This window comes from Botryllus schlosseri, chromosome 14, assembly GCF_051294905.1.
Source record: "Botryllus schlosseri isolate E-star chromosome 14, Bs_hap1, whole genome shotgun sequence".
NCBI lineage: Eukaryota > Metazoa > Chordata > Ascidiacea > Stolidobranchia > Styelidae > Botryllus > Botryllus schlosseri.
This window is the reverse complement of record NC_137249.1, coordinates 4,327,122-4,437,336: the sequence shown is the minus strand read 5'-3', so window position 1 is coordinate 4,437,336 and position 110,215 is coordinate 4,327,122. Positions and strand designations below refer to the sequence as shown.

The 110,215-nt window shown below is 40.0% G+C and overlaps 10 protein-coding genes across 20 annotated transcripts; 5 read left to right on the top strand and 5 right to left on the bottom strand.

Moving 5' to 3' along the window:
• Positions 1-4,436: 4,436 nt before the first annotated feature.
• Positions 4,437-7,800, bottom strand: LOC145456409 (transcription factor HES-1-B-like). Its single transcript, XM_080334524.1, has 3 exons — positions 7,418-7,800; positions 5,524-5,716; positions 4,437-5,203 (listed from the first exon to the last, which is right to left on the bottom strand). The coding sequence occupies exons 1-3, from the start codon at positions 7,526-7,528 to the stop codon at positions 4,650-4,652; spliced, it is 858 nt and encodes a 285-aa protein (XP_080190650.1). The 5' UTR covers positions 7,529-7,800; the 3' UTR covers positions 4,437-4,649.
• A 15,866-nt stretch (positions 7,801-23,666) lies between these two features.
• On the top strand, positions 23,667-25,582 carry LOC145455691 (translocon-associated protein subunit alpha-like). Its single transcript, XM_080333672.1, has one exon. It carries the CDS (start codon positions 23,782-23,784, stop codon positions 24,679-24,681), a length of 900 nt encoding a protein of 299 aa, XP_080189798.1. The 5' UTR covers positions 23,667-23,781; the 3' UTR covers positions 24,682-25,582.
• Positions 25,583-25,607: 25 nt separating this feature from the next.
• On the top strand, positions 25,608-26,591 carry LOC145455692 (mitochondrial import inner membrane translocase subunit Tim16-like). Its single transcript, XM_080333673.1, has one exon. The coding sequence runs from the start codon at positions 25,608-25,610 to the stop codon at positions 25,992-25,994; it is 387 nt and encodes a 128-aa protein (XP_080189799.1). The 3' UTR covers positions 25,995-26,591.
• On the top strand, positions 26,561-33,345 carry LOC145455683 (uncharacterized). 4 transcript variants are annotated; one of them, XM_080333663.1, is made up of 13 exons: positions 26,561-26,737; positions 27,226-27,361; positions 27,426-27,486; positions 28,659-28,810; positions 28,876-29,002; positions 29,071-29,192; positions 29,586-29,786; positions 29,849-29,943; positions 30,488-30,749; positions 30,810-30,935; positions 31,338-31,503; positions 32,062-32,233; positions 32,442-33,109. In XM_080333663.1, exons 1-12 carry the CDS (start codon positions 26,561-26,563, stop codon positions 32,201-32,203), a joined length of 1,767 nt encoding a protein of 588 aa, XP_080189789.1. In that variant the 3' UTR covers positions 32,204-32,233; positions 32,442-33,109. The 4 variants fall into 4 exon arrangements, with proteins under 4 accessions (XP_080189789.1, XP_080189788.1, XP_080189787.1 ...); XM_080333662.1 differs by lacking the exon at positions 32,062-32,233 and having other exon boundaries at positions 28,891-29,002; positions 32,970-33,345; XM_080333661.1 differs by lacking the exon at positions 32,062-32,233 and having other exon boundaries at positions 32,973-33,345.
• On the bottom strand, positions 33,286-34,992 carry LOC145455689 (DNA excision repair protein ERCC-1-like). Its single transcript, XM_080333671.1, has one exon. The coding sequence runs from the start codon at positions 34,931-34,933 to the stop codon at positions 34,028-34,030; it is 906 nt and encodes a 301-aa protein (XP_080189797.1). The 5' UTR covers positions 34,934-34,992; the 3' UTR covers positions 33,286-34,027.
• Positions 34,993-40,444: 5,452 nt separating this feature from the next.
• LOC145455682 (segment polarity protein dishevelled homolog DVL-3-like) lies at positions 40,445-67,960 on the top strand. 5 transcript variants are annotated; one of them, XM_080333658.1, is made up of 17 exons: positions 40,445-40,722; positions 44,130-44,199; positions 49,160-49,263; positions 50,105-50,163; positions 50,840-50,954; positions 51,696-51,795; positions 53,987-54,059; positions 54,269-54,356; positions 54,747-54,875; positions 56,184-56,308; positions 56,755-56,847; positions 57,411-57,542; positions 58,417-58,599; positions 59,387-59,605; positions 60,355-60,578; positions 65,328-65,358; positions 66,504-66,643. In XM_080333658.1, the coding sequence occupies exons 1-16, from the start codon at positions 40,559-40,561 to the stop codon at positions 65,340-65,342; spliced, it is 1,893 nt and encodes a 630-aa protein (XP_080189784.1). In that variant the 5' UTR covers positions 40,445-40,558; the 3' UTR covers positions 65,343-65,358; positions 66,504-66,643. The 5 variants fall into 5 exon arrangements, with proteins under 5 accessions (XP_080189784.1, XP_080189781.1, XP_080189785.1 ...); XM_080333655.1 differs by lacking the exon at positions 65,328-65,358 and having other exon boundaries at positions 66,504-67,960; XM_080333659.1 differs by lacking the exon at positions 66,504-66,643 and having other exon boundaries at positions 65,328-65,592.
• Positions 67,961-69,109: 1,149 nt separating this feature from the next.
• LOC145455685 (tRNA (carboxymethyluridine(34)-5-O)-methyltransferase alkbh8-like) lies at positions 69,110-73,187 on the bottom strand. Its single transcript, XM_080333664.1, has 5 exons — positions 72,113-73,187; positions 71,672-71,837; positions 70,960-71,088; positions 70,226-70,416; positions 69,110-69,496 (listed from the first exon to the last, which is right to left on the bottom strand). Exons 1-5 carry the CDS (start codon positions 73,126-73,128, stop codon positions 69,142-69,144), a joined length of 1,857 nt encoding a protein of 618 aa, XP_080189790.1. The 5' UTR covers positions 73,129-73,187; the 3' UTR covers positions 69,110-69,141.
• On the bottom strand, positions 73,101-74,197 carry LOC145455694 (tubulin-specific chaperone A-like). Its single transcript, XM_080333675.1, has one exon. The coding sequence runs from the start codon at positions 74,089-74,091 to the stop codon at positions 73,768-73,770; it is 324 nt and encodes a 107-aa protein (XP_080189801.1). The 5' UTR covers positions 74,092-74,197; the 3' UTR covers positions 73,101-73,767.
• Positions 74,198-81,499: 7,302 nt separating this feature from the next.
• LOC145455686 (uncharacterized) lies at positions 81,500-92,652 on the top strand. Of its 2 annotated transcripts, none has more exons than XM_080333665.1 (11): positions 81,500-81,689; positions 83,161-83,324; positions 86,195-86,234; positions 86,930-86,980; positions 88,195-88,275; positions 88,380-88,466; positions 88,533-88,616; positions 90,139-90,228; positions 90,286-90,375; positions 91,019-91,230; positions 91,843-92,652. In XM_080333665.1, exons 1-11 carry the CDS (start codon positions 81,578-81,580, stop codon positions 92,032-92,034), a joined length of 1,203 nt encoding a protein of 400 aa, XP_080189791.1. In that variant the 5' UTR covers positions 81,500-81,577; the 3' UTR covers positions 92,035-92,652. The 2 variants fall into 2 exon arrangements, with proteins under 2 accessions (XP_080189791.1, XP_080189792.1); XM_080333666.1 differs by lacking the exon at positions 81,500-81,689 and adding an exon at positions 82,814-82,955.
• A 5,964-nt stretch (positions 92,653-98,616) lies between these two features.
• LOC145455687 (uncharacterized) lies at positions 98,617-105,061 on the bottom strand. 3 transcript variants are annotated; one of them, XM_080333668.1, is made up of 10 exons: positions 104,886-105,061; positions 104,668-104,825; positions 102,786-102,828; positions 102,600-102,650; positions 102,382-102,462; positions 102,122-102,214; positions 101,967-102,059; positions 101,802-101,891; positions 100,425-100,636; positions 98,617-100,327 (listed from the first exon to the last, which is right to left on the bottom strand). In XM_080333668.1, the coding sequence occupies exons 1-10, from the start codon at positions 104,896-104,898 to the stop codon at positions 100,136-100,138; spliced, it is 1,026 nt and encodes a 341-aa protein (XP_080189794.1). In that variant the 5' UTR covers positions 104,899-105,061; the 3' UTR covers positions 98,617-100,135. The 3 variants fall into 3 exon arrangements, with proteins under 3 accessions (XP_080189794.1, XP_080189793.1, XP_080189795.1); XM_080333667.1 differs by having other exon boundaries at positions 102,786-102,831; positions 104,886-105,060; XM_080333669.1 differs by lacking the exon at positions 102,122-102,214 and having other exon boundaries at positions 102,786-102,831.
• Positions 105,062-110,215: the final 5,154 nt, after the last annotated feature.

The window sequence follows — 110,215 nt, the reverse complement described above, 5'->3', positions numbered from 1 at the left end:
TTTGCAAGGCCGCAACAAATTATCTCAGGTGGGATGTGACTTTACGACCGAGACCCGTGTATGGAGATGGCGATTCGTGTCGACAAATTAACACAATGAATTATAGCCCGATGGCTCCAATGATTTGTACAATTACCGGCTCATGATCGGTCTTTAATTTGACCGGTAACTTCACAAGCTGAGACTTTCCTCACAAGAGTTAAACTTTGCACCAAGTAACAATGCAAACGACGGTTATCGTATTAGGCTTTAGGGAAGGGATGCAGACGATGTAATTGGCTCACGTGTCTAGTGGTAAGTCCATCGAGAAAGACTGAATTAGGTTATCGGAATTCCCGAGGGTGATTTAAAAATTTAAATTTATGAAGAAGATACGACGCGAATCAACGATCCTCAGTTTTATTGGTGCAATAATGTATTGTCAATTATCAATTGCAACCAACATCCTGGCTCAATGATGGACATTTGTCGCATCAGTAATTGATACACATAGAGGCCACTACCATGCATATGAATTGCGTAACAATAGATTTACCATATTTTAGAAATCTGAAGACAGGACACTTTCAAAATTTTAAGACTTGCAATATCGGAGGAAAATCCAGAAAATATGGTATCTTTTTCCCACTTCGTGGTCGGTTGACTAAAAAAAGTCAGCTTTTCGGCTCAACTCCCGAAATAGCCGGCAGAGCGTTACTTCAGTGCTGATTTACTGCATCTCAGTCGAATTTTGCCCTATATTTAACCAACATTAAAAAAAAGAGGACAAAATCTCAAAAAGAGGACATTTGGGCGTCCTCCGAGGACACTTTCAAAAAAGTCAAAAAAGAGGACACATCCTCTTAAAAGAGGGCGTATGGTAAATCTACGTAACAACGACGCTTATAAGCAGACTTGGTCAGCTACATAATTTCAGTTGTCTAATGAAACTAATTAGACCGAAATACATGTACTCTAATTCTAATCTAATTTGTTAAATGTTTCTTTGCTCTAATTCTAATTATAATCTAACTTCTGATTTTCCTGAAAAAGCTCCAGGTGAATTGTATGGTGCGAAACGAGTCAATCTTGATGTAAAGACATTCGCCACTCTCGTGCTTATGAGAATAAGGAAAGGAAATGAGGAAGGATTCAATTTCCAAGTTTTCGCAAATTCAGTAATTCTAATCTAATTTGGAAATCCTGTGTATCTATAATTCTAATTCTAGTCTAATTTGAAAATAAACTTAATAACTGTAATTCTAATCTCATATAGAAATGCTGAAAATTTCCTACTTGTCTGTCTATAAGATCATGCATTCTCCGATCCAGCAGTGACACGTATCATATGGACTATGGGAAATAGACTACGTGAATAGTTGAATATCTCCTTGCGGCATTGCGAAATTTCGGCAGAATGGGCGATGATAGAGGAATCTGTCATTAGTGCATGTGTGTGTCGGTTGGACATGCTATCACTAATCACTGATTAGTGATCATGCAACCAAAGATATCATCGTTCTGTTCATTCATAGCTGGAGCAATTCCCAAATTCAAAAATTTTGTTACGTGGCAAGCTATCGCTGGCGTGGGAAAATATCACAATAGCGTTATATTTAGTAAACAGATATACGTCCCAAGAACAGAATGGAGATAATAAAGAATTTATTACAAGTCAACACAGACATGTACAAATTCGAATGAAAGCAGTATGAGAAAGTCACAAATTCATCTATCACATTGCTAAGCGATATTGCATATACTATTTGACGCTTGTAGTCTCAACCGTACGGAATCATGAATTGGTAAGGTTACAATATGCGTACCTCACAGTTACGGAGAGGAATTAGTTGCGTTCTCAGGTCCTGATGTCCTGATATCCTTATGTTCGAACCGCGATACTCGATATCAATATCTAGTCGTATATACTGAAGATTCCTTTTCGATATTCGTAGCGAAGCAGGCAACCGATACTCATGAAAGGAGTGGACCGGGGTCTGGACCAAGTGGAAAGAGAGAAGGATATGGAATCCGGATCGCGTTTGGTTGATTTGAACTCGAAGTGATGGCATTGCCGGCTTTAAATCGAATAAGGGCGTATATTTAATTCGATTGAGAGTGCTATGAAAGCATTGAAACTTCTTTTTCGCGCACATATCCGTAGGGTTGCATTTAAAATAAACGGTGTTTTAAAACACTTTGTTTAAAACATGTTTTCAACAGTGTTTTAAACAAAGGCCTTTTTCAACAAATGGTGTTTTTAATGTTGTAAAATTATCCCATAATTGCGTAAATACTTTCCAAAAAACATGTTGTATGAGCCTACGGACAATTGCCACCCGATATAGCCCACATATGTCGATATGGGATGGTTGGAATCCTCAAAATATAGTCGGTTCAACAGCAATATTACAGATATTTCGTCAAAGGAGCTATATTTACCCTCTATTTTCAATTGTCAACTTTGTCGTCACAACTGAATATTCGTGAGGTCATGGCTTAAAAAAACACAAAAAACAATAAAAAAACATGTTTTAAACAAGGGTCTTGATTAAAAAATGTTTGTTTTAAATTGATTTTTGTTTTAAATGCAACCCTACATATCTGGGATGGAATTCACCTTCTTTCATCTCTACCCCCTTACATTTGTCCATTATTTCCATTAATATCATAATTTCTAAATCGCTATCAATATCAAGATAAAAGAAGTGAAATTATGTTACTTAATTTCACTTCTAAAGGTACCTATCGCTGTGTGTCGATATACTGATTCCCCTCCGACACTGATACACCTCGGGTCATCATTATACTGGATGGTGCCGACCAAAACGAGTAGATGTTAACAAACCCATTAGAATATCATTTTGTTGCTTTGAGTCACACTGCTAATAGACGGCGCGCGTTTCCACTGATAACAAAAACGCATTTAAAAAAACGTTCTGCTTGCAGAAGGAATATCACGTACGATATAACCAAAACCAATGAATATCCGACAGGTAAGTAATTGTTTGCGCGTGATATAATCCGTCACTATGCTCAGTGAACCCATGGGAACGTCATACGAAGCTTACGCAAGTGTCCGCAGATATGACAGATTTATGGCCGTCGTCAAATGATCTGCCAATTCATTACGATAAGCCACGTCGATTTTGTGGAAAAAGTATTGCAAGTGTATATCTTCACATTCGCAATCGATATGTACCTAAATCAAGGATGTATGATTCCTTTCTGTATAATATATGAGGAACTTATAACCTTGTGTAGACTTAAAATTGAGCCCCATAATGATCTCCATTACGCCGCTCGTTAATTGAAGTTTATCTGGAATAATTTATAGAGTCTGTAACTCAAACCTTCCAAGTGGGTGGCCAAGGAGACTTGTAATACTAGATAATTTTAGTTGTCTATTAGACTAATTAGAGCTAAATGCCGGTAATCAAATTCTAATCTAATTTGTGAAATGTATCTATGCTCAAATATCTGGTTTTACCGAAAAGGGTATACGGAAGAATAGTAAATAGTGCGAAACGGGCCAAGGTTGCTGTATAGACATTTGCCATCCTCGTGGTTACGAGAATTTACTCTGATTTGTATTGCATTGTATTGATAAGGTACGGCAGTGGGGCTTATAGCCTTATAAGGCTATAGGGTTTTGTAACTCTGATATGAACTGAACTTGATTCATTTTCCAAGTTTTCGCGATTTCAGTAATTCTAATCTAATTTGGAAAAACTTACCTAGCTCCCTATTTAATTCTAATCTGATTTTAAAACCGGAAAATTTTATAGTTTTCCATATGTCCAAGTGTGGGGCCAAGCTCGAAGAGGGCCCAGAAATACTTCAGTTTAATTCAGTATAAAATCGTCTTCACGATTCGTGCGATTTACACTGACGACATCTCTTCATTTCCTATGGATGCACCCGCATAATTTACAGAAATGAGTGAAACGAAGTGAGCCATTGCAAATAACAAAACAGAGGGGGTTTCTCTAATTATCCCATGTGACTATACTTTATACAATATCAAGTTTGTTGAGTGATGCTACAGGCCTACTACGGTTTCGTTACAACTAAACAGTGCAGCACTAAGGACCATAGCCATGGCACAAAGATCGCACATAATCTTATACTCTGCGAAGTTCAAACATCATTCTCGGCGCTAATGAGTGTTTCTGCGTTTACAAGTCACAAAGCAGCCACTCTAATAGATCGCGTTATCGTTTCTCGAGAGCTTGTTTGCATGACCGTGTATTTGGTAATCCGTTGTTAGTTTTTAATCAATGAATGTTAACTCGGTGCCGGGCGTAAGTCTGTGAACACACAACGTTATCTAACGCAGGTCCCAATTGTTGATACTCATTACGCAGATTCCCCCTTTCCAAATCTTCGCACGATTCACGCTCATACTGGCTCAAATATTTACACAAATTCGCAAGCAAAAGAGTACGTCCGAAACATGCATGAAGCCGGCTGCACAACCGGTCTGTTTTTATTGAAGCGTGGTCCAACGAGTAAGTCAATATCAAAGTTATTAACGCAAAGGCACAGTCTTAACACAGTATGGAGGTCGTTGAAGTTAAGGAAACATGAAAATAAATAGCTACAAGCAAACTTGAATCGTGATAGCAATGAAGGCTCCCAGAACTCCCAGAATGAAAAAAGTAGAACAGTTACGATGTTACGCCCCATGGTCGCCATATGCTTCCGTTCGTCTTTACAGATTCATTTAATGAATCAGCGGGGGAACCAACAACAAAGTCGTTCGATAAACAAGGCGACAAACAATTGTTTTTCTGATCAAGCGGATGCGCGGTTGAAGGCGAATATTCTTCCCCGTTTCTTCCTTCTATTAATGTCGGGTGCTCGTGAGACTTAGCTTCCTCTGTTGGCGACATGGGCGCTGGGGATTGGGAAGACGCGGATGAAACGGGAGACATTGAAATCGGCGGATATCTGCGCTGATGGCCGAAATAGAAACACTGTCTCTCCGCAGACAGTAAATATCCGTGGTGAAGATCGAACGATGGCGAAACATGGTGGCGTAACACTCGCTCGGACGCGGAGAAATGCGGACGTAAGTACGGCGAATACCGTAAAGTGTTTCGGTTTTCAAAATGGCGGGCGCTTCTCATTAGTTCCGCGTTCTCGTACCCAGAGGTCTTCGAATAATCATGCTTCCCCATCGGTTGGTAGTCAGATTGCGTTGTGTCACCTAGGATGTTGTCTAAAGACAGAGCATATATTTGAATTACCGAACGAGCCACTTATCGTGTGTATATGTTTGAGTTTCCCACAACGGCGAATGTGTGCCCGTCGCGCGAAGCACGCGACTGATATAAATCAACGGCGGTGATAGATAGGGGAACATCTTATCTGCTTGTGTAACGGAGCAAATATGTATCGAACAACGCCGGATTAAAGGAATAGCTCGGCACGCGGTCATAATGTAGTAGCTAATGTGTTTCGGTTATGTGAAGTTGCTTGTGAGTGACAATCTTCACGTATGAGACCGACGCGATTTTAATGCACACGTTAGCAACTTACCTTTTTCGCTTTTCAAATGAACGGGCTGGCTGATGGTTTTGAGGTATCGTACTGTCATCTCGAGAATATCCGCTTTTTCAAGTTTATTCGGCCGCGACTCTTCGTTAACTGCTCTCAAGACAATGCTTTTTAATTCTTCCAGGCATTTGTTGATTCGTTCCCGTCGCTTTTTCTCCATTATCGGCTTGTTGGTCTGGATGAAAATAACAACAGAGGTAACTCGCCACTCCATTTCGGACATCAAACGCTTCAAAACGCACGACGTGGCACGAAATGTTGGGACAAAAACATGCACGAAAACTTGATTCTGAAAAAAGCGAGTGTGCAAATGATGATCAATATGACAAAAGCTTGTCAGCTATAAGACATTTTTATCAAATATTTAATCATCAAAAATAAAACGAATTAGGAAACACGTCAAGCATTCGCATTGCTAACCGTTATCAGCAGCGTTATCATGGGGGTGGGGTCCGCAACGGGCGCGAGGCATTCTCAATATATTGCTTTTGTTTTGAATTGGTTGGCTAATCAAACTAGCTTACGTCCGTTTTTCAAATTTTGAGATCCATTTATTTCAAATTTTGAGAAAAATCAAGTTTTCAAACAATTTCCATTATTCTGCTCATCTTGGCCATGGTTATGTTTGTCTCCTTGTCACGAAGTTAACCGTGGCCAAGATATGACCGAGATAAATGAAAACTTTACACGACCTTATTCTCTCAAAATGCGTAAATTGGGCATAAGATACTATGATTCTCCAACGACGTAATCGTGTCATTTATTCCTTTGAAATTAATGTAAAATAAATCACGGTAAACCATGAAGATGATCAACTGCGCACGGAATTTCACCTGCAATGCAGATTTTGTCATCTCAATATCCTATCCCTTACTTAAATTCACAGTGACGAAATGTCTCAGCGGTCAAGTAGCTTAAATTTTAATAACTGGCGGCCAGATTACCCGATGATGTTGCGATGTTGCTATTGAGTAACACAAATATCGATTCTGCAACACTAAAGATGATACACTAACATCGTGAACGAGAAAGAATATTTTCGATTTCATCATATCTTCCAATCATGTGCCCAAAGAAGAACAAGCCTCCTTAAAATTTACCTACTATAGCGTCCAGTATAGTTATGTTGGTAATCACGCATATCATACCAATGAGATCTGCATTTGTATTCATCATTTTATCAGAACCAAAATATATATATTTTATGCCCACTAAATCTTTGATTAACATTAAACGCCTCAATGCCATGCATATAAATCGATACCACGCAATTGCGGTTTGGCGTAACGATGCAATTCCTGGGGTTTATAGTGCATGATCGCGATTGGCTATCGTAAAAATTCAGTCGGCTGAGATATTTATCAGCTTGACATCCATCGTGAGTTGCCGGGGCAAATACAAGACATCAGCTTGCCAACAAACTGCGTCCAAAATACGCCCACGCGATGACGTGAGTATTTTACGAATGCGGCATGCAATTCCTATATGTATATTGCATATACTCACGGTTTTAATCAGTAGAGACGAAATCTATACGGGCACTATAAATCCTATGCAGTCTAGCTAGTCTTTGAAAGGCCTAGAAGTAGGCCGTGCTACAAGTTACGGAATGATATTAGAACAACTGCCTGATGTAAACGATCATTGTTGTCCAAAGACACTATGAATAGCCTACCACAAACCACAACAGTCCAGCTATGGTGTATTATGGCTTGTCCGTGTGAATTCGCTGCGTTTATTATAGATTAAGTAGAGATTCACCCAAGAAATTACTAAATATTTCCACATATTCGAGTTAATAGTGATTTTCAGGATACTAATTTCTACATTTCATAGCAGATTAGGACTGCGACTGAGATTCCATACGAAAAACTACCTTCCGTCGAATTTCGGCGGTGGTGAGGCGTCTTTCGGCGGGCATTTCGTAATCCTTGCACTTCCCGTTCGCCGATGTATATCCGTTCCGTATTCCTTGTTGTAGAATCATAAATCGATATGTCGTTCCCTGTCACCCGTTCCACTGTTTATGAATGGCGAGAGAAATATGTGATTTTTTTTATCGGATCTCCTTCTTCTCTCTTTTGACCGACGCCGTGAGCGCGCGTCGCTCGGCTCACGCCATATCAGCCTAACTTGCTGTGCGTGTCGCTAATTAACGACGCCACAAGTTGATCTATCTTGATTACGTAATCGCTTAAGGGTAATTAGACTAGATACATTGTCGCTAAGCCGGTGTCAATAAATAAATTGACAACTGCAAGTAAAACATACTTGAAATGGTTATCATGAGCGCGCATCCCAATTAGGTTTATCTTACAATTCGTGTAATACATACGCATATGCAACTATTGTATACTGATGATTAACATACTTCGTACAAATTTTATTTTATAGATTCAGCCCATGAATACTTTGCGGTTCCTCGATTTACACTAGTAAAGAATGATCATTTACAACGAGGTCGTGAAACCTAAAAACCTAAAAACTAAAACTAAAAGTGTTATTGAAAATATAAGCTTCTAACGCGAAATGCGAAAAAATGACATTTGGGCGTACTCGTAGGACCATTCACTTTTCTTGATAAAAGGAGACAAATCCTCCGAAAAGAGGACATATGGTAGGCCTAATTCATATAGAATATTAGTGCAGGCAGGTAAAACATTGGGTAATGTCCTAAATGCTTTCGATGAACTTTCACAAGTGTCACGCAAAGTTATAGTTATAGTTACACCATGACCTTCTATCAATATGTGTGGTAGGTCATGAGTAGACTATAAACAGCATATACAACGTGAGCGACCTATGGTCGATTTCGATCATGCATCACACCGAAGCTAAAGTTACAACTCTGACCGTTGCTATAATGATCACGATCCGTGTTCGAGCATAAACAGTACTCCCGAAACATTACGTTTGACAGAGCATGAAGCAAGCAAGCGGTCGCTGGCGTCTGGCGGTGGCAAATATGTTATCCTTGCTTCACGCATTTCATCACAACAAAGTCTGCGATCGTTTTCAAGTATATTCATTGCAGCAGACTTATCAAAAGAATTTAATATCACGTGCTGGCATCAGACGAAGAGGTTAGCTTCAGCGCGATAATCTCTGACAGGGAGGTCGTGCAAGCTGCGCGCGACTCGAGTTCGGCACGAGTTCGTGGTTGCTGATTCGACACCGTGTGCACATTGTCTGGAACAAGGACAAGTTGGTGCCACTCCCTGTACGATTTTTACTTGAACTGACTGTCAAGTATGGCCTTATCGTATGCACTGTAGCAATTATCTGATATTGTTACGTATGACAATGAACGCGACTGCTGCAAATTACGCAGGATTACCGCCGATGGTAAACAATCAACAATTTCCTTAGCCTGTGCTGTTCGCAGTATAGTCATCAGCTGAATCGACGAAAGTGATCATGCTGTTTATGATCACTAAGTCGGTTGCCAATTTGTCCAACTGCTCCCACAATTGGCGTTGATTTCGGGTTTGCCGCATGGGAGTTCAATACCGGTAATTTCGTGGTAACATGACTCTCCAAGGGACGTGCTGAATTGTACGGTTAATTATATAAAATTTCATAGTCGATTGTTAACGCTGTTACAAATTGCACTTGGAGCACGCTTCAAGGTGAATGTAACGAAAGGTGATAGTTGAACGTTTAAGCTATATATTCAATGGAAACAATCGATTGGAATCACGCTTATTATTTCCAATAAGAATAGATTATAATACAGTAACGAAATGAAACGCACTGTGTACTGCGGATAGTAATTTCTTAAATGTATATACCAAACACTACATTTGTGGTTCGTTAAAGACCTTATTGCTTACGTTACTCACCGCTGTTACAAAATAGCAGATAAGGTGGGATCGATTTTAACCGAGGTGTTGCAATACTGGGTGAAGGTTAAATGTGTACTATTACATTATACATCGTTATCAGCGATTAGAATGAGGCATTGATGCAATCAACAAATTCCGTATAATATAACAAACTCATTAAGCGTATGCTTATGCTTATCTTCGAAGTCGTTATGTGATATCCACTAATGACATCTCTACCTTTCTTCCTATCACTAAATATCACTTCTACAGTGTTTGGCGATATTCGCACTTGCTTTTATCGAATACATTTTGAAATATACAAACATGATGATATAGGCTCGTGTTCAAGATAGCTAGTGTAGGCCAGGTAGAGCTGGATTCATTTACTACAGCAATACTTAACGTAGCAGGACCAACGAATTTTAACAAATATATTTGCAATTATAAATCTGTATAAACTAAGAGCATAGATGACTTTGCCCAATAGCCTAATTGAAGATGTTTGTTCAAGTGAATGCATGGGCGGGGTGAGCGATTAAATTTAAAGCTATCACTTTGTGCGGATGTGGATTGAAATTCATTGCGAGGAAAAGACAATTTGCGCATAATCTCTCCATTGATTAAATGCATGGGAATATTTTGATTACGTCAGGCGTATACGTCACCGTGGCGCCAACAATCGTTGGCATTATCCGAGTGTTTTCGGAAATTCTTAATACTCGAAGAACCATCTACGTTATTATTTAATCCCCAAACAACAAGAAGGGATTCAGCACTTGATTATACCGCGAGCCTGTTGATGTAATGGAATCCCCATCCCCATTAGATTTCCTCATTATATAGTTACATCATCATATTCCAATATTGTTCAATATAATATCAGAAGAGAGATACGATTATTTCGCTAAAGCAAATTCATAATCGGAATTCGGAACCACTCGCGAAAGAGTAAAAAATGATATCGAAAATTAGATAGGCCTCCAATATTAATGCATACATATTGCATAGTATTCAATGGCAATATATCCCTACGGTATTCTATGCCTCTATGGCAGGGGTTCTCAACCCGCGGCCCGCAGACGCTTATTCTGATGCGGCCCGCGAGATCTTTCAATATGATCGCAATTACTACCGGCACAGTAGTGTTACATATTAATTTAGCTACTTAAGCTCTCTTATCGCACCGTCTCTGTTTCGTTTGATTTATTCTCATTCTTCAATATGTTCTGGTTTCTTGATAAATGGTCGAGTTTAGATTCTTATTGTTTTGAACAGGTCTTCGGACAGTTCCATCTGTAGTTATACATATCACCTAATCTTAGAAAAAAGCGTTGCTAGATAGGTCTCAGGCCCAGCAATCGATATTTTGAGGCATTGTTGAGATTGCCGACGACGTTAAAGGCGCATGGTTCAAAGTTGCTTGGTATATCACTAAACCCATGAAATCTGCTAGAAAGGGTGTGTTTTCAACAAAACGTTGCTATACTGTGCGAATCTCCGCTGTTTCCAGAATTTAGCAGCAAGGACAACTTCACCTAACAAATTTCGAAGCTGCAGTTGTCTGATTCAACCGTGACTAGAAGAGTAACAGCAATGTCAGTTGATCTTTTGCCGCATGTTTTGAAACACGTTGCCGCGTAGACTACGTTAACCTAGCATTGGACAAAATCCACGGACATTGCAACGCTAATTGTATTGGAGTATTCTATCGGAGTGGATATATTTGTAGACGTAATGCTGGCCGGGCAAACGTGAGGAGAGGGCACTAGCAAACAACATCAACTTGACAGAGCTGACTTCTGTAACTATTGGTGCAGAGCATCAGCCACGGAAGGAAAGGAGAAGGATTGATTGGTTTGCTCAGAAATTACCCCGAACATGCGACTTCTTCTCATATCACTGAGAGCTCAAAGTGACAATGGCCTCTGTAACGAAAAAGTTACCGTAATTTCATACTTGCTCGCTCACACATTGAAACAGAGAGTTCAGTTCTCTGGTGCAAGGGTTTGAAGGTGCACATACCGACTTGGGAACGAATGCAATGCACGCTTCAAGAAAGGATTTACTTGTTCCGTCGGAAGATGACATAATCTCACTAGAAACAGCAACTGAAAGCTTACGAACGCTGTCCATTAATGCTGCAGAATGCATACAAATGTACTAAATGCACATATACGACTGGTAAATAGGCTATATTAGCCTAAATATAATAGTAGTCCACAAATATACGGTAATAAAGTTCTGCGGCCCGCAGCGGTTTTTGCTATTAAGATGCAGCCCGTTATGCAAGGAAAGTTGAGAACCCCTGCTCTATGGGATCTTGATATACTTCGGATATTTCCCTCATTCGTTGTATCGTAATTGTCCAGTTACGACAATACTAGTTCACAGTTTAAAATTTATAGATGCGAATGAGATCAGGCATTGGAAAATTCCTAGAATGATTTCATGAATCACGGTTTATTAAGGACATTGACACGGCGTAACTTTTATCGTTTGGAAGATTCCGTTTATTTCGTATACTGTAATAATATCTCGAAAGATAGCTATTTTAGCGTTGAAGCGGCAAACACTAGTAGCCTATGCTTGCGAGGCCAATAAACTGCATTGAATGACTACTCGATATAATATCCTGAGTAAATTACAATAATTGTATTCAACATTCATAAGGACTTGCAACCGTGTGAAGATTTAACGCTCCAAACATATAGGAACGCATGAAACACCAGAATACGTTTCCTTTTATTTCGGATTTCTGGTACTGGCATAAGCCTCTTCACTTTTGTTGCTTCGTGATTATGCTATCGGAAGAATAACACGATAACTAAACTAGGATCACTATATAAGTTTTGTCCTCTATCTTGCTGTATTAGTATTTCTCATTGGATCGGTGCGCGGTGCGTTCGCCATTTTATGGTATACATTTCATTCCTTTCTGTAGGCCTATAGGCAGGCCGTGTTATTTTTTTGCATTTTTCAGATTTTATTTTTGGCAGTTGTGGCATCACCCGAAATTCATATTTGTATACTCGAATTAACGATGTAAAACGCTGTATAGTTTAATCTTTTATATCAAACGAAAGTTAAAAAACGTGCTGTATCCACTTTGTGCCATCAAACAGCGAGAGTAAACAGTAAACACCGAATTGACAACGGTGTTGGAGAGTCAATTCACCCAATACAAAACCGACCGACTGCTTCTGCAATATCTATTACGAATAGTCGATTCGATATGCGTGCATAATTGCCTGCATTCACACAGATCACAGTACCACGTATGATAACAATTCGAAATTGTTGCTGACACGTTTGAATCACAGCCCTTCACTCGCTAACCAATGGTTAGAAATTACGAGTAGATTTAATAGTCAATATAATATGAAAAAATGTCCAACGGGTAAACAAAAATAAGCAGGAACGGACAGAATGCTGTTTACAGGCCTGTGTATGGTACGCATTGATAGGGTTACTTCTTGGCGAATGAGGCATTTTGCAGTGCAAAAGTGTGTAAATGTATGTTAAAGTGTTTATTGATGAAACTATATCTCTACTTTCCAACGGGACACAGTCTATCAGTGATTGCACCATATGCTGACATTTTCATTACCAAGTTGAAAGTAAATAGAATAATATATACACTATACACATTGACCTGCAGCATAGGGTCGCGCGCATCGGCTACATTAGGTAACAAAATGCACGAGCGGTGACAACAGGAATATGCCTATAGTCATTGAGCTAGATCCCTAATTGTTCGATATCATTAACTACCCGGGTTAATCAATGCACAGTATATCGTAAAGTAAATACAGATCTGAATCAGATCTGATCGTAAATCTGATTCTGAATTCGGGGACAACAGGTGAAACGGCTGAGGCTCATGGTTTGCGTATGTACTGTACGTGTACCTGTACGTATATATCCTGAAGAAAAAGTATAGTTAGCTTTAGAGGTAAGATAATTCTGGTCGCGTGATTACCGCTAGTCTCACATTAATATGCGGTAATGGTCGTTTCCTTTATCGATGCAACGGTCATTTCAGTAACAATAGTCAACTGAATGAAGACGCCAACCGGTCTGTGTTGACCTCTGTCACAGGTCATACATAGGGTAAACAAAACGTTGACTGCGGATCTGGGAAATGTAAACAAATTTGACATAATAACTGTATTTGTGGAGTCATTTACAATCAAAATCTTGGCTACAATGGGTAAGGCGTTTAATATAATTGATATGGCGCCAGATCACGAATTAATCCTTTCCTATCGCACAGTTGAAAACTTCTTGGGGATTGATACTGTCTCCGAAATTTTCCCACACATCTATTTGTGTGAGCGCAGTGTAAAAACATAACCAGTACGCCCGCAGCTATATGTATTTTGTGTATTTGTGAGGGTATTCAAAGCTTTGTTCGCGCTTCATAGACCGTCTGATTTTAATAATGGATATTGATACATTTCGTTGCTTTCAGCTAATTACACATTTAACTATTGCGCGCTGCATCGATGCGAACGTAATGTACTATGCAACTAATTTGTCTCTATCTCATCATTTTAAACAACAAGTTTCAACTCATAAATTTAATCCTAACTGAACGTAACAAAAGACTTCACCTCCGAGTCAAAAGCGCACAAGTACAGCACACGCGCGTCAACGAAGAACAACTACCATATGATCAGGACGGAATAAAAAAAAACGCATTGCTCTATCAAGTATGCCGGACCCCAATTGTGGAACAGCATCTCGCCGGCTATCCGACAGTCGTCGAGCATGTCCGCATTCAAGTCGAAAGACAAGCAATTTCTTCTAAATGAATAATAGCCAGCCTTCAGGATTACCGGACCACGACCTAACATCGACCTCGCCCTGCGCCACATGCCACCTCATTTTGTCGCTTGCGTCTTATATTCTCTGCATTACTTTTCATTCAGTGTGCATGGCTCTTTTTTACTTCGCCTAGGCTAAGGTGGGTGTCTGATCTTAAAGGCTACTCCAAGTTGTTTCGACACCTTCCTATCTTTTCATTGTATCGCACTCTTGTGATGTTATGAAATGATGAAAATATTAATAAACTGATTGATTAATTGATCGCTACGGTTGCTTTGATTAACTCCAAAGAAGGGGTGTGCAACCATGCGGTCGCAGAGAAAAATGTACGACCGTGAAGAAATGCCATCTTTGTATGTTGTACGTCCACATTCAAGTCGAAATACAAACAATTTCTACTGAATCAATATTATTCAGTATCAGTCCTCAAGTTTACCTGACCACGACCTGACCCACCGATCTCGCCTTCCAACACATGCTACTTCTTTTTGACGACTGTCCTTTTATTTTCTTCTTTTATTTTTCCTTCAGTGAACAATTCAATTCAAATCGAGATACATGCAATTTCTACTGAATCAATAGCCTACTGGTCAGTAGGGCTGTTCAAAAATAACTTTTTTTCCCCGGATTCCAGCCATTCACTGATTATATTGTCAGGTTACCCTAAAAAACGCTGCACACCAAATTTTGTTCAATTCTAACAAGTATAGGACTCTGCAGATCCAATTAAAATTTTTAATTTATTGAGTAAAATTTAAAAAAAAAATTCTAATTTTTCTGCCAACCCCATGAAATTGTTGAGCTGTCTTCAAAGACGATGCAAAACAAATTTGAGTCAATTCCGACCAATAGAAGAGGAGTTATGTGAGTTTAGGTAAAAAATTTCCCTAATAAATTAAAAATTTTAATTGGATCTGCAAAGTCCTATACTTGTTAGAATTGAACCAAATTTGGTGTGCAGCGTTTTTTAGGGTAACCTGACAATTTAATCAGAGAATGACTGGAATCCGGGAAAAAAAGTTGTTTTTGAACAGCCCTACTGGTCAGCCCTCAAAATTACCGGTCCACAATCTGACCTATCGACGTCTCGTACCGACACATGCAACATTCATTTTTGTCGCTTTCCTTATGTTATCCATTCCTAAATCCAGTGTACACTGCTGTGCATGCATCTTATTGACATGCTGTAGGCCAAGGTGGGGTCTGTTTAAAAGACTAATTCAAGTCATTTCGGCACCCTCTTATATTTTCATTACATCGCAATTTTTTGGTGTATTGATTTGATGAAAAATTTAATAAAATGATGATGAATGAAAGAAGAGAGAGAGGGAGAGGATTCTTTTATTCGTCAACCATGAAATATAGTATAGGCGATGTCAACAAACATTCACGTCCAATAGTACATATTTTATTTTTATTTTTCTAACTATATGCCTCCTTTTACATCGCCTTAACCAGGTAAGTGTCTGAGTTCAAAGACTACTCATCCAAGTCGTTTCGACACCTTCCTATCTTTTCATCATATCGCAGTATTGTGGTGTTTTGGAATGATGAAATTGTTAAAAATAAAATGAATTGAATTGAATAGTTTTGACGGAAATGGTGATCGGTCGTGGGTTGACTAAAAAGAGGTTATTTTCCGATCCGGTGCCTGAACCAAATTTTTTTAGTCAACCTACGCCAGTTTTCACGTTTTTTTTGCCGTTTAGTTGACTATATGTCAGTGGTCGGGAACCTTTTTCGACCGAAGAGCCATATTGACCCAATATTTCCAATTGTAACTTCCAAAGAGCCATACATGTCAATCAACTGTTACGTCACAATTGAAAATTCGTGACGTATTGGTAGCACTAATATATAGGATTCGTAGTGTGTAGGATTCGTAGTGTGCGCCATATTTTCTGCCCACATGCGTAGGTGGTGCCTACGGGTGTAGGTGGTGCCTGGTCACTACAGCAGTACATACCCGCTGCAGGGTGTGCTACGTCAGTGACGTGGGGTTATGGGAGGCAAGTGAGGCAGTGCTTTACATGTCGTCAGGGATAAGCGAGGGAAAATTGTGAAACCTTCAATGATGGTTATTGGTATTTTTATCGATTTATATGAATGATTAGATTTGGAACATTTCAATTCCCAAAATCACGGAATTTTCACATATTGTTCGAAAATAAAGCGCGAAATGAGAGTTAAGGCACAGATGCGGCACAGAGGGGGCAAGCCTCACCTGTGATAGCGCAACTCATTGTAAATACCTTGGAATCTATCATCACTGATATTATTCAAATGAAATTTTCGCGTTGATTCCGAAAATCTAAATATTGATCGACTTCTAAAGTATTCGGCGTAAAATAACGCTACACACCTACATTTTACGTCGGTTATAGAAATCTAGTTACGTCACCAATGAAGAACTCGGATAGCTATGGCGTTGTTTTTTGATTTGAAATGGTAATTGGTAATGTCATTTCCGAGGAAGTTTGTTTATCGTCGTAGATCAGGAAGACAATGTGTATTTGAAAACTGCATTGTCCTACAAGCGTCGTCATTTCAAGGTATATCAATCAGGATATCGTGCAATCCAAGATTTCGAGGCGCGCGATGGCGGGTAGATCGAATTCGCCAGTCGTGTTAGTCAACGGCGCGACAGCCACTTAAATTTGAGGATTTTGAAAAGGGGGATACGAGCCCCTAACCGTGGTTACCTCACTGTCTTGACCTTTCAAAGACAAGTCTATACTGCCACGATAATATTATATTCGGGCAGTCATGAAAATTTACCAACAAGTTGCTGCAATATTGATAAATTAAGTATAAAATTGAAAATTTGTCAAAGAGCCATATCTTACACCCAAAAGAGCCATAGGTTCCCGACCACTGCTCTATGTCATCACCTAACACTCACGGCAATAAGGGAGGGCAAGTGGCGAAAAATTGGGACATTTGGGCGTCCTCGGAGGACATTTCGGATTTCTTCAAAAGAGGAGTGATCCTCTTTAAATAGGACATATGGTAGCCTTATCTCAGATCGCCAAGTTTTAATAATAATGATATGTTCATGATTGGTTACCATCCATTGTTTATCGGGCTTAGTACTTATAATACCTTGAAATTGTTCTTGCATAATGTGCATTGCACACTATGAATAGGCTTTTCTGCTTGCAGCAAGCGCATCAATATCGACACCAAGTGTTGAATCAGCTAGTCATATTACAGAACAGTGGTTATAACAATTTAATGAATAGCACAACGCAGGGTGTCATCATATCACACCAGTTGACCCTGTCCAGTAGGGTGAAGTGAAAATAACTTCTTTTTTTTAAATCGAAAAAAGGGGGTTCTTAAATCCCGACAAACGACCTAAACTCCAAGAAAAATTGATTTTAGGGGATTGCCCCCATTTTCCAGCCGGCAACCCCTCAATTTCTGTGTGCGAGGGGGTAAAATTGCCCCCTTTTCTCGATTTGAAAAAAACATCATTTTCACTCCACCCAATGATATATATACAATGTTTGGAGACTCCAGTGAGCTCTGCGTTTGAGCGCGTCGTGAGTCATGCTTCATTGGAGGTATGGTCACGATGTAAACAAAAGGTTCGTCGGCAATCTTTCTTTGGGAACCAGCGCTACCGTAGTGGGAAGTTTCTATCATGACCTCTGTTGAAGGTGAAATGTGTGCGTACTATGCCGGTTTGGGCCATTACTGCGCAAGAGCGACCCTCTGCCACTGTCCATTTCATGTTTGATAGACTTGTGCACAGCCAATGATATATATATGATTGTTCACAGCGTATACTTTGCATAGTCGTTTATAATAGGGTTACCATATTTCTGTAATCCAAATTCCGGACACTCTGTAGCGCCCACTACTGGATTTCAAAATGAGTTGCGACGTCACACTAGCAAAGCTTTACTCGTAGACTAGAGGTGGTCACGATCCGATTCAGGAGTATGTGGCTGTGTGTTGTGTATCCGGGACCGAAACCACTTTTTTCATCCCCTTCCCGCCCAAATAAACAATGATTTTGAGCCCCCCATTGGGTAATCGATGCCACTTTCGGGGGGGGGGGGGGGGGGGGGGGTTGCTGTATGATTCTATATGCATGTGGTCGTTAAATTTTTTCAAATGAATTCTGTCAATATTATTGCTTGTTCCATATATTACTATATAGTTACTACTCTCCGCCCACATGATCAGAGTTAGCGGTAGAGCTGGTGGTGGATGATGAATTCGAAAATACGTAATTGTACATCGTTAAGTCACGTTCATGTCCCACCATGTCAGCTTTATGCCGGTACGCACCATGGAGCTTTATAAACACGCTACATCCAACCTTTTATGGTCGCGACTCCATTTGAAAATGTTCCGAGGCCCAGATCAAAATTGGACGACCTGATTAGTAAAAGGAGTCAGCATCTTTGCCCTGACTTACTCGCGGGCTATTTTGGAAGCTGATTACATTCGACATGTTCGCGAACCCCAGAATAAAGGCAAACGACCCCCACGTTTGGAACCAGTGAATGAAGGTTGTTTTTCTTTATATTTTATTGCAGTTTGGCCGAGGGTGGTAGTCCCCATATTAAAATTAATAAATGTGATGGTAAATCGCGAAGAAAAATGTCATGCATCAGAATAAATATTCCCCAAAATAATGTTTTGATGTTGATTTACGAAAACATTATGAGGCTACGTCAAAATTCCGGACATTTGGCATATTTTAGAATTTCCTCCCGGACGCTACTTTGAACAGTGAAATTCCGGACATGTCCGGGAAATTCCGGACGTATGGCAACCCTAGTTTATAATGTCCTCCAGTTTGTCAACTCTTACAGTCATAGATGACTTGCGCTGATACTAATTGTGACTAAATTTCAATGAGGATACCAACACCATAATATAATTGAGAATTTTATGCATTGTATAGATATTTCATTTATAATAGCCGTTAAAACTGCATATCTCACATCTTTTGTTACTATGTCAGAATTTGTTGTTATCAAAATTCAGAATAACAAGAACCAAAATCTTCGTCAGCTGAAAGCTGTCAAGTCAATATGTAGCAAGAGCAATATGAGCCATTCGATTAATGTACTATGTGCATTGTGTATCTATTTTTGTTGCAATTTATGAACGTGTGCTGTGATATAATGACCAATCGGATAACTGTGCCTAATAGTTGATAACGTCAATGTTTCTTGTCACGTAACTAAAATATATATTATGAAATGGTATTTCTTTGAGCGTTCCTGTTCTCTCTTAATGACAATACGAACACTGCAGTTGGATGGTAGAGAATATATTTACATGGCGGGAAGCAATGGAGCATTGGTGTGCACTGCACTGTGTACTGAAGCATCAAGTACCATGCCATTCGAACCCGTAGTATGTTTTCAAATAAGATCAACTTTATTAAATTTGAGCGCTCCTGTCGTCATTTATGGGATTAGCAATGGGGCATTTCCACTTCATTTGAACACTAGGGGCGATAAAGATGACTCGACCCAAAACTGTTTTATTGCTATATGCTTTATTATGGGACTGAACTAAACAGTTCCAGAGAAGGGATGTCTATGCCAAAAGTAAAAGCGAAAGCTGTTGCACAAGAATATACCGTACAGTCATCAGTCACGGCATCTTGTTATGACAATTCAACAATTTGGAAAAGGGCTAGCTGAATCTATAGTGATTCACCCGTTATTGTAAGAACTAAGAAGCATACTTTGTGAAAAGCAACCACATTTCCAATGGTAAATCCATGAAATATTGTACCGGTACTTTTTCAAGTACAGTCACTTCAACTTCTTCTTTGACATTCTGGTGCGTTGCCTATGGATTGAAGTACAGCTGTTGGACATTGAACCCAGAAGAGTATCAGTGAACCTGAGTAAAGCCAGGGATGATTATGATCCAGGCCAGAGTGGGACTTGCGGCAACTTCACACACAACTTTGCTTCTTCGCTTAATTATTCTATGCAAGTAAACCTGTCATGAGCAACTTATTGGCGAAAACAACCCCTGTTTCAGGTCTGGATTATGAGCTCTCTATTTGCGTTCATGATATCCATCAGCACTGTCGGATATTGAAGCATGGCGTCATTTTTGTACTTTCAACTGAAAAATTTGGAAATTATGCAAACTTGTAAGACAGTAAAGCAAACGATCACATATGACATCAACAAAACAGGAGACCCGATGAAAGAGCCCACTCACAAGAATGGAAAGAGCTTCGGAGAAGAGACTAACATAAAAAAAGAACTGTGACATGGGGTACCAGGCCGAGGTGGATGCCAGAGACCGCAACTGGTCGTTTGGCATCCTCCTATCTGTTCATTGCATCGTATTGTACATTGTGTGTGTCTTGTTCAGATGAAAATATAATCTGACAACTATTGTCGGTTGCTCAATACCCGGACTCTTATTATATGTATGCTATACATATTATGTTGCTAGCGCAACGAACTTTGCTAAAACCTTCATGAATTTCAACTACAAACTAGATGAGCAAGAATAACCAATGCTCGTGAGCTCATTTTTGTGTTTTACGATGTGCAAGTTTCACAATAACATTCTCGTTGAATATTCTTGGATATGGTGATGCTATTTGTATCAATTGGGTTTCCACAGTAGTATTTTGCTTTGTGTCTTAGGCTTAGGGCAGTCATATACATTGGTTTCTCAAATAGTGGGTTCCGGGTTGACATTCCTTCAAGTTGAGAATTATTGTGTAACCGAGTAATAATATGACCATGAATAATATGTTGCTTAGAATTTTATAATCCCAAGTTTTATCTGCTTACCATACAATTTATTCGAGAACCTCTGCTCTATATACTGTAACCATTCCATTTTATTCAATAATATAACTGTAACAATTAATACAACTAATTACAATTAATACAACATCGTTTAATTGTCAATGATCAGAGAGGATGAGATCTAGTTGTTAGTTAGTATTATAACTGCAACAATACAACTGGTACATCCTTTAATTGTCAATAATCAGAGAGGATGAGATCTAGTTGGTTTTATCAGTATTTTATCATTTAAAAGCACCAACAGATAGTGGTGAGATTAAAGGATAGGAAGGTATTCAAATGACATGAAGTCTTTCAACAAGACAGCTATTTGGCCAAGGTCATAATATATCTAGAAAGGGTTTGTGGTGAATCCAGTCCAATCTGGTGTACTTCTGGCCGCTAAATGGAGAATAGAAACCATTACAGTTGGAGATAAGGATGGAAGCATAATTTCAGCACTTCCATCACGAGAACAAGACGCAAAGAAACAGCATCATTTTCGTCGCTAACCGCTATTTGATATCCATATGGATTATTTATATTGATATGGATACTTTCACCGTCCCCGTTGTGCTTCAAGAGACGAAATTAGGGCCATGTTTAGTCCAGTCCCATAGTAAAGCATATAGCCACAAAACAATTTTGGGTCGAGTTATCTTTATCGCCCCTGGTGTTCAAAATGAAGTGGAAATGCCCCATTACGTTGCCATTTCATGCTGTGAGGCGACAACAAATCTGCGACCGTAGCATCACTCGACCGTGAATCACGTGATGCGCATTTATCCGTAGGTTAGTTATCTATAATTACACCATAGTGTCCTATATGGTGTCGACACAGGCAAATCTCACGCCTCAGTGAAATTATTCACGTCACAATTTCCATTTGGCTACAGGCAATTTGACGGTCATTTTTGACCGGCTTGCCGAGCATTAAATTTGGTAAAATGGGTATCAATCGAAAGCTGACTCTGCACTGATTACGAAAATATAAATTTTATTCCGCTCGTGGCCCTGGAACTCCCACAATCAGCCTCGAATTTTTCATTGTTATGGAGATTGGCATTGGGATGCAACAATGCTGTCTGGCTCTTTTTCTCTTGAGCTACCATCTCATTTCGCTAGACAGCATTGTTGTGTCCTGAGCTACTCTCTCGTTTCGCCAGACAGCATTGTTGCGTCCCAATGCCAATCTCCATAACAATGAAAAATTCGAGGCTGATTGTGGGAGTTCCAGGGCCACGAGCGGAATAAAATTTATATTTTCGTAATCAGTTCAAAAGCCGGTCAAAAATGACAGTCAAATTGCCTGTAGCCAAAGGGAAATTGTGACGTGAATAATTTCACTGAGGCGTGAGATTTGCCTGTGTCGACACCATATAGGACACTATGATTACACCCTGTCCTACACAGCAAAGTTTTTTGTTTTTCATACGCTAATGTGATTTTATTTTCGTAGAGAGAGAGAGAGATATGATATTCTTTCTCGCCTGCACCATCGAGATGCTTTGGCGACGGAGTTGCGATACGGCCCCATGAGGTCATCTAGTCTGCGCCCCCGTTTTTTTTCTCCTCCATGCTATCCGTGATTGCTGAGCGCCTAGCAGGATAGCTGCGGATACCATTTTTCGAGTCTTTGGTATGACCCGGCCGGGGATCGAACCCACGACCTACCGCTCGAGAAGCCGGACGCATAACCATTACACTATAGAATGTAAACGTGGAATGGCAGCGACCGATTTTGCAGCTTCGTTCCGCTTCGCTGAAGCTTTACTCGGACTTATTTTACGGCAGCTACTGTAGAATTTCTGGCAATCCAAAAGTTGTCTTCCAGAGCTCAGAATTAACTGAATTCGGTCTTGATCGAAAGCTACTGTCGCACTGATTTCGAAAATATCAATCAAAATATGGTGCAGCACCGTACTGAGATGAAAAACCACCCTCAACATCTAAAATCTGCATTGTTCAGAACAATCGGATGACCGCAAAACGATGACCATAACAATGACCCATTGCGGCTCTTCGATTGTTCGGACAATGCCGATAATTCAGACTTGGAGGGCGAATTCTAAGCGGTTCAGTGCCTGATCATATTTTTATTTACATTTTCGGAATCAGTGCGACAGTAGCTTTCGATCAAGACCAGATTCAGTAAATTCTGAGCTCTGGAAGACAACTTTTGGATTGCCAGAAATCCTATAGTAGCTGCCGTAAAATAAGTTTGAGTAAAGCTTCAGCGAAGCGGAACGAAGCTGCAAAATCGGTCGCTGCCATTCCACGTTTACATTCTATAATTACACTATCAGGTCAGTGGGGATATAGAGATTGTACAATCTGTATAGTGGGATGAGTCAATAATAGCATAGCAATTTACAACGTAGCTACGTAACGTATCTTGTGGTGTATTGAACTGATAAAATTGCTAATAAACCAATGATGATGGTAATATAGTCTCTCTCTCTCTCTCTCTCCGACCTGCAATCATTGGGGTGTAACTGAGGGTGCCAATGTAATCATATTCATAAAAAATGCGGCGCAGTAAATTATTCCGTCAAGTATATACTTTTTGAAGTATTCAAAAACACTTTCCCGGTCGAAATCGACTTCGCCGGGTGTTCGCGTGGAAGCTCGAAAACGACGCCGTGGAGGGGGCTTCCCCATCATGACGCCACATCACAGCACGCGTCACTGAAGCTCGCCCGGTGTCTCGCTTCGTTTCAGGTTGATCGCGGTGTCACAAATATTATTTGCTAGCACTTTGAAGGTCGGGTTTGTGAAAATTATCAATTATCAATATGTGGAAGTTGTCGATTTTGTTCTGCTTACTTTTCTCAACGCACCTGTTGTGCATCCAAGACAAATTCGCGGCCAACGCTGAACAGGACGAAGTTGAAGATGATGAAGGAGAAATTGATGAAACTGGAGATGATGTGGACGTAGAAGATGATGAAGCAGAGGTAGAAGATGACGATGATGAGGCGGAGGTAGACGGGCAACAGAGCGATTCAGAATCCGAAGATCAAGTCGCATCTCTCGCCCCACACCCAGATACATCGACCGCGATTCTTTTCTCGAGCGGCGAAGAAGCGGAATTGATCGCCGGAAAAGCTGTGACGTCATACATTCATTTCGCCAACACCGGCTCCAAAAATTTCATAATGACAGGAATATCTGGATCTTTCCGATACCCACAAGACTACTCATATTACATCCAAAACTTCACAGGCCTGTCTTTGAACAAAATGATCGACGCCGGTAAAGAGGGTTCTTTCGTGTATGAATTTATGGCGGCTGATATGGCTGCGGGCCGTCCGTTTGGGCTTGTTCTTGAGCTAAATTATAAAGACACTGAAGATAATCTGTATTTAGACACTATTTTCAACAAGACGGTCACTGTACAAGAGAATGAAGAAGGTGTGGATGCTGAAACATTCTTCATGTATGTTGTACTGGCTTCACTTTTATCGTTAGCCGTTTTTGGCCTGTACACCGTAGCTGCTTCAAAGAGCAAAACAATTAAACGCGCAACCTCATCGAGAAGCCATACCCCTGTAGAATTGGGAACCGCTGGTGGGAATGTGGATTACAGCTGGATTCCGCAGGATACGTTGAAAAAGATGAACAAGGGTTCTCCGTCCCCCCGTCGTACCCCGAGAAATCGCGCGAAACGCTCGCCCGCAGGCGAAACCGATTAGTCCTCCCGCAATGTTCATTTCAAGATATAGAGACTGAAACTTATTTAGTGAAAGGCGTGGATTTGATGCGGCGAAATGCAATACGGCTGCTAATCGGTGTGAACTATTTTGTGATGAAATGAACGATTTGCCGCGTTTCTGTGTGGTCGCTTACCGAACTCCTCATATTCCAATTGCGTACTTTGATGTTCAATTGTTCATGCGACCAAAGTGCGGATACTCGAAAGTTTATTTCCAATTTGCCTTTTATAATTTGACTGGTGAAGCAAATTTTATTCTTGTGGGTTGTGACGATATCAGTCCTGGTTTTGGTGTCTTGGTGCTTTGAACCAACAGCGTAATACTGTTTCTTATTGAAGCAACTTCATAGTATTCCAATTTTCAATTTGTGTCATACGATTTAACGAGCAGAACCAAGAATTTTGTCACCGCACGCAAGTCAATAATGATTCGGTACATTTGCATTGAATTTTCCGAGAAAGTATGAAGGCGATCCACGAGTTGCGATTCACCCAATATTGAAGCATGATAAGAGTGTAATGCTAATTCTACATTGTATACAATTGATATAGAACCTAGAACAGTAATGCAATCTCTAGAAGCATATTCTTATTCTACTATATGAAATCTTGATAGAGTAAGTGATTAGAATTAAAGAATCAACATGTTTCAGATGTGATGGAAACAGCCGAGTTATTGTTCAAGTCATTGTGCTTAGCAATCAAGGTGTTTGGGTTAGTTTGCTAGCCAAATATGAAGTGATATTTGCCGTTATGTTCGATTTGAGTGCTTAGTGACTGTTGAATTATCTGCAATATTTCCCCATGTATTACCCTCTCGAATCTTACGAATGCCTACTCGATGAAAAGATAACAATAACCGCGTTCTTTGTTTCATAGAACTTTTTATACGTCTTGCGGCCAAACATGGCGAATAATTTAATAAAAGTTATTGTCGCCGGAGTGCAAATTGTTGGCCGTGCGTTTACTAGAGCCGTGAGAAAGGAGTTTGCCGCCAGTCAGCAGGCCGCGGAGAAAGCCGGGGGTGGCGAAAAAGGCCAGAAATCGGCGGCCGTCACAGGGTTTCAAGGCATCTCTCTTGATGAAGCGATGAAAATTTTGAACGTTGACAAAATTGATAATGTCGAGGACTTGACGAAGTCGTATGAACATTTAATGAAGGCTAATGATAAAGCGGAAGGAGGTTCCCTGTATCTCCAGTCGAAAGTCTTCAGAGCGAAAGAAAGAATCGATGCAGAACTGAATTCACAAAATGAGCCAGACTCTAATAATAAAACTGATTCAACGTCATAACACTTTCTTGTTCAAGCTGTGATTTGAATAGTTGTCATTATCGGCACTGATGTCTATGTGGTATCTTTTCCTACTTTGAAAGCGATTTAAAACCCACTGGACAGGACTGTTCATGTTGTCTTGCCAAAATTAGCTGGTTACACTTCCAATATGCAACAGATTTTAGTACCACTTGTTGCATACAACTGTATAGGCGTAGTCATGTAGCTTACTGTGGCTGAAACCGATTGAATTGTAGTTGAACAAACTTTTACATCACTTTAGCTGTTTGATGATACATTGGAATCCTGAATAAAGCGCTAATGAGCCATTTGTTGCTTGCATTGAAAATGAATTACTTCTTCTTGGCAGCATTTGTGAAGGCCACGATTAAAGTGGATGTAATGTGCATTGAGATTTGAACTCGGACACTTGAATTTTACACGTTTTGATTGACGAGTTGAAATGTGCCTGAAACATCATCGTGATGTGCAACTGCACATGTGCTTTGTGTGAAGGGTGCAATGTAGTTTGTTATTACTATATTCACACACCAATAATGACAATTATTTTGTTGCGTCTACTTCATGATTTTGCTACAATTGATGTTTTGCGTAGCATACGGTTTCTTGATGATGGATGTTACGATGGTAGAGGATCAACAGCATAGCTTCAAATTCATCAGAAAATTACGTAAAAAGCTTCGGCAGATCGAAAGGTTGGAGACTGCGCAGCGTGAATTGAATGAAGAAGAACAAGTAAAGGTTAGTAAATTATTTTTATGAATAGTTCCAAGTTGAATGTGATTTGCAGAGTTGAAATGAGGAAGAAGGTAGTTTAGTGTAGTTCATTCTTAATTTTTTAATATAGTGGTGCCCACAATAAATACTGTTTTATTGGAATCCAAATTTTTCCATGGCCATAACTCTGCTTCCACTGGTTTGAATTGAACCAAATTTGGTGAACATCGTTTCAATAGACAACCTAACACTTTCATAGGGTGAACGGAAAATTTTCAATTTTTTTGTTTTTTATTTTTATATAATGATTAGAAACTTTGTTCTGTGGCAATGCGGCTACAGGTTGGAATTGAACCAAATTTGGTGTGTAGGCTTAAATTAAGTAACCTAACAATTTTATCAAGTAGCCAGCACCATTTGGGAAAAAAAGTAATTTCTGAAGACCCCTAGTGTAGGCTATATATACTTTGACAAAATTCTATAACAGCTCCCAACTGACCATTTTTCTACAGGTATCACGCAAGCATGATTTCCGAGAGACGCTGCAATCTTTGCTCAGTACTTTGAACGAATCAAATGTTTCTCTCGATACAAGCAAGACAGATCAAGAGACGGCTGATGGAAGCGAATATGAAATTAATTCTTATGGTAAATATTCTCTAATAGTTGTTGAACTTATTGGGATCCAACAGCAGTCAATTTGTAATTGTAGATGAAGATATCACAAATGAAGTTGAAATTCCAGACACAACTCAGATAACTGCTGACTCCAGGTTTGCAGATGTAGCTTATTTTGTAGATGCTCGTTTGTTGCTATTCACATACATCGTCAAAGCATAATTATTTCGGCATCATAATATCGCAATCGCGTGTATTGATTTGATAGAATTTTATTGAACCATGATGATGATGATCATTACTAGGGCCATTTTTATATGACCTTAAAAAATCAATTATATGACTTTATTTTTGGGAAAATATGACTTTATATGACTTTATGCGAAAATCGTGTATTTTTACATGTAACCAGCGTCACTCATGTAACTGACGAGTAAAACATGAACAACATAACAGTAATACACATCCATTTTTATTTTAAACCACTTTTGTAGTACAGTTCCATGTATAGTGAGGAATGTTGGAGTCTTTAAAGTTACTATTTGGACGTAAAAATGACTTTAGTAAGGAAAATGAGCGCTTCACAGACGCAGATGTTTGTTGACACTTCTGCAGTTTTGCATACAGCGCTGGTGAAATGTCTTGTCTTTGTAGCTCCATAATTTGTTTCTCATCGTTTTTGTCCAATCACTCCTTAATGTAATTTTTGAGCTCAAGCGAATCTTTTCCGAAATCAAGGCCATTTAGATCAGCATGAGCCTCTTTGATAGTGTACGTACAACTCCATTTACAGTATCAAGTTTGAAATATTGTTGTAGTGGAGGCATATTTCTGTTAACTGACTCGCCAACTTTGGATCGTTCACTTAATATTTGACACTCTTTACAATAACTCCTTCAGCTTCCCGTGCGTTGACTATTTCTTTCACTTGTGGAAGTATCTGAACTTCAAATTACGTCCCACTTCAGTGCACAGAGGTAAAACAGATTGTGTAGCAACACAATGCAATGTGTGACCTCATAGGTCTGCGACTGTAATGTTATGTAGGCTAACCTTACAGTTTGCCTTTGTTCAACGAGGAATTGACTTACTTTTTTAGTGCGTAATTGCTTCAATTGACACATTTTATTTAAAGTATAAAACAATATGACTTTATAACTCAAATATGACCTAACCAGGAAAATATGACTTTATATGACTTTATAACTTTCTTAATATACCCCATATGGATGCGATTTTTTCGTTAAAATTGGTTTCACGACTTACTGATGCATAGAAAAAAAATATGACTTTAATGACTTTAAATGGCCCTAATCATTACATATAGGGAATTGACAGAAGATATTATCAGTCCGGATTCCTGTGGTGATACAGAAGACCTAGCAACCCATGCAGCTGATTCCTATGAAAATTCACCCCCTCCTGCGTCAGTGCCTGTGGCAAAAGTTTCTGAAAAAGGTCCAAAAAAGAATCCCCAACGTAAGCTATAATAGCACCAACAACACTATCATCGAGTTGTTTCATAAATCGATGCCCTTCCACAGCTAAGGCTGCCAAAGTGACTTTGAATAATAAGTGGAAGAATGTGAAATGCAAGATTGTTGAGCTTCAGGGACACAATGATCACATCTCATGCACGGATGTCTATGAAGGATGGGCTGTTAGTGGAAGGTATGTTTGTATAAGTAAAATTATCGCTGGATGATTGATATTATGTGGAGTTGTTTATCATGTTTCAGCCGTGACACTACAGTTAAATTATGGAATTGCGTGTCCGGTGAGGAGCTCAAAAACATGGGTGGTCACACTGGTCACGTCACTGCTGTACGTGTCATGGATCCGGATCGAAGTGACAATTTGAGTAAGTAACTCTATTTCATAAGATCTGTTTGCGCAATAAAATTGAGTAAATTAAGAATAGCTTCTCATATCCATATTCGAGTTGAATTGTGACATTTAAATTTTTCAACTCAATAATAATTGCCAACGCTAACTACTTTTGTCTGAACACAAAACCTGCTAGCCTGTCAAGAGTTTCAGTTGTCTGATGTGGCATTACTTTTCCATGATCCTGTTTGGCGCGGTTCTATTTGCACACTTGCAATTTTGGACTGGAGTGTGATGCCTGGATATGAATAGCGGATTCCTTATCTACGCATTTTTGTCACTCACACATACTAACAGCCATGTACCGGTATCATATTGTCAGATGTTTTTCTAATGAAAAGTTTCAACCATTAGCTATATTTCACAGGGTGTGAGATGGATCTCTCAACAGTCGAAGTGTTTGCCGATATTAAAAAGCGGGAAAGTGAAAATGAGAGAATCTTAGTCAGTGGGTCGACCGATTGCTCTGTGAGGTTGTGGATAATCCCGAGCGGTCTTTTTGTCAAGTCCATCTACAATTACAACCCCGTGTCTTCGCTGGAGTACTTCGGAAATGCTATTTTTGTTGGTGAGTGCATCAGATTATTTGATTTGTTTCCGAGTCGTGATGTCAATGCCTTTGTTTGACAGGCTCTAGTAGCGGAAACTTGTCGGTTTACGACCTTTGTTCGAGTATTCAATTATTTTCATCTATTTTACACAATGGTCTTATCACCTCGATGAAGGTTAGTGTTTTTCGTGAACTATGTTTTTGTATTGCGATTTCAAGAACCAAACAATGGGATAACTAGAGCATGTTGACAGAGGTGGTCAAAGTAGTCAACGTTGGTTATCAAGTTGATTACAAGTAGAACTAGTGAATTCTGTGGCATTTCAAACCGTCATCGCCTAAAGTGGAAGCACAAAATGAAGGTCTTGAAAGTACTATCGATACTATGTTCAGTTACTGTGACTATTTCGCCAAGTTATTATGGCAATTTCAGTCATATATATGTGATGCAAAAATATCCCAAAACTGCCTACAAACCTTTAAGTAGAAGCGAATGTAATTTGGAAACATAACCACTTGAGCGCCTAAGAAGTACTAGTTGTCAAAACCTGCTAAAATGCTACAAAATTATATGTACATCATTACTGGCCACCTCTGCGTATTCGGATAGCCGGAAACCCCTTCCTATTTTGAATTTTCCAAATGAGCCGTCGCTGTCTCTGGCTATTCCTTCCCTTGTCGTGCGGTACCTATCTTACCAATCCTTCTGTTACACATAGGTATGCAATCATAAAATCGTGACATCATCAGCGGACGGCTCGATCAAAGTGTGGAACGTCACAATGCGGAAGGCCTCCGGCGATGGACCAATCAAGAGCAAATTTTCTTCTGACCTTGAATTCGACTTGAAAATTCAGCATTCGTTTGACGAACACGATGAATATGTTCCATATCGTACGATACAAGCTTTTGATTTGCGGGAAACAGAGATCTACTTTGGTGATGATGGATGTAATATGAAGGTGTGGAAACCGTCGTCAGGTATGTCAATATAAACTGCAAGACTTAGTGTAGCAGATGCTGAGTGTTTCCGTCTGACAGGAGGCTATAGCAAGATACGAAATCACAAGCCTGGCGTTCCCGGTATAACAGACGGTGTTTGTGTCGAAAATGACTTGCTGTTCTCAACCAGCTACGATTTAGATACGGGAAGAGGTTCCATCAACCGTAAGTGATCTTGTGTATTATGCAGAGGTGGAAAAAGTAGTGATCGTTTGTACACGAGTAGAAGAAGTAACATCATAAATTTTTACACGAGTAGGCTACAACTATCGATTTCCAGGTAAATAAAGTAAATTCAAAACTTTTGAGCTTCATTAGTTCTGTTCAGAGGTGGTCAGAGTAGCCAGCAGAATTAAGGTCGTAAATTCTACTCAACAAGAAATAAAGGATTTTCAAATATATAAATCAGCCTAGATTCGCTTGAAAAGCTGATGGTAGAAATTACTTCAAAGTATAAGTACATCCTTACTGACCACATCTGGCATGATCTGGAATTCGATATTTCAAGATTATCATGTATTTTGTTCAAAAACTTTGTCAAAGTAAATGATTACTTTGTAATTGCAGTGCGATCTCTGGACAACGAGTGTCTCTTAGAATACATAACTTCATTTTACGAGGACGATACCCCGAGAATGACTTCCATGTCCACGCTTTTCAATGACAAATTCCAGTACGTGGTTTCAGGCGGAGAAAAACTCACCGTCTGGCATTTAATAAACGGTGAAGCAAGGTTTGTATTAATACTCTCTTCAGTTGTAATGCTTTCGTCGTAGTTGTTCGCTTGGTGGGCTGTATCTTTACATGGTGCGTTAGGCTATCTTGAATCATCGAAGCACTCGTGTGTTAGATTAATGATAGTGGTCTGAAATTTTGCCGGATGAAATATGATTGCCTGCACTATACATCAACATTAACAATACTAAGCTGCATTCAAATCAAATTAAGAGTTTCTAGTTCCGTCATTCAGCCAGAATTCAAAGAACTTGTTGACAATTGTGTTTGTGATGTACCACAGATGTCTCAGACTCCAGCAGCTGTTGAAGTAGCGTACACTACACTAATAAAGTCATTCAACAATGTTTTCGGTCTTGACGCTTTAACCTTCAAGTTCACATTGAATACGTTAAATTCCTTCTATAGGTGGATAGTTACGGGATTAAAGGGGCACTGCGCTCTAAAATTGATGTGATCTCAAATTAAAGGGCAATACGGAAAAAAAAATTAGGTCGCAGCCATTTCCTACAGAACGCCACCGTAATGGAGCCGCAATTTATTGAAATTTCCACAGGACCTTCACGCTCCAGCTGTCGCGGCTGCGCATCATTCTTGAACTAGTACATGGCAGGATGTCTTCACTGTCGCACTTGCTCGACGCGATTAGGCAGTCATGCAGAGAACGAACTTTAGATAGTTGTCAGCCGATGTTATGAAGGAAATATGTCAACAACTATCTAAAGTTCGTTCTTTGCGTGACTGCCTAATCGCCTCGAGCAAGTGTGGACATGGTGCCATTTAACGGGTTAAGAAATGACGCGCAGTCGGAGCGTGAAGGTACTGTGGAAATTTCAATAAATTGCACCCCCATTACAGTGGCGTTAAGAAGGAATATTGCTGCCAAAAATGTTTGTTCGTTTTGCCCTACACTTTGAGACACCTTGTTTTTTAGAGCGCAGTGCCCCTTCAATGTCTCGATTCAGGAATCCTGCGCACCAAGTGCTTCATTTTCCCATACCCGGCCCACCGACTGGAGAAGTTGCCCGCCGCTGGTATAGATCGTGGGACCTATGTCTATTGATGTATTTTGTTTGTGCTGCGGTTACTGTGCCGAAATAGCATCGACTAAATACCAGAAGTGGTCAAATCTGTCAGCTTTGGTGCTCAAGTAGAAGTAATTGCGTAAATAGGGATCGCTTACTTTCGATATTGCAAGATATATCTTCGTGACAAACGCAAAATGACTAATGATACTAAAAGTAGGTGTAATCTTCCAAAATATATTCAGCGACAAGTAGAATTAGCAATTTCCGAGTTGTCAAAACTACTTCCAATTCGAAATAGAAAATTTATCAGCCGAGAAGTACTTGGCAAGTAGCTTCAAAAGGATTTGGACGAAATACAAAACATAATCACTTGGGTAGAAGCGCTTTGATATTGACCACCTTTGCTAAATAGCGTCATTTTGCTGTCTGTTCAAAGCAGTCTGCGGGGCGACTTAGCTGATGACGCTCCAACTATAATCGGAAGAAAAGTAAAAGGTCTGACTAGACCAGCTGCTGACTCGGAAGTTTCATCGAACGATGACGACACGAGTGCCGACGAAGGCTCGGGCTGGTTCTGGAAGAATTCAATGCGAAAACGAAAGAGATCCACTCCAGACAAGAATGGTTCTTACAGCACGGACACTGAGGAAATGTCAGAGATCCCATCGGCCAAGCCGTTGAAGTCCGTTTGTGATTGGTGCACCATTCTATAACTTTGCCGTCCGACTATGAAGTGGAAACACTGTGCAATATTTTCAATTTGTTGCATTTTTTTTATTGTGACAAGTTATATTATATCTCCGTCATCACCAGAGGTGGTCAAGATAGTCATTGTTGGTACTGGTGTAGATGTAACAGCGTAAATTTCTAGTTAAGTACAGGTAGAAGTTGGGATTTTCAAGTATGAAAATAAGCAAGTAGTCTTGGACCAGGTTTCCTAAAACATCAAAATGGCATTAGCAACTTAGATTTTCACTGGAAGCAGAAATTTTCAAGTATTCTAGGCCAGGTTTCTTCCGGGAAAATGAGGATTTCTACAGAAGTATTAGCATCGATCTCCAATTGTACGAAAAAGTTTCTACCTCAAGTCCAAGTAGCAATTTACAATTGATATAATAAGTGTTCTAGGTCTAGTTTTGCATAAAATAACGAGGTCCATGAGTAGAAGTAGAATGAAATCATGACCATGTGACAAAGCGGTGCAAATATGCGAATACATAGAAGTAGTACTTTGTTACCACCTCTGGCTATCATATCTGTATTAGACGTATTTGTAAAAATATCATTTACACATACTCGTCATGGAGGTGCACTGAGTTTGAAGAAACAGATAGCTTACGCTAAGTAGTAATACACAGTTTTGGGCGAATAACGGTAACCGATTCAACTTGAGCCTCATTATGAAGATGACTGAAATACAACATCGAAGCATGGCGTACCCTGATATTTGTATGGCAGTACAGTAGGAGTCAATTGACCGTTGGAATGCTTCGATCAAGAGTCAGGATTTTTAAGAAAAGGCTGTGTGAAAATACCATGGAGTCTCCGAGCTTTAAGCCCACCAATTCCAGGAAGCAGGGCTAGATCATGCTCAGATGCATTTGCAACGGCGCATAAGTTTTTATAGTTCGACAGTAAAGTATGGGAGTCTGTCGAGTTGATCGATTTGACTGAATTCAATAATTCAGACACCCGTACTGAGTGATCCTTGTTAATTCGCTTTTGGATCAACTCTGCGGATTTATTTTTGTACGATTTGAAGGTTTCAATATACGTGCCGGCCTCTTCGTTGCTAAATGCAAGAAGAAGTGTCATCTCAGAGACCAGGGCAGCCTTAGCTAGCTCCTTCACGGCATGTGATGGGTCCTTGACATCCACTAGGCCAAGCAATATGCGTAACGAATACTGGCCTGTTTTGCGTAATTTTTGAATGCGTTCGTATATGTAGTTTGGTTTTAGCGCATGGTAACGCAAGCTCAGAAATAGGCAGCATGATGTAGCACTCATTATGTAGTCAGGTGCCATTCCGCTATCCCTGTCCGCATATTGCCAAGGGACGTTACGGATATGTTCTAAAATTGGGTTTCCTCGTTGACATTGGTGGACAATCACAGCACTTCCGGAACCAAGTGCACTAATTGAGGTCATGCTCTTGTTAGATCCTTTCGGGAGGCATGCTTTGAATTCTTCTTCTGCTTCGGGTTTGAGAAATGCAAACGCATCTTTGAAAGAGGCAGGGGTCTGTTTCGCTAGGGTGTCCTCATTTGTTGGCACTTCCCCACTGCTACTGTTGTTTCCAGCACTTTTTGAACTAGTAGAGGGTTTATCTACTTGATTTTCGTTCGAATCCAACCATTCATTTAGTAATTCGTCATCATCATCTTCCCATTCCTGCGACATAATCCCAGCATCCGAAATCTTGCTACATCAATGTTGACCATGACCAATCCATCCATGTTTCAAAACATGAGACACTAGTGGATTCAAAATATCCGAATCCGAATCCAAGTATTTCTGATTGCGAATAAAATAATCATAATACCCAACGGTTATGTTCTTTTCATCCAGTCCAGACATTACTGATCCATACATGAATAATATTCTATAGAATCTGTATATAAATAATCTATAGACTAGATACATACCCAAATGAATATAAATCGGTTGTGTTTTCTATATGAATGAAACGGGTTTGACCGACTTGGATTTGCGATCCTTGTATGAAACGGGATTAGGATTTTGACATGCAATTTTGTAAAATTCCTTACCATTTTGAAATACATGAAATTCAAATTTGGATTGGAAGCTCAAATCCAAAAAAGTAAAAAGTTGTCGAGGATTAGTTGGTAGGGCCGCTCGGTGGCGGAAGAGAGACATATTTTTTCATATAAAACTAAAGATCAAACAGGTGCATAATCGGACGTCGTATATTTTTGTGCTTGATGTTTTTGGTTTTTGAAGCATATACACCGACTCATGATATACATTATACATACACATACACACGATCTGTGCACAGCATATGCATACGATAAGCGCGGCTGGATAACAGGATAAGGGAGGTGGAAAAATAGCCTTGCACCGCCCCTCCATGCTAACCCGGTAATGTTGAGCGGCAAGTCGGGAAGTCGTGGATACCAGTGTTACTAATCAGGTCCTTGGTCTGACCGCACCGGGGATCGAACCCACAACCTACCAAACAAGAGGCCGAACACTCCACCATTACGCTATCTTGTATCTTGACCTTCACGGTCGTATCGATCATATCTGCGATACCGAATATTCAATATTGTGCAGTGTGCTGTGCAGTGTGCATACATATTTTCTGTACCGCCATCCTCGCCGTCTGTTTTTTATGTAGTTTGGTTGGATGAAAATAAAGACTCTCTCTCTCTCTCTTGCCTCCTGCATGAGTTTATTCAGTCCCTAGGCCTAGAAACTAAATTATCACCGAAGTGCGGCCTGTTCTACAGCCTTAGGCGCTTCATGCCAGCATGGGTTCTTCTGAAACTCTTTAAATCCCTAATCCAATCGAACTTACATTATGGAATCCTCTGTTGGGGGGCTGCCAGTAAAACTGCACTCAAGCCACTGCAAAAACTACAGCATAAAGTACTCCGAATCATAGCTAGGGTCCCAAAGGGGCCTGGCTGCCCATCCAACAAGTCGCTGCTGAAGAGATTCGGCGTCCTAAACATAGAAGATATGCGGAAACTAGAAATAGCCAAGTTTATGTATCAGTTCCACTCACTGCGGTCGTTGCCCCGAATATTTCAATGACGTCTTTACCTCGGAATCAAAAGCGCACAAGTAGGCTACAACACACGCACGTCCACGTCGTCCAAATATCATATGATCGACCGAAAAGATCTTCGCTCCATCAAATATGCCGGACCTGATGTGTGGAACAGTATTTCGCCGGCCATCCGACAGTCGACGAGCATGTCCACGTTCAAGTCGAAATACAAGCAATTACTACTAAATAAATACAGTCCATCCTCAAGATTACCGGACCACGACTGACCTATCGATCTCGCTTCCCATGACATGCCGCCCCATTTCTTGTTGCTTTCTTTTTCTATACTATCTTCTTTACTTTTATTCAGTGTGCATGCCTCCTCTTTACATCGCCTAGGCCAAGGTGGGTGTCTGATTCCATAGACTACTCCAGGTCGCTTCGACATGTTCCTGTCTTTTCATTGTATCGCTTTTTTGTGGTGTATTGAACTGATAAAATTGCTAATAAACCAATGATGATGATGACGATGATTAATTGTTGGGTTATATTTTTCATCTGAACAAGTCACAAAGAATGTGCAATGCGATAAGACACAATGCGATGTAATGAACAGATAGGAGGCCCAGATAAACCTCCCACGGGAATGGAATCGGGTTCGCCCGACTCGTGGGCGCTTATCGTCACCATTACGCTCTCTCCCCCGTTTATCACAGTGCTATTACATTGAATGCCTCGTATAGAGTAATAGACGAGTAATCTATATAGTTATAGCTCGATAGCCGCGACTCCGTGAGTATACTGTACTTATTTCTGTATCTTTACGCTCTCTGTTCGGCACTCCGTTATAGCTCCGAGAGGAAAATGATACCGGTGAGACCTAAGACTTTATTCGATAACCTTGCGATTCCCTTATATTTCCATCGTCCAGGCAGGTCCAAGTATTGCGATGGTGCAGACGAAAATAACCCGTTTCTCCTGCTGATAAACACAGCGGCACATTTGATAACCCTCACCCTGTCCCGACTTCATCATCATTGGTTTATTAGCAATTTTATCAGTTCAATACACCACAAAAAATGCGATACAATGAAAAGACAGGAAGGTGTCGAAGCGACAAGGAGCAGTCTATGGAATCTGACACCCACCTTGGCCTAGGCGATGTAAAGAGGAGGCATGCACACTGAATGAAAGTAAAGAAGATAGTATAGAAAAAGAAAGCGACAATAAATAGGGCGGCATGTCATGGGAAGCGAGATCGATAGGACTTTATATCGTTCATTGCACACAATTTCACTGGATTATGATTATAGATTCGCTTTGTATATAATTTTATCCAATGACTAATCAACGAAACTGGGATTTCGTCATTGCGGTTTTGTTTATATAGCTCAGTGGGTTTACTCTGTACACATCTGCCATCATGTGGAAGAAGATTGTCATCATTCAGCCCAAAGCTCATCCACAGCTTTTGTTCTTGCCGCTACCGGCTGGTGAACCCTCGGATTGTAGCCAGTGCCCAATGGCCAGTGGAAAGTTGTTACGAGGAGTCTGTATCGAGGAGAGATTTATCTGTTTTCGTGATGCCGCTATTTGAACGTTCATGACACGCAAAAAATTTGAATTGAGATAGGCTAGGCCAACGTGGGTGTCCGTCCGACTATAAGACTACTAATGCCGACGAAAGAAAGCACTCACAATGAATGGAAAAGAACTAGAAGAAAGGGCCGCGGCTTCAAAGAGGTCAACATCGAAAAAGAACTGTGACATCGGGCACTCTAGGCCGAGGTGGATGTTAGAGTAAAGGATCGCTACTGATGCGTGTCGTTCTACATCCTCCTATCTGTTCATGACATCGCATTGTGTCTTATCGCATTGTACATTGTGTGTGACTTGTTCAGATAAAAATATAACCCAACCATGTTATGTTATGTTATGTTATGCTAATGCATGCAATCAATCAATCAATCAGGTTTATAAATATTTTCATCGTTTACAAACATCACAAGACTGCAATACAATGAAACGATAGGAAGGTGTCGAAACAACTTGGAGTAGCCATTAAGATCAGACACCCACCTCAGCCTAGGCGAAGTAAATAAGAGGCATGCACACTGAATGAAAAGTAATGCAGAGAATATAAGACGCAAGCGACAAAATGGGGTGGCATGTGGCGGAGGGCGAAGTCGATGTTAGGTCGTGGTCCGGTAATCCTGAAGACTGGCTAGTATTGATTTAGAAGAAATTGCTTGTATTTCGACTTGAATCCGGACATGCTCGACGACTGTCGGATAGCCGGCGAGATGCTGTTCCACAATTGCGGTCCGGCATACTTGATAGAGCAATGCGTTTTCTTGTGCAAAGACCCAAGACGTTTCGTTTCGACCACTACACATATATATGTTAGCAATCTTGACGTACTTTTGAATCATTGTAAATATGAATACACGAGTGAATGAATATGGTACCGGTACGGCTTTTGCCTTTGTATAAAATTGTTGATAATGCTTCAGACTTCTATCAGCATCAGGACGATACCACCGTGATTCTAATAGAAAAAGCGTGTTTTGAATATAGGTAATTAAATGGACAGTTGTGTCACTTGCGTGTGACGTTGCCACATATTGCACTCTAGCCTGAATCTTAATCGACTAGTGAGTAATAAGTAGGCTATATATACCCCCACTTACTGTATGATATCTGCAGAGACATTGTGCGGGTGGACATCAATTTCATGATGCTTGAATCATGAATATTATTATATTAAATTATGTGCGGGCAATGCTATTGAAAATGGAAACAGGATAGTGTTGATAGGATTTCCGCGCTTGTTTTTCATGGATTATGCCTGATTAGTGTTTCCAAAACAAGTTTTTATTCTGGATATGAACTATGTGCAGTAATATGAAGATTGTCATTGCATTCATACAGTACACAACAATTTCACTTACCGTCTCGTAACTAACAGTAGAACCCCATTTCGACCTGTTATAAGATTTTACTTACTGATTTGAAGATCATAAATATCATTGCATTGTATTTATTACTGTCGCAATCTAGATAATTAATGTTCTAGTACAAAGATACTCAGCTGGCGGACCTGTCGATTGTTGAATCTGGACTTATCTGTCTCAGCATTTACTTGGTTTTTCAAAGTTTTGTACATGGACCTTTGATAAAATAGTTGAATATCCCCATTCTAGGTTGATAAAATTGTTGAATAAAGAATCATGATAATTTTGTGCATCGGTTTGGCAATGATATCGCGAAGACCTGAAATATTACTTGAAACATTATTTTGAGCCGTTTCTCGTCACTACCTCCTGGAAAGATGGTTAGAAATGATTGATTGCCACAAGTTTTGCTCTTCTGCCTCGGGAATTATTGTGTGTTGAACATCTTTACATCTGTACTGCATTCCCGCTATTGTCCTGAATATCCTGTCTGAGTTATGGCTGCATTGTCCCTGCAGATATCATTGCTATCAGCCATGCATTTATATATTGGTTAGTACGAGCCAAAGACAATCCAAATCAATTTGATTCTTGTATTAGAAATTTCAATGTCTCCAATCGCGTGTGCATCATTTTATGGCAGTGTTCTTAATGCAACAGATCTTTCTTGCCACGGTCCACTTTTACACTGAACTGAAACCAATATTTTGTTACCACAAATATTTTAACGAAGTCAGGAAAGCCATGCCTGTGCCACATATGATGTCATTACAGTACGACTGTCACAATATTACTTGATGAAGGAAGAAAATTTAATCGTAACTATGTATATATCCAAAATAAACAATCAGCTTCAACAGATGAGAATAATATAATTCAAGTGATTATTATGAACAATTGAACATATTGTAAACATTTCAAATACTTGAGGCATTACTATAAGTGCGAAATTGAAGATCATACAATCTATTTGGCACAAAAATTACACTCGTGAATACTGCTCAACCCCCCATCCATCCGATTCAATACAGTAGTGTTGTAATAACTGTATCAATATTTTGACAATATTGATAAATAGGTTACTTTGATTGCTTCCTTTATTGGGCAATAGCTCAGAAATATGTGTTCTGATTTATTTTGAGTACTAATTTCCTCAGTGCAATACATCCGGACATTAAATATAACGTGTTCTGTCAAACATTCTATTGCCCAAGATATACATGGGCTTCTAATCACAAGTATTTTCTTTTGTTTCCAGATGAAACCCTAATAAATATTATTTATTGCCAGCTTTACATTTTTTGGGGTGCTTTGGTGTTTAACATCACTATCAAAATGCCGGAGGAAACAAAAATAGTGTATTACATTGGCGATGAGCAAACACCTTACATGAGTAAGGTGACAATCCCGCCAGATGATATTACGTTGGGAATCTTCAAAGCTGCAATCAACAAGCCTAATTACAAGTATTTCTTCCGATCAACTGATGCGGATTTTGGGTAAGCCGAGTTAATTATGCCCTATTACGGGTTTGGTGTTGATGTCGACTGAGATCGGAATTCATTACCGAAATTTACGAATGGTGTCAAACTTAACAACCAATCATTTTACACCCCATAAGACAATGGTCAAATCAGTATTAAACCTTATATTCTTGAGTTTACAAATATCCATCCCTACTGTGAACTGTTAATTGACACCTTTTTAGCAGTGCAAACTTCACAAGAACTCATCCAATTGACTGAATATTTTCAAAGCAGATTATATTCACCAGTCCCATTAGACCAGTGGCTTTCAAACTGGGGGGCGTGAAAGCATCTGAAGGGGGTGCGAAGCTGCGGTCAACTGAAAATTTTTTTCGCGCTCCGTTTGATTTGACCCCAATTCATAGTTATTGATGTGTACAGTCCGAATTTCATATTTGAGAATTCTCTCATCAACAGTCATAACCAATGTTCCCTCTAATTTTTGAATTAGTCTGCACGGATTCGCCAAATCACTGCGCAGTGCCTTGGACAACAGTGCGTAACGACTAAAAAAAAAGTCACCACTTCGGATTTTTTGTGCTCAGCATAGATTTTATGTGCGCAGAGACCGTGTCAGCACTGCGCATGTGCGCACTGCGCAGCTTAGAGGGAACATTGGTCATAACCTTCCATGCAATCAAACTATACGTTTGGATTGCTAGCATCCTGTTTGCATTTTGTGATATGACGATAAGGGGGATGTGAAATTTTTCACTATCATAAAGTGGGACTTGTCTAAAAAAGTTTGAGAACCACTGCATTAGACGCTAGCAGATTATCAATTATCATGAGCTGGCCTTTGTAAATGTGATTTTGACAACCCTGGTCGAGCCATTCAACTAATATTAGTTATATATCAGTGAGGACTAAAATTGAGTCAACAAAGTTTATAATTATTGCGAGTTTGTGTTTTTCACAAGGAGTGTAATGAGATCTGTGACAATTGTCGTCATGGATGTGACAGGACCACATCTCAATATTGAGTAATTTTAGTCTAATCTAAGATCGTAACACTGACTTATCTGTCAGCATCATTACCTAGTCTTTCTATTCACTTGATGTCTTGTCAGATATATGCTGTATTTACTCATTGTCCCAAAGTCATTTCTATTTATCTTCTACCTTTCATCGTGTTTTTGTATGGCAAATTGGGTGGCCCAAGCATTTTCTGATAGGTAGGTGCTAACACGGAGTGTTTACGTTCAACCAAATACTTTCCAATCCATTGTGATGGTTGACTAATCGTGACACATTTAGTAGGATTTCCGTACTGTACACTGTGATCATGACTTGCGTTGCTAATGAACAAGTCGGAAAATAACTATCACACATGTATCATAAACATATCGTGATTTTAGCTTGCCATTTATTTGTATTGCTACCAATCATTTCAAGCAATTCAATTTCGTATTAATATTAGCCTATACTACTAAATATAGTATTTGTCTTAGATCTGGATTGAATTGAGATTGCATTCTATAAGTTTATTGGTAACTGAAGTATCTGTGATCAGTAGCGATGTATGTGATACGATGTATAAGCTACGGATGTATGAATAAAAAACAGGTATGACAATATCCTTATCCATTTTCGTTGAAAGTAATTTGGTCCAGCTGTGCGCAGCCAAGTTTGTTTGATATTGTATTTGATTTATTCAGAATACAGTTCTGATGTATTTGTCTTGCGATTAAATCTACTATAATATCAACTTTCCATGTTCTTAATTTATTGTAAAAGGCTATGGACTGTCGTTGCTTTGTGTTAGTGCTTCTGAATGGGTTTGCTAGAAATCCACCCTGGACAATTGCTGATCAATATAGTCTGGTATGTGTTCTACTGTACTATTGAGCTTGAGCATATTTGCTTCTGGTATTAACCAAACCATGACAGACTTGCAACCCACTTTTAGGGATGCATGAAGAGGTAGTTAATGAAGAGTGAACTGTAATGATTTTGTTCTATAAAGCAAAAACGATTGCAATAGGAAATGGACTCCAAATAATCTGATTATCTTGTAGAAAATGTAATGATTTATTCATTCTACTGGGGTAAAAAAAACATGGTGATTGCTGATTGGCCGGTCTGTTAATTGTCCTTTGATGATCAAGCAAGTGGTGTCATTCATTATAGTGGCACTTCACAGACTGATCGTTTATTCCCCTGGGAATGTGTTGGTGTAGCATCAAGCCATCTGGTTGAAACTGTAACGATTGACATTGTGACACTCACTCATCATTTTGGTATGCCAACGTTGTATTCGGTGGTAGTGTGCGTTGGCATCGACCCACATTTTTCAGTCTGAATCCGACCAAATTGCAAACTATTTACAACGTCTCTAAGAGGATGAATTTATTACTGACCAAATTACCCCCACATTCAATACCATACCATAACACTAGTTGTATATATCTTTTTCAAGATGCATTGATATGTTATTTATATCAGTCACTGCTATCATCCAGTTTACACCTGTCATGTTTCATGTGATTTCATGAATTATATAATTTTTAAACACTCTTTTGTCTTGAAGCTGTCTCTAAATTGCGGCGGGGAAACTTACAAACATTTGCATAATTCAGGGGTTGTTGTAAAGTCAGCATCTGATTGATTCTGTCGTCAGCTCTGATTGATACTGGCATGTGGGAATAGTCTAGCTCGTAAATTAGGGATTCATAGCCTACAGCAAAGTACAAGTACTGTAGACTACTAATTGAATAACCAATTTCTCAAATGATGTATCAACTTGCAGTCTTTATAACAGGAAATATGCCGATGATATGCCCTAGAGGTAGAACTGGTGGAGTTTTGTTACATTCTGAGCAAACTGCCAACTACTAGTTGAAGCTTTTTGATTTACCGATGCATAGATCCATCGAACTGGGCAATTCATTGAATAGCCTAGCCTACAGTATTACACTGCCAATTGAAATGATAGTCTTTTAAAATGATCTTGAATCATTCTGTTCTGTTTCGCTTCACTAATTGATGAATGCACTCTCTAGGCTCATTATTATGATGTTATACAAAGTCTATGAATCTAGCATAAAACACTTATAATATATATTATGCTCTCTGTGTCATGGTAAAATCACATGGCTCATACAGTTATGCCGTGCTTTGTAGCAATCTACTTGGTGTCGCTATTGAAAAATGAGTGCCTAACAGCAGAAGGTTTGGCTGTCTGCCACTTAACTCTGGTACTTCAGTCTTTTTGTTACACCAGCTATCTTTTCTCGGAGTGGATGGTGGTCTGTCGTACAATGTTACTTGACTGCATTTGACCCTATGTTAAGGTGTTCAATCACTCGCTGAGTATTGTCTCGCTTTTATAGTTTCTCGTGATTGCGTCTGTGTCAAATTTGTTTTTTTGCTTTTTGCAGCGTTGTCAAAGAAGAAATTACCAACGACGACAGCAAGCTGCCGGTGTCAGCTAACAAAGTCGTGGCATGGGTGAGTGGAGCCACAAGTTTGTCTTTTTATAAAATTATCCACACCTGCGACATTTCCGGATGCCCGCTCGCGAACGGTTGAACCATCACGCATTCTTATCACTACGTCGCAGTTACTGTGCAGTCGGTTGCAAACTTGGTATATCGAGGGAGTTGTTAACAAGATAAGGAAGGTGTAACTGGGATATGAAACTGTTGTCATTCATATCAATGATAGCGTGTAATATGCCTCTGGGATTACGGTTGTCATCTGTTTGGTGTTAGTGTAGGAATTCCATCTTGACACTCGATCTGCGAGTCTGTTGGATGTTCTCCCAACCCTCTGAGAATTGCAATTTCGTGGTCGTTCAGGCAGTCATTTGATAATGTGAATATTATGTGGCGAGCCAATATTTTCCAAATTTGTTCGTTACATCTGATCATCATTGATTAAAGAGCTATATTTTTTAGACAAAATGTGCTATGAAATGCATTGGTCTTATACAATTAAATAATGTATTCGTATTGAAATGAACCTAAATATTTTTGACTGACACTCGTCAGGTCAGGGGTAATCGTCAGCAACTAGTTGAGAATTGGAAAGAGCATTGTTAATCAACAATCGTACTAATCGTACAATATTCTTCATAATTCTCTACTAGATGACGATTACCCCTGATGAGTGTGAGCCGGAAATATTTCGGATTATTTCAATATGAATACGGTATATTATTCAATTGTGTATTGAGGTTTTGCACCTCTGAGGAGCTCTACATTGGTAATAATCTAACCGGAACGCTGTGCTTTGAACCGATGATCTATTTTAAACTAATCTTTTCTATGATTATTACTGTCAAGGGTGAAAGTGTTTACAAGCAAACTATTGTTTTCATTCTGTAACATGGTTCATTGCAAATGTTACTAATGGCACATCCACGTGTGGCAACCTGCCCCTTACAGTGATCGATCTTCCTTTGGTGTTCTACTTTGCTCCGACATGGCATTGTTATCATTTGCTCAAGGGTGCAAATTTCTCGAAGATACGGGTCACAATGATTCAGCTTTTGTTGGTAAATTCTTGATTTTTCACTGCTGCAGTGCTGCTGATTGGATATACTTCCACTGAGTCTTGTTGTCTTGGTGAATGTCCAATGTATTTTTCTACCCTAATCGTTAACCATCTGGCTTGCTTGCTTTATCTTAAGAAAGTTTTGTGTCCTTGGTCATGATATTTGTTTGCTTTGTGAACAAAAAGCACACATATGATCTTGTCCCTCTATATGCCTTGTTATTACAGCATGGTGTAATATCCTTGTAGACATCGTTTGCTCAAGACTAGAGACATGCCATGTAGGTTATTGTATTGTCAATATTTCAGCTGATAAAAAAATATTTTGGCTTAATACTGTACTCATCCTACCAATCCCATTTTGTTCATGTGTGGCATCAATGTCGTTTGATGATAGTTACAGAAATGCAGGTGGTGACAGTGAAGCTTTCAATGTTTTACATCGGTACTATAAATATCCGTAGTAATTAATCTGTTGTTTGTATACACAGGTATCATTGCTAACTTCCGGTAATTTTTCTGTGAATAAGCCATGTAGCCGCGATCAGTTGAATTGCTCGGAATCATAGGCCAATATAGTATTGTGATCAGAATGGCAAAGAAAAGAAGATGGTCTTTGACCAATTGCTTGTCGTTACGGTCATCAAATCTGGTACAATGATATTATTTTCATAGGAATGTTAAGATGTATTTTGGTGGGCAGAAGAAACTTAGAGAACAACTCCTTATGGTGACCCTACACCTATTGCCAACATCCCATATTGCTGTAGGAGTGCCAATCCACATAATAGGTTCTTTTGCTTCTTTTTTTATCAATTCCCCTCCTTGGTTTACATGTTGATGAGCCAAATGGTCTTCGAAAATCATGATCAAATATTTGAATTCAGCTGTATATGTCCATCATCATTTTCTTTGGTTAAGCGCACTGACTGTTATTTTATTGCATTGGGTTTAGTCAAGGTTGATTACACGTGGTGGCATATGTTCTGTAATATGATCCCCCGTATTTTCGAGTTCAGGCTAAATATCTCACACGCACGTATAATTATAATGGTACTTTAGAAAGACTAGAATGAAAAACTTGATGCGTTCTTGAAAAGAATATTTTGAGCTTTCGAGTAATATGTAACTCTACACTGCACGGCTGTGACTTGTGAGCAATCATAATTTTGTCATTTGCAAAGATTGCAAATCCTCAAACTTGAATGACTCCTTTTGACATTGGTAATTTAATGGGCTTAGCTCAATTGTAAATCTACTTGTCATTATTATGTTGATTATCATCACTGGCGTATGTATCTATGCATTGTAAATCTGATGTGGTATTTACATGGTTTGTTGGACTGTAGCTAGAAACCGAGAATAATATAGAATAGCAAATAATGTACACCAGTTATCATGTATTTAGTCTTTTGTGTCAGGGCTCAAGTGCCATCTGCTATTTTTGTTCACAATAAGATAGTCAAAATGCAAAAGGTCCGATGTTCTCGTATTGAGCCGAGTTGTTCTTTATCCTTGACATGCCTGATTTGAGCTACAAGTGTTTTTATGTTGGACCAAGCCTTTAACATGCTATTTAAGTGTATATTTAAGACCAGTAGTTTAAACCCTCAAGCACTTTGCTCATAAAAGCGTATTAGCAAAAAGGACACGATACACCTTTCCTACATATTTTGTCACTAGGTATCATGTGGTATTTGATTCAAACCTGTGAGGTTACTTTAGTGTTAAGATATGCCCACAGTCAGACATGGGGTAATCGTGATTAGTAATCGTAATCGATTACGACGATTACAGCATTTCCAAGTAATCGTAATCGCAATCGATTACATTCGAAAAAAATCCGAAGTAATCGTAATCGTAATCGACTACTTCACATATCTAATCGATTTCTTTGTGAAAGAACGATTACTTTTCATTTGTGCAATGCCCATGACATAAACTGAACTATGAACATTCATGAGCAACGAAGAGTGTGATTTAAAACAGGATTTGGATAGCAGAAATGTCGGGTTTTCCAACGCCTCTATACTCATTATTGCGTCACAAGTATTAGCTTGGTTCTTGATTGCGTAACGAATTATCCGCACGTAGTAAATAGATATTCGATGTAAATAATGTAGTACTGTGATTGTAAGAACACCCGCTGTGGATTATGTCACTGCACTGATTACACTGCACAGTGCACACGCCACTACCTCGCAGCAGGATAATAATCACCACACGGCCTAGTTTCGAATAGTAACGTATATGTACAAATTGTACATGTACATTGTACAATGTAGGCCTATAGATGTTTTGTCATGCTTAGGTAAACACAATCTGACCGTAGCTGATTGGCGAGCGGTAGGCCTATTTGCGTATACAATGGACAACGATTTGAAATTTTGTACCCGTCAAATTAAACATGACAATTTCTACATCGAAGCATTAAAAAACAGGCTACTGATAAAAAAAATCATAACCGAGCCGTTATTTTCCGTTACTCGTATAACGGCAGATCGAAATAAATGTATTAAGTGGATTGCAGTCAAAAGTTGATGTTTACCTTATCATATTCTCATACGGCCCTACTTAAAACGGGCAACAATTGTTCTTTCGCAATTTTATACTCATCATTCGGATATGCCACAAGCCATCCGCTTACGCACCATGTTAGCGTGGATTTCAGCTAGAATCAGTACCGAAACAGCACTTCGCCACCGCCATTCTCACAAATCGTGATCTTGTGCTCCCTATAAGGCGATCAATAAAGCTTGTGGCGGGCGAAGTCCCCCAGAACCCCCTTAAAGGCCGGACTTTTCACAAGAACTGGAAAACACGATTTGATGCGATGGATCCGCTGTGAATTTGCTGTCAAGTCGCGCCGGGCGCGAATATTTAGGCACATAATTTACGACTATAACTTTTTTGTATGTTGGTAACTCGTGACCTCCTGTCTGCTATATAGTCAGCAGATATTGGAGTCGCCCAAACGTAGCGGACGAAAAAAAAAAACGAAACGAAAAACTTTTGTGAGACGCACCAAAAATTGTATGTGGTTCATCATTTTCCTCAGAGAGTGCACCCGGTGGCATTTGTATTGTGGGGCTGAGATTGAGAAGACTATTCTTCGCGACCATCCAGCGCGGCTATGGACGATGGACAAATACACAATGTTTCGGCCAATGTAGCATGTCTTGTTGTGTTGCGGCGCGGTATTGGCTGGCACCGAAATGCCTATTTCTGTGTGAATCATGCCATGGTATATTATGTCATACACAGGAAATGACGTCATTATATCTCATTTAAAAATAAAGACCTTCTCTCATGAGGCCTTTTCATCGCATTGTTGTCTTCCAAAGATAACTTCTCAGAAGCAAAATGAATGTAATCGTGAGTAATCGTGATTATTTTTCCAAAGTATTTGTAATCGTAATCGACTACTCGCGGATTTTGCTGTAATCGTAATCGCGTGATTCATAAGTAATCGTAATCGCAATCGATTACATTCATGAAGTAATCACCCCATGTCTGCCCACAGTACAAAAACACGCTGTCAGAATTCCGGTTCCACTGTGTTTTTCAGTCTCTTAACACATGGGTTCAGTTCAGAAGTTCAAGCTGTCCGCGGATGCATATATTTACTCGACCGGGGAAGAGACTATGCTGATTAAAAGTGTTGAATTTTTTTACCCTTGATCTTTTATTTCACTGCCTCATAAATCATAGGTTACTGAGTTCTATTTGATCTTCTTTATGCTGAGCATTTGTAATGAGAACAACTCTGTGGTAGCTAATTACTTCACAATTATTTCCAATGCGCCATCTGCACAACAAAGAAGACCTTTATGACGAAGTAGATTGCAATTACCCCTAATGATAAAGAAACAATTTTCGTTCAATCTATGCATTACCAAGCGTTGTTTTTCAGCTTGTGGCCCCTGACAATGACACACTGTCGATTTGTTCTGGGATGGTTCCCAGCATGCAAGACCGTTCGTCAGCCAATGGTGAATCACGGCCAGCGTCTTTCCAGTGAGTATTTCAATGCAACATTATTATCACAAATAGCATAAAGGTCACGATCAACGAGTCTCAGACAGAGCTCGACAGTATCGAAATACTCCTACTTGTGATTATGTTTTTAGATATTCGCCGATAGTTTCTAGACATTTAAGACATTTAGACATAGATAGTTCTTACCCGACTTCCGCAGTGATAAGTCTGCTCAACTTTCATTGGTGCATTTATAGTAACAACTGAGCAGAATAGCCACTTTACTGAATACATGTACATTTGTAGCTAGTTTAGGAGCGTCATTTGTTCCTTTGTGTTCGCGCTGATGCACCCTGCAATTTTGAAAGTTGCCACCTCCAATTACATATTGAAGTTTGTAACCCCACGAACAAAGATGCTTTTTCAAACTACTTGCTTGACTACTTTTTGAACCCTTCTTTACTACTTCCACTTAGTTTTGATGTGTCTATGAAATTTCTACTAATTCCTATAATTGAGTAGGAATTGACTGTAGTGCTTCTACTTCTTGCTGCGTAACAATGCTGACTAACTTTGGTCCTTGGTATCGTTTGAATGGCATTAGAATCTCATAGCTTGCATAGCAACCCAATCTCTACGCATAGTTCATCTATCGCATTCTCTGTCAATGGTACACGGAGCTTTTGAATATTCAGTGATTTGTGGTTTTGGAAACATTTGCACTGGTAGCTATTAGTAGTCGTAATCTGTACCGGAAGACTTTCTGGCATGATCAGTGTAATTCTAGGCCTTATTGACGGTGTGCCGGCTATGTTTGATATTCAACGGTTCGTTAATCGGATCTGTTTTATTGCGATAATAACGGAATTCTATTTTGCAGTCCCAACGCAGTCGGAAATGCGCATACAGAAGGAGAACCACAAGTTTCTAATAGCAGACGTAAGTTCATATATTTACTACATATTTGATCCGACCTAATCTGATTACGATTGTACGAAATCCAGTAAACGCTGACATTCCTGTCTTATTACATACTTGAACAAATTTGCCATCTCGCCAATACTGTATAGTAAGCCGTCACGCATGTTAAGTGAGGATAATGTCAGCTTTACTTGCTTCATCACTGAATATCGCTTATGCGATAGAGATTTCAGTTTCCGAACACGAGTTATATTTGGTTTGACTTGCAATGAAAAGTGGAATGGCAATGTTTAAATTTTCATATTGTAGTCATATATTTTGACTTGTATCTGTTTAATGCGGATTGAGACATGTAATAAATATGTGGTACTTTGTTTTAATTGACTTTCTGCTGTCGTTATAGTAAATATCCTTTCGCTATCAGTAATACTTATGACCCTCGTCATTCGCTTGTCATTTGTGGAACGATAAGATAATCATCAAGTTTCCGACATTGCCGTTTAGCAAACACGCTCGATTACGCTAATGCAGAGGAATTGAATTACATTTGTAAATGGTGAGAACATCGTTTCTCATCATTCGTGAATCATTGGATATGTGTCGGGTTCTGCCTCGCTAATCACGGTTGAGGCATTGATTTGGCTTGTCGACAGCCTCCATGACTGCCGGGGCTAACTGCACTTTGTTTTCACAGCCGCACATCCAGGTGTGGATAGGATGCGTAACATGAACAAATACGGCAGCCAATCGACTATATATTCCACGACTACAGGCGGAACCGATTCATTGTATGATTCGTCTGACGAAACGTGAGTGGTATTACATTGCAGCGGCACACGTTTTGCCGAGATTTTTTTTTCACATTTCGGCGCTTCGAATTGATAACCTGAACTTACTAGACGGTTAGACCGTCCTCGATCCAAATCGCAGACTGACTGTTTTGTGCAGCTATTCAAATTCCGCTCCGATATTGCAAAAGTTAGTTGTCGGAACACAGTTTTTCATATTCGTTATTAATCGGGGGACTCTGAATCACTCTTTCGAGCAGTGAGTCAAACCTACAGCGATAATGATTGATAATGCAAGTACCTGTAAATTTCTCCTGGAATTTGTCATATTTTTTCATTTTGTTCCCAATTTTTTTGTTGTTGTCACGTTAGCAGTATTGGCACGTCACCGAATTTTGAAAGCTTATAGTGTGTAGCTAGGAATACCATATTTTGTGATCTGAGTAAGAGTACACTTTTTGAAAATTTTGAAAGCTCTAGTAGCGGAAGTGAAAACTGGTGATTTTAAAAATTTCTCAACCAATAGTATTGTTGACAAAAATATATCACTTTTCGACTGCCGAACTACCCGCTTTTTACGTTACTTTTGTGTTGTTGACTAAAAAAATGACGTTCGCTGCGTAGGAGTCGACTTTTGATCGCGTTTACGTACCTCGTCTTGTCGCTTTCAGAAACTTTGATACGGGAATAACTAATCAGCCTTAATATTGCATGTGTTTGTCCTTCCTTGACACTGTTTCAAGTTATCGAACATATTCGCAGGAGATACAGCACGACTTGCTCGGAATCAACTGTGACATCGCGGAGGAGACTGCGACAAAAAATCAAGAGGAAGCGGAGGCCCCACCCCGAGTCTGATACGGTGAGACTTGAATTTTCACCAGGAAATTAGCTAGGCTTTGAACCTCAAAGTTACGTGTCCGTCCATCTGTCCAGTAATATCCCTCCAGGTCGGGTAGGCTAGTTATTGCTGTTGTTTTTGGGTAAATGACAGTCTCTTGTGACAGCTATTATACCATATCTTCTCTTTCCGGTAGCGTTTATATAAGGGCCTTATCTTGCATAAAACATTTGCAAGGAGTCCAACTACTCTTATAGCAGACATTGTTTTCGATTTCGACCAGTCGACTCCCATTTTGACGCCATAATACTCGATTACTCAGCTACCGATGTGCATTGGCGATTGAGCTTCTCTGTATAGCAGACTGTTCTCATTTCGAGGCTGACTTTTTGAGGTTTGTGTTTGAATTGTTATGAAATTATGCCTTGTGGTGTTTTTGAATCAATAAAAATGTCAAAAGACTTGATGATTGACGATGTGCAATAATAATTACGTTTGGTGCGGGTGCCTTTATTTTGTACATGCAAGCTAATGAAAAGCTAATGCAGCTAATTAAGCTAATGAAAAGCTAATGAAGCTAATGAAAAGCTAATGAAGCTAAAAGCTAATGACGCTAATAACTATGCTTTAGCGCGGGGGCCTTTCGACCCGCCTGGCGGGAGCAGACCTTTTCACGTGGCTCATGCATGTCAAAGGGGAGTTTGGACTTTGAAAATTTTCGAGCTCGCCTATACTTTAACGTGGGCGACATAACTGCCGCAACTTTGCCGCGCGTTGCCTACCTTAAAACACGCGGCCCTATGGCAAACCGGCTATACTTGCTCGGATCGGTCCCAGATTTCGTGCGAGCCTAGTCATGGGGGGTGTTTGGCTGAGAATTTTTTTTTTTTTAATTTTCCGAAACATTTTTCGGACTTCAATTTTTGAAGTTGGGGATCAGTTGTTGTGTCCTGCCTTACAAAATCAAGCAGGAGGTGCTTATGACAACCTCAAAAGCACATTTAAATGCATTCAGCGAAAACTGAGACAGGTGACATTGGAAGTCAAGCAACAAAGAATGCAAAATATGCATTAAATGACTTTGCACGATATGTTCAAGCAGTGTATTCCTGACATTCAGTTATGGTGCTTGCTGTTCGAAATAAATATAAATTGTTGAAATAGTTGAACTCAGAAATTGTGAAGAATTTTTGCGTACTTATCTGGGATGCGAACTTAAACGGGTGCGTACTTAAGCGGTAGAATACTGTACTGCGTCCGCTGCGTCGAACGATACCAGATAAGTGGGAATCGAGAAAAAAATTTAAAAATTCTTTTTTTGAAAAAACGACCAACTCCAACTTCCCTATCCTTTAACATGGCAACGAAATTGAAAAATATTGAAGTCCGAAAAAATTTTCGGCAACTTTTAAAAAATTTTCTCGGCCAAACACCCCCACGACTAGGCTCACACAAAATCTGGGACCGATCCGAGCAAGTATAGCCGGTTTGCCATAGGGCCGCGTGTTTTGGGGTAGGCGACACGCGGCAAAGTGGCGGCAGTTATGTCGCCCACGTTAAAGTATAGGCGAGCTCGAAAATTTTCAAAGTCCAAACTCCCCTTTGAAATGCATGGGCCACGTTAATAGGTCTGCTCCCGCAAGGCGGGTCGAAAGTCCCCCGTGCTACAGCATAGTTATTAGAGTCATTAGCTTTTAGCTTCATTAGCTTTTCATTAGCGTACTTTTCATTAGCTTACTTTTTCATTAGCTTTCCATTAGCTTCATTAGCTTACTTTTCATTAGCTTACTTTTTCATTAGCTTAATTAGCTTTTCATTAGCTTGATTAGCTGCATTAGCTTTTCATTAGCTTGCATGTACAAAATAAAGGCACCCTTTGGTGCGAGGCATTAACAATTTAGAGATAACTAGGACAAAAGTCACTTTTCTCCTAAACTTTTCATCGATATTCCCCTTGTTTTCGATTATGTTACGTTATTTACTCGTTCATTATCAAGAACCGCTCTGGCTACTGTGTTAATAGAGCGCGAGATATGTTATCATTGAAGCGACACGGCACAGGACTATATTATTTGTTCAAACTTGCGTCATATATTTGTTAAGGTGGGGGGTCTTGAACTTTATATACGCGTAGAGTTTTAACGATCGATTTTTGTTTGCTGTCGACGTCTCGCGGGTTTGTTTGAGTGTTGACCCGCATTTTCTGTTACAGACGTCGAATTACTCGAGTAGTATCACAGAGTCGTCAATGTCTCTCAATATCATCACTGTTACTCTAAATATGGGTAAGTGACATTGCATATACATCGTATACATACCTAATAGATTTGTGAAACAGCTGGCAGGGATTTTGTCATGAAAAATTTATTCTTACGATGTTTTCAAGATACTTGCTGATTACATCATTACAGATAAATACATCAAATCTGTGTGTGCTCAATTTCTATTATACTCTCCGCACGTGATTCAAACTCATAATCTTATGGTGCTTTAGACAAATATACCTTTCTCGGTATCAGCATAGTGGGACAAAGCAATGACAAGGGAGACGGAGGGATATATATCGGATCCATTATGAAAGGGTGAGATGATGTATTTGTTGTACGTGTGACTCAGCATTGTTCAGCATTATTTTGATGCTCAGAAGGGGGTGTCTGCGCCTTTCAAGCCTTTCAATATACGGCAGAATAATTAAGGTCAATTACACTACTTCCGATTTTACTTGACTGGTTTTGGTCAAAACTTACTTACTTTTTATGCTTTTTATGTAGGGAAAAGTAGTTTTGGTATGTTGCATCACTTTAATTAGTGAAATTATCAAGGCAACTGGCCGGAAGAGTACGTGCATGACGCCAACTGAATATGGTGGAAGATTGCAACTATTTTTAGTGGTCATTTTTGCGTACGTGCCGAAGATGGACCTTGTAACTTTGAATTTCCAATTAACTGTTACACATTTCTCTATTCATCAGTGGTGCAGTGGCTGCGGATGGCAGAGTAGAACCCGGAGATATGCTGCTGCAAGTGAACGATAAAAATTTTGAAAACATGACCAACGATGACGCGGTCAGGGTGCTCAGAGAAATCGTTCATAAACCCGGGTATGAAACATAAGTTTTGTTTGTTTAATTAGCAATTGTCGACATATTGCAATAAACACTGTAGATTGTATAGAACAGGGGTCGCGAGCTCAAAACGGGTCGCGGACCCGTTTCAAATTTCGTAGAGGGCGCAGGCCGCATGAATCCAATATTGAGATCAAATAGGCCACACAGTTTGACAACCACATTTTTATAACTTTACGTCAGTACAACGCTGTGCTTTCTAACATGGGCGCGGACATAGTTGCCACTAAAGAAATGACATTTTATTATCAGGTTGCCTAAGCAACGATGTACACCAAACTTGAATCCCTTTCAATCGGTTATCGCGAAGCTCTAATAGTATTAAAATTTTGAATTTATGTTAGATTATTAAAAAAAATTCAAATTCGACTGGTTACCTCATGAAATTGATACGTTGTCTACAAAAACGATGCAAAACAAATACGACTCAATTCCAACTGGCAGAAGCGAAGTTATTGCAGTTACAAATTTTTGATTTAAAAAAGTAGCATTGGCGGTGTGTGGTCCCAGAATTATCATCGAAAAACTGGAGTAACTTCACTTCTACCGGCTGGAATTGAGTCTAATTACAACAGTTCTTTTGAACAGCCCTAATGCCCATTCATATCAGGTAATTCTTCTTCCACGGAATGCTATTACCATCGCCGAAGCCCTCTGGGCTAGTGAGGAATGGTGATGTTGGGCACTGGAGAATAGGTTATTTTGAACAACAACAAGATTTTGAAACCGAAATCATTTTCATAATTTCAAAATGCTTTGAAGCGTTCTTTCGCCGGCCCAAAAATATGACTTAGCGGGCCATGAGTCGGTGTCCCCTAGAGTAGAATTGTAGTTCTGTTGACTGGTCTAAATATTTGGATACGTAATTCTAGTCGTATAATGAGAGCCGATGTCTTTGAGTGCCAGTACCGAAATCATATGGCCCTTAACATTGTTTGAACTGTTGCCATATTTCTTCCGACTGCATACCTAGAGGCTACTCAGCTTCATAGTAACAGCCTGTTGTTTTGTTTCATATTGCTGTGATATCTTAGCCTCAAATTGAAAATAATTTGTCAATCTGGCATAAGTTACTTAGTGCTTGAAAAGCTGTACATATTTGTACTTTTTGAGGCTTTTTACTGTTATTGGCATCATAGTGAGTGGTACTTGAATACGTGACTTGATACTCGGCACTGACACTCTGTCCGAATAATATGTACTGCCGAGCGCTTCCACCTTCCATGTTCTGGTACTAAACTCGTCCGTAAGTCTAAATTAAACGCTTACCTTACCCTTTTTCAGACCCATCACGCTGACCGTTGCCAAATGTTGGGATCCTAACCCCGTGCAATTTACGATACCTAAAAATGACCCGGTGCAACCGATCGACCCCGCGGCGTGGGTCCATCACACGGCCGCCGTCACAGGTGAGCACTGAATAATTCTACTTGTCTTATATTAGACTAATTAGAGTCAAATGCCCCGTACTCTAAATCTAAACTGTGAAATGTGTCTATGCTCTAATTTCAGTTGAAATATAATTTCTGGTTTTCCTGAAAATGCTACAGGAGAGCTGTACAGTGCGAAACGAGCCAAGCTTGATGTACAGACATTTGTCACTACCATGCTTGTGAACCAAACTTGATTTTGTTGTATTTCTTTCTAATTTGTAATGTAATTCAATTTACAATTTTTTGGCAAGTCCAGTTGACTTTCAAGTCTAATATACTTTGAAAAAAACTGTAGCTATACTTTTTTATTTTTCCAATATATTTTGCAAAAGCTGAAAATTTCTTGGTTTCCCAACTCTGGTGCAGCGGCCTATGAGACGTAGGTATCGTTGTCAAATCGACTGCTTTTCTATTTTAAATAGGAGACTATGCCGGAAGACCGTCGCCCGCCTTGAGCACAAACCTGACCGAGACCAGCTCGGACACCATGGCCAGCTCACTGCCCGAATCCGAAAGTATGCATCGTGCGATTTGGTTTATTTTGTTTCGGTTTTATATTTTCGTCACTCTTTTCATGCGTGTCGGTAGCCGCTCCAATGTGTGTGTCGTAGACTGCGAGTATGGGCTTAGTACTAGTAGTAACTCTATCCTTGAGTGGGGCTGGGCATAACGATCGAGTCTCGTTCTTTTGTAGTAACTAATATATATGGCCTGAGCAGTAAGAGGTTTTAGGTAAACGAGAAAGATACTTTCAAAAGTTTCTTCCCGTCATTGGGAGCCTAGAAACATCGAATAGTTGTATCCCAGCATCTGAAATATTTATCGAAAAATATATCGTGCTATTGTTTAATTATCATTCTTCTGATTGTCATTTTTCAGCATAATAGGCGAAAATGAAATGCCCTAATCAAAGTTTTATATTCTACTCGCAATTGAATCACTCGGACATTCGAATTTGGCCGGCTTTGATCGCCTTCGTACAAAAAATAAACCAGTTGAACATTGGTCGATCACAAGCATGCCATTCCTTGGCGAACGCAGCTCAGCTGTCCTAATAACACTTTCATGCCGATTTCAGGATACGATCGTCTGCCTTTATCGATTCATTCGGAGATGTCATCGATTGTGCGAACGTTGAAGACCCCAAACAGCGGGTTGGACATCAAGACGAGGATGTGGTTGAAGATTCGAATTCCGAACGCCTTCATCGGTAAGTAGAGAGATTGATTATAAGTAATTTGTACTCCATTACAAGTACAAGTTTGCAGGACATGTCTTGAACTACTGGGAAAGTACTCAATTAAATAGAGTTGAAGAAAGTAGAAGTGTTCAAAGTTTCGCATACTTTTTTCAATTGAATCGTATATTCACATTAAAACAAACCCAAGTGTTTTCGGCTGACACTCGTCAGGAATTAGTAGAGAATTGGTAAGAACATTGTATATCAATGATCATATCGTCACTGGCATGAATATACTATGCAATTGTATATTGAAGTTCTTCAAATACTTTTTTTCAGTTAATCGCAAAAATTTCACTCATTGAAGAGATGCAAACTTATCCAATTCTGCTTTCTACCTTACGAAATTCAAATTGAGTACGTTTGGGTAAAAAAGTGTTGTGCGGAAGGGGAAGTAGTTCAAAATCATGGCCGCTTTAGTAAGTAGCCTAGTGCAAAGCCTGCTCTGAAAAAGTCTTGAGTTCTTTGTTACTGCCCACCCTCACGTTTTACTTCCATATTTGGGCGGACGGCAAGTTAACTATGTAAATTTGTGTGCATAATTTGCAATAGTGGCTGTCATAAAAGGCAGGTGCTCTTATAGGATATCGGTTGTCATTGAACTGTTTTAAATCCCGCTTTTGGACGGGATTGGTGACTTGATATACCGCCTGTAATGTATAGACAGTTTAATCCTGTTGGAAATGATATTTACCAGATTATAATCCAAATAATTCAATGATCAATATCATCAATGTAAGAGATTAGGGAAATGCGGTTATTCGTGTGCGATGTGAGATCAACTGGCACCGCTCATTGATTTATCGCTTGGGATTTCATATTGATTCGTGTTTTTTTTGCGTAGGCTCCGACCTCGTCGAATGGCTTCTGAAGAACGTCGAAGGCCTGCAGGACCGTAAAGACGCGAGGCAGTACGCTTCTAATTTATTGAAAGCCGGGTACATACGGCACACGGTCAACAAGACCAAGTTTTCCGAGCAGTGCTACTACGTCTTCGGGGAGTATAACGGATCGCAATTGCATAAAGGTGAGGGTTTGAGATCAAGGTAGCGCTACAGTACCTGATGATGACTTTTGTACTGTTTATTGAAACTGTTCACTCACAATAGTGGTTAGGTTTCATTCCTGATATATTTTGATTGGTGAGGTAATTTTCACCATCTACATCTCCTGTATGGGTCACGGAGTCAGATTATGTTAGTTCTGGCAGTAGTGTTGGTATAATAGTCGTGAGTGTCTCTCAGTTCGTGCCGATTTTTGTTGAGTAACGTGAATAAATGCCTTCAGATCAAGAGTAAGTTTTTGTCAACGCAAAATATAGTTACCATACTCTATTTCCACAGCTGGAAGATAGTATTAGTCAGGGTTGTAACCAAGTCAAAGGGTTCCGAGTCGCATGTCAATCTCATTTTTATAGTTTTGACCCGAGTCAAGTCGAGTCATAGTGTTTTTACTCGAGTGCGAGTCCAAGTCATTGTGTTCGCTGTTCAGTTGTCAGTTCAATCCACTTTTTTCAACTCTGCCCTAGTGATATAGAATGGCTCGCGTTCATAATATAGCAATTTTCCTCAGTCTTCACAGTTTCTGGCCCTATTTTCCAAGTATCAGGACTGATAGACGAAATACCAATAATGTGGTGACTTTACTATTCTTCTGATGAGATGTCTGTCTTAGCCGTCCTAGTCTCGAGCCATACACAATGACTCGGGTACAAGTCGAGTCAAATACACTAATTGCCTCGATTTACTACATTTTACGCATTTGAAAAAGTGATTCGAGTTACTGGGCTTATAAATATTCCATCTTGTCTCTAGATCTCGGCAATCTCTCTCTGGGAGGCTCGAGCAGCGAGCACGGGTCCGACATACTCGCGCCTCTTCCGAGCTCCGGGTCTTGGTCAAATGTACACGACAGACACGCATACCCGCAATACGGCAACATACCCTACAACCCGTACCATCAAAACGGAATCGCGAACGCCGGAAGCCATCCGCCCATGCCGCTTTACGCCGAGATTCACAGCGACATCGACAGTGAGTTAGAGCGTGGTTTATGTGATTCTTTTATTCTGTAGATCACTTCAGTACATGTTGGAACATATTGCTTCAACTTCATGGGGCTACCTCAAACAAAACAATATATTGTCGCTTACCAACCTGACATTCGGTTACAGCGTAATTTTGAGTCAAGTCGAAAGCATGGAATCTGATTTAACGTCGGCTTACTTTTGACATCAGCAGCCTTGCCCCAAGGCTAACCCTAACCTAGCACCAACTCCCTACCCTAGCACTTACACACACGTGGGCCTGCGACGTGCATAAATTTAGTTTTGTGGAGAGCAGTTTACGATAGCGCGAGACACCGTAAATTTGGGTGTGTTTGTGGAGAACATTGAATGGTGAATAGAGAACAAGGCCTTCATAGGTCATATCGTCACCTCCAGTCAAATTTCATGTTTGACGAATAAATGTCTGTATGTCTGTGGATGGTCATAGGGAACGTGGATAAGAAAGTAGGCTTGACTAAAACAGAGTCGGACTTGGAAATCGAATTAAATTACGAATTATAAATATATACAACAAGATCATATCAAATCAGGGTTCATATTAATGAGCATGAGAATAGCAAATGTCTGTGAATCAAGCTTGGCTCGTTTCGCACTCTGCAGCATTTTACGGAAAACCAGGAGTTGGAATACTGGCATTTCTCTCTAAGTAGGATAAGAAAGTTCACTAGACCTGGAAATTTCGCGATCTCCAACACCTGACCGATATTCTTTCAGACCTCAGCATTCACAGCGGCAGCACGTACAGCGGCATGCCCATGCCCCCGCCTCCCATCCAGTACAATCATCACCAACGCCTCAGCGGGGAGTCGGGTAGCGAGAGGGGCGGAAGCCGGCACAGCGGCGGACGCCGGGACAGCCCGGCCGGCGCCAACAGCGATCGGATGAGCGACAGGGGCTCGGACCGGGGCTCGCAGTCGCACGTGCCGCAGCAAACTCAGGTACGTTGTGCTTGTTAGGCCACAAAGTTCTTACCTGTGGTGGTCACTTGTAAAGTATGTCTGCTTTTAAGAGTTTGCACCACTTTCTCTCAAATGGATATGTTTTTAGAGTAGGCCTACTTCCACATCTACTTGACGAGAGGTGGTCAAAGTAGTCATAGTTGATACTCGTATAGAAGCAACATCATAAATTTCCCCTCAAGTACTAGTAGACTTCTTCAACTTCTACCTAACAGTTTTCATTCAAATATTGAGTTTTTACTTACTCTGAAATCGCGACTCCTATTTCTACTGCGTAGAAATCAGGGTTGTAACCAAGTCACAAAGTTGCGAGTCGCAAGTCAATCTCAATCGTGTCGTTTTGACTCTAGAGTCAAGTCGAGTCATTTTCAATTCACCGCCGAGTCAAGTCCAAGTCAGCGAGCAACGAGTCAAATTCACGTCATCGTGTTATGACTCGAGTCTTGTTAAACCCACTTTTTACAACTCGGCTTAGTGCTATCGATTGCTTCGCATTCTTGATGTGCTAATTATCACCAGTTTCTGGTCGCATTTTCAAGTAAGCTACGAGCGCTAATCGATGAAATACCAACAGTGCGGTAACTTTACTATTGTCCGAAATTAGAAAGAAATGTCGGTTTCGGCCGTCCGTGTTTCGAGTCATGCGCAATGACAATGACAGAATGACTCAAGTCCAGTCGAGACATTTTTCTGTATTTTGAGAAAATGACTCGGGTCAAGTCGAGTCATCACAACCCTGGTGGGAATATACAACGTTAGTTTCACTTCTGTTCACTACCAACGGTGACTACTTTTACCACCTCGGGTATTTACGCCTCGGAAATTTCTGTGATTTGTAGTCGAGGCTGCAATGGCTCTGTGTATTCAATTTTCTTCCTGTAGACTCTTGGTTTTATATTGGATTAGACATATCGATTTGAGAGTTGGTTTGTGTAATTGAAAACTTTGCGATATCAATCTGTTTGGGATTTTGTGATGGAGCTTTCTGTGTTGTATGTATTATTCATGTTTGCGTGTGCATTTTAGTACAGTAATGATCGTCGCGCCTTGCGGCATAGTACGTTATCGGCTGTATCTGATCTTATCGGGTGCAATTTTAGATCCGAAAACGATATAGAAAGTGGCTCGTTGACGGCATGGCCTCGCAGATCTTCTCAAACCCGTATTGCGTAAAGAGATGACCCGGCATGTTCGAGTAGATCGCTAAATTGCAATGCAATTTACATCGTTCGTTAATGCCAATTAGGGCTGAGCATAGGCAAATTTGAGTACCAAGGCGACTATTTTTTGACATGTTTCATATTGATAGATTTTAAGGGATTTCGAATGATTGAAATAGGGTTAGAGTTGAAACATCAAGCTTGAAGCTTTTTAGTTTTGTTTCATTTTTTGTATTCCATTTTTGTCTCTGTCTGCGTAGAATGCATGTGTTCGTAGCCTTTCGTAGTTGTAGTACTGTCTCTGTGGTATTAGTACTTCTTCTCTTCGTAGATTTCTGACAGTTATCGGCGAGGGTCAGTTGGACTGACTTGAATTTTGTATCAGGGTGAGAGTCCACCGCTTATAACTGTTGCCGTATGTCCGATACGACGGTGCCAGGGGCGTAGACAGGGGGTAGAATTGAAGAACGTTCTACCCCCTTCCAGGCTCGATTCTATCCCGAAAATCCCAAGTCAAGGCTACTGCTATAACAACATTTCTTCACGATATCGTCTAATTTCAATTTGCTGCGCGTGACGCCGATCGCCGACGCTGATTACATGCCTTTTTCTCGTCGTTACCCAAAACAGCGTGAAGACACAATACATTCGATTCGCATTTTATTTTTGACGCCATTGTTGTGCATTGTCTTGACCTCAATGACCATCTATACGTCATACTAGATTATGCCTTTTGTGATCGGTATCCCACCGGGACTCATTCAGCCTTCAATAGCCGTGCCGAAACTTGTTTGAGATTCCCTCGCTTTGCGAATCGGTACAATTAGTATACGCGCAATGTTCGAAGTGAATGGAATTAAAACGCCGAGAAGACGTTACTCTTACACGCGAATTGAATCATGTCAAAATTCATGAAGATACAACAGATTCTGCGCTGTATAGATTGTTCGTCGTGAAATGTTGTTCTTGTATTGTTTCAAGGTCGATTACTTAATTTGAATGCAAATAAGATCTCCTGCACTGTCACATGATGAGCGCGTGCGCATCGTAACATGATCAGACATGGGGTGATTACTTCATGAATGTAATCGATTGCGATTACGATTACTTATGAATCACGCGATTACGATTACGATTACGATTACAGCAAAATCCGCGAGTAGTCGGTTACGATTACGATTACTTTGGAAAAGTAATCACGATTACTCACGATTACATTCATTTTGCTTCTGAGAAGTTATCTTTGGAAGACAACAATGCGATGAAAAGACCTCATGAGAGAAGGTCTTTATTTTTAAATGAGATATAATGACGTCATTTCCTGTGTATGACATAATATACCATGGCATGATTCACACAGAAATAGGCATTTCGGTGCCAGCCAATACGGCGCCGCAACACAACAAGACATGCTACATTGGCCGAAACATTGTGTATTTGTCCATTGTCCCTAGCCGCGCTGGATGGTCGCGAAGAATAGTCTTTTCAATCTCAGCGCCACAATACAAATGCCACCGGGGGCACTCACTGAGGAAAATGATGAACCACGTGCATAAATGACAATTTTTGATGCGACTCACCAAAGTTTTTCGTTTAGTTTTCTTTTCGTCCGCTACGTTTGGGCGACTCCAATATCTCATGACTATATAGCTAGGCTTACCATATTTTGAAAATGCAAAAAGAGGACACTTTTTCAGAAATTTGCAAGATACAAAATGGGAGTAGAATTCTCAAAAACCGGTGAATTTTTCCCACTTTGCGGTCGGTTGACTAAAAAAAAAAAAAAAAAGGTCTTCACTTCCGCTCAGATCTCAAAATAACGTTTTTTACTCTACATTGCCAGGTGGATGACTAAAAAAAAAAAAAAATATCACTCGCAATTTCCTCTATATCTGACCTAAATTTTCAAAAAAGAGGAAAAAAGGGCGTCCTCCGAGGACACTTTCAAAAAAGTCAAAAAAGAGGACAAGTCCTCTTAAAAGAGGACGTATGGTAAGCCTAATATAGCAGACAGGAGGTCACGAGTTAACACCATACAATAAAGTTATAGTCGTAAATTATGTGCCTAAATATTCGCGCCTGGCGCGACTTGTCAGCAAATTCACAGCGGATCCATCGCATCAAATCGTGTTTTCCAGTTCTTGTGAAAAGCCCGGCCTTTAAGGGGGTTCTGGGGGACTTCGCCCGCCACAAGCTTTATTGATCGCCTTATGGGGAGCACAAGATCACCATTTGTGAGAATGGCGGTGGCGAAGTGCTGTTTCGGTACTGATTCTAGCTGAAATCCACGCTAACATGGTGTGTAAGGGGATGGCTAGTGGCATATCCGAATGATGAGTATAAAATTGCGAAGGAACAATTGTTGCCCGTTTTAAGTAGGGCCGTATGAGAATATGATAAGGTAAACATCAACTTTTGACTGCAATCCACTTAATACATATATAGGCTATTTCGATCTGCCGTTATACGAGTAACGGAAAATAACGGCTCGGTTATGATTTTTTTATCAGCAGCCTGGTTTTTAATGCTTCGATGTAGAAATTGTCATGTTTAATTTGACGGGTACAAAATTTCAAATCGTTGTCCATTGTATACGTAAATAGGCCTACCGCTCGCCAATCAGCTACGGTCAGATTGCGTTTACCTAAGCATAACAAAACATCTATACATTATACAATGTAGCCTACAATTTGTACATATACGTTACTATTCGAAATTAAACCAGGCCGTGTGGTGATTATTATCCTGCTGCGAGGTAGTGGCGTGTGTAATGATCAGTGCAGTGACATAATCCACAGCGGGTGTTCTTACAATCACAGTACTACATTATTTACATCGAATATCTATTTACTACGTGCGGATAATTCGTTACGCAATCAAGAACCAAGCTAATACTTGTGACGTAATAATGATTATAGAGGCGTTTGAAAACCAGACATTTCTGCTATCCAAATCCTGTTTTCACACTCTTCGTTGCTTCGTTGCTCATTGCTCATGAATGTTCATAGTTCAGTTCATGTCATGGGCATTGCACAAATGAAAAGTAATCGTTCTTTCACAAAGAAATCGATTAGATATGTGAAGTAGTCGATTACGATTACGATTACTTCGGATTTTTTCGAATGTAATCGATTGCGATTACGATTACTTGGAAATGCTGTAATCGTCGTAATCGATTACGATTACTAATCACGATTACCCCATGTCTGAACATGATCCCAGTGCAAGCTTTTGAGTGCTAACTCGCTTTCAGTAATTAGATCCGCCAATTAGTTACGCTTTCAAAAGCGTACGGAATACAGAAGTCGCTATCGCTAAATGTATGACGCATAGAGGCTCATTCTCCCCCCTTTATTCAGTTCCACCCCCTTTTTATCTCGCCTGGCTACGCCCCTGGACAGTGCTATTTAATATTCTGTGATACTACAGCATCAAGAAATTTTCAGTCGTATCGCAAGGTTGGACACTAGGTTGGCGGTTTGCATGGTAGCGATTTCCGGTACCGTCTGTCCTTGTCATCGTTAGACTACTGTTATTCGGATAAAAATAACAAAACATGTTTTTCCAGCAACCGCTAACGTGACAGGACGTCCGACCAGGTAGCGTATCTGAAAGCTTGCCTAATTAATCCACGTATTCATCGCAATCATCAACGCTTCGCTATGCATCCTCTCGATTAATAATGTCTGAGATATGGTTTATTGTCACTTGATGGTTTTGCCCGTGGTTTAGTCGTGCTGATTTGCAGTTTTGGTGTCTGTAAAATCAATTTGCACGGTCTTGTGTCATGTGCCGGCAAATGTCAAAAGTGTTTCTTGTAAATTCTATAAAATCCCGATCTGACATGCGTTTTGTGTCTTTTTGCCGCTTTTCTTTGGCGGTTTGATAACAATTTCCTTTTCTTATCAAATGACCTGTTAATCCATTCCATTTTTCATGCATGACGGGGGTATCGTTTTGCATCTTTCGGTGTGCCCGTAATCTGGGTGATGCGATATACTTCTTGTCGCTGATGTGTCGTCATTCGTGTAGATATATAATTAATTCTATTTGCGTACGAGACATCGTTGATGCTGTCTCTGGTTTCGGAATGTATTCAACTTTTTGCACTCAAACGATTTGATTTGAGCCATTAATGGATGCATACGCTATGAACCAGGATGGGTATTCCATGCTCTAGATCAGGGCTACTCAACTGACAGACTGCGGTCCGAATGCAGAATCTGTAGCTTATCGGTCTCAGTATTTAAATGGTTTTTTAATTAAACCAAATTCATTGTCGTTGATTCACAAAAACAAAGTGCAGTGTTTATATTCTTTCTGCTCAGCTCTCCCGCCAGCGTTTCCAAACATATACTTTATGAAGAATAGATTTCGTATAATGACCGGTGAAAACCTTCATCATTGCCTGCAACCACCTCTCACCACACTGAAACAAGATTTAAAGAAGTAGAAAGAAAGAAAAATGCCAAGTCTGCCACAAACTGTAACTAACAGAACAATATATACATTTCGCTTATTGCTTTTGTTAATACCGCCCTACTGGATTTTGTATATAGTTACACCGTATTACATCGGTACAAGTGTATTTCATGAGAGGTGTAATGAACCTCGAGTTGAGTAGCCCTGCTCTAGATCGTATTTTTGAACATATCTAATGATTTACTGGTTGCTGTGACATTGCGCTGCATGCAATTGTATGTAATGATATTGAGCAAATCAATTCAGCCATCCGCCTTTTCAGACGATCAATCTGGGATTCGGGCAGGGCCAGTTCTTCTCACAGTCGCACAATCCATACCCGCACCATCTCGCCCACACACCGCAAACCTCGCAACGCATGATACCGCCACCCCCTCTCAGACAGGGTTCTTCCAGTTACTCCACTCACGGCACCCTGCCGTTTGTCTCGGCTCCCGGCCCGGTTCCGCAGACGCAACAGCCACCCGGACGAAACCTGGCAGCGGTACCAGCCGGGGTGACGGGGAGCAAGCAATCTTTTCAGCAGGCTATGGATAATCCTTGCGAAGTATTTGTGGATGTAATGTGACGCGTTATTGATTTGAAGCGTCAAAATTGCCTTCCCGAAGTGAAAAAGTTTGATCCGATCGTATTTTTAAAGCGATACGATTTTACGAGACCTGGCAATGGGCTGGACATATCACGCGATCAATTTTTTGCAATCGCAACCGAATGAATGATTCAAATCGAGCTAAGAATTGGATTTTTCCGAGAAGTTTTATAAGTGTAGTACAGGGGTTCCCAGCCTTTTTAATTAAAAAACTGGTTTACACCTTAACCGGTAGTTGGAACTTAGAATGATGAAATGATATAAATACAACACACTAAAAACGTGATAGTAAGTTAATCAGCTCTTCCAGCATCAGTTAATGTGATGGTTGGGCTTTTTTGCTCTGTCAATGTCTTAAAGTAAGCTCTGGATCAAGATGTAGCTTATTTCTGTACTACTATTTCTATGAAATTTTGATACACTTCTTTTGTTATAGTGGGAGTAGACTTTGGAGATTGTAAATTTCTTCAAATCTTTCATGGCTCCCTGAAAAAACTCGGATTGGGAACCCCTCGGCATGGGTGCACTGTTCACGTCGGTGGCAATTTGGTTGCAATATTTTCGACTACGAATAAGCGTTGGTCGTCATGAAATGTGCGTGGTACCGAGTAAATGTGTCATGATATCTGCGGGATTACTATCATTTCTTTTTGCATTTGATTCGAATTTTTAGACCATTTTTACTTGATTTCTATGAATTGCCGTCACTTTTTGCTGCTCATAATGTTTCGAGAAGGTGCTCGGCGTTGGTGCAGAGTTTTTTTAGATTTTTATGGGCCGAGTGCTCTGATTGCTTTTTTAAGGATTGAGAATCTGCGTATTCGAATTCCCTCCTGCATTGTGGGCGATCTATTTCGGCACGATGTGAAGTCAGTTGGGATTTGGGAGGTTGATGTTTGTCGCTTTGTGCGTTTTACCGGATTTTCAGAACAGAAGCGACCGGGCTGCCATCTTTACGGTGTTGCACTGGATTTTGGTGCGTTCTTCTTGCCTTTATGCCCTGCTATGCTAGAACAATTTTAATAAAAGCAAACGACCTTTATTTGTCATTTGATGGTTGGTGTGTCTCGATGTTTTGTGAGTTTTACCTCAGACTAAACATTTTTACCGTAATAAACCTCCTTACTTTGTGCGTTTGTGGTCGATATTGTGCAGAAGTGTGTAGTGACAGCAATTTTTGCTAAATGCTGTTGCAGTTGTAAGCAATGTTGCTTCAGAAAAGGTTCCTTATACAAATTTTTACACCATGCGTAGTGAAGTGGTCAGTAACATTAGTTTAAGAGTAGACTACTTGTGTAGGTTTTGTCTATTTCCACTAGATGGTTATGTATTTAGGTTATTCTGCTACTGTTTCAGTATTTGAGGCCTAAATAATTGTTTCCGAAGATTTTGTGAAGTTGGATGGAGTCTACAGATCACTGCCGGATATTCCATATTTTTCAATCAACTGGCCGATGGGCTCCCTGTTCGTTAAATCTAGTAACATAGTGATGTGATACTAATTTCAAACCTGTGTTCTTTATATCGTAATCGTTTAGATACAAATCGAAATTAATGTTTTGGAACGGGGTGGAGATTTATCCTCACTTACCTACAGTATCGTAGTGCGATGATTATGCCGCTGAACTCCGAGAGATATAGGCAGGAAGATTGAAAATTGCTCTAATTTACGACTGAAAACTATCGTAGGAAGCCGATGACATTTGGACCTGCATCTTCTGTCACATATTTAGATTCAAAATTTTAGATGTTGTATGAACTTTTGGGTTTACTTGTCACAAGGAGGCAAGGGTCACCCATGAAAGCGAGCTTAGTGTATCTGTGCTCATGGTCGTTGTTTACCGACGTCACTGTGAAAGCACTCCAGGGCAGATGAGAGTTGGCAATGTAATGTGTGTGCATTGTGCAGACTGCGCAGTAATCAAACCAATTATTTTGTTGGGCCGAGAAAGTTTGGTACTTAGTTCCTTGCCCAAATTGGTATTTGTGCAAGGTTTTGGAAGCACTGGACTACTAGAAGTCTGTGTTGCCTCGTCCCTATCTACTTTACCTTAGGCATACTCTATTTCAAGTTTTGGCACGTCTCGAAAACAGCTACTTCTATAGTAAGCGACAGTCCAGAGTATCGTCGACAAACTGTGTACAGGTATACAACCTGAAGGCTAAACCCACACGATTAACAACAGATATGCTGCAAAACCGAGTAATAAACTGCCTTTTCAATCAAGCCCTGCCATTGGACCAACTCAGTCGCAACGGGCAAAAACGACCTCTATCCATTTCAATTTTAATGAACCAATTTATTGCACAGTCAACCGATCTTTTTCAATATAATGCACCAATTCCCTTCGTCATAATACGATTCCGCAATCTCCGCGTCGCCAACGTCACGACATAAATCATCCAGTTCACCCTTCTTGAAAACATGATAAAATCTGTGAAAAGTCTTTGGCGTCTCGTCACGCTGCACCGCATTTACGGGTTGACCTCGCGACCCCGGGTCGTTCGTTAACCGTTTGTGCCACGGCACCAAAACGTCTTGCTGCCGGAAAGGAGTTCTGTTTTTGTGTATCGGAATAACCTCTCGTGGCGTTTCCGACTCTGATTTCAGCCGGGTTTCGCTGCCGAGGTTTTCGGTGATCTGCTTCAGGTATTTCGACTTGACGCTGAAAGTGAAAATCGTTGATTTAGGAAGCTTGCTTCGTTTGTTCCGATTGGGTTACGGGTTGTAATTGTAGCAATTAGAAACCGAAGGTGCGGTAAGGTAACGAGAACAAAAGGGTAGTTCGAAAATAATGTTTTTCTTCAAATTTTACTGGCTTATAAAATTGTTTGGTCGACTAAAAATGCGCTGCACACCAACTGGTGGAAGAGAAGCACCTAATGACATGACGGTCTTGGCCGTCGGGGTCACCACTCATATGACTTGCTGCGAGCCATACGCAACGACTCGAGTACAAGTCGAGTCAATGCAGAGATTGACTCAAGTCAATTCGAGTCATTTTTCGTATTCTGAGAAAATGACTCAAGTCGAGTCACCAAAATATCGTGATAGAGTTGAATCATGACTCAAGCCATTACAACCCTACCCGATATATTAATACATACATAGTATATACTATGAGCCAATTTCAGCAAGTGCCATACATCCCAATTCACGCTCATATTCAGTGAAACATGCCTATTTTAATTGAATAATACAATATCGATGCATCGCTTTCAAGCTTTCATAATAATAACAGTTACGGTAGGTCGGCAGACATTTCTAATGCCAAAAAGGGCTGAATTCAACATGCAGAATTCACCAAGTGCAGATATGAATGGCAAACACTCAAACTACTACTCGAACTGATCGAGAGGGGGTCCTATACGCAAATTCCGCTTCGTAAAATCACCTTTTATACTCTTGCTCCATTGCCCAGACCGAGACGAGAATTTTACCTCCCGGCTTGGTGACTCTCAGCAGTTCCACAATCGCTCTTGTCCTCCTTTCGACGGTCGAGTAATGATGGATCACAGCAATGCAAATGCAGGCGTCCACACTACAAGACTTGACGGGAAGAGTCAAACCGTCACAGACGAAAACCTGAAACGTGGCGCAAAGCCTTCATAAGGAAGCGGGATTTCAGATTATAGTGGCTGCGGATTTACAGAATCCTGTAGGCGAGAATTAAGGGAGAGAAGCTTTGATCGTTTTCTCACCGAGAAAAACAAAGTTGAAATAGTATTGCTAGTTGCTACTTATAGGCCAACATACTTCAAGTCAATAAGCAAAAACATTGCATCGTAACGACGAGAACTGAGTGACGCTATGTGTAATTGTCTTAACTTAGCTTATTTTTTTTAGACAGCTATAGACATCTTAATGCGAATTTCATGATATCATCTGATGTTCAATAATTTGGACCAACAACAAAATCTCAAATCCGCAAATATTTACCATTTTCATGGAAATATCATTCACTGTGATGGGACTATCAAATTACAGAGCGGGGATGGGGCATTAGAAAAGAAACAACTTAGTAAAAGGAAGTTAAAGAAACGTTACCCTGGCGCATCTAGGAGAAATAAAGTGACTTGGACCAGTTGAAATAATGATGTACTTCCAATTGTCAATACAGAAAGTTACCTCATGACCTTTTTCTTTGCAAATATCAATTAGGTTCTCGCTTTTGTCGCAGCCAACCATGTTGACGTCGCTGCGAACGCCAAGATATCTCCCACTGCCGCATCCGACGTCAAGAACGATATATCGAGGCTACAAATTAGCAAACAGCTTATATCTTGCAGGTTTAAAATGAACGGGCTCAAACATTCGATAAATTGTATTTTGACTATCAAGCCAAGTCTAAAATCTCTGAAATCTTAACCTTCATCAGTCAAAAGCCATCATAAATTCTAACACAATCTACTAGTTTCTGTTGTCAGCAAGTTTCTCACAAATTTATAAACATCATAGAGAGTAGGGCGAAACATACAATCAGTCAAGTTCACTTTCAAAAGGCCATATAACATGATCGCTTCCGTTTATTTCAGCAGAATATAACAATAAAAAATTCTTGTCTATGTCAGCCAAGGTACATTCAAGTTTTCAAAGATCAGGTTTTAGAACCAAATCAACCTGAATCTGGATGAAGCCTTGAATAATGTCAAGTAAATTGCAGTGAGAGAAAGATGATTATTGCTTCATCAACCGGAAATTAACAACCAACAAATTGAATATGTAAAAAAACAATAACATATACCGCGATACCGGTACACAATAATATAAGTGTGTAGCTATCTGTGCACCATAACTGGACTTAACAACGACCGAGACCCAAAACGACCCCTGGAATTACCTGCAATGATTGAATGAAGCTCACGACTTTTGGCCAAGGTTTTTCACGTGTGGCAGTGAAGTGAGAAGCAATTTCGTTGTAAACTTGGCGGACATGGACATCTTCAAGATGGCCTGCTTCCGTTTCGTTGGCGGGCTGGCTAGCAACCGAATCGATCAGAGTTTCACTAATTACAAAATTGGCAATTGTTAACATACAAAGCACAATTAGTAACTGCGCTAGTATAAAATATACGAAGAGACTCATGCGAGGTACAGAACTTAACTATACAATTGAATGGCATATTCACATTTAAATAAACCCGTATATTTTTGACTGGCACTAGTTTTCAATATACAACGTTATTCTCAATTCTCCCACTAGTTGCTGACGATTACCCAGACGAGTATCAGTCGAACATTTTCAATAAGAATACACTATTCGATAGTTTAAGAAATATACCTAAAATTCGGTCCTTTATAGTCATCCCTCACCCTCCTGAACGTAATAGAATATCTTTCTCCGCGGTTCGCAGGCGTCAAGTTACCCTCCCCGTCCGAAGGTATCAAGTCCACTTTTCTTGGAGTTATTCCATGCGTCCAATTATACCTAGATTCACCTTTGAAAGATATCAAAGATCGAGGTCGTAAAACAACTTTAATGTGACGGTTATCTTTTCTGAAGTCCATCGTTGTCTGTGTACCAAGGCTTATCGACAGTAAATCTTCGTCAAAGGCTTCAGGATTGTCGATATGCGGAGGTATTCCGTGTCCAGGTTCATATTTATTAATCGTGATTTGATTTGGGTCGTTCATGATCAGTTCTTGATTTTTCATTTTTTGAATAAGATCTGTCAGTACGCTCGGCAAGCCGTTTGGAAACGGTTTGGTAGGGTCTACATCACTGTATTTATAACGAAACTCATACCCGTAATGCCAAACCTGCCTGTTTTTTAGTATGTTTTCTCCACATACACGTTGGCGTGATACAGGATTCTCAGCTTTTAGAAAATTCAATAGTTTCAATTCCTCTGATATGGAAATGAAATCTTCAATAATTTCAAGACCAGGTACGCGACCAAAACAACTGGTTATCTCAACTTCACTTTTTCCATTTAAGTCTTGCACAAAGTGTACATAAAACGTAGCGGCTGCGGCAGCCAAGTTCTCATCTGATCTATGGACGTATCCTTGTAATTCTGCAGCCACCTTTTCGGCAGTTTTCTCATCACGAAACGAGACTATGGCGTATGATTTTCGGGTTGGCATTTGCAAGCTTTCAAAGTCGGATATAATCTCTTCTAGATGATGTCTTCGAACTCCGTTACCGACGCCTGCATTGCTAATGACCAAATGCTTTGTCGCATTATCGGAACAGACAAATCCTTCTTTTATAATCTTTGCTTTTGCTCGCGAGTATTTCCTTGAAAATTTATTACCGGGAACCATAATCTGTACGAAAGTATAACAATGAAACATTTAACAGGGAGAACTTTGAAGATAACATGTTTTGCGTACAAAGTCAAAAAGAATATTTTCAAGAAATCAGATATCTCAAGATCATGAACAGGAAAATGGATATTCAGTCATCGGTGATGCGGTAGCTGGTACCATAACAGCTATTTGGATATTACAGTCTGTACTTATAAACTATTAGTCAGAATCTCAAACATTACAGTAAGTAGATGAGACTTTATAACAAAATTTCCACAAAATGCCACAATCATGGGCAATTATCAACAAGAATACACCATAGCATCACATTTCGACATAAATGATTACGTACATTGGATTCGTTCAGAAACATCAACAAAACTCTACATTACAGCTTTACAGAATATATAATTCCAAGTTGAAAGTTGAACGGTTTCAAGATATGTCTCACGAACAGGAAGGAAAGAGAAATGACCCAACCATAATGTACCATTAACACAGTTGAATGCTTCATTCATGTATTTTGTACGGTATAGGCACATAACCATTAACAAGTCATAATTATCATTTTGTAAATCAAGTGAAACATAAAACTGGATTTCTTGTACGTTACATCCGTGCCTGTCGATTCATTCACTTACGAAATAATACATCATCAAGTCACAACCAAACAGTACGTCAAGTTCAAGCAGCTTGCTGAACCGCCTCTAATTGTTTAACAGCATTCTTGTATTCTTCAGTCTCTTCCAAGTCCTTTTCCGTTTCAAGTAGGCTGGATAGTGTTCCAACTGCTTGTTGTAGTCGCTTTTGGCAATCTGGGCCCATCCTTTCGGACTCTTCGAGACATTCCTTTTGCTTTCTTATAACGTACTCATCTTCACCGCCGGCCTGCATTTTCTTGATTTTCTCCGCGATTTCGACAGCCTCTTGCCCGTACATTATTTTTTCCTTGGCTATGCGTCTGACTACGCCTGTCTGAATTTTTAACTTTCGTTGTCTATCTGCCATTTTATGTATTCCGGAATCTACTAATGTAACTCAACAGGTCACAGTTCCACAGATCTAATGTACCCGGTCAAGATGTTTGTTGTCCCAACCGTCGTCACATGTTTCGGCAGTCAACCGTGCAGCCAAAAAAAAACATCGTCAGCTCGATAACCAAACGCAGACCATCATCATTGGTTTATTAGCAATTTTATCAGTTCAACTATCGAATGTCACATTCGATAGTTCAATACACCACAAAAATGCGATACAATGAAAGGATAGGAAGGTGTCCAAGTGACTTGCAGTAGTCTATGGCATCAGAAACCCACCTTGGCCTAGGCGATGTAAAGAGGAGGCATTCACGCACACTGAATGGCGGGGAAGATAGCGTAGTGGTGACGACTGACGATATCGGGCGGCCGTCGGAGGTTAATCTGGGCTCCTCTTCCCCGTCGGTTGCATCACAATGCCTGCCAACCTCCGTTAAAATGGAATATTCGATGCTGATTTTGGAGGGTTCCAGGACCATGAGCAGAATAAAATTTATATTTTCGCAATCAGTACCGCAGTAGCTTTCGATTGATAACAATTTCATCAATATTTTCGCGCTTGGCAAGTCGGTCAAATATTACCGTAAATTGCCTTTGCCAAATGGAAAGTGTGACGTACAGCAATCGCAGTGAGCCGTGAAATTTGCTTGTGTCCAGTGTCCACTGTAGCGGTAGTCCGCTTTATATAGCTCAGTGCTTTAAACGCAAGTGGCGGCTCGTCCTATAGGGAAACTGGGGCCTTGCCCCACCTAAAATGCTGTTCCATAACAATTATTTACCATTTATCGACGCATAGCAATCAATATTATATACCGAAATCACGGCGAAAATCGCATTCTTTTTGTGCTTTCGCTTGCAAATACCCATTGCCCATATATAGCGAAGCCTCTGCGAAAATCGAATTCTCTTCTGTGTTTTCGCTTTGTAAATGCCTAGCCGGAGCATGCCCCGGTAGCGCTCATCTCAAACCGCTCACAATAAAGAAACGGTGATTTACTCTCTCCTATTCATCAAATTACCGAGGAAGTGGGGCAACTTAACGTAGTTGCCCCTACAGCGTGATGTAACAATCGTATCTATATCTGAACTCTGTTACCGTCCTTTGCGTTGAGTCGACCTTTGCTGAGGTGGGTCGATTTTGACGGTGTTTCGCGCCATGATAATTCTTGAAACTTGGTGTGTTATGTCGTGATGGTGGTAGGCCTATTCAACAATTCTCCAAGTTTCAGGGTTGTTACTTAAAGATTACGGTAGTAAAATTTGGTTTCCGAAGTTTAGTGTGTGTTGATCCGTCATGTATCGCAAACCGATTTTACTCAAAAGCCGCGGCATTGGTCTGCATTGATTTTGACGATGTTCGCCATACCGATGAGATCGGTCATGACATTTGGCACGGTAAGTATCGAACGCTGTAACAAGTTTTAAGTTTGTCACTGAACTATGTGGGTGGTAATTTCGTTTCCTAAGTCGAGTGAGAGCTGACTCGTCATTTATCGCTAACAGATTTTACGCAAAAGCCGCTATTGGTCTTTATTGATTTTAACGATGCTCCATACCTAGATCTGTCATGAGCTTTTGAACGGCATGTCTTGGATTTAGTATCGAACGCTGTGCCAGAGATCTCAACGTCGACACTCAATGATTGGGGCAGTCTGTTCCAGGGTTGTAACCAAGTCACATGGCTCCGAGTCACAAGTCAATCTCACTTTTATAGTTTTGACTCGAGTCAAGTCGAGTCATTTTCACTTCACCACCGAGTCAAGTCCGAGTCCAAGTCTTCGAGCAGAGGTTCGAGTCCGAGTCATGGTATTATGACTCGAGTCCGATTCCGAGGCATTGTGTTGACTGCTCAGTTTTCAATAAAAGTCTTGTTAAACCCGCACTTCTTGTAGCTCTATTTGGTGATATCGAATACTTCGCATTTATAATATCCTAATTTTCCTCACTTTATGCAGTTTCTGGACGCATTTTCAAGTATCTGTACCAATAATAGGCGAAATCACAAGAGTGGTTACTTTACTTCTCTTCGAAATTACAATGAAATGTCGGTCTTGGCCGTCTGAGTCTCGAGTCATATGACTTGGTTCGAGTCATGCGCAATGACTCGAGTCAAAGTCGAGTCAATACACGGATTGACTCGAGTCGAGTCGAGTCATTTCCGTATTTTGAAAAGATGACTCGAGTCAAGTCAAGCAATCAGCAGAAAATCGTGACTCGAATCCGACTCGAGTCGAGTCATGAATCGAGTCATTACAACCCTGGTCATTTCGTTATCGAGGTCGAGTATGGTAGAGAAGTGCGCTGATCTGACATTTTTACCTATCTCAATGCGGATTTCACGCAAAAGCCAGTGTTGTTGGTGTGTTCCATACTGCATGAGATAGGTTATGAGATGTGTTCCATAATGAGATATGTGTTGAGATGATGATCTCATGAAACAGTTTATTAAGATTCTCGGTTTGCATTCAAAGATTTACTTCATTTGATATTCTCAAATGTCAATTTCACCGTGAAATTGTGCCCTTCAAGCCATTTAGTTACAACCCCTGTCAAGCGCGATAGCTATAGTTCGTTTTCGATGACGGCTAATAGCTGATCACTTGATCAGCCTATTCCTCAATATATCTTACGAAACATTCCGTGTTTTTACGCAAGACTCGGCCCTTATCAGCCTGAAAATTGTCCATTGATCTAATCGTACGCGGGAAGAAAGCGCACTCATGCGTTTTTCCCAACGTATTTCGATACAAATGAATGACTGACGTATAAGCAAGAATAAGGACGCCTCGTTGTACACTTTTACACTGCTGATGCCAGGGGCAGTGTCTCTAGTTCGACCGAAATTGGGTATCGTGATCTGAACCATGTGGTCTACTGCAAACAGCGTCTCGATATTACCCGATGGTCGACATTGCTCGGCTCGAGTTGACTTGTTTATACTCCAATACATCTTATTCTGAAGTAATACACACTTGCAAACTTTTAAAATTCCTCTAATTGAAGAATCGCTTTATATCAACTTTGCTGCAGTAATTAGGCTCGATGCGTTTGATCTGCTTACCATTCTCAACGCTCTCATTCTGGGTATTCCGGATTTCAATGAACTCGTCATTGAACATTTTGCAACTATGAAATCACGTCGCGCGCAATAGGCCTACTGGTACAAACGTTAAAATATGCAGGTTTGAACTACTGTACTTCATGTTTTCTTTCGAATAATTTGAAATACGTAAGCCTTCGTTAACCATGCCTAATATGTCTATACCGCACACAAACTGTATGTGACCACCACGAAGTCACATTTTCACGCCGGAATACACTATTGTGACGTCATTTAGACAACAAACGTCGCGTGCACCCCTTGCCCCACCACCCGATATTGTCACGAGCCGCCACTGGGCCACACCAAATAGGACACTATATGCTATTATACAAAGGCTATGTTTGCAGCTTGTAACGTTATAGCTTGTGTAAGCCTAGACCGGTGGTTCTCAACCTTTTTGTCTTCGCGGACCCCTTTTGGATTGTCACGGACCCCTGCGGACCCGCTCAAGTTTTCGTTCAAAATTAGGTTAATTATCGTGCAACCGTCACTTGTTTTGTGCAAATATTAATTGCAGGCTAGTGATAAACAGCCACAATATGAATGACTATTCTTGAAAATAACATCACTATATATGCAGAAAATGGGTAGACTTTTATTATTTCGAAGCGAATTTTGCAGCTGTATTTGCTGTCTTGAAAATCCGTGTCTTCGATTTGATATGAACGAGTGCCGAAATCCATTTGCACAAAGATAGTTAATTGGTGGCGAATGTAATATTAACGCGCAACGCTTCCGACGACAGCTTTTGGTATGAGTTTTTAATGAACATATCACGTCCAGCCTATAGTCATATCTATCTAGCATCTCATCTTGGAGTTATATTGTGGTTATATCACAGGAGTAAATAGCTTTCGTGACGAGGTTTCAATTCCTTCATTGGGACGGATTCAGGAATTTTATTTCAAACGACTGTTTACTAATTTGCTGAGACTGACAACTCCAAATCCAAAATGTTTTGCAAACATTTCAAAGTCACCCTGTTTGACCTTGCTATCTTCAAGATTTCAATTTTCCACGAACCCCAACAAAACATCTCTAAACAGCAATATGCTTGCATGGACAGGCTATTGGCAATTTGACAATTAAAATGAGTCGGATATTTCATCTCAGACGACCATTTTAATGATGTGAGTCCTAAACTTGTAGCAATTATGAAGCGAAACTGATGTCTCATGCGCTGCCTAATTAAAAAAAAAATACAAATCAGGTTATCAATCATTTTACAAATTTAGAGGTTTCGCGGACCCCCTGAAAATGCTTCGCGGACCCCCGGTTGATAACCACTGGCCTAGGCGTTCTTGCGAGTGACTCCGAATTTGATCATGTTATCAGATTAGAAAGTGATTGAGAAGTATATGAAACTAACAACTGTCGTAAGCACTAAAAGTAGTAAACTCTTTGAAATTCCATCCATATGCTAAATTATGAGCTAACTGTCGCAGGGATATCGATTTTTGGCAGTAAGATTCGTTGACGCAATGAAATTGACTCGTTCTGACTTGTGTCCAAATTAAGATTCGAAACTAACTTTTTGGTACTCGGAACCTCATGAATTAGTAACTATCCACTTTAATGGCATAGCGGCCGGTTCCATTCGGAATAAAATTGTTTGTGTTTATGCCTATCCAAAAACGACTTTCCATCAGATAGACAAACTTTATTATTTTGATATCATGAAAACAATGAAATCATTTGTCTTGACAATTTAATCGCTGATAAAAGTGTGTAATCGTATTGCTTTACAGTTGCCGAATTACGTCTTATCGCAATGATATTGCGTGTCGTATTAATATTCATAAGCCATTTTATGGCATCACGGGATTATGAATGCATTTCATCCGTGCAATTTCATCTATCGATCCCCTTGCGATAGATTATTTCGAGGTCATGAGCAAGTCCATTTCGCGTGAATTTTTGTAATCGAACACAACTCAATGGTGTCAGCAGAGACAGAAAGTTGGAACGCTATAGGCATTATGAAAGCACCCATAGTGGGTAAAGAAAGGGCATCTGTATATAAGCGCATTTTCCATTGTAAAAATCGAACAGAAAATGAGATAAAATTCGGTGTTGTCAATTGATATATTGTTGACCGAGAATATATTGTTTTGTTGAGTCGGATCAAGCGGAAAATTCTACTGTAAGCAGCGGAGACCACCGAGAAGTAGCCTACGCAGGGAACGTAGCAAGCATTTAGGATCGAATAATTACTTACAGGGAATTACGGTGCTGGGATTATATTAGAGTTTTCACTCATGCGATCCACATTGGCTCTTCTTATCCTTTTATGAGACCCGCCACTCTGATATATTAAATTATATCACAGCGATCGTAATATAACCCATGCTGGAAGGTGCGTATATAACCATAGTATCTATGATATAACGTTGGGTTTAACCAAAAGCCGAGAGCTGACGACAAGAACTGGATTTGTGATAAGTAAGAATTATATAATCGTTATATAATGTTATTATAAAGTTGGCACCATACGTCAAATTATTGGGGGAATTATAATGTGAAGACTACAGCTATCATTATAAACAGGGTTGCCATGGACATGGACCCAAAAATAAGGACAGTCGAAAAATTAGATTAGCAATAGAAAAGCGTTTTTGTTCATACTCTGTGTGAGTTGAAATAGCGGTCTTTCCTATGGCCCCCAGGTTAATGTCTTCTTATGCTTCGTTTGATACTTCTAAATTTTCTCTCATAATCGTTACGAATAACGTTTTTACGCTTGCTCATTGTAACTAATCAGATTTAGCCTTATTAGTAGTTTAAACTATATGAGCAATATAATTAGGATAAATTTATCAATGATTTATAGCTTGACTACTTTTTAACCCAAGTGTCGACTGCGCTGCTCCCTTTTTCACTATGCAATAAATGCTGCCCTCTCACAGCTTATTCTGTCGTGGACTAAACGGTAGAAACCTGGTACTGCTGTTTACTGCTAAAATGAGGTCCGTTGCAATAGCTTGGTACAGCCGAAACTGCCACCACTGCCGCCTTAGCTATATCTCACCACTTAGAAGTCGAATCCTGTGGTATGTACATAACGAGAGTTCCTTTCATTTATGTCATAAATCCCCAACTCAAAAGTCGACGCAAGTCGAAAATAAGGACATTTCTTAAAAATAAGGACAGTTGAGTTTTTTAAGACCTGGCCTTTCAAAATTAGGACAAATCTTAGAAATAAGGACGGTAGTATGGCAACCCTGATTAGAAATAACCTACGATTTACCAGACACAATTCATGTAGGTAGATCTATTTATCTATAATGATCGTTATTCGGGAAGATTGAAGGGCATTTTTGGTGATCAGCCTACAAATTGTCAACCTCCGAGCATGAGTAAAACAAGAATGCAGCACATATTTATTTAGAAGCGACAAATCTAATGCAATGTCAGCTGTTATCATCCAATTCTATCTTCGTTGCGATTTTGTTTCGTCATCCTTACAAATAAAACGCTATCTCCCGAGGCTTCAAAATGACCGGCTCGTGTGTTGATGCGATTTGTTTACGGACCCTGAAGCTATCGTTAATACGAAGCATCGCGGCTGGATATGAAGCTGCAGAAATAGAGTTCGTAGTAAAATAGCTCATCATGTAGTAAGTATAGTTGGGGACTTTTAAAAGTAGGCACGCAGTTGTCAAGCCGCTATTGTGCTTTACTTGTGACATATTGTGTAGGCCTTCAAGAATATATTGCCCGCTGTGTATTGTGTATACCTCAAATTGCTCAACGCGGTCCATACAAATCAGGCGTAATAGTGAAAAACTGTGAAGAGATATGGAAGTCGAATGAGGTCACTCTGATGAAATGTGGGAGTGTTGAAACTTCAAAAACCTACGGGCAAAGGTCTTGTCTTCCGTGACAAGATAATGTGAAAATTAAGTTCGAGTTTCTGATTGTTAAATCTGGCTTCGCGTAATTTGCTTAGAAGTCGGGTCTCCATTCATGGCCACTGTAACGGGGTCGTGGCGATATTGTCTGGTGCAATGTGCTGAGGGGCAGTGTGCTATGAAATGATATGCTCGCCAAAGTTTTATATAAAGGTAAGTTGAGAAGAACGTTGACGGCGTCTAGGGCTGTTGAAGCTACATCCGCTGCACTTAAGTGACTCCGAACCAAACTACGGAGAATTTTATCCTATGTTAGGGAGACTGTGAAAGAATCAATTTGTTACCGATTCAAATAGCAAACCTCTTATACAATACAGTACAGTGACCTAATGGATACGATATTAGCATTCATTGTTATAGTGATTGTAATCCGTAATCTTGTGGTTTGCGTTTAGATGAAACCAATGGGTTAGTTTTTGCAGTTATACTGTTTCATCCTAATCATGTTTCGCAATGACCTTTATGCAAAATTTGCGGATATTTTTGATTCGCCTGAAGAACCTCGGGCAGTGTTTCAGCCCGACGGCAAGATAGAGTTCGTCGCGCCAGATGGAGGTATGCAATATATTTTACCACCCCGTATTTTGGTAATGATAAATGTAAAATCTGTTCAATTCATAGCTTTTGTTTTATTTTACTTTCAAGTTGACCAGTTTCAACCGACTGCTCATGCTCATAGCATCACATAATTTATGTTTAAAATATTTCGGTTGCTTACAATGGGTTATCAAAATAGTTAAGTAAAAGCTTATCACGTAAACGCTTCGTCTCTTATTGATATGCCTATAATGGCCCATGCAAGGTACATATGCTGCGCATCTTTGAGAATTTTCGGGTGTAGCCTACTATCTCGAAAATGTGCAATTAGATAGTGTGACTACATGTTTCTCATAGATAGACCAAAGGTAATTGGTTGGCGAACGTAATTTGCTTCTCTTTTATCATAGTAATCACCGTCTTTAACGAGAGAGCCATCTGGCTTGTGGTGATTGTGAGCTTGTCGCTGCGAAACTGTGCTCAATTCTGATTTTGTTAAAAGTTGTACGCTGGATGCCTTTTCCGTCGCAACCCTAGGCGCATGTATGCGGCCATGGGACAGGCACTGAATTCTCAGTAATCAGTAAACGCTCACGTCACAAACACGATAAAACAAATTCAAAAACGTATGAAATAACGAGTAAATATCGAAATCCACGATTAGAAGTAATTTCTGGCCATAATTCCAATATCCAAACCAAATCCAATTACTGAATTTGTCTTTCAGTGACATTTAACACGGATACGCCTGATTAAAAATACGACTGCGATATGAATGAAATTATTTACACCATTGGAAAATCCATGATATATCTGAATCCTGAGGTCACATATTTCTCTGTTTCATGCTCCCGCAAGATTATTGTAAGTCACGAAGTAATTTTGTGACTCCATAAGGCTGCAAAGCACGATTCTAAAGGCGCGGGTCCGTACGATATATAGGCGAGGGCATCTACTGCAAGAGCAGATAATGCTCACAAACAGAAATTACCTAAAGCATGATCGGACGCATGAACGAGGGAAAAGTGTTTTGGCTGATCAGTGATCATATTACGCCTCGAAATTTCGTCGGTTCTTTTTACCTGACACCGCTTGGTACGGTACCGTACGTTTGCAATTTTCCCAACATGATATGCCGTACTATCATAATTTGAGGAGAGGTGTAACGGTTTGTCCGCGGGCGTTTTTGATTAGATGCAGATATAGTTGAGGTAGAAGCATCCGTCTAAAAGTGTTATACGAGGAATTGCACTCTGGTGCGTGCGATCGCAATGATGGACTCAGGTCAGCACTTGAGTGTTAATGTTTCGAGAGCAATGTGTTTGATGTTCTTCAAGTGCATGCACAAATACAGCGAACATGATTAGTTCTGTCGGTAGAAATATGAGCTCGGTTATATCAAAAGTAGTTCGTACAGTGTTAAAATTTTAGGGAATTGTGTAGGTTGTGTACTGTTGCAGTTGAATAAACGACCTCGCTTTTTCTTTAGTATCTTCAGCGCCCTCGATGGTGGATGTCTCCGATAAGCGCCAACTCACGTCGTTCAAGCCTTCTGCGTCCTTGCGAAAGAAAATGATTCTATTCGGCATCTTTTGCGCTTTGGTGATCATTCTTTTCGTCATCACTCTCGTCAATCTTATAATTCTGGTTCAGGTGAGTCGCATGTGCTTTTGTTTCGGGTGAAACGCGTCGCTGGCTTTCATTGAGTCACGACGAACTAGGATGAAGCGCAAAGCGGAATGTATATGTATTGGGCATACGGTATGTCCGTCGTTAGGAGGATTTGTCCTCTCTTCTCGAGAACAGTGAATGATCCTCCGAGGACGCTAAAAATGGTGTCCGGTCAATACCGAGAATGCTATTACCGAGAATGCTATTACCGAGAAGGACAATACCGAGAACGGACATTACCGAGAATGGACAATACCGAGAATGGACATTACCGAGAATGGACATCACCGAGAATGGACATTACCGAGAATGCAATATATGCAATGCATAGGCATGTTATGCATATGAACAAGCAGGTCGTGTGTATGCATCACGGCGTTGCCACATTCGGTATCGATTCTCAGATGTAAATTTCTCGACAACGTCCGTTACATTAAGCTAGGTTCTTGGCATTGGCCATTCTCGGTAATGTCCATTCTCGGTAATGTCCGTTCTCGGTAATGTCCATTCTCGGTAATGGCATTCTCGGTAATGTCCATCTCGGTAATAGCATTCTCGGTAATAGTATGGAACCGCTAAAAATGCCCGAATATGTCCTCTTCTTTCGAATTTCGAGTTATTTTATTATAATTCCAGCAAGACTTTTAGCAGAGAAGTTGTATTCATTTGAAAAAGACAGCTAATGAGCCTCGGAACATATATGTCGAATTACCGCATTGAAAAGGTTTTCCATTAAATGGCTCTACCCTCACTACCTTCTTGATTGTTGTTGCAAACATTGTTCGACTTTCTTATTATCATCGCGGCCTTTTACATGCGAGGATCTGTCGCAATTTTTCTGGCTCAAGTTCCAACGTTATAGACCTATTATTAGGGTTGCATTCAAAACAAATGGTTGTTTAAAAAACTTTTTAAAAACATGTTTGAAACAGTGTTTTAACTAAAGGCCTTTTTAAAAAATGTGTTTCTTTTTAAGTTGTATAATTATGCCATAATTGTGTAAATATACTTTCCAAAAAACATGTAGTATGAGCATACGGACGACTTCACGATTTAGACGACTTATACCATATGGAATGGTTGGAACCCTCGAAAAAGTCGGTTCAACAGCTATAGCACGTATTTATAAATCATTGGTACGGAATGAATGTTCTGATGATGATGTCCGCTGACCGTAAAATGCTGCACGACTATGTAGTCCTGATTAAGAGTATTTTTGGTCCGTAAATGACAATGGTTTTTTATTGTTGTTGTTTTTTGTCTATTTTAAGGGAGTGTGTTTTAAGCAACCATTTGTTTTAAATGCAATCCTACCTATTTTGGATCATTTTCGAGCATCTTGACGGCTGTATATAATTTCAATGATATTTCGTGTAGACAATTTCGCGAGCTTGTTAACAGCGAGCATGCCTTATTGGCAAAAGTTAAGGGAACCACAACGTATTCATGGGCTGAATCAGAAATATTGCTTTGTTTTTGTAATTTTTGCCTGTAACAGCCAAGCAAATGTAAAACATCAGCAAACTCGATTGTAACAATTCATACTTTCATCTTCCTAGACGGCAAAGTATCCTCTTTTGGGTGCTAAAAATATGGTAGACCTAAATCTGTATGATTGAGGATATGAGTGACCTGACATACGTTTTTATGGAATGTCTACTTGCGTTCGTGTATAAGTTACTAAGGACGCCCCGAGGACGCGTACTTATACCTTTAAATTTTTACCGAGGAAATACTAAATTTGAGACTTTGCGCCGGTTCCCGTTGTAAAAAAGTCACGTGATAAGCTTCACCATTATAGGGTTGCATTTTTTTCAAACGTTGTATCATTATCATTATGCCATGATTGTGTAAATACTTTCGGGAAAACATGTAGTACGCGCTTACGGACGATTTGCACCCAATAGAACCGACGTGTACGACGTAGAGTGGCGGGAACCCTCTAAATCGTCCTCGGTTCAACAGTTATCAGGTAGATATAGATCATTGGTACGGAAATCTGTGTTCTGATGATGATGATGACCGCCGACCGTAAAATGATGTATAACGATGCAGTCCTGGTTAAAGATATTTTTGGTTTGTTTATGATGGTGATCGGAAGCCGTTTTCGTCGAAGGTACCTACATATTTACCATGTATATTCAATTGTCAATGTCAATCCACTGTGACGTAAGAATTAAAAGCTCGTGGCGTCATGGCTGAAAAATTAACATTAAACAACATGTTTTCAACAGGGCCCTGTTTTAAACATGTTTGTTTTAAATGCAACGCTACTGGCAAACGTTTAGAGAACCGCAAAGTATTGATGAGCTGAATCTGAAAAATAAATTTGATTAGTAGTTTTTGTGTCCGTTTTTGTAACTTTTGCTTTTCTTTTGTCTACCTTTTGCCTGCAACTAGCAAGGAATTGTAAAACATCATTAAACTCGATCGTAACAATTCCACTTTCGTTTTACTTGCTGGCAAAAAATGTCCTCCTTTGGGTTCTCAAAATATGGCAGGCCGATAGTTATATGAAGCGCAAAGCGCAATGTAAATGTATGATTGAGGCTATGTGAGCTGACACTGATTTATGTAATCTCTATACCTGCGTACATGTGCAAGTTACTTACGTCGCCCTGACGACGCCTTCTTATCTTTAAATTGTTACAGAGGGAATACTAAGTTCTGAACTGTACGCCAATTCCTTTTGCAAAAAGTCATCCGATGATAATAATCATCATCACATAATCTTTACAGAAGGACAATTACACTTGTTTTGTTAAGATATATAAGGCTTTATTTTACTACTTTTTTTCTATTGTATTTCGATTAGACAGTATTGACACCTCCTTGTTTGGTTGTCATTTTAGAATCAAAAGCAAGTCGCAAGGAATTCGAAAGCGATTCGAGGTACGTTAGTCTAACGGTGACAAGGTTAAAATTCAAAGTCTATGTAAAGGCTACTTTGATAGGAATTATAGTGGTGAACGGGCATCCGATAATCGTAAACCGCATTCCACTGAAATCGATGTGGAATAGTAACACATTATAGGCCTACCTATATTATATTTATGATTAATTTTATCTTTTCTCATTACAAAGTCGATTTTCTTCAGAGTTGAGTTCGCTTTTGCGTGTAGAGTGTAGTTTGTAATGTAACAGAGTGTAATTCCTGATTCATTTTAGACGAATATGAGCTGATGTATTAGATCGGTGGTAGCTGTAGAAATAACGCCATATACTCTACTCAATTTGAAATAAGTATCGATTTGCAAGTAAGTAATGAATAATATTTTAGAGATTGTTTTGTCTAAATAACTAAAAACTGTTAATGAGAAGTGGAAGTTGATTGAAAATTTGAGTAAGTAATAGTGCTAGCTGGCAAAACCCGTACTCAGAAAAAGTACTCCGTTACTGACCACCTTTGGTTCTGTCTCAACGAATATGTTTCGGTATTGATAAATTTGAGTTTCACACCCCTGACCTGTAGACTTTACATCGTAAATACTCGATGCGCCCCAAGTGCTGGGATATAGAAACACTGTGATTGGGATTATACATTCGTCAGACCTCTACAGCGCGTAACCATAATTTTCATTTTGCAGGAGGGGAGCTCGTGATAAACGGAACTGTTGTTAGCAGGGATCAATTTCGAGGTCAGTGTAAGAGTGTATAGTATCGCTTGCTGGAGTTAGTACCAAGTTTATTGTCTCTGTCTAAAAATGCAATATGCGCAATTGCGCATTGATCGGTGAAACACTGTATCTAACAGAGGTGATCGAAGAATCAGCGTTGCTACTCAAGTAGAAGAAGCCATTTACAAGACGTGTCAAAATTTCGAGATGCATTTTCGCGACGGACGCAAAATAACTATTGACGCTATAAATAGTTACAATCTTCGAAAGTATAAGCGTAAGCTACTGTGATTGCTATTTCACTCAGTTCATATTACGATCATACACGAAAGTGATGCAAACTTACTATTTTATGTTTTTCAAAATCAAAAGTGTAGAATCTAAGTAGTTTTACCAAAAAAAAAAACTGTACACGTATAGCAGTGGAAGTCAGTCTAAAACATAACCACTGGAATACGTAGTTCAAGTATATGAGCGAAACCTCATGCTTGAGTACATCGGAAAAGTAGAATTACTTCGTTGCTTACTTTTTTTCCGGATTACGGGGATCACTGATTAGGAGTTTAAAAATGTTTGAAATTATTATCAAAAAAATTAAAAACTAATTATTAAATTTTACTGTCTATCCCATGGAATTGTCATGTTGTGTAAAAGAACGATGCTTAACAATTTTTGCTCACTTCCAACCGGTAGAAGCGAATTGATTGCAGTTGCAAATTTTCTATTCGCAAAAATAGCCCGGGCGGTGGGTAATCCCAGAATATATATGAAAAGCTTAAATAACTTCGCTGTCGAACAATTTAACCAGTTAAATAGTATATTCATATTGAAATGAACCCGAATATTTTCGGCTGACACTCGTCAGGGGCAATCGTCAGCAACTAGTAGAGAATTGGAAAGAACATTGTATATCAACAATCGTATCACAAAATATGACGTCACCAGCATGAAATTTCGAATGAGAGAACGTTCGAAATTTCATGCTGGTGACGTCATATTTTGTGATACGATTGTTGATATACAATGTTCTTTCCAATTCTCTACTAGTTGCTGACGATTACCCCTGACGAGTGTCAGCCGAAAATATTCGGGTTCATTTCAATATGAATATACTATTTAATTGTATATTGAAGTTCTGTACCTCCAAGAAGCTCTTCAATTTAACCAGTGAATCCCCGGAATCAGGAAAATAGTTATGTTGCACAATGCACAATTGCGCATTCATGTTTCCACAGACGCGGTTGTGCCTTTGATAAGTCAAGATATAAAAGAAGCCCTGCAACGCTTCAAGGTGGACATCAATAACATGGTGAAAGGTATGGACAGTTGGACACGTTCCCGACTAGTCTTCGTAATAGAAAACCGGCGATGTCTGATAAGACGCAAAAACGCAGGAACTCTCATTAAAAATGCGTTTCAGATCACCCCGTCACCAATCAGCATATCAACGACACCGTCAACGATATCATTCGAAATTGGGGCGGTGGTGTGCTGCAGCATTTGGAACGTTAGTATCCGCACGCCCGTTACGGCGGATCGAACACAGTTTAATATATCCGCGCGTGATTTGCAGAGGACATGGACCCGTTTGACTTCGCGACCGAATTCCAGAAGATGATGATGGACCTGTCGGTGCCCATACTTCAACGGTTGAGATGTGAGATGAAACTCTGACATAATATAACTCGTTATACTCGTTATATTTTCAAACCCAGAATTCCGGAGAAAAATCTTGAGAAAAGGGTAAAAAAGCCAACTTTTCCGTTCAGCGGCCAAAATACAGTTTTTTCCATCACGTTTAAAGGTGGTTGATTAAAAAAAAGTCATCTTTCCGATCCCAAAAAAGAGGACATTTGGGCGTCCTCGGAGGACATTTTATAAAACCTGAAAAAGGAGGACAAATCCTCCTAAAGGAGGAGGTATGTTAACCCTATAATACTGCAGCTTTTGGGAAGGAGGTGCATTGCCATGGATATCTCTGCATTGTTCTAGATATCCCGGTACATTTCGTACATTGAAGAATCTGTAACAACGAATTAGGAGAAATATAGCTAATTATATCTACATCTAAATTCAAAATTATCATTGTTGAAGGTACGTATAATGAGCATCGACTATGGAGCAGATATCTATGTAGCGTTGTACAAAATATTAATGTAGTTAGATGATGGTCAAGTAATTACTGTTTCTAGTTTCGTATCTCGTGACTTGGGGATGGTAAAAATCGACCAAATATTAGATTTCAATTGGGATCGAGTATTGGAGTGTCCCGCATAATAAGGTCGTAACAGACGTGGTTGAGTTGGAAAGTTCAAATACGTGCCTTTTATTCGCGAACAGATGGAATGCGAGTCATACACCTGATTGTAGATAATTTGGCATATTTTCGAACATATCAATTTCATTGCGCTTTGAGACAATGTTGCGAGTTGTTCACTTCTCGACATAATTGTCTCGAGGTTTCAAGGCTTCCACGATGGGAAAAAAGTATCGAAACTCTAATTTCAGTACTCGAAAATGTTGCCCCTCACTATACTCGACTTGAATCAATGCAATATATACTCTATTGAGATTCGAGTACTCAACTCATCTCTATACAGTGAATAAAATACACTTATCATAATAAGGACAGAAGTCGTCAAAGTATCCGTCCATGGTATTCAATTGCAAGTAGAAATAGCGTCGTAAACTTTAACTCAATTACACTTACAAGTATATGGATTTCCAAGTAAGTAAAAAATAAGTATTCTAGGCCTTGTTTTGCCTAAAAACACGGAAGTCGGTTAAGCAGAAGTGGAAGTACCCTAAAAACATAACCAGTAGAGTAAGTAGTACAAAGTGCAATTAGGCAAAAACTACTTGAGTACTGACCACCTCTGGGTAAAACGCGGGAAAATGGTGTCAAACTCAAGTCCATACGCGTTATTTTACGCGAGGCGCAAGGTCGTTAAGAACCCCGATTTGACCCAAATCAACAAACCCCATGACACTTCTCTTTCTAGGTACTATTTTTCGATCATTGCTATGTATATATACAATATATATAGCAATATAATACAATACTATATTATAATATTAATACTATAGTATTAATTCTCGTCTCTATTGTTATCATTCACTGTATAATGCAACCCATCCTGGGTTGATATAAAATGTAATTTCACGGCGCTGCGTTCCAGATGAGTTGGGAATCGATCAGCGACATTTCCAAACCCATGTCTTCAGCATTCTCTCCAATATCAGCACAGATACTGTGAATCGGTTAAAGGGTAAGCTGCTATTTCGTATAAGCTTACTATGTCGAAAATACTTCTTTCAACTTCCAGAGGAACTCGAGGTCGATCCAGTGCACTTGGACATGGCGGTCCACAAAGCGCTGAACAATTTGACAGAAAGGTCGCTCGCTTTAATTCGAGGTGAGCGTTCCTTAACAGGAACAGTAGACTCTCCATGGTTTAGTTAGACGAAGCCTAATCCTATACTTTTAGTCAAAACTACTCACCTTTTACGCTTTGGAGTTTTTAATCAGAAAGTAGTTTGGGCGATATGCTTCCATCACTTTACTTACAGAGTGAAATTGTCACGGCAACTAAACGAAACAAATCCTGTATCGCGGCAACAGAAACGCACCGATATGTGTAGTATCATTTGCCCTTCTGTGTCAGTGGCGAAGATTAGAATTAGAATTATAGCTACACATTTTTTTCAAATTAGACTAGAACTAAAATTTGAATATATGGCTGGCGGTACTGAACTATAATTAGAATTATAGCCACGCTGCTTTTTCCAAATTAGATTAGAATTAGAATTACTGAATTCGCGAAAACTTGGATATGGAATGAGGTTCAGTTGATATCAAATCAGAGTTCATTCCCATCGGCATTATAATAGCAAATGTCTGCAGCTGCACCTACAACAAGCTTGGTTCATTTCGCACCATGCATTTATCCTGGAACATTTTCAGGAAAACCAAAAATTAGAATAAAATTAAAATTAGAGCATATGGACATATTTCACTAATCCAAATGTGAAAATGACTTTGCTTTTGGCTTCTTGCAGGAATCTGTGAGACGGCTTACGGAGGAAAATGCTACTGGGTCGTGAAAGCCGGCACCATCCCGTACAAGCAAGCCGAATCGCTGTGCGAAGTGAGAGGAGCGATGGCGGCGAATATATATAACGAGGGTCACTACCGCGCAATGCTAAAGTACGTTCGCAGTAAAATGGGGCCAATGAACTCTATCTGGATCGGGATGGTACGGGATCAATCGGTAGGTGATGTTTTATGTAAACCTATCGGCGACGACCCCAAGATATTGTCTTGATGACCATTTCCAAACATATTGTTATAAGCAAAAGTGGTCAGTAGGAAATTTTTCTGCTTTCACAAATTAGATCAGAATTATAATTATTGAACCAAGTGCAGTTCATATCAAACCCGATCTCATTTTGGTAAGCATGATGATGGAAAATGCGTCTGCACGATGCAGTTTTCCTGTAGCATTTTCAAGAAAACCAGAAATTAGAATAGAATAAAAATTAGAGCATAGAAACACTTCACAAATTAGATTAGGATTAGATTACAGGTAGTACGAAGTAACATTTTAATCAAAATGATGCTAGGGACGTATAAGATTAAACAGGTATGCACGTAGGCGTATAGGATTTATAATCAGGATATAATTATGAGTTAGGTTCTCTTTTCGTGAATCACCTTTTGGATGTGAATACACACTGTTTTCGAGTGTACCATATATGTTTATGTTATCACTGCCATGTTTGAGGTTTATCCAACGCTTGCTAGCATGCCCCCGTATTTAGCTACATGCAGTTGTGCACAGTGCAGCTGAATACGCCTCCGTAAACGATAAATTTACATTCAGACTGGCGAGATCCGCTACGTGAACGGAACAGTATCGAAATATTCCATTCCCTGGGCCACCGGTTACCCGGTTTCATCCTCCATCTCGTACCAGCTCGGCATCACCTATCCGCAAGATCAACAGAACGGAATCGAGGGATTTATCAACGACGCGCAGAGTAATCACAGGCAGGGGATCCTGTGCGAACTGTAGAGCAGCTGCCGTCTGTGTCGCTGGCCCGTGTGTATTTCGTACTATGGAGATATAGGTCAATTAGGCTCGGTCATAGTAAACGCCATATTCAACATTTTAAACTCCGCTACAAGCCTCGCAGTCAGTCCGCAAACCATGTCGAATCCCAAGGACGATTCGGCGATATCTTCAAATTTGACTGAAGTTGAATATCATCTATATTCTATAAGATTCGTTTGACCATAGCAAAAATGAGAATCTCTCCCTAAAAGGGAACTGTACATCTACAGTATAGATATATTAAGCTATTAACTCACGATCAAACGTACTTCTTGACCATTAATTGTGGAATGATAGTCCAAAAAGTCCATATATTTCGTATATGATGTTACATTAACATGAAACATTATGTCTTGTTGAAAGTGATTTTTGTGCTTGTTTTTGTTTAGACTCTCGTATGTTGTTGAATTCGTACTATAGTATAACCGACATACGTGACATAACTGACATTTCTTTAAATTTGATCGTTATTTCATACGACCTCCTTTCGTGAGTGTGCATTTCATTGACCGTGGTGCAAAAGGCCGTCAGGCGATAAGCACCAAATGTTTTTGGTAAATAAACAATACCAACATGAAACTTAAGTTGATCTCTAGTTCATGCAATGTATAGGCTATTAGTTATATTTCTGCATCATCATAACGCCCAGCCCTTATAGATATTATTATCGATGATGTATCGCTAACAATCACCAACGAAAATATGTTCTCGTATGTGTGGCTTGCTGCATCTTACTGAATGTATCCACGATGAGTGTCGGTTTATGTTATTAGGCGAAGGAAAGTATTTGCTGGTACCGTGCATTCATTTGGAAGCTCTTTCTCTCTCTCTCATATTCACATTATCGTATGCGAGATTGCGGGTAATTGTATACAGATTACTCGTGCATAATGCAATTATACTTTTGAGACGAAATTAGTTTTTGTGAAGTTGGCCCGTGGACGGACGTAAGGCAAATACGAATAGGTTAGCTCCAGCGACCGATCGTAGTATAGGCTAATTCTGCCCTGCAATTTACACGTCATGATTTTCAAGTCTCACGGCAGACTGCGGGTGTTAACGGCTTAGGTCTCCAAGCCGCCCCAACTTCATTTCAGTTCATACTAAAACATCATCGCTTCTCGGGCAAATGTTATTGATAGTTTACCATTCGAGACGATCAATATTGAAATCATGAAGCACTCAGAAGAAAGTCGAGAAACGAAAATAGGTCGGGATTTCCTCCGCTGTAATAAGAGATGAAAATTTGGCACTGAAGCGACGAGGTAATTTTATCAGATTCGTAATTCTGGTTTGTATCACGATATAAAATCTACATATTTCCCACATTGCCATTGGTAATCGATACGAGCGCCCTTTTCGGTGCTCTGAAAATAAATTCCATCAAAACTGAACAAAAAATAGGGGCCTACGTGCGTGCAAGTTAGGCCTGCCAAACCTGTTCATGAACCTTGAGGCCATTCATTGCTTGTCCATTAATGTATATTAATTAAAATCCAAGATCTCGGCGTTTGTCTATTATACCATTCACACGTCAATGTATGTTTAATATGTCTAGACAAGAGCTGGTTTTTAACCGGTCTTCCCCTGGAAGTAAACCAGGGGTGGGCAATTACTTTCTTCCGCGGGTCAAATGAGAAGTAGAAAATACCTTGGCGGGCCAAGTGTAAAATTTGAGCTATATTTTCCAACCTATTATGATTTATTTCTAAATTAAATTGTTAATAAATGCTGCTCAGTGAATGTTTTGATATTAAGTAATGAGACAGTGACGGTTAATTAATAAAATATCTATTCGCCTTCATGATTCGAAACAATGTTAAATATTAAACATTTTTACCTCTCTTTAAACCCCTATCCATGTTCTTCTATTAACATTCTAAAATAGTGGTTTTCAAAACTTTTTTAGGTACGCCTATTTTTGTGATAGGAACAATTTCACGCCTCCCTTATCATGATATCACAAAATATTATAAAGTGCAACCAGAATGCTAGCAATCCCAACGGATAGTTTGATGGCATGGAAGATCATTGCTGTTGATGATAGAATTCTGAAATTTCAAAGTCGGAGCAATACACCGAGCAATAACTATAGGCTGTAAGTATATCGCGCAGAGCGCGAAAAAAGAATTTCATCAAATATCGGCTTCGCGCCACCCTTCTGATGTTTTCACGCCGCTCAGTTCGAGAACCACTGCACTGAAATGTATATGCAATAGTACAAAGCTTATTTTTTTGGTCGCTGCTTTCCGAGCAGTGTGTAGCTTTAATAGCTTTTATGTTGCATTTTTCTGATCTTCGCCTTCCCCTGTTTCGTTTTTTTGTCATAAGAACGACTTCAATTAAAATTTGTAATCCCGGCGACATGCTCGGCAAAAACTGAAATGACAGGTATACCCCTGACTTTAGTATACAAATATCTAGTGCTCTAAATTTTAAACCTAAAACTTCATTGAATTTCAGTTTTCGGCTTTCTTGTTTGGGCATGCCCATTAATCCTTTATGGGTGATAGTAGGGATGGTGTGAACCTCTGAAAGGTTAAGGTTCGTGTGAACGCAAACGTGAGCCTCATGACGTCACGTGACGTCATTTTGCTAATTCCAACCCTACGTTTCAGTGAAGCGATAGTCGATAATGTATACACGATACCTAACGACGACTCGAGTCACATAATGCCACAATGCTGAAGTACACATTGAAGCTTTAAACGTCGCCAAATGTATCAACTGGGGCAATCTAATGATATAATAATTCCATAAAATCAATATCCTCCGTCGCTTTGCCGGCAATTTCGATGAGGACTTGAAGGGAATACCAGCTAACGCCTTAACGGTATAGGCCAGACCGGACAATGTATTCGGCGTCTGAGTATTGCTACGTTGATATTGAGCAGAGTGTAAAACGATTTTCTACAATTGCTACCGATATTACCCCATTAACAAGTTATACAGCAGTAACCAACACCCCAATCGCACGGATTTGTTTTTTATGATACAATAAACATATGAAGTCAAGATTGACCCCGTACGCCAGCTAGATTTTCCACATCAGACAACGATATCAATTCCATTGATTGGTTGAATAAGCATCATTCGCTGACTACCTACATGTAGTGTACTTCGCTCTTGATGTTGTGTGATTGCGGGTCAAGCTCATAGCAGAGAGTCGCTAAATATTCACAAACCGAAAGCTGGATATTTCGAGCAAACTTTTGTAACAAAGCAAGTAAAATCTTTGAGATTTCAAGGTGCATGCTAGTTTGGTGTTGATTTTTTTTATGCTGCCAGCGCCATGCATAGAGTGCCCCCCAGTTGAAATGCAATAAATTTCAACCAAAAATGTTATAATGAAGTGGAAATTGTACTATAAGAAAAGGTTTGTGAACGTGAACCTCTAAATTTCCGAGGTTCACACACATAACGCGAACGTGAACCTCACGTTCACACCATCCCTAGGTGATAGATATGATGAGTCATATAGTAATCGCGAGCACTGACTGACTTGTTTTGCGAATTAGGAATTTGGAAGCGTATCACGTACCAATTGAAAGACATACCGTATAATGCGTAATGTGACAATGGCAACAAGTAAGGTTCGAACTAAACTATATGGGAAGAGTGATTTCTTGTGACTACTCATACTTTGCCGGATTGCCTATATTTTGAATCTTGATTACAGACGCCAAGTTAGTAGGCAGCGTAATCATGACATATTAATGAACAGGCTTCAAAGTAAACTAATTTCCTGCTCATTTGATACAGCCTATGGTTTTAGTCATTCAAAAAGCAAGTTTGATGCTTTGAATTCCAAGCAACCTTTCGCGGGCCGCACAGAATAGCTTCGCGGGCCGCACTTTGCCCAGGTCTGAAGTAAACACACACACTCAACTCATACTCATATGATTTGTGCAGACATGCCCGTCTTTGCCATCATTGGTTGCAGGCAAGATCTGTAGTCGAAGTGTGAATGTTGTGGTACGTCGTTTATGTGACAGCCCATCCATTAGGGGTGTATGTGTAATGATTGTTAGTAGCTATTGTGATGGCACTGTTTTTTCTAGGGCTGCCAAGAGTCTAGCACGAACAACGGGAAATGCATGGACACTTGGTGGACACATGACAATGCATGCTCCTTTTTGTCTGAACTGGCTGCAGTGATGACGCGGAAGTAAAACTTTCTAAAAACGATTGTGCATCTCTTTACATCGACTATATTAGGTGGCCTTCCACGGTTTGTTGTGGCTTAGGCCGCTAATATTGGGGTTCGAAATCGAAAACCCGTTCTTCTGAAATGCTAACTTGCTAAGTCTGTCTTCAATAACTATTGGCTCATCTGTTAAGCGATTGGTATCACACAGAACTGCCTTTCGACCGAACAATAGAATGACACTTACTTTCTGAATATCTGAACTAGTCGAAGTCACTGGTTTGCAATAAATATTCATTATCATGTTTTCGTTTTGCGTGAAAATTATATTTTAATGGTTCTGTTAATGCACACTAGGCTACATTCTGTGCCCCAGTAATCTATAGCAGCCTAATGTTTACTTAGATGTGTATTGTGGTATCGATTATTGCTTTTATGACTTTATGAAGTTTGGGGTTCCGCTTATCTTACATATCAGCAGGGCCGTAACTGCCGCACCCCAACCCCCCAATTGGGGGGGGCGAGCTCGAAGGGGGCCCAAAATTATTTCATGAATTAGCATAAATTATAGAGTATTTTTTGAAAATTTATGCAACTTTTTCAAAAAATTTTCGCGCCATGCGCGATTTCAAGTTGCCAAGTATCTTGATTTTGGGGTAATCTTCCATCAAGAAAAAAATACGCAAGATTTATAGAAATGGGCATATCGGCGTTGGCCATTACCGGGCCACGATGCACCAAGACATATAAAGTTTTAGGCCATGTAACATGCGACTCCAAGAAGTGTGCCAGAACGATCGACAGCGAGAAAACCCTGGCCGAAAAGGACTGCCCTTATGCTGACCGAAAAATTTGTTATATATACAAAATACCTATAGGTTTAATTAGGCGCCTGAATGACTGGCGCCGAGTGTTCCTGTCTTGGCAATCTGAACCTCACAAGACAAATACCATCCCGCAGAGAAAAATTATATGCCAGAGAAGAAATACCAATTTGAAATCTTGTGCGTCTTTTAGTTTAGTAGCCTACGTTTGGGCGATTCTATATTTTTGATATAGCAGACTGGATGTCACGAAATAACATCATGTTACGGAGTCATACCTACGGGCCCTACAGTTTCCATAACACTTCACTCAGCTCTACCGGTAAATCTGATTACGTAACCAGAGAGGACAAGAAATTGATAGCAATATATATTCAATTCCCGATCTTATTTACCGATTTTATCATGAATTATCGAAAATTTTCGCGCTTCGCTCTGGCTCACTAAACAGTTCGACTATTTAGGTGGCGAAAGCGAACAACGTGATTGGGGGTAGGTTTATCACCCTATGAGAGCCCAAGACCCAAGTTTTTTGGGAGACCTGAAGAAGTGCTGTTACGATCCTGCCAACGGGTATACGTCCAAAGATGTTTAATTATTATTGAAGGTCCTACCTTTTCAAACACACCTCACTCAGCTCCACTGGCGTAGCAGCATGTGCTGCCGCCCTGACTCTCGCTTAAAATGCCCCCTCCCCCCCCCTAAGTAGACCGCAGCAAATTTCGACATAGATTCATGTTCAAGCAATCTTCTCAATGAAAATTATTACAAACAATATAACGCGTCTCAGCCTCACCGTCCCAACGTTAATAAGGTCAAAAATAATAAAGACAAGAAATAGCGAACGAATGTATTTCTGTCAATCTGTCAATCGGACAATTATTACCAACTTGAACAGTTCCTAGGACCGGTTTACCTTCACAGCTATCTCGGTCTGAGCGCTGTACCAAATCGTCACCCAGAGTATAGATCACTAACCTATGGATAGAAGGGCGACTTAGTTGTCGCACTTGAATTCCCGGACAAGCCTCCTGCTGAGACAACTAAAAGTAGCATAATTGGTCATGGGCATGGCCATGGCCATCCTATAGTTGGCCAGGCCCTCCGAGCGCTCAAATTTAACAATACTGATCTTAATCGAAAGCTATTGTTGCCCTGATTCGGGAAATACAATTTAAATGCTGGTCAGAAAATCGGCATTGTTCCGATTAATCGCTCGATATAATTTCCATTATCATGGTCAATTGGTCATCGTGTTGCGGCACTCCGATTGTTAGAAACAATCGGCCTTGACGGCTATTTTGGAATGGTTCCATTGCTATGTTAACATATTCGGAATCAGCGCGACACTAGCTTTCGATTGAGAACAGTTTGATTACCTTTTATCTCACGGGACGCCAGCTATAGGACTACCAATTACGCTGCTTTTAGCCGGCTGTGTACACTGTGCACTTGTGCAGCCTCATTTTGCCGCCCCCTGGAGCCTGCCGCCCCTGGCGCAGAGCCAGAACCGCCAAGTGGCTGCTACGCCACTGCTCAGCTCTACCTGTAAATCTGATTACATGAGCAGAGAGAGAGAGAATAAAAATTTATAGCAATATGTATGCAATTCCCGATCATATTGACCGATTCAATCATGAATTATATAAATTATTCGCGCTTCGCGCGTGCAGGCGAGAAAAGGCGACTCAGCTAACGGCCCCGAATGCAGATGATAAGTAGCGATAAACGCAGTGTACAACGTTAGGTGGGTATGGGGGGCGAAGGCCCCAAGAAGTTTGGTTTATTATCATATGGGGGGCCCAAGACCAACGTTTGGGGGGGGGGGCTGGCGAGGTGCTGTTACGGCCCTGCATATTAATGTAAGTGTTCAGCAGGTCAGGAAAGGTTAGAAACCATATTTTGATATCCGGAAAAGAGGACACTTTTTACAAGTTATAAAAGTTACAATAGCGAACGAGAAAACGGGAATTTTTTTACGGCTAATGTTATTGGGTTGGCAAAACAACAGGTAAATCTTTCGACACTGAACGACCCGTCACAACAGTTGCCAAGACCTTTTTATAGTCAAACTACCGGCGATCGGTGTTTTCTGTGTCAATTTCTTGCTAAATATCCTTCAGTTCCATCGAACTTCAGTTTTCGCGTCTATTGTGTCATTTTTTAGTTGTCCTTGTACACAGTCGTCTAACTCTCAAATCTACAAAAAGAGGACGAATTGAGAAAAAAGTGGACATTTTTGGGCGTCCTCGAATGACATTTTACATTTTTCGAAAAAATAGGAACAATACTCTTAAAAGAGGATATATGGTATGCGGTATCCCTATGTATAGCATACCCTGTTCACATGGCCCCCGAGTCAGCGGATATCGGTACTGCGCTGTATGGGACCTTTATATTAGGGATAGTGCGGACCGATGAAAGATTATCGCTCATATTCACACGAACTATTATAAAAGGTTCTCTGCAAACACGTACATATGCAAATTTCAAATGCTCTGTAAATATATACAATTATAACGGAGCTTTAAGCAGTTATCTAAATTCGTTACTGCAGCGATGTTTGAAAATATGATGGTACCGAAGTGACGTAGCCCAAAATCTAGATGACGCACTTGGTCTTCTATATCTCTCGTTCCGCACATCCATGTATATAGCATATGTATAAATGTAAGTACAAAGTACATGTGCAGTTTTTAAACACATGTATGAGTATTTTTCGATTCATATTGAATATAGATCTAATAAGTTAGGCTCAACAGTCTACATATCCGAATTAATGAATATTCAAATTGAATTGTTTGGAATTTTGGCTTGGTGGGAGCTGTACTAGAAAGTGCTTTTACTGTCCACGACACTGTCTGTATAAAATGTTGTTATTGTATAGGTAAAGTAGTTAATATAGAGAGCACGCGTGCTGGACTTTGTGAGCTGGCACTCATAACTATAAGTGATTCTCACGAAATTTCTTGTCACATGACTTTATAACAAGTCGTGGGTAAAATTTTCATATATCTGTGGTCACTTTGGGGCCGAAAGGCTCGCATTCTCATTTCCCAGTATATGGTAGATCTGCTGATCGGCTTTCCAATCACAATTCACAAATTATACCGAGCCGAGTGGCAGCCACATCTGCATTGAAAAAGCCTTGGTCAGGATCCGTAACGTTGTACTTGAATTTCAGTCCCAGGTGCATGTTTAATGCACCAGACATTGGATACGTTGTCGCCCATGGCATCGTGAAATTCGATACCTCGCCGTTCACCAGATAATTTTTGCGAGTCTGAAATAGGAGTGATTTTTATTCTCAGTTTTACGCTGCCAAGCCGATCAGTTATTTAAGCAACTCCTATGTGGCAATATCGAAATATCGGCCATACCTGCGTGTCTGTTGTCATCCCTATCCACACTGTATCCATCGGAAGCATCCCTTGTCTCAGAAAGGTCATCGTAGCTTTGTAATGGCCATCGTCGTAAATATTTGCTGCCGTTGCCCCCCTCCTCTCGCACAATCCCTCGGCTCTTTTGTAAGATATCGGTCCGGATTTGATCAGCCAGTAGCATTTCTTTTCATATACCATTTGGCACATGCCTGTATGCAGGGTTGTATTTGAAACAAATGGTTGTTTAAAACACTTTGTTTAAGACACGTTTCAAAGTTTAAACAGTGTTTTAAACGAAGGCATTTAAAAAAATTGTGTTTTTTCGAGTTGTACAAATGTACAATTATGCCTGTGTAAATCTTTCCAAAAACATGTTGTATGAGCCTACGGGCGACGATTACTACCCGATATAGCCGACGAATACGATATGGTTAGAACCCACGAAATAGTCGGTTCAACAGCTATAGTACGTATGGATCATTGGTACGGAATGAATGTTCTGATGATGATGACCGCCAACCGCAAACATGCTGTAAGACGATGTAGTCTTGGTTAAATATATTTTTGGTCCGTATATGACAGGGGTTAGAAGCCTATTTCGTCAAAGTAGCTATATTTACCCTATATTTTCAATTATGAATATCAATCCACTATGATGTCAGAATTAAATATGCGTGACTTCATGGCTTAGAAAAAACATGTTTTAAAAAAGGGCCTTGTTTTAAACGTGTTTGTTTTAAATTTATTGTTGTTTTAAACTCTACCCTACCTGTAAGATGTTGCATGATCGGAATAATTTCCCAGATAAACCAACCGCAACAACGATCACAAAATGTTTTACACATGATACGACAATACTTATAATGTTGAAAACGTGTTAAGTCTCGCTACATGCGCCAGCTGGCTTTTGGTTTCTATAGAGAATGCGACTTTTGCCGTTGGTCTTCCAGTCGATATAGACATAGATCTCAAATAATAATATCTCATTAAGCCTATGTCTGCATAATAGAATATATGCAGTCCCATTGAATTTTACGACAGATGACGAGCTAATCTGCTGCTCTTGTTTCCCGAGTTATTGAGGGAGGTCTCTCAGATGTCATTTGCGATTGCACATATCCTTGACAAATATTCAAAACTCATAGGGTGCATCAAAATCGCATGGTCTCATTTCATATCATAACGTTCATTGCTGCCGCTGATACATTTGCTCGTGGGCAACTAACAGGTTTGGAAAATAAGTATTAGTTATATGGCCGAGTAATTAAGATCATGGAGTAATCAAGTGTGAATAATTAATTGATCACGGCGAAGCAATCACTTCGTAATCAAACAGTCGACACTATTATTCAATCATGTGTCACTTTGCTTTACCTCGAATCAATGCGATTTGACTTCTCGACATGTTCTTCACCGCTCGATGCACTGCCATGTCAATATGCGTTTGATCGATTTCAAGCTCTTCTGCATGTTTTAACAATAACGAATTCATCAGCAAAGACGCCAGCTCGTGGCTGATTTTTTTATTTTTTCTATAACCTTTCAATCGCTCCAGAAGAACGGTATCGTTTAGATGTGAGAGGAGAGAGTCGATGCGATCTCGCAATTGCTGATTAGTGATGTTCAGCTCGCCTGCAAGATATAGGAAACGGTCACAGTGTCATTTTCCGTTCAATAAATTACCGTAGTGCAACCTTTCAATGTCTGGATTGTCGAATTTCTCATATTGCTCAAAGCTTTATTTCCAGCACGAAACAAGAAATCAGCATCCGGCAGGGGAACCATTTCTGTTGGTGAAATTTCATAAAGTTCATTGAGTAAAAGACCTGACGCACATATCTGCTTCGAGGAGCAGAAAATCGACAGAGAGAGAGAGCGTGACAGAATTTATTTTCATCCAACTGAAATAGCAAACGAACAGCAACAAAAATTAAATAAACTAATTGGTCCTTACTCTCGATTTGTTCCTGGATTAGATTTCGCTGCTTTTTAAGAGCGCTTTCCATCGTTCGATTCAACGTTTCTCTTATCGTATCTAAAATTGTATCGCCACGATTTAGTTTATCACGCAACAAAAATTAAGATCATTCTGTTCACATTGTAAACAAAATTGCTCAATATCTTTTCGATGTAAGAAAGTATTATCCTCGTCTTGTGACAAAGGTGTATTACCTGCTGTCAACAGCTCGTACATATCCGTCCAATTTACATCGCGTTGTGACTCTGAAATAAGTATAGAAGATCGAAGGTTTACTACATAATGAACAAACATAAAAGAAAGCGATCGAACACCATGATGAGATATTTCACGGATTCGATGCGATGCCATTATTATTGACGTGAAAACGAACACTTTACCTGACAAGGATGATACTTTGGAATTAATTGCCATCTCTCTTTGCTGCTGCAAAATAGAATTTGATTAGTCAGAGAATTGTAAGGCACACGCGGATACAAAACCACACGGAGTGTACACACGGAACAGGTTATGGGCTAATATGGATTGCGATCTGCGGTCCTGCCAATGCGTTCAGTTGGAAACATTATGTTTTCAGGGGGACATCAAAATTATTATCAGCGTTGAAATGAGATCATGTCTCCACAATGAGACATCAAAGTATTTGAAGAGGTTTTAGGGGGTACCGAACGTCAATATACAATAGATTATAGTATATTTATTAGGAGTGTTAAAATATAACTTTTTTCAAATTAAATTTCAATTCCAACCAGTGTAAGCGGAGTTATTGCAGTCGAAAAATTTGGGTTTGAATAAAATAGTATTTACAGTTTTATTCCAATCCAAATTTTCGACTGCAAGCGCTTCCACTGGTTGGAATTGAGCCAAATTTGCTGTGTATCGTTTCTATAGACAACCTAGCAATTTCATGGGGTGAACAAAAAAATTTGAAAAAGTTAATTTTTTTATATAATAAATCCAGAACTTTCTTCTCTTGTAGCAATGCTGCTACTGGTTGGAAGTGAAACAAATTTGGTCGGCATAGTTTTTTTTAGCCAACCTTACAATTTTATCAAGTAGCCAGTGATATTTGAAAAAAAGTTATTTTTGAACACCTCCAATGCTCATATTGAAATAACCACGAATGTATTTGGCTGACACTCGTCAGGTGTTATCGTAGAATTGGAATGAAGACACAATTGATATCAACGCGTTTAAAAGCAACAAGAGCGTCGGTTTTCCCATGGCTACACCCAAGGTCGTAACTGCCGCACCCCAACCCCCCTCCCCATTTGGGGGGGACGAGCTCAAAGGGGGGCCCCAAACTATTTCGTGAATTAGCATACATTATAGCGTATTTTTGAAAATTTATGCAACTTTCTCAAAAGATTTTCGGGCTACGCACAATTTTAAGTTGCTAAATGTCTTATATATTGGGTACTCTTCCCCCAAGAAGAAATACACAAGATTTATAGAAATGGGCATATCGGCGTTGGCCATTACCGCGCCACGACGCACCAACACAGTTTTAGGCCATGTAACATGCGACTCCAAGAAGTGTGCCAGAACGATCGGCTGCAAGAAAACCTTGGCCGAAAAGGACTGCTCTTATGCTGACCGAAAACTTCGTTATATATGTAAAAAAAATACATGTAAGTTTAATTGTACATAGACGCCTAAATGACTATGGCGCCGAATGTTCTTGTCTTGGCAATCTGAACCTCACAAGACAAATACCATCCGGCAGGGAAAAATTATATGCGAGTGAAGTAATTCCAATCTGAAATCGCATGATCTTAGTACGTTTGAGCGATTCTATATTTTTTGATATAGCAGACAAGAGGTCACGAAATAACATCATGTAACGAAGTCATACCAACGGGTCCGCCCGCGCGAAGATGTTCAATTATTGTTTACGGGCTCTACAGTTTCAAAGACACTACACTCAGCTCTACCGGTAAATCTGGTTACTTGAGCAGAGAGAGAATAGAAATTGAAAGCAATATATATGCAATTCACGATGATATTGACCGATTCAGTCATAAACTATAGAATTTTCTTGCGCTTCGCGTGTTTAAACGAGAAAAGCTGACTCACTAAACGGACACCCAATGTAGATGATAAATAGCGGTAAACAGAGTATAGCCTGAGGAGGGTCTGGTGGGCGAAGCTCCCCCCAGAAGTTCGGTTTGTCACCATATGGGGGGGGGGGGGCAAGGCCAACGTTTTGGGCGGGGATGACGAAGTGCTATTACGGCCCTGGCTACACCTTCAGAAATTTACCTGCAGCAGTAAAATCAAAGTGGTGATGGAAGTGATGAGCAGAGATATTATCAGAACGGCAAGAACCCAAAATACGACGGTTTTAGTTGAGGTTGACACGCGTAGCTGTTCGCCCCGAGAATCAGAATTTAATTTGCCGGAAAATGATGGCTTTTCCTCTAAATAACGAACGCATTTTAATGTACGAAATAATATGTTTCACTGCGATAAAATGCTACCGTTCGCGTCCATTTCGGAAATATCACCGCTTCAAGAAATACCGTACAATTCTCTCTGTATGTTCTGGCTGTCAATCATGTAAATTATCCACAGATCAAGCGTCGGGCATTTTTCTTATATCATCATCATAATGTAGGCTACACTGAAAACAAATATACAAATATACCCTATATACGCTTTACAGCTATTTGGCTTATGATAGTTATGCTGCACGTGTCAGTATTATTTAAAATTGATGTCGGGGTTCGAGTGTCGCAAAAATATCGCATCCTGGTAGGATTTTCGTTATGGACCAAGTCCTTTCTGACCGTAGTGTTAATTGGAACATTCGTCACATTCAGGCAAACTGCAGCATATGCTCTGACCTCGTAACGTCGAATACCTAACTATATGCTCTTTGACATATTCCAAATGGCCTTCCATTACTTTACCTTACATTACTGATCTGCACAACAAGCGGATTCATGAAAAAATCCTAGTTCATTTTATTACGTATAAGGAGACTTCAACTGAGTGGTCTCATTTAGAAAAATAAGCTAATATAAACAAGAGCAATCTACAGTCACCGGAGGCGAGAAATTTTCCGTGTGGTTCGGAGATAGCAAGTTCTGTTATCTGCGGTGGCGTAGTCGTGAGACTCTTACGTTCATTTAAACCACTTGAGATTTGACCATCATATATCTTGGCAGTCGCGTAGGATGGATTTTGTGAATCACCGAGTCTTTCTATATATCGGAATCGAAATTATTGCAATGCGTAAATAAAAATTGTATCGCGCACTCCACCCGTACAGTTTCATGGATGAATCGTATACGATTGTACTACGGTCATAGGCGCCGACTTTTATTTTTTTACGAGGTGGCGAAGTCTTGTGACGTCATAATTGTTCCCTATCGATGACGTCATCGTCGCACTAAAACGCACTTTACTACATGCCGCGCGTACGTACAGCGTTAAACCATTTGTGTGACGTTATAGTACCGGCCCTGCCCTCATTGCCCTTATTAAATGGAATCTTAAAACGGTACGACGGAACGCATCGAACAAAAATCAGAATTTACGTCACTGATAATTTGGAGTTGCGTCAATGTTATTAACGCGCAATGAGCCGTGTGAGTAACGAAATACACTACGCACTGTCGCACTGGCAAGTAGCACACGACAACTCTCGAATATGAGGTTTCAAGCAGACAATAATGATGATTACAAACGCGAAATCGCGCAGACAATCAGCAATTGTCTCTTGCGGTTTCTGGCTTCGGGTGGAGTAGCTCGCATCGCGGCAATTGTTCGCAGATTAAAACAGCGATTTTGGCTGCACTGGTGCATTTCCCGATTTACGTTAGCTAAGCATTTTTGGAGTACATTGGTGTATATGCCGCAAATAGATCTAGGAACAATATAACGTCCTATTTGTATTTAATGTATCGACTATAGGCTAGAACAGAGATGCCCAACCTTTTTGCTATTCACGGCCGCATTTCGATTACTTGAGCAGCCTACGGCCGCATTCCTGGGCATGATAGTCGCCAAATATCCATATTAAACTGTCCTTGCCCATTACCGGTGAACTCCGGACTAATATATGTTTTCATATCGGCTTATTATACGCACCAAAATCGACGGCCGCCAGTACATACTAATTGAATTACGTGTTGGCGGCCGCGCCAATTACATTTCCACGACTGCAGTTTGGCCACCCCTGGGCCACAATTAATTCCAGTTCCATCCACATGCCGCGATTTTATCAATAGAAATCGACTGTGCACCAAATGATCAATAGTTTAATATTGGATATTGTTGTTGTCGAAACGAGTACGTCCAGCAATCAAGTTTATCGGAATATAGGTTCCCTGTTCCAACGAATCGAATAAATTCAGAGTTTGTGCCACCCAGAATCTCGTGATGCTTCAATATCTGACAATGGCATGGCATACTGCACGTTAATAACAAAATAGCACTTCGAAAATGACATTGTGGGACAATTCCAGGGTACGAATGTATCGAGCAGACAACAAGAAATATAGATGACGGCAAACGAGAGAGCGTGTATTCTAATCAGTATCGCCATGAATGAGTTTTGAGTCTGACTCCCTATTAGTAGCTTTCGTCTCGACAATTGTTATCTCATTATATCGGTGTTTAAGCTGTATTGCTGCATTTCCCGGGTAATGTTACTGGCAAAGCCTTGTTAGAGAAACGAATATGCGTAGTAGGGCTGTTCAAAAATAATTTTTTTTCCCGAATTCCAGCCATTCACTGATTAAATTGTCAGGCTACCCTAAAAAACGCTGCACACCAAATTTGGTTCAATTCTAACAAGTATAGGACTCCGCAGATTAAAATTTTTATTTTATTCGGGAAAATTAAAAAAATAAAATTTCAAATTTTTTTGCCAACTCTACGATATTGTTGAGCTGTCTTCGAAGACGATGCAAAACAAATTTGAGTCAATTCCGACCAGTAAAAGCGGAGTAATGTGAGTTTTTCGATGATAATCCTCCGATTATCCTTGATCGGTGGATAATCCGAGATTTATCAACGAAAAACTCACATGAAGATGCGACTGTGCGTGCAGTCAAGCGATGATACCGTGTGAACTGGGCCTATTGCAAATGCGATTGTTCAAGGCTGCAGAATAAGGCTTGTTCGAGATGCGATAAATCAGACTAGCGACGAATCGGCCGCGGAAACACTGATAACAAAATTATTGAATGGCAACTGAATATTAACGTTTGAATGGTCCTTTCAAAATGACGGGGTTTCGCGTTTCAAACAGGGGGATTCGAACCCCGAAACCCCGTGGCTACGCGCCTGGCACACTCGCGTATCGAAAACGAAGACGTCTCCAACGAGGTCGCGTCGATTCGCCTGATTACTAATTACTGGTCACAAATCACTTGGGCATTTGAGCATTTCGTACGAGGTGGCCGCCACCGCGTAAATCGGCGACTATAACTACGGTACGTACATAATATTACATACATAGTATTACATATAATGAAACAAGCTTGCAGTACAGTGTGCAGTGTACTACACAGTATACGGAGAGTCCGGTTCACGACAATATTAATACAACATATGAAACCACATATTTTGGAACAATATGGGCATCACATCATTGACGGTGTAATTCCACAATCACATTCATGAACGTACGTCGTACGTACGTCGTACAGTCGTACACGCAGTAACACTCATCATACCCTGAAACCCTTTGCGACCGGCGGTCTAGTATACTAGACCGCGACTGTTTAACGCAGCGGAGTCGATATTTAATCCAAGATAGCTAGACCTGTATTGGTCATAAACGATTACAATCGGTTTGTATGTATTGCTCTTATAAATACGCATACATCAGACCATGTATAACCTAATGTTGCAATGTATATCCTGCTTGAAATGCAGATTGAACACGAAAAATGTTTCCCGCAAGATGGAATTTGTAATGATGTTAGCGTGAGTGATCGCCTGAAATATAAACCATTGTATCTCCCGTTCTAGACGTCATCATCATCATCATCATTGGTTTATTAGCAATTTCATCAGTTCAATACACCACAAAAATGCGATACAATGAAAAGACAGGAAGATGTCGAAGCGACAAGGAGTAGTCTATGGAATCTGACACCCACCTTGGCCTAGGCGATGTAAAGAGGAGGCATGCACACTGAATGAAAGTGAAGAAGATAGTATAGAAAAAGAATGCGACAAGAAATAGGGCGGCATGTCATGGGAAGCGAGATCGATAGGTCAGTCGTGGTCCGGTAATCTTGAGGATGTACTGTATTTATTTAGTAGTAATTGCTTGTATTTCGACTTGAATGTGGACATGCTCGTCGACTGTCGGATGGCCGGCGGGATACTGTTCCACACGTCAGGTCCGGCATATTTGATGGAGCGATGATCTTTTCGGTCGATCATATGATATTTGGACGACGTGGACGCGCGTGTGTTGTACTTGTGCGCTTTTGATTCAGAGGTAAAGAAGTCATTGAAGTATTCGGGGCAACGACCGCAGTGAAACTGATACATAAACTTGGCGATTTCTAGTTTCCGCATATCTTCTATGTTTAGGACGCCGAATCTCTTCAGCAGCGACTTATTGGATGGGCAGCCAGGCCCCTTCGGGGCCCTAGCTATGATTCGGAGTACTTTATGCTGTAGTTTCTGCAGTGGCTTGAGTGCAGTTTTACTGGCAGCCCCCCAACAGAGGATGCCATAATGTATCTTCGATTGGATTAAGGATTTAAAGAGTATCAGAAGAACCCATGCTGGCATGAAGCGCCTAAGGCTGTAGAACAGGCCGCACTTCGGTGATAATTTAGTTTCTAGGGACTGAATATGACTCTTCCAGGACATGTTCGAGTCCAGTAAAACTCCGAGATATTTGGCATTATCTGTGTTGGAAACGGGCTGACCAGCGATATTAACGGTTAGGTTATTTTTTGAATTTACTGTCAGCAATTGCGATTTCGAGGCGTTTATGCAAAGGTTGTTCTGGGCCGTCCACTCATGGACTTTGGGCATTTGGTCACCAGTCAGGGCATCTAGCTCTGCCGTCGAAGATGCGGAAGAGAGGAGGTGAGTATCATCAGCGAACAGTGTGGTGTTCAATGAGGAGGTTTCAAAAATGTCGTTGACATATAAGGTGAAAAGGACCGGTCCAAGTACTGAGCCCTGGGGCACACCACAGGTCACCGGGTGAGGAGAGGACAAGGTGTCTGAGATCGCAACCATTTGTTGGCGTCCAGTGCCCTATTACCCTATTACCCTATTACAGTTATCTTCTATGACTTGTTGGTCATACTATTCTATAACAGTCCTTATGTCGAAGATTAGCACGTAGAAGATGTTTCAAATTGACGTGAAAGAACCATACCTTATTTCGTAAAAATCATGGCTGCATAAGATGACCTGACTCGTTGGGGTTTCAAACAGATGTAGAATTGCTTCAGGCAATAGCAAACTATACATATGGTTAGCCATTATCCTGGCATATTCATCAATATCCCTATCATGGAGCTTAGTTTTGTATTTAGCCGACACCAGCCCTAACACCGCACAAATGAGCGTGCGAGTTGGGCTATTTTTGTGCCCGAGCCTGTGATAACAACATCATATAGAGGCAGTTATATATCTGTTTCAGATGGCAAACGAAGTTACTGTTGGCTTCTATGACTACTGTTGATCATTCATGGAACATTAGCCGTGTAGAATACAGTTCAAATTGATGCAAAATAAAGCAATGTATCGCGTGAAATGACTTCCCGAGCGTATATGGGCACCGGACAGTGTCGAATAAGTCAATATGTGTATACTTACGGAT

Bases quoted from the DNA above. Each gene is read 5' to 3' on its own strand.
- LOC145455694 (XM_080333675.1), bottom strand. From the start codon at position 74,091: ATGGCAGATAGACAACGAAAGTTAAAAATTCAGACAGGCGTAGTCAGA.
- LOC145455689 (XM_080333671.1), bottom strand. From the start codon at position 34,933: ATGTCGCAGGAATGGGAAGATGATGATGACGAATTACTAAATGAATGG.
- LOC145455686 (XM_080333665.1), top strand. From the start codon at position 81,578: ATGTTTCGCAATGACCTTTATGCAAAATTTGCGGATATTTTTGATTCG. The intron at 81,690-83,160 runs GTATGCAATATA...CTTTTTCTTTAG, and splicing joins GTTCGTCGCGCCAGATGGAG to TATCTTCAGCGCCCTCGATG. The intron at 91,231-91,842 runs GTAGGTGATGTT...ATTTACATTCAG, and splicing joins GGATGGTACGGGATCAATCG to ACTGGCGAGATCCGCTACGT.
- LOC145456409 (XM_080334524.1), bottom strand. From the start codon at position 7,528: ATGATTCTACAACAAGGAATACGGAACGGATATACATCGGCGAACGGG. The intron at 5,717-7,417 runs GTAGTTTTTCGT...ATTTTCATCCAG, and splicing joins CCGCCGAAATTCGACGGAAG to ACCAACAAGCCGATAATGGA. The intron at 5,204-5,523 runs GTAAGTTGCTAA...CTCTGTCTTTAG, and splicing joins TCATTTGAAAAGCGAAAAAG to ACAACATCCTAGGTGACACA.
- LOC145455685 (XM_080333664.1), bottom strand. From the start codon at position 73,128: ATGTTTCATTGTTATACTTTCGTACAGATTATGGTTCCCGGTAATAAA. The intron at 71,089-71,671 runs GTAATTCCAGGG...GCTAATTTGTAG, and splicing joins GCTTCATTCAATCATTGCAG to CCTCGATATATCGTTCTTGA. The intron at 69,497-70,225 runs GTGATTTTACGA...TTTCACTTTCAG, and splicing joins ATGGAGCAAGAGTATAAAAG to CGTCAAGTCGAAATACCTGA.
- LOC145455683 (XM_080333660.1), top strand. From the start codon at position 26,561: ATGATTTTGCTACAATTGATGTTTTGCGTAGCATACGGTTTCTTGATG. The intron at 26,738-27,225 runs GTTAGTAAATTA...ATTTTTCTACAG, and splicing joins ATGAAGAAGAACAAGTAAAG to GTATCACGCAAGCATGATTT. The intron at 29,003-29,070 runs GTATGTTTGTAT...ATCATGTTTCAG, and splicing joins GGATGGGCTGTTAGTGGAAG to CCGTGACACTACAGTTAAAT.
- LOC145455691 (XM_080333672.1), top strand. From the start codon at position 23,782: ATGTGGAAGTTGTCGATTTTGTTCTGCTTACTTTTCTCAACGCACCTG.
- LOC145455692 (XM_080333673.1), top strand. From the start codon at position 25,608: ATGGCGAATAATTTAATAAAAGTTATTGTCGCCGGAGTGCAAATTGTT.
- LOC145455682 (XM_080333655.1), top strand. From the start codon at position 40,559: ATGCCGGAGGAAACAAAAATAGTGTATTACATTGGCGATGAGCAAACA. The intron at 44,200-49,159 runs GTGAGTGGAGCC...GTTGTTTTTCAG, and splicing joins CTAACAAAGTCGTGGCATGG to CTTGTGGCCCCTGACAATGA. The intron at 50,164-50,839 runs GTAAGTTCATAT...TTGTTTTCACAG, and splicing joins ACAAGTTTCTAATAGCAGAC to CCGCACATCCAGGTGTGGAT.
- LOC145455687 (XM_080333667.1), bottom strand. The intron at 102,215-102,381 runs GTAAGGACCAAT...TTTCACCAACAG, and splicing joins AATCCAGGAACAAATCGAGA to AAATGGTTCCCCTGCCGGAT. The intron at 100,637-101,801 runs GTAAAGCAAAGT...CCCTGCATACAG, and splicing joins TCAAATCGCATTGATTCGAG to GCATGTGCCAAATGGTATAT.